Source organism: Prinia subflava, chromosome 29 (assembly GCF_021018805.1).
Source record: "Prinia subflava isolate CZ2003 ecotype Zambia chromosome 29, Cam_Psub_1.2, whole genome shotgun sequence".
Taxonomy (NCBI): domain Eukaryota; kingdom Metazoa; phylum Chordata; class Aves; order Passeriformes; family Cisticolidae; genus Prinia; species Prinia subflava.
In genome coordinates, this window is record NC_086275.1 from 2,324,723 (window position 1) to 2,443,688 (window position 118,966).

At 52.9% G+C, this 118,966-nt stretch overlaps 7 protein-coding genes across 16 annotated transcripts; 4 read left to right on the forward strand and 3 right to left on the reverse strand.

Annotated features, from left to right (window-relative positions):
• Positions 1 to 18,941: 18,941 nt before the first annotated feature.
• SFRP1 (secreted frizzled related protein 1) lies at positions 18,942 to 32,366 on the reverse strand. The gene is made up of 3 exons (XM_063420092.1): positions 31,636 to 32,366; positions 26,631 to 26,708; positions 18,942 to 21,067 (listed from the first exon to the last, which is right to left on the reverse strand). The coding sequence occupies exons 1-3, from the start codon at positions 32,168 to 32,170 to the stop codon at positions 20,745 to 20,747; spliced, it is 936 nt and encodes a 311-aa protein (XP_063276162.1). The 5' UTR covers positions 32,171 to 32,366; the 3' UTR covers positions 18,942 to 20,744.
• A 9,691-nt stretch (positions 32,367 to 42,057) lies between these two features.
• On the forward strand, positions 42,058 to 46,928 carry GOLGA7 (golgin A7). Its single transcript, XM_063420080.1, has 5 exons — positions 42,058 to 42,297; positions 43,153 to 43,305; positions 43,580 to 43,681; positions 44,762 to 44,825; positions 45,667 to 46,928. The coding sequence occupies exons 1-4, from the start codon at positions 42,187 to 42,189 to the stop codon at positions 44,807 to 44,809; spliced, it is 414 nt and encodes a 137-aa protein (XP_063276150.1). The 5' UTR covers positions 42,058 to 42,186; the 3' UTR covers positions 44,810 to 44,825; positions 45,667 to 46,928.
• A 912-nt stretch (positions 46,929 to 47,840) lies between these two features.
• On the forward strand, positions 47,841 to 50,276 carry GINS4 (GINS complex subunit 4). Its single transcript, XM_063420062.1, has 7 exons — positions 47,841 to 47,998; positions 48,164 to 48,250; positions 48,555 to 48,668; positions 49,132 to 49,229; positions 49,549 to 49,637; positions 49,988 to 50,078; positions 50,166 to 50,276. Exons 1-7 carry the CDS (start codon positions 47,912 to 47,914, stop codon positions 50,260 to 50,262), a joined length of 663 nt encoding a protein of 220 aa, XP_063276132.1. The 5' UTR covers positions 47,841 to 47,911; the 3' UTR covers positions 50,263 to 50,276.
• On the forward strand, positions 50,166 to 54,953 carry LOC134562593 (protein phosphatase 1 regulatory subunit 3C-B-like). The gene is made up of 2 exons (XM_063420059.1): positions 50,166 to 50,270; positions 53,526 to 54,953. The coding sequence occupies exon 2, from the start codon at positions 53,569 to 53,571 to the stop codon at positions 54,433 to 54,435; it is 867 nt and encodes a 288-aa protein (XP_063276129.1). The 5' UTR covers positions 50,166 to 50,270; positions 53,526 to 53,568; the 3' UTR covers positions 54,436 to 54,953.
• Positions 54,954 to 55,062: 109 nt separating this feature from the next.
• Positions 55,063 to 64,187, forward strand: GPAT4 (glycerol-3-phosphate acyltransferase 4). 2 transcript variants are annotated; one of them, XM_063420057.1, is made up of 13 exons: positions 55,063 to 55,167; positions 56,630 to 57,613; positions 60,144 to 60,213; positions 60,533 to 60,830; positions 60,914 to 60,988; positions 61,436 to 61,525; positions 61,634 to 61,727; positions 62,191 to 62,306; positions 62,533 to 62,588; positions 62,917 to 63,002; positions 63,222 to 63,350; positions 63,428 to 63,507; positions 63,806 to 64,187. In XM_063420057.1, exons 2-13 carry the CDS (start codon positions 57,449 to 57,451, stop codon positions 63,912 to 63,914), a joined length of 1,368 nt encoding a protein of 455 aa, XP_063276127.1. In that variant the 5' UTR covers positions 55,063 to 55,167; positions 56,630 to 57,448; the 3' UTR covers positions 63,915 to 64,187. The 2 variants fall into 2 exon arrangements, with proteins under 2 accessions (XP_063276127.1, XP_063276128.1); XM_063420058.1 differs by having other exon boundaries at positions 55,088 to 55,167; positions 56,443 to 57,613.
• NKX6-3 (NK6 homeobox 3) lies at positions 63,805 to 69,954 on the reverse strand. The gene is made up of 3 exons (XM_063420061.1): positions 69,572 to 69,954; positions 68,370 to 68,539; positions 63,805 to 68,295 (listed from the first exon to the last, which is right to left on the reverse strand). The coding sequence occupies exons 1-3, from the start codon at positions 69,951 to 69,953 to the stop codon at positions 68,065 to 68,067; spliced, it is 783 nt and encodes a 260-aa protein (XP_063276131.1). The 5' UTR covers position 69,954; the 3' UTR covers positions 63,805 to 68,064.
• Positions 69,955 to 70,408: 454 nt separating this feature from the next.
• Positions 70,409 to 107,351, reverse strand: ANK1 (ankyrin 1). 9 transcript variants are annotated; one of them, XR_010083209.1, is made up of 45 exons: positions 101,712 to 101,911; positions 99,665 to 99,766; positions 95,828 to 95,926; positions 94,694 to 94,792; positions 93,892 to 93,990; positions 93,604 to 93,789; positions 93,369 to 93,467; positions 92,735 to 92,833; positions 92,311 to 92,409; positions 91,668 to 91,865; positions 91,493 to 91,591; positions 91,038 to 91,136; positions 90,704 to 90,802; positions 90,318 to 90,515; positions 90,050 to 90,148; positions 89,868 to 89,966; positions 88,569 to 88,766; positions 88,259 to 88,357; positions 87,509 to 87,607; positions 87,232 to 87,330; positions 87,035 to 87,127; positions 86,797 to 86,869; positions 86,368 to 86,391; positions 85,373 to 85,475; positions 84,945 to 85,092; positions 84,638 to 84,735; positions 84,331 to 84,555; positions 83,773 to 83,927; positions 83,387 to 83,598; positions 83,055 to 83,259; positions 82,791 to 82,887; positions 82,213 to 82,441; positions 81,905 to 82,030; positions 81,705 to 81,824; positions 81,412 to 81,496; positions 81,077 to 81,151; positions 80,474 to 80,605; positions 80,124 to 80,270; positions 77,915 to 78,467; positions 76,956 to 77,214; positions 75,634 to 75,717; positions 75,216 to 75,383; positions 74,794 to 74,915; positions 72,512 to 73,009; positions 70,607 to 70,745 (listed from the first exon to the last, which is right to left on the reverse strand). XR_010083209.1 is itself a non-coding variant. In XM_063420052.1 (44 exons), exons 1-43 carry the CDS (start codon positions 101,748 to 101,750, stop codon positions 74,817 to 74,819), a joined length of 5,817 nt encoding a protein of 1,938 aa, XP_063276122.1. In that variant the 5' UTR covers positions 101,751 to 101,911; the 3' UTR covers positions 70,770 to 73,009; positions 74,794 to 74,816. The 9 variants fall into 9 exon arrangements, 8 of the variants coding, with proteins under 8 accessions (XP_063276119.1, XP_063276118.1, XP_063276120.1 ...); XM_063420052.1 differs by lacking the exon at positions 70,607 to 70,745 and having other exon boundaries at positions 70,770 to 73,009; XM_063420049.1 differs by lacking the exons at positions 72,512 to 73,009; positions 74,794 to 74,915; positions 101,712 to 101,911 and adding an exon at positions 107,201 to 107,351 and having other exon boundaries at positions 70,409 to 70,745.
• Between the last annotated feature and the right edge of the window lie 11,615 nt (positions 107,352 to 118,966).

The following is a 118,966-nucleotide window of genomic DNA, read 5'->3' on the forward strand; positions in this document are numbered from 1 at the left end:
CTCATAGTACCACTCTGGAGTGTACAGACCTGTTTCATATCAGTTTCCCGACCTACCCTTGATTTTAAATTGGATTGCCTTATTTACCAGGCAACTGCTTGCTTTGTGCTACTGAAAAGGGGCTTTTTTCACATGGCCTGTCCTGCCAGGATGCCTGCACCATCACACTGTCACACATCATTCAGCCACTTGTGGCAGTCCTGGCAGACCCTAGCTGGAAAGCAGCTGTCCTTTGTCCAAACAGTTGTTTTCCATATGACTTGCTAATAATGCACTCAAGAATTTCTGTCGAAGGGTTCTTACTTCAGAAAATGCTAATGACAGGAAAGCACCTCTTGCAACACCTGACGAGGTCTCAGCCCACCTTCTGTGGTTTAAGTTTTACCATTTACGACAGCATGAACAAGGTGCAGTTTTGGAGGGGAGTACAGTATTTCAGTGCCAAAACTTTCTTTTTCTGAACAGTGGATGGATATGGCAATAAACATTTTCTCCTGAGGCTATGGCAGGTGCATTGTTTGCCTGGGAAAATTACTGGAAAACTTAACAGCCAAGGAGCACTTAGCTCAGCAATACAGCACTGTGGGTTCCATCTGCAGGACCCCAGCAATGAGACAGGGGACCCCAGCTCCTCTCTGTAGCCCAGGCTCCAAGATCTGGATTTTCCATCCACTGTGCAGAGGCTGAGCCCCTCTCAGCACATTCTACTGGCCTTCTGACAGAGCTGTTCTTTGCAAGAGCCATCAGAAGGGAAGGGATCAAGCAGATTCTTTTGCCCAGTCATTTGGAAACAATCGAAGTCAGTCCTTGCAGCAATCTGCCTGTGTGGGGTCCCATTTACGATGATAACAATCCTGTTAGTTCCACAAGGCAATACCTGTTTTCTGCAGAGCAGGTTAAAGGAACTGTGGTGGGTTTCTGACATCATCACAGGGAAGCAGTCCCTGAGGTCTGTGTGCCCAGCTCCCACAGGAATTGCCCCTCAGCATCCTCAGAGTGATCCAGCAGCCCAGTGTGACGTGGGGACGGCTGTGCTGCTCTGCCTTGGAGCCAAGCAGGTGCAGGGAGCTGTCCCCTGCCTTGCACTGCTGCCTGCCCTGCTCCTTTCCCCAGGAGGATGCGGCGCACAGCCCTGGCCCCCATCACCATATGGCAGCTCCTGTCCTCTGGCTCCAAAGCGCCGCTTCATTTCTGTTCCACCGCCAACCTTGTCAGAGTGCTCCAGAAACCACTGCCGCTATTTTTAGAGGGTTAACAAATACCTCTAGGAAAAATAATCCACTGGTACGTGACTCCCTTTCAGTCCAACATTCAACAAACGGCCACAGCATCAGTACAGTTGCTGTAAAGACAAAATGAGACCAGTGAACTCTGTCTACCCTCACCCACCTGCCCACAGTGAAGGTACGTGAGAAAACAGCCAACCTTCTCTTTGGTTGCCAAGGTTTCTCATTTTTATGTATAGTTACATATATTTATAGTGCCCCTTGCTATCAAAAATGAGCAAAGGGAACAGCAGATAAGACAGCCTAGCAGGATTGTTTCTCAACAGAATGTTTTTCATTTTTCCACAAGGCGTCAGCAGCTCTTTAAAGTCTTTTTATTACATTCTGCATTAGATGCAAAACCATATTTCAAAGACACTTTAACTTTGAAAAAGAAAAATGCAGATTCTGTACTGTGCCACCTGCAAACATGGAGGCATGACCCACATTAGAGGAACTTGGGAGGGAAGAAGGCAGGGAAGGAGAGAGGGAGGGAGCACTGTGGATGAGGCCAGGCCATTTAAACACTTCAGAAATAAAAACTCACGGGGAAATCACAGCCTTTCTAATTATAGCTTTTAGGGGAACTCCTCACCCTCTCTCTAGTGAGGCTGAGGAGGTCTCAGGCACCTCACCTTCTGCATTTAAATCCATGTAGCAAAAATTTAAAAACTTGTATTTTCTGTCAAATAAAATCAACAAAGCTTCCATTGTTTTTTTGTTCTTTCTTAATAAGTTTATTAGACCAAAAATTACAAATCAAAAGTCTTCTCATCTCCACTCCTTCCAGCACAGACACTGTTATCAGCTTCTGAATTTTCTGGGGATTGACTTTCGCTTTTTTAAAGCATGAAAAGCTTTAACAGCCACAACCAATTAGTGAAAAGAAAAAAGCAGCAGCTCGTATGTCCAGATGAGTTATGCCACAGAGAGGCACCGACCTCATTAGGCCAGACTGGGAACTCTGACAGCTGTGCTCAATCCCAGAAACCAGGACAGGTGCAGAATCCAGCAGTGCTTTCTCACTGGCACCAATTGTGTTATCTGTTATTACCTGGGCAGAAGAGAAGCAAAGCGCTGCTGCTGTTTGGGCTTATTCTTTAAAAAATAAAGTATTTAGGGCAAATGGATCTTGTGAAGATTCACTCCAGAATGGCAATTAAAAGTAATAAAATGGATTACAAATATATATATTTATTTATTTAAATATTTTATGCATACGTGTGTGTGTGTACAGATAATATATAAATACATTATAAAACCCAAAATGAATACAGTTTGGCAAAGCAGGGAGCTGAGGTGAGCAGGAGGCGCTGGCGGGGGGGTCCCCGGGGCTGGCACCGCGCCCCGCCCGCCGCTGCCGTTCCCGGGACAAACGCGCCACCGCGCGGCCTCGGGGACAAATCCCGGGATCCCGCAGCCCGGCGGGCGGGGGGCTGCGGGGGGACACAGAGCCCCTGTCCGCAGCCCGGCAGCAGGAGGCACCGCAGCCCAAGGAAGATGGAAACCTGAAAAATCCGCGCTCTTCCTCGGGGCCGCCGCCTCCAGAGTGGGGAACAGGGAGGCTTCGCCACCCGACTCACCCCACCCTCCCCGCAAAAGCAGCTTCGGGAACACAAAAAGCCTCTGGCACCAGCTCTTGGGGCTCCATGACATCCTGGAATTGGTATTGCAAGAAATGGAATCACAGAAACAGCATCGCAGAATCACAGAATCAGAGAAGCATTTAGGCTGGAAAAGACCCTTAAGACCAGCAAGTCCAGGCATTACCCCAGCACTGCTGAGCTCACCACTGAACCCTGTCCACAGGCATGACAAGTGACAAACCAAGTTCCAGACTCTGTGATCCATCTCCACAAAGCTCCAGGGATTTCAGAGCCGGGGTGCTGGGCAAGCTGGTGAGCACCAATGTCCCAGCCCTAAAGGGATCCAGTTGAAAAGCTGAGGTGTAATCACAGGCAAACCACACCTGACAGCTTCCCTGCTGTTAGACAATTCCTCCTCTTCTACATGCCTTAAACAGGGAAAAATATATTTTGGAGGGTCAAGTGTAAAGCAGCAGGCTTGGGGCATTCTGCTTTGGGGCAGTACCAGCTGTGTGCTGTCCCTTCCCCTGGCAGCTCACCCACAGCCCAACACCTACTCCTGGCTAAGCAGCGCTCCACCAGGCTGGCAGAGCCCCGGGATTGCTCCTGTTCCCAGTGTGCAGCTCCAGAAGCATTCACAGTTTTTTCACAGCACAGGTAATCCAGGAGGAGCTCCTCTATTCATAAAGCAAGGTGATCTGCAGGGAATTAACCTTGGGCCCCATCCCAATGCTGAAAGAAAGAGCAGATCAAATTCTCTGCCACTCTGGAAGACACAACAGTGCTTTTCTGAGAGTGAACCGAAGAAATTTCAGCATCCGCAGGCAAACAATGAACTTCTTTCACGTTGTACAGGATTCCGTCTGTCTTCCCATTAATTCAGTCATCTAATTGCAGACAATCTGGTTTCTGTGCTGTAATCTGATATTTGCACAAAAGTGAAACAAGTATCTTGGCATTTTTACTCGGAGGAAACAGTTCAGGTATTGAGAGATGCTTATCAAAGAGCAGGAGCTCTATGTTGCCAGCTGGAGTTAAGGTATCCTGCTTCAAGGAGAAGGATCTTGTTGGGGAAAAGCATGTGAGCTCACCTGGATAAGCTGAGGATGTCCTTCTCCTTCCCACAGGTATCTCAACTTGTACCACACAGATGCAGCAGGAGCCAAGGGACCAGTACAAGGGCACCTAGAAGCCACCCCATGTAGGACAGGGTGACTAAAGACAACAGAGAAGGTGTAATCACAGAAAACAAGGATCAAATGTGGCTTGTGAAATATTGTATAGGGATTTTGGAAGTGACTCAGATTCTCAGTTGGACTGATCTGTTTGCTCCTGCTAGGTAACTGTATCACTTCCATCCCTAAGTGAACAAAAGGGCCACCCAGGAAAAACGGTGGAGAAATGAAACTCTGTTTCAGTTCTCCCACTGTACAGACTTCTCCATCTCAAAGATTTTCTAAGGCAGAAAGCCCTAGTTTCACAAGAAAGAGAAGTGTTTGGGGCACAAAGGTCAGCAGAAACAATGCAAAATGTTAGAGCCATAAACAGAGCAGGAGACCCTGGCCCCACTGTACTGGGACTTTCAGCACTCTGCCAAGAGAGAAACAATGGTTTGTACCTTGCCAGCACAGCACAAATTCCAGACTGCCATCTGGGAATTCCAGACTGCCTTTCCCTGTGCTGCCAGCTGCCAGCCCCGGAGCCAGGCTGATCCGCTGGGAGCACACGATCCCTGCAGAAGAGGGAGCCTGACGCGGCTCCTGACTGCGGGGGCGAAGGAGCTGAGCCTCTGCTCCCATCTGGGTCCTTACTCAGTCATCTCCTGTCACGTGTTCCTGCAACTGTACTGGGACAAACTGGGAATTCCTCCTCAGCTAAAGCAAGGAGGAGTGTTTTGCATTGGCACAGCACGTGGTGGACTGATCTCTGCCAGCCTTACCTCGGCAGACACCCCATCCAAGCACACACAGTTTCAAAGCCCTGGCTGAGCACAGAAATACCCTGTCCTGAGACCTGCATGTTGTTTGGACAAATCACACTGGATTAGGCACTGGCTCCATGCTGGATGGGAAGGAACCACCCAGCTGAGCACAGCTCCTGCTTATATCAAAGATACAGGGCAGAGCCACCACTGAAGGTTCGGAGGTGACTCTGTGCTGTGTTCTCAGTCACAGGGCAGACCTGTCCCAAAAATCTCTGTACCTGGTGAACTTAACCAACTTAACTCACAGCACTGTTGCCTTGCTATTGTGTCAGGGCCTTGGTGAACTGCAGGAAGGCTGCAGGCACAAGCTCCAGCCCCATTACTCCTGCCCAGAAAAGCACACTCCCTCCTCTACCAGTCCTTTCTGCTGCCTGACCGGACTTTGCCACCAGCTGGAGGTCAGTCTGTCATCCAGGCCTTGTAGGGTGGGGACTTCATGCCTCAGCCTAGAGGTGATAAATAGGATTCTGTGCAGGACACGTTGGGTTTGGTTATTGGTTATTCCAACACTGACTGTTTCACAGCAGGCAAAAGGGATCCGGGAAAATGTTTTTCTGTGAGTAAATAACTATGAGAAGCTGTTGTAAACACTACACTCAGAGTCCAGGAAACACAGAGCCAAATATTACCTATCACAACACATTGCCCGCCTCAGCCTGCCTGTTTGCCAGGAGCTGGCTGGGGCAGCAGGCACCTGGCTGCTGCTGTTTGGGCAACACCACCACATCAGTGCTCCAAAGGAGGAGAGAGCCCGCAGCCCTCTGCTATTTGGAAAAAAAACCACACAGACAAATCACAGAGCTTTTCTTAATGCTGCCATGATATACAAATAAGAGGCTTAAATATAATTATAGGTTGTTTAATCAGTGAGAATAAAGAAATATGTAGTAATTGATGCCATATTTTATAAATATCCTAACTGTTTAAGAAACGGAAAATGTTTTCAAAAGAAATACGTTAGCATAATGATTATAAAACCTTTTAATGTGAGTGAGCTGCTTTCTGAAGCCAGTTTTAGATTCAGGCTCATGAACATAAATAGAGTTAATTGCCCTTCTGTATGAGCTGGATGTTAGCACATTCCAGCAAACCATGCATTTTCCAAAGTGCCAATTCCAACACATTCCACCCTGTGCAATTTTTGCCTTTCTGCATAGCACAGAGAACAGGCACATCTGGGCAAGGGCAAAGTTAAAGTGCTTGTAGCAGTGAGCCTTGGAGATGGATTGAGACATCAACTGCTGGCCCAGATGTTAGCTGGGTATTCAAGTGCAAATGTTTTTTTTTTCTGAACTCACCCTATAAGGGAGAGCACACTGATGTGCAAATGGCGGCAGGGGAGAAGAGATGCTGGTGGCTCCTTTCCTCTTCCTCTCAAAAACTGCAGTTGCACCATGTGGCAGTGCAAGGGGATGATGCTCCTGGTGAAAAGGGGAAATCCTTCTTCAGAGGCAACTTCACAGCTGGCAGCCTCCCCGGGCAGCCCACAGGTGCAGGGTGCTGACACTCTCAGGACAGAATGCTCATGGAAAACTGCCAGTGTATGCTCTGCTCTTCCCTGGAGTGTCCCTCCTGTCCTGAGCGGGCTGCAGGACAGGCGCCACTGCAACAGCCACCCCTCAGTCTGCCCCTGCCTTCCCAGTTGTTCACTGAGCTCTCAGTCCCGCTGTGATCCCATTGAGGCCACAGGAACAGTGGTGAGGGATGTTCCTCCCCCAGGCCATGCACACTCTCAAACACAAAACTTTGTATTGAGTTATATATGAAAAATGCAAATGAAAATACAACACAACTCTACCCAAAGATCTTACAGAAACAAAGCATCTACACCTCCAAGAGTAAACACCACCTTGGATTTGGTCCTTCGGGAAGGAAACAGGCAACACTTTGTATGAAATGGTAAAAATAACAGAAACATCCCCATTTGGACATGGCTTTGGGGAACACTGTGCATTCCCAACTGCCAGGTCACAGCATGGAGCAGCCCATGCCAGTGACCCGTGTCAGGGGCTGCCTCAGAGCGCCTCATTCCCTGGGGTTTTGGGTTTCTGCCTTTAATAAGCTGGTGATGACTGACCCTTGCTCAGCCCTTCTTCACTCTTGGGCCTTCTGGGACTCAGGAAGAACCATTTAAAATCAAATTTCCTCTTAGAGATTTTCTGAGGCTGGGGGTAAAGCACACCATTGAGATAGCACAAGTCCTAGCTGTCTAATGCAGCCTTGCTGCCTGTTCCAAGTGTCTGTCACCACATCAGATGGCCACACACAAGCATGAGTGACACTTCTGCTGCCATTCCAAATTCCAGCCCCACCACCAACCCAGGATCTGGCAAAGGTCATGTTTGCCCAGTGCAAATCACAATCCTGTGACATCAGGATGCTACCAAGAGCTCACCGTCAATAACTCCGCCTTTTTGGGGGAGAGGGCCCACTGAGGGTAGCAGCCCACAGAGAGCCATGGTGCCACAGCTGGGCAGCTAAAACCTGCCTCATATGGGCAAGCCCCAGAACTGTAGTGTAAATGCACTCCCAAAGTCTGTGCTGTGGAATGACACCGCAGCAGAGTTGAAATGCTGCGATGCAGCATGAGCTCCAGCTGGGTCAACTCTCTGCTCAGAGTCAGGCTCTTCTGGACCCTCCCGAGGGTCTGTGTTCTTGGTCATCAGCAGACCTACAGTTTGGGAACAGGACAGCAGTGCATTTGGCTCCACGCCTGAGCTAAACACTGCCCCATCCATCAGCAGTTTGGCTTCTCATTCATATGATGGGCTTGATCTTGAAACCATCTGTTTTCCCTCAGCTTGCATCCAGCTTTCACTTGGACAGCAGAGCCCTTTTCAGATACAGCCCCGGGGCATGGGGGTGGGAAGGCTGCTTCACTGGCTGCTCTCTGTAGCCAGAAAAAAAGGATTTGGTTGGAGACACACACCAGTGACCCTTCTGTTGCAGGTAGATGTAAGACTGGCAGGACTTGCTGGTGAGGACAGCCAGAGCAGTAGCCCTGGGACAGAACTCAGAGGGTGCCATTGGGGCTGCTCATGCAAGATCTGAGCAGCGGGGTAGACCCCATGCAGTTTGGAAATACTCAGCTGATCAGACCCTGCAGCACGCTGAAAAAGTCCTTTTTCCAGTGTAGGACTCCAAGAGAGATGAGTGTTCTCAGCAGTGTAAAGAAACCCTCAGCAGTCTGAGAGTCTGTGATGAGTAGTTTCATTCTGGTAATACTTTTTTAAACCTCTCAGTAGGTTTTCTCTTCCAAAAGAAATGTGATCTGGAGTCTGTCACCAAGAGCCTCTGAGTGCACTGGTTGTGGCTTGGGACTTTGTTTCTTTTCCAGGGAGTAGAACCAACCTGTTCACTGAATGGGTTCTTCCCTTCTCTCCTTGGTATGCTCTTGCTTTACCTCAAAAGGCTTGGCATAAACACACATTTTGAAAAGTGCAAACAGACAGCAGTGCCTGTGTCCAGCACATGCAGCACTTGTGCATCTCCACAGTGATCACAGCTGTGATTCCTCACGTGTCCCCGTCAGCAGCTCCAGCATCCAGGTGGGCAGAAAAAGCAGAGCTCTGGGCTGCACGTCTCATATGGGCTCACCTGGGAAGCAAGTGACCTCAAAAGGTGCCCGGCCAGTTTTGCCTTGTGCCCACTGCCTTGCAGAAGCCGAGCTTCAAGGCAGAGGGAAGGAGGGCTGTGTGTCCATCAGGCCTTCTCCCTCTTCGTATGAAGCAGTCTTGCCTAGCTGACCAGCACAAACAGCTCCAAAATCCACAAGAGTGAACTGCAGAACTCTGTGCACTTCGAGTGCTGCAGGAGGGAAAGAGAGCATTTCCTGCAAGTGTTTCTTTCTCCCTGGGCCAAACCTAAACCTGGCATGAGTCAAAGCAATGCCCAGAGGAGCTGATGAGAGCGAGCCTCCAATGCTGACACCCTGAACAGTAACTCCTGTCCGACCCAGTGGGGACACCATGTGATGCTCCATCAGTCTCCCAGTAGCTCGTGGTGCCAAGTCTGCAGGAGCAGGTGAGGTACCACACAGTGATGGTAATTAAAACCAACTGCCAAGGAAATGTCTGGAGACAGCAGCAAACTGTCAGGCTCAGGATAAGTACTGTCTCCTGCAGCATGGACACAAGACAGCTGTATCTCTGGGAGGGCCCTGCAGAGGTCATTTCCAAGGAATGGATATGGAGGAGATTTTTGTATTAACCCTTTGCTTGTCTTGACATTGCAGTTAAAATCCTAATTGTTGCTGTTGCTGCACCACCGCACCACTGTTGCTGTTCAGCTGCTAAACCACACTGTCAGCCAAGCTCTCCCCTCCCTCAAGCATTCCCAGGGATTACATCCACAGACATCCCTCAGTATGCTGTAGGGCACATCTGCACCCTCGAGGGACAATTGTGGATGCCTCGTCATTGGAAATGTTCCAGGTCAGGCCAGATGGGATTATGAGCAACTTGGTCTAGTGGCAGGTGTCCCTGGCCATGGCAGGTTGCTGGAACTGGATGGTCTTTAAGGTCCCTTTCAACCCAAGCTGTTCTGGCATTCTGTGACCATTCGCTTCTGTTGAGGAGCCCCGGAGGCAGCTGCAGAGGTGGAGCAGGACAGCACCTCGGGGCGGGGGGAGCGCGGCACTCCCGGGTGCGCTCGGGTCCCTTCCCGCTCCCTCCGCCACCGTGAGGTGGCACCCGCCGCCCGCCGGGCCCGGGCATCGCCCCCGTGCTCCCCACCGAGCCCAAACTGCTGCGCCGGTGCTGTCGGAGCCGAACCTTCACTGCCGCCCCTGACAGCCCCCAGGAGCTCCGAGCCTGACGCGCTGTCCCACGCGGAGCCCCCCCGTGCCTTTGTTCATTGTTCCTCTGGTTACAGCCGGCGGGGAGCTGCGTGTTCTGGCTCCTGGATGTGCTCTTCAGGAGAGAAACCGCATAAAGCTCTGCTCAAAGCTCCTCTCTGCTCTGCTGGAGTCTCCATTAACACCCCAGCCCTTAAACTGAATCTCTCTCTACATCTTTGTCTTAACACAGAAATGCCATGTATGCACAGCCAAGCATCCCATGCTCCTGGGAGGAACTCCTGCCACATGGCTGATTGTGCAGGGAGCATCCCAGCATCTGCAGGGACGCTGTGGGGTGTAAGAGCCATCAGAGCTACGGGACCGGGCCTCACAGAACTATCCCTTCCTCATTCATTGCATCTGATAAGAACAATCCTTGCTCAGCACAAATTCTTTCATGTTCAGTTACATCTATTTATAATATCAACAAAACCACAGGACATAGCCTCAGCAAGCTCAGAAGCTTCCAAGAGCTGGAGACAGAAGAGGGTTTCCATCAGCAGCAGTGCCCCAGCACAGGTGAAACCTTTGTGGTTCAGACTGCACCCTGGAGGTGGAGGGGACCCGGCCCAGCCCCGCCAGCACGGTGGCCCCAGCTGTGCTGTGCCACGACAACTGCACAGGACATGGCCCTGGCACAGGGACACAGCTCTGACGCCTGCAGAGAGTGGCCACGCTGGCCAGCAGGGAGCCAGGCTTCTGTCCAGGTGAATCAGCCCAGCTCAGTCCTCATCAGGGCTCAGCCTCTTTGGTCTGTTTCTACTGGATACTGCACCAACAGCTTTTCCCTGTCTCCCTTCCCCACTACTTTTCTCCTTTACAAATCAAGTGGAAATAACTTAAAATTATCTCTTTCTCTCTGAAGCCAGAGTCCTGACTGATGTCTGGGTTTGAAGCAGCTCCTGGAACTGCCAGACCCTATAGAACACCCAAATCTCCTCAAGAGTCCTACCAAAACCAGGACACATAAAAGCCAGTTTAGTCACAGAAATGAAAGTTTCCTTGGGATCCCTGAGCCCAGACTCAGCCAAGTTCCTTGAAGGCTTTAAGCCTGGCAGGACTCTTTCCTGCAGTTCACATTTTTGAACAATCATATCCCATTGTTTTGATATATCCACACATCTTCAGTGTCTGCTGGAGCTGTGAGTGTTCAGTGCCGCTTCTCCTATGGCTTTGCAGCACTCACTGACTTTCCAAGCTCAGCAGTCTGAATCCCCATCACAGCTGGGCTTTGTCCTGTCCAGCAGATGACAAGGCAAGGAGTGAGGGAGTGACTCCAGGGGTGCTCCAGTGCCGGTGCTCTGGAGCTGCTGGAAGCTCAACCCTTCTCCTTGTGTCTGGTACACACAGCCCAAGCTGTGGCAGCTGTGCTTGGCCCCGGGTACATCTCAGTCTGTATTGCAAGGCAGCGGCACTGAGCTTGCCCAGAAACACAATTTTTAGCCCCCAAAAAGCATTTGGGATCATCCAGGGGCTGCTGCTGGCACAGAACTGGGTGGTTTGGCAGACATAGCTCTAAAGAAAAAGAGGGGGGAAAAACTGGAGGAAAAATGTCCCCTCTAGCCCTCTTGTTGAATTAAACCACATGTATATTTTTAAAATACAGCGGAAAGGAACAACTCTCCAGCACATGTTCAAGAGCAGAGTCTTATTTCAGAGATTTCAAAAAATTAGTGGCTGAAAGCTGAAACAATATCACCCTTAGACGAGGACATTTGGAAGTGATTAACGAGCCTGAACTCATGTGTTCAAAATAAGAAGTTAGTACCTCATGCTGGTAACAACTGTCAGCTACTAAAAAACTGGGGAGAGGGAAAGAAATTAAACCAAATCCTGCATAGTCTAATGCCCCAAATCAGCAGGAGATGACTAGCAAGCCCACCAGCTTGCACCTTCTCTGGGTGCATCACCTGCAGACCTCAGATGGAAGCTGCCAGCCCAGGGTGCAGGGAGTCCAGAGCACCTTGGGGAACTCTGGAAGATTCTCCCCTGCCTTTATGACCAGCAGCATCTCCAGAACTGCAACAAGATGCAAAGTCCAGAGCTCTTGGGACATTTTCCCACTGTATGACTGAGACAGGTGAATTCCCACCACAGCAGTGCTGCAGGTAACAGGGGACTATCACCAGTGCCATCCCACCAGGCTTCTCCTCCCACTCCTGGTGCTGCAGGAGAGCAGCTGATGGACAATGGGGAGACCCTGCAGTCTGGGAACACCTCCAGATACATCCAGGCTCAGCTTGCAAGCCAAGCTCCAAGCTGCAGATCCCCACTGACAGCCTGGTCCCCAACCATGGGGGTATTTGGGGAGCTCCACACAAGGGGAGCACTGGGAGCATGGCTGTCTGTCTCTCTTCTCCACTGAGGGGCTGCAGAGGCACGAGCCAGCCCACCCATCAGAATGTGCTGACCAAATGGAGATGGCTGTGGGTATCATGAGCCACTCATCCCACACTGGGAGCGCCTGGATGTGGAAACCCTGCAGATGAACCAGGGCAGGTGGTCTGCCCTCAGTGGGGTCCACAGCACATCCCACCAGGCTAGGGCTTAGCTGGGAGCTGTAGAGAAACAAACCTCCCTACGTCTCATGTCTGAGAACTTCAAGATGAATAGTTCGAATTTACTCCAGTAAAAAGAAATGCTGGTAATGCAACATCTGGGAGTTTAAAATTAAACCAGACTGTCTCACCTCTGCAAGGAACAAGCACATGCTCAGGCTGGGTAGCCAGCAGCCCCTGGCACATGCAGCTGGGCCCAGGGCTGCACAGACAACAGGAGCCCAAACAGAACACCTGCTGTCCTGCTGTGGCCTTGGACCCTGCATCCCTGACCGTGTGTTTTCTCCTTGCCTTAACAAAGATTTGGCCATTCAAGCTGCCCCCAGAAATTCATGGCATTTTAGAAATTAGCCCAGAAGCTTCTCCACCCTTCTCATTTCTTTGTTTTGTTCTCAAGTCTGTCTGAATCCCACGCTACTTCTCTAGATTTCCCTGGGTTGGGGAATGGTCAGGGGCTGGTAGCATCATGTGCATGCTTCACACATGTGTACAGGCAGTGCCATTAGCCCAGGAGTCCAGGATATGTTTCCCATCCCCAGAGCAGGCCAGATGTGGTGGCAGAACAATGCCAAACTTTAGTGATATTGTGACAAGGGAGAGCATCTCCATATCAACAAGGAGACCAGCTGGCAGAACTGGGGCCTCGCGGCACCTCTGGACAAGGGGCATCTGCATCTGGACATCATTGGAGATCTCTGCAGTCTGACACACTTCTCAACCTCTCCCCAGAGGTGAAACTTCACATCCAAGCACAGAAGTGTACAGCAGAGAACAGGAATTGGTGCTGATGGACAAAAGAGCACAGAAAATTCCCAGAGCCAAGGATGCTGTGCCTGTGAACCTGCCAAGGCTGAAGCGTAAGGAGGTTTCTTAGCTGAAAGGCACTGAATGCAATTCCAACCACTCTTGGGAGCATTCCTGAGCACAGATCATTATTGTTATTATTTTCTCGTTTCTTTAATGATATTGAACATGCTCTAAGACCCTTAATCACAGAGGAAATTACAGCAGACTCTCAGTGGGGTGACAAAAAGGGCTGAGCACGGCCAAGGATACCCATGCTGACAGTGTGTCCTGCCAGGAGCAGCTCCAAGGGCAAATGGAGTGATTGGGGCAGGGAGCAGCCCCCTCTCCATGCTCCAGGCAGGAGATGGAAGGAGCAGGGTGCAGGGAAAGCCTCCTCCAGCCCACTGGGCAGCCCTTCCCGTGACCACAGACCTGTCCCAGTGTTTTCCCAGGCCCCCAGGCTGCGCTCCCTGGGCACACATGGGCAGGTGGGAGCACCTCCATTGCTGTGTGTCTCTGGTCCAGGCAGGCAGCCAGCACTGCCAACAGCACTACTTATTCTGGGGTGGGAGAAAGTGAGAACAGAGGGGTTTGGACCCAAGGCTATTCTTGCAGCACTGAGAATGTTCTGGAATGTGCTATTTCTGCAGCCACAGGGGCTCCCCACCAGCTCAGGATGTGCCAGTCAGTGCACAGCAGCTCCTCTGCAGCCACTTGCCCCGTCCAAGAGATTCCAATGCTTTGGGCACTGCGCTGGGGTCAATTTTCCTGTTTCAGATAATGCTGCAAAGCCAACAGCAAATAATTTCCAAAATGATTTGCCTCTGTGGGCATGTTGCAGAGGGCAGCACAGGACCAGCAGCAGAGCCCACTCACTCCCCAGACCGGCCCTCGTCTGCTCAGAGCCTTCTGCATGGGAAACCCAGGACTAAATATTTGCAGAAAGCACATGGATTCTTCTCTTGATATCAATCTTATGTTTTATCCTATGATTCTGTAAAATAAAAGAAGAAAATTTTAGATGAAACATATTCCTTTCTTTGACACCAGGAATTATGAATTGATAAAGATTTCCTATTACCTTATAAAATCTACCATGCCAATCCTTCAGCAAGGCCATGCCCATAATTGCAAGCAGATGTCTTTCTCTGCTGACACATTAAATGGAAGCAGAAAGACCCGCTGCTATCTCCCATCAACAATTTGCACTTAAGCAGAGAACAGATTTTCACAGAGCAGGGCTGCTGGAGGAGGAGGGGGATTAGGTTCCTGCAGCCCAGGCTTCTCAGCATTACAGCAAAACAAGGCAGCTCGGAAAAACAATGAACTCTAAACAGTCCCTAATCCCAAAGTAACCAAAAGCTTTTGTGCAGGAAAATGAATTTGTGAAACTAATACTGCCCCAGCCCATGGAGAGCACAGGGGCTGAGGTAACCCAAAGGAGAGATGATCCAGCTGACAAACACCACCTCAGCTCCCACGGACCCTGCCTGGGCAGCACTGGCTTTGGAGATCTGTGTTAGCACAGAGCTGTCCTGTCTAGCAGAGCACAGGGGCTGGAATTATCAATACAACTGGAAGTGACAGGCTGTTTAGCAAACATTAAACTCAGGAAGCTTAAAAGGTTTTCCAGGATTATTAAATAAACATTTAAGATGAATGAAAGACTACGAAATGGTGAAGAAATTGCAAACACTCTGGAGCAGGCGGCTGGGGCTGCACAGATTCAGCTGTGCAGGACAGTGTTTAATCATTTATGTAGTGTCACACATAGTCATGCCTCAACTCTTGGCAAGTGTTAATCCAGGAGAGGGACTTTGATAAAAATTCAGCCTGATATTATCATGCTATTAAAGACCATTTAACACACAAATCTGAACATGCAAACCAACACCATCGGTTTGGCCAGGCCAATCACTGTTCCACAAGCCCTGCAAGAAGACACATGGCCTCACACATGAAATTACCTCAGAGCTTCCACAAATAGCTCAACCTTCTCCAAATCCGTATTTTTCCTTGCTGGATAGTAACAGTGGAGGCTGGGAGTGCTCACCCCCACTTGAGGATGACCAATCTAAAGATGTCACATTTGTCTCAAGGGGCTGCAGTTTGTTATTTTCAGGGTTTAATGTAGTTCTGAGCACCATGAGAGCATACATGCTCATCCGCCCAAGACAAATGCCCTGATCTTCTCACTTCTTTCCAAGTAACAGCAGAGATACACTCTGCCATCCTCCTGGGGCTATAATTTATTCATATACATTACTACATCTCCCAATAAATTAGCCTCTGCCACATCAGTAACTCAAGGGTTTGGAAAAGATCAGATTGAGGCAGTGATGTGCCAATAGCATAGGTTGCCAAAAGCACAACAGGCCCCAGCCTGAGCTAAAGAAAAAGAAGTTTTGGTAGCAGCCCCATGGAGCTGCTTCCCGCACCTCAGAACAATAGCAGAGAGCTGGATTCCAAAGAATGCTGTACTGACTGCATCAGGTATGGCTCCTTCCAGCCATGTCCTGGCTTCCCTCCTCCTCCCCACAGAATGGCTTGGCAAATATCTCCTGGTTGTCTCTAAAGGAAAAATGTTTCAGACGGCAGTGAATTCCCCATCCTCACACACTTCTTCAGAGAGGAGGAACCATTTGCCGACTGCTCGTGGCTCTTGCCATCTTGGCAGGCAGTGAGAGGAGCCCGCTGTGCTGCAGCGTGCCCGTGCCCTCACGCTGGCAAGCGGAGACAGATCCATCACTCTGATGTGTCGGGAGGAGACAGAGCCAGGGCTCCCCCGGTGCTGGCGGGCACTGGCAGACTCTGCCAATGGCAGGGCTGCAGCAGACCCTGCTCCTGCAGGCAGGCAACATTCCCGTGGCGGGCTGCCGCCCCAGAGACTTCAGCCTCTGATGGGAAGTTCTTGAAACAAAGCCCTCATTTGTTTCAGGGCTGTGAGGCCACCGTGGCGCAGCCGGCCACCCTGACAGGTTGACCCGCACTCCCTCCCTCAAGGCTCTCCAGGATGGGGCTTTGCTTTGGGAAGCCTTGTGCTGCAGAGCTCCCAGACCCTGCACGTGGGTCTGTCTGCAGTGAGAAGCTCCCAAGAGCAGAGGAGCCGCCAGCTTGCCCCACTCCCCTTCCAAGGAAGACATTCAAGCATGGCTTGGACACCTACAGACTGCCCAAAGGGAGAAGCTCATCCAACAGGCTGCACACTCAGAGGCTCAGATGGGATTACTGCGGGAGAAACAGCAATGAAAAAATGTCTGTTCCTTTGCAAAACAGAGATTTTAAAAGCACTTGCTAAAGACACTGGAAGACGTTTTTCTCACCAGGTCTGAGGGAGCTCTTTCTCCTCGGCGGTGCCGCTGCGGCACACGGGGCCTGGCTGGGATGGAAAGAAGAGCCTGTGCCAGGGAGCGGCGGTTTCCAAACACAGCCCTGGCCTTGGGCTGCAGGGTGGCTTTAATTACGTGTGTATGTGTGTCCTTTTTTAAGGGTCATCCAGCATGGTGCAGTGAGAAAACAGGAGCAGCCTCTGAAACAGTGGAGCATTTTCTCTGCAAGGTTTCTAGTGGTGGGGCAGGGAAAGGAGTTCCACTGTGGCTATAGAGAATGTTTCAGCTGAGACCTTGCATGTTCACTCAGCAATCCCTCACTGCTGCACCCATCTATAGCCACAGGGAGCTCAGGGGTCCGTCCTCAGCTTCCCCTGGCACCACACAGAGCAGTGATCACAGCCAAGGCAGCTCCATCTGCCTGCGAAGGAAAGGAGCTTGTTGTTTCCATTTTTACTTTGTTATTTTTCAGTTACTTGTGCTATACTCCCTGCAGACCTGGGTTGCCTGTTTATGGAACAGCTGACTAAAGCAGGACCCAACTCCTGCAGGTATTTGGCTGATGACCCCAGACCTGCTGCCTGGGAGCCAGTGATGAGCCAGCTTCAGCCTGGCACAGCTCTGGTGCATCACCCCTCATCCTGCACAGCATTCACAGAGTTCCAGAGCAGACACACCAGCCTGGCATCCTCTCTTCTCCAGAACAAATCCTCTCCAGCTGCTCAGCTGTTCTTCCCAGCTTTACATTTCCCAGTAGTGGTCAAAGCAGAACACATACTGCCAGCAATGTAAAAAATTAACTGAGGGATGGAAGATGAATTTTAGTATAGCATGAAAGAAAACTGTGTTTAGTTTGTAACTGAACTACAAACTGGAGGCCAGACAGATGTAACTCAACAGAAGGAATACTGGAGCAAAGAAGATAAACATTATTGGGAGGATAAACTGAGTCACAAAAGGATGATATTTTATTTTAGGATTTAAGGTTCATACTTTAGACAAGCTCAGGCTGTAGCAAGCCTGAGTGTCCCAGAGGTGGCACATCCCTGTCCCACAGACACCCCACAGCCCTCAGCAGGGTAAATCTGAGGGTGTCTCCCAGCACAAAGTATGTCTTAGACTGAGTATTTATACACATGCTTGTAACTTAAACTGGAACTCATTATAACAATCAGCATCTGACATCTTAAAATGTAAAGTCTATCTGTGAACTGCACAAAACCCCATCTCTGTTCTGGGAACACTACACCAACACACGGTGCCTGATTCAAGGAGACTTTTGTCCTTTCTCATTTCAGTAAACAGCTGTTTACTCCACATGACTCCACACAAACACAATCCAGGATCTTGGGTACTTTCTTGGTAGTTTACACTTAGCCCATTTCAGGTTTTAGTAGACTTTTTGATGGAGAGCAGTGTAGGAGATCTAAAGACAGCAAAGGCACCCACATGCAGCAGTTTGACTGCAAATCTCACTTTTTACATAATCAAAAAATATCAGGAGTTGCCAGTTACAAGAAGACAGTACAGGAACTGATTCTGTAAATTTTCTGCAAACACATTGCCTGGCTTCCTGCATCTCTTCAAACTGATCTGGCATTCACTTTGTTGAATGACCACAGGTGAACCAGCAGTGAAATGCAGGGACACAAAAAGCAGAGCCAGATTCAGCCCAGGCCCTGAACTGCCCCAGGTCAGCTCTCAAACTGCCCCAGGCACCAGCTCTGAGCTGGGAAAAGGAGACCCCAAGCAGCAGCCCCACAGCACTGACCTTACCTGGTCTCATGGTGACAACACCGCTGCAGCCAATGCCTCGGGCCAAATGCATTGCAGAAAGAACTTGTTGCTTACCCCAAGCTCTTAAACCTTCCCCTGCACTCAGGACCCAGCTGGGGCTGCAGCACATTCTCAGCAGTTCCTCACCTAACAGGTGGGTAAAAAATTAACTTTGATTAAAACCATTTGTGAGCTGCAGCCAGGGCTGGCTGAAGCAGCAGGAGCTTCCCAGGAGGCACCTGCTCTCCCTGCAACCTGCTACAGCTGCTGCATGCCAGTGGGCATGCAATCATAGAACCATGGAATCCATAAGGTTGGAAAAGACCTCCAAGATCATTGAGTCCAACCCTTGGCTGAATACCGTCATGTTAACTAAACCAACATGCCACATCTAGTAATTTCTTGAAGCATTCCAGGGATGGTGACTCCACCACTTCCCTGGTCAGCCTGTTCCAATGCTCTGGGACCACTGACAGCCTCTGGGCCAGGCTCTCCCAGCACACCCACAGCCAGTCATGCTGCAGCAGCCCCAAAAGGGTTAGGAAACAGCATCTCTTTACAAAAAAGGAAGTTGAGGGAATCATATTTAATGGATTCATTTTAGCAGCAGCATTCCCTGTGCTACAGCTGACCCTCTGCTGTGCTGCGCTCAGGAAGGTGAGGCAGTGGGGACAGAAGGTCCCTGCTCCATCCCAGGGGGGCTTTCAGGGGCACTGTGGGCACTCACAGATAATCACGCTTTCAGCTCATCATGTCCTGACTCCATTCCCCACACAGCTGGATTTGTCAGCCCTCTTCATCATTTCACCTCATCAATCTGTGATGTTAAAGCCCATGGTTTATTTATTTCTTTACTTCACTAATAAAGCACATTATCTACAATGATTAATTTTGCAATAAAGAAACAACACTACTACAAATGGTGGTCTAAGACAACCTAGGGGGACTCTACAAAGTTCACATCCTAAATCCGTCTCTCTGATAGCTGTGAAACATCGTTCCTCAGAGTACTTGGCTTGTTAATGGAATTCTTCTACAACCAAGTCCGTGGCTCTGTCCCCATGTGGGAAATAAGCACCACTCCCAAACCAAGGAATAATTAATTTACCAGTTTTGAGAGGGTTTGGCTCAAACCTCAAAAATAAGGATTTGTTATTCCACTTAAGTGTGATACAACAGGATTATCTCAGATGTCAGATATTCATTCTCTTAGTATTGGTGATTGATGAGAATACTAAATGGAAGGAGGAACGATAATGAATACGGAGTGGTATAGGTCTATGAAAAAGAGAACTAGTCCAATTAACAGAATAATGAATTTCAGCTTGGTTGATAAATGTAATCATTTGGGTAAGATATGCTTTGTCTTTCATAAACTATTTGAAATCATACAAACATGACATTTTGATTAGGGCAAAAAAGACACAATGATAGAGAGCCAAGCTGTCATAGATCAAACAGAAAAAACCCAGACTGATGGGTGCCACAGCAGAGAGGGAAAGACAGAAATGATACATTCCTGCAGGGACAAGTCCTCGGCCTTCTGCACTCTGGGACTTTGCCAGCAGCCTAAAGGAACTATAAAAACATCACTGGTAAAGTGAGGGAGTGACACAAGATGGAGGAGCTGGCCATGAGCTCTCTCCAGCCAAAGCCCAGGGCAGGCCAGCAACTGAACCTTTGCACAGGCTTAAAATGGAGTGACAGGAATGGCAGCTGTGGGCACCAGCAGCTCAGGCACCTGTGCATGGGAACTGCCACACCAGGCTGAGGGCAGGGGATCTCAGCTGGACACTGCTGTGAACAGGGCCCTGAACCAGGCCAAAGGCACAGGTGTAGGCAGAGAGCCCCCTCTGCCCCTGGTCCCCATGCTCAGTGCACCAACACACTGGGCAGAGTGTGGAGATTCAAAGGTGACCTGGGTGCAGCACAGCACTGGGCAAAGGGGCTCAGCTGGTGCAGCAGATGCCAAGGCAGGCACCCAGGGAGATATTACAAGACATGCTGGTGAGGGAGGGCTCCAGCCCATCAAGGCACCACAAGGAACCAGGGTTAAGGCTTAAACTAAGCAGGTTAAGACTATAACGGGATATTTTTACAGTGAGGGCAATTAGCTATTAGGAATTCTTATCAGAGGTTGTAATGGGTTCCCCACTACTCATTTATTAACTTTGATCACGAAGAAGGGATCTCTGTCTAATCAGCCAGCTCTAGTTCATACAGGAATTCAGGGCAATCCTGCAGCCATGAAGACGGGAGTGACATGGTCACAAGGGTCCTTTCTGCAAGCATGCAAGCTCTTAACATCACTTCTCACCCCTCTGCTTGCCCTCTTTACCTGGCAGCTGCTATTTCAGTGGTTGCACATATCTGTAGAGTAACGGATCTTTAGACAATGCAGATATGAATCGTGTGTGCCCTCAGCGCCTGTTCGGTGCGCGCGCATCGCGTGCCCAGGCGATCAGCGGGGATGTGGGAGGGCTGAGATCAGTGAGGGAGCTCTGAGGAGCAGGATGGAGGAGCAGGAGGGCTTGGCTCCAGCATCCCTGCTGCGGAGCAGCGAGACCGAGCTGCCGCACCCGACTGCACAGGTCCGGCAGCGGCTCTCCCGCCACCCACCACATCACTTGAAAACGGACGGAAACGTCGGGCAGTCGGGTGACTTCATCTTCTTCATAAACTTCTTGAACTCTTTGTTCTTCTTGTCCCACTTGTAGATGGCTGTCAACAGGTACTGGGTCTTCACTTGCCGGCCCATGATGAGGAAGTAGTGGCCGAGGTTGTCCAGCTGATGGCAGGGACAATCTGCCCCGTTTTTTAGGAACAGCACCAGCTTCTTCAGGTTCTTCTTCCGGATGGGCCCCAACTTCAGTGCCTTCCTCTTCCGTGGAATGATCATCTTGTCCCCATTCTCCTTCTTCACTTCCTTTATGGTCATCTTAAGAGCTGCAAAACAAGATGGAAGAGGGGAAAAACAAAACTCCTAAGCAACCTTCAGCAGCACAAAGCCTCTGTTAAGTGAGGCTGAGAGGGCAACAGTGCCCAGGACCGGGGCAATGCCCTGTCCCACTGCAGACACACAGTGCCCTGCTCCACTCCTGCATTCCCCTTCTCCTTACTCTGCTCTTGAATGCTCCTGCTCCATGGCATCACCCTGGCCATGACTTGGCCCCCTTTGACACTCATACTCTTGCACCTGAGGTGGAGCTGCCCCATGCCCAGAAGGTAAAACACTGACATCTTTGTTCCCCTTCCTCCAGCAAAGCAGCCAGCACTTTCCATTTGAGAGGAGACTTGTTCAGCTGCCAAGCATAAATGTTAGCTGAGTAAATTAGGTGACTTCCCTGCTCTAGAGGCATGGAGAGACTCTTGAAAGGATCATTTAGAAGGTCAGTTTGGCTTCTCAAGCATTTGTTTGCAGTCACACGAGCCCTCAGGTGCCTGTGAAACAAGTTTCCAAGCACTGGATGTCTCTGCATCAGAGCTATGGAGACCTCAGCATGCAGCCATGTGTCTGCACCTTCCTCAGGAGAAGGGAAGTTGGTCTGATACAACTTCCACGGAAAATACTCTCCCCTCTTTGGGTTCAGCATTTTCCTGAGTTAATCGCAATAGCCTCTGCCCCCCAAAGAAGAAAAAAGAGGGTTTTTGCCATAACCATGAAGAGGAATTTTACATACATGGGGAAAAATGATGAAAATGTGTTGTACATTAAAACATCATTTCTGTGCCATTTGGCTCTGCTTCATTTTTGGGGAAAAGCTCATATGGCCAAAAATTGCTAACATATTTTCATCATTTGGGAGTTTACTTCAGAGCTGCAGATAACTAGTGCTCAGAGAGGTGATTTGTTGGCTGCTGTCCCTTCTCATTAGAGTCTCAGGTTGGTTGCAGTCCACAAGAACCTCTGGCTCTGGCAGGGAGACAGGTCCCCACAGCCTGATTCCTTGAAGTCCTGCTCTGCTGGCACACGTAGTGGTGAACACACGTGGGCGGGACCACTGCTCACCACTCCAGACACAGATGGCAGCAGGACAGCACGATGACAATCCCGAGCAGGCAGCAGAGACTCAGTATCACCCTCGTGCTCCCAGCCACTACCCTGGCAACAGGAGCAATGGTGTTTGTCTGCCCCTATGCCAAAAACATCCCCTAGGTTTGCCAAGAGCTCCGTCACATTACACTGGTGTTGTAGAAGAAAGTAATCTAGGACTGGAAACCTAAGTAAAATTTTCATTCCATCTGTTTTCCAAATTCAGGAGCTAAAGACACTCCACCTTTAAGGAGTTAAAGATGTTGAACCAGATCAGTTTGTAACAAATCTGGCAAATGAAGTATATCGCTCTAAGCTCCATGACATCAACTGGGCAGCAGTAGCAGCAATGCCCCTCAATGTCAGCTTCACTTCCTTTATTCATGCTGACTGGAGCCCTTGCACTAAGCACAGAGATGGCCAGGGCAGGAAGGATGGTAAAACACCATTACAACCGCACAATAAGAGACTTTTGCAAAATGGCTTGTTTGCAAACTGCTGTACCAAGATCACTGCAAAGTTTGATCCTTTTTCCTAGAGGAAGAAAAGGATCTGCCAGCTAGTGGAGGTGCTGATCTACTCCAAGTATCATACACCATGAAAGACAAAGAAGGTCTGGTAATCCTGTGCTGTGGGAGCTCACAGCTGTTCCCTTCCCTGCACAGAGCAGTTTGTGAGCCAGCAGTGCATGGAAGCTGCCCAGGGGAACCATACATTCAGATGTAAATCAAAACCTCGTCCAAACTTTGCTCGTGCAGAGCAGCACAGAGAGCCAAGATGGGATAATGCCAAGGAGGATGAAGGAGGAGGCTGACCAGAGGTACAAATAGTTTGTGTCAGGCTCTGTTCTTCCCAGCAGCAATGTCCTTGTAACCAGCAAGAGTCTGTGGTGCTGTTCAGGTAAACGCAACCTGGCTCAGGGACCACCAAGCTTCCTCTGCCTTTGGTGCTGCAGGCTGAGCAGTCACAAAAGCATGATGATCTCTGCTCAGCTCTCATTCCTCTGCAGTGACCTGGCTCCCCAAATTCCCCTTGCTCACTTAATTGGGCCACATTCTCTGAATTCCAACCCACATTCCAGGTGAGATGCCCAGGTATGAAAGCTGTGTTCCATAGAGGCAGACACAGCTTTGGCACGTCCCACAAACACCAGAACAGTGGGGCCAGAGGGTACATTCATTCTGTGTGCATCCTGCTCTAAGAGCTCACCACCACACAGTGGGAGGCAGCCTCCAGCTTGGGGCTTTCCTAGAACATGGAATTTGGTAGGGGGCCATGGTGCTGCAGCAGTCCTGGCATCTCCCCAGCCCTGGAAATGCCACTGCAGCAGGCAAAAGGCTTGAGTGGGATGCTTTGAGTCTTGGCTCCAGGACCCAGCTGAGCTGCCAAAGCAAACAGCTTCCTCACTGGGAACCTTGGCCTTTCCACTCCCCCCATCCCACACCAAATGTGTCTCAGCACCAAGTGGCAGAAGGGCCAGAATCACCTCTGGGATCCCAGGACACACTTGCTCAGACAGACTAAACCTTCAGCTGTGGCTGCCAAGCAGGAGCTGATCCCAGGAGAGTTATCCTCAGCAGGAGCATGTGCCACTTTTCCAGTCCAGCAGCTGCATTGTGACCACAGGCTGTGTCAGCATCAGCTGTGGCACTGGTGGCAGCACCAGCCCCTGCCACTCTGCTTGTCACAGTGGCCCAAGAGGGACACGGGATCAATGTGCCACCCACAAATCATTCTTTTACCATTTACTTTCACGGGACACGTTCCAGCACAACCTTCTTCAAGGATGGCACTGTACCAGGGTAGTCACCAGCTGAGAGCAGGGCTCCTGTGTTCTGTTCAACCATGCACCTCTCCTGTTCCCCACCAGCACCTCCACCCCTCTTTTTCAGCACAGCACAGCCTGGGACTAGGATGTTGTCTCTGCTCTTCTCCTGCCTGCACGAGCAGGGGCCCCACTCCAGCACCTCATGTGCAAGAAAGGGAACATGAGAGAAGGGAAAGCTCCACTGTTGCTACAGCCTCATTTTTCCTTCCTTTAGAAATCACTGAGAAGGAAGAAACCTGCCAGAAGACACATTAGGGCTGTAACAGGAGAAGGCTGCAGGCAAGGACCTGTCAGTCACAGAGAAAAAATAAACAGCATGTATTGATTGTTCTGCAGTCCCCAGTGCCACAGAACCCATTCAGCAGGATCCCCTCAGACCCAAGAGAAAGGGCAGAAACAATAAATAAAATCACTAAGAGAAACAGAGCGTGGAATGAACTCCTGCAGTAAGAAACAAGCGCTGGCTGCAGCCCAGGGCAGCTGGGGGAGGTGGCTGTGGGGGCACTGGAGCCGACCTCCTGCTTCCTCTTGCATCCATGGCTGCCTCAGCATACCAGCACCAGACTAAAATCTGCACTGCAGTTACCCCCATGTAGCTGATCCAGCCCCTGTGCTGCTCTGTGCTCAGGCCAGGGTTCTGGCACCCCTCACTGACAGCCACCCCAAAGCTGTCTTGCTCTCAGAGGAGCAGCCAAGCTGCCTCAAAGCAGCAGCCTAGAATCTACATTCATCTTTGCTCAAACAAAGGCAAACCCAGAGTTCTGCTGGATTATGGGGCAGGCAGTCCCATGGCACCCCTCTGACCCCCAGCATCTTGTCCAAGATCCTCTCCTGCCTCGTCTTTACAGTCTGTGTTCACAGCTCACTGCAGCTCTCTTCCTGCACTGTACTCTAGACTGACACAGCCACTTCCTACACTGGCACAGCCATGCATCTGTGGGGGCAAAGTGCTCCTCACCTTTTTTCTGTAACAAACTGCTGGGATGCAAGAGCAACCTGCAGTAAGGACACAGCAGGAATCAGTGCAAGACCTACCAACAGCTGCCCCATGCAGCACATGATAGTTTAAACATTTATTGTACATGTCTGGCTTTGATGAGATCTGTAACCTGTCAGCTGTCAGTGTTTACCTTGGTAGACGTGCATGAGAAACCTCAGTCTAAAGGTTTGAGAGTTTATAATAGCGCCAGCTAAACAGATTTCCTTGAGAAATCACCCCATGACAGTCACCCCCCAAGACTAAACAAAGATCCAAGGGCCATGCACAGTTCTTTGGGAAAAGTTCCTGAAGGTGATGTCTCCTCCACTGGCCACTCTCTCCGCTGAGACATCCTTCTCATCCCTACATTGCCTTTCCTCACAGGACACAGGTAGGAGCTGCATTGCATCCTATCCTGTGCTCCTGCTCCCCAGCTGGCTACAGACAGGGCACATCTGTCAAGAGATAATTCCATCCTTTGGACACTGTCACCACTGTCTTTCCCAATTACAACTGTGGGCAAGTCACTGTCCCAAACTGCTCTGCCGAGGCAGGGAATTCTTCTGGTTTGGCCTCTGCTCCCGTTGTGTAACTGTCCCAGAGCACAGGAGGATACTCAGCAGCAGAAGTTGATGACAAGCATGCAGTTAAGTTTGTATTTCCCTTCCCAGCACTTGCTTACCAGCAGGACACCACCTGGGCTCACTCTGTGCACACCTCTGGCAAGGCAACAGGTATTGCAGTGACCACCACTGCTGCCACTGGCCAGTGCCCCTCGCTCCTTCTGTAGTCCCCCAGCCCTTGACTGGGGCAATGCCTCTGCATCACAAGTCCAGGCAGTGAGCTCCTATTCAAACCAGGCGTGCTGATCCCAGAGGCTGTTTCTCCCTGTGTGTGGAGTGAAGCAGGGGCAGCTCTGATTCAGCTCCCACAGCCTGCTCAGCACAGAGTTCTGAGCACCCAAACTCTGAGCGCTCAGCACCTCCCACTCCCCAGCCAGGCCACACACTAAATGTCTGCTTCCATTCCCCAGCCGAGCCAGAAGTATGCACATTCCTGGGAAACTATTACATGGGTGTTTCTGTTGATGGTTTTCCCTATTAGAAAAAGCCTGCACTGAACCTAGGACTTCAGGCATACCAAATCTGCAGGAGAGTTGAGAATTCATTTCCAGCGGAAAGGGTAACACACCAGCATGCAGAGCAGGTTTGGGTTTGAATAAGCATGCTCCAGTACAGGGCACATTCAAGTGCTAATCCCCCAGGAATGCACACCTTGTTCAATATGCCTTTAATAATCTTCCGGGAAAGTTACATACACCAGCGAGGATGTCAAAACCAGTTAATTCTGGGTTTGATCTGAGAAAGCAAATATATTTCCTTGGGATAATATTTTCTTTTTAATGAAGTTCAGTTTACCTCTGATTGTCTGACTCACTCATTTAGGACAAAGCTTTCAAAATAGCTTCTCATTTTTTAACAATGCCCACCTCCACATACCGACACTGACATCTAGAGGCACATGTGCCTGGCCTTAGGGACAGATTGCAGGACACACCAGCACCACCGCAGGCAGGGAAACGTGGCAGTCCCAATCTAGCCCACACAGGAGTCATGCTGCCCCATGACCAACTGGGAAACCTCTCCATGCCTTCAGTGCTCCCTCTTACCAAACTCGCTGGCACACAGATGCTCCACTATGGCCTCTGACTTCATCTCGTTGTCACAGGGGGGACACACAGTCGTTCCTGACAAGAGAAAAGAAGTGAAGACAGTTGAGAGGTGGCAAGAAGCCAGCACAAGCAGCACCGCAGAGCCAGACTGCCCATGCTGTCAGGCTGTCACCCTCAAGGGGGATCCATGCCCGTGCACCCTGCCACGGGCTCCCAGCTCCTATTTGTATGGGACAACACCCTACTGGGTAAAGAACCTTCCACCAGCTTACAGGGCAGCACTGGCCATAGGCAGCCTTCTGCCAGCCCCACTCCTATGCTGTCAGTAGCCCCAAGGCTAGGCACAGGCAGCTGCTAAGAGCAAAAGGACAGCACTGGCAAAGAGAGGAGTTTTCAGAGCCAGGCACTCAGCTGAGGGGAGCCACTTGCCAAGGAGCATAGCCCATAGCCTGCTGACATTCTCTCCCCGTGGCATGCCAAGGCACACAATGCCTGAACCCCAGGACAGCAGGAGGATGCTGCCCAGAGATGGCTCAAGTGCCAAGGTGCTACCCTGGGGGTTCAGGATTGGGACAGCCCAGTTCAGTGCAGTGTTCCCCTCAGTACTGAGGACCATCCCACAGACTGCCCAGGCAGTGCTCAGGAAGACCCTCACCACCCCCCTCCTGCCCTGCCCCAGAGCAGCACTGGTTGGGGATGGACCAGCACAGCTCTTGTGGATGCTCCACCACCAAGAGTGGTCATCCCCTCTTTTGTTCTGAGCCCAGGGCAGCCTCATGGCTCCAGCAGAGTAGAGCCATCTCTGCTTGTCAGTCGCTGGCGGTGGCCGACATCTGCCTCTTGGGAAATGCCAGCCCAGGGGATTTCACTGGGATCTGTCCTGGGAGGAAAGTTCACCCACAGAGTAAGAATCTGTTGCCAGGTTCCCATCTGCAGTTGGAGCAGACCACCCAGCAGCACAGACATAGACTTGAGCTACTGGCAGATGAATTTATTGAGCTGGGAGATGCTGCTTGTTCCCGGTCCAGCAGGATGAAGGGCTCTTCCCACACAAGGGAGTTATTCTCAGGGACAACACTCCAGCAAAACATCTGCCAGTTCCTGCATGTAAACAGAGCACTCATGGCCTTTCAGCCCTCAGCCAGGCCAGCAAACCCACAGCATTGCTGGACCAAAAAAGCATAGAGGCATCCCAGAAAGAGGGGTGCAGAGCCAGCACGGCTGGTGAGAGAGGCACAGCCACGACCATAAAGTCGTGTCTCCTCAGCCACAGATGCCCCACAGGGATTCAGGCCAGACATTTGTTTTCTGTGGCTTGTTCTTTCCCTGTTGCCACCCCCAAATCTCTTCTGTGCTAAATGCTAATTCCTGGGGACACACACCACGACTTTATTAATCACACATGCAGAGCAACTGGCCTTCCATTTGCTCCTTTGTGCAAGTCACAAGTCAGCCTTCACAGCACCAACATCCACCTCCACAGTCACACACTCTGTACCTGAGAGCTGTCCCTCACCTGGGTAACCTCCTCTTCCAGAACCCTAACATTCAATTGCCACCATCACCATCTCACTCAGAGTGACACAGGCGGAAGCCAGCCTTTGGAGATATGATGACATTCCTAACACTTTATTTTTAAAATCAGCAGTCAGAATATTTCTTTCCAGGCTGCACATTTAATGAGCTCATGACAAGGGAGAGAGTGTGCTCACAGGAAGGTGACACAAGCCCAGCCCTCCATCTGCTACAGAGCCAGGAGCTCATCACTGTGCTGGGGACCACCATGAGGAACAAGCAGGCAGTACCTGCCATGCCAAGCACTTCAATCTGCCCCAGCAGCCAAAGTGCACATGAGGAGGGTGGCCAAGCCTACACCAGCCAGACAAACATGTAAGCCACTGCTGCATCCACTCTATGAGCTTTCCAGGCAACCAATTAAAATAGGGAAAAAAAAGGAAACAAAAATGGAAAATAAGACTCATTGTTCCCTGGTGCAAATACAGGCTTTGTTCTAGCCATGCTCAAGCAGCCCCTGAACAGGCTGTAACACACTCAAGGTGGCAGAGACCCCTGCCTTGCTGTGCCAGGGCCTAGAGCCAACAGCAATCCTGTGGGCTGGAGCTGGGAGCCCCTGGGTAGCCCCTTCCACAGGCAGCAGCTTCACTTATGCACAATCCCCCTACCCTAACTTGATCAAGTTGCTCAAAGTCCCACCAAACCTGACCATGAATGTTTCCAAGAATAGGGCATCCACCACGTTTCTACGTAATCTGTGCCAGTGTTTTACAATCCCCACTGCAAAAAACTTCCTCCTTATAGCCAATCCAATCCAACCCATCCTCCAGTCCTGCCTCCTGCAGCCCTTTCACAGCACAACAGCACAGCAGGAGACACTGTCCCCTGTCAATGGCAAGAAAAATTGTCCTCTGCTCTGGGTCGCATGACACTACAGTCAGGAACACAAATGCTGGGGGCCCGGCCAGCTCCTGCACAGCTCTGTGCCCCAGGAAAGTGCTGTTCTCGGGAGCCACAGCTAACCCAAAACTGCCCTCCCACCCCTCCTGAGGCACTACAGCAGACATCTCCAGTCCACCCTGGGGGCCCACTGCAGGTTGGCTGGGGCCCACCTGCTGCAGCTGACAGCTCAACTCCAGGCACTATCTCAGCCTGCCTCCAGCTCACTTGTTCCCTGCTGACCATTTTCAAATGGCTGGCTCTAGAGCCAGCTTACTCCAGGGGCAAGAGAAGGAATGTGTAATGCTGTATTAATCTGCAACTCCCCTGATGCATCCTGTGGGCCTGCAGGCTTTACTGCCTGTGCTTAAGGAGAAAGGAATTCAGCAGGTCAGCTCTTTGAGAGGCAGAAACAAATTCCAATTTCAAGGTGTTAATGGGGAAAAATACTGAAAGGGTTTGTTCGTATTAGTACCAAGAGAAAAGGGGGGACACTGCTTGGTTCTGACCCTCTCTGAATCAACAGGAAACACCCCTGTGCCCAAGAGCAAAGGGGCTCCAGGAGTTGGTGCTGACAGAAAACACAGACAAACCATGGGCAGGGTGCACACAGCAGAACCCAGCCAGATGAAAGTATGCAGGCAGCACACAGACAAGGACTGAGCTGCAGGTCACCTAGGATGACTCGACAGTTGCAGGAGGTGCAAGTACCACAGCTGAAGCCTTATGGTGCCTTATGGACCATTAACAGATCCTCTGTGGCATGCAGTGGTTGCAGTTAACTTGGAGTTTGCTTTTTTCACTGCAAACTGTTCGAGGAACCACAAGAAAGCTGTCCCACTCCAGTGCTGCCTTAAAGACAGGTCCGAAAGGCGAACAGAAAGTTGTTAAACTACTCAACGGAAAACCTGGCAGATGCTGCTCATTTAGAAGACTGTTCCAGGTCTTGGCTCATTAATGTCAGTAAAATGAATGATCTGCACACAGCTCAGATTATTTCAGACCCTGGAAGAGGCAGCTCAGACCCAGCTGTCCCAGGAGCATGCCTGACTACAATTCCCTGTGGAAATTAAAGCAACCTTTGTACCTGCAATACAGAACATGGCTGCGGTCTTGACCAAGGGTCCAGGTTCACATAAGACATACTAATTTAGAGCATTCCTGGAAAACAACAAGGTTTCTCCATCAGTCACATCAGTAAGGGCAAGCCATGAAAAGGAAGCCAGTGTAGCTGTGCTGCCATCACTGTGGGGAAAGGCTGAGTTCCTGGCAATGAGATCAGCCAGAGCTCAGCCCTCTGACTTGCCAGCACTGGCACAAGCTTCACATTCCACCTGCCTCTGGGTGTCATTGCTAAAATGTGACATGGGCTCCTGTGCCCAGCTCCTCTGGGTACTGAGCTTGGGTGTCCCCCGTGCCTGCCATCCCACAGTCACTGTGCCACTGCTCTGCGCTGACCTCCGCGTGCCCCTGCACAGCTCCTAAAGACACCTCAGGGTGTCATCCCCCAGCTGCAGGATGCACTCCGCTCCTGTCCTGCATCAGGACTCCCTGAAGTATGAGTCCTTTCAAGATGGGCAAGGTGACGATGCACAGTCCCCGTCGGCTGGGTTACTTCTCCCAGTCAAGCGCCACACCACTCAGCCACCCTCCTTGCCCGTCCCTGAGTGCCGGCACTATGCCTCCTTGGAATCAGGAGTGACAATTCCTTTCGATGAGACTCTGCTGGTCAAAGAGCCCTCTGCCATCTCCTTCTTCAAACACTCCTCCTGCCAGCCTTTCACAGCGCTCCAATAGCAAACACGGAAGTGACACCACGATATTTATTTATTTTCAAGTTTCCAGCAACAAGTCAGACACACTGCAACTTGGACAAGCCAGTCTGGCACCACAGAAATGCGTTGCACACAATGGAAACAAACACAAACCACGTTCACTTTCACTAGTCGTTTTTGGGCAGGTTTCTTGTTCCCCCTCCAGCCCACAGCCCACCCGAGGGCAGGGCTGGATCTCCACTGCCTGCCCAGCCACCAGCTGCCCAGCCTCTTGCCCTAGGACTGCACTGGCCACAGGGGATCCTGCCAGGACTACAGTCACTGTTGACTCCAGTCAGCCAGCACTTTCTGCTGTGGACCACATATCCTCCTGCTGCCCGGAGCAACCCTGCAGGAGTTTGGCTCGGGAGCAGAACCGGGGCAGTGCAGTATCAGTGGACAGAGGGTCACCTTGGTCCATCAGAGCTGGAGCCCAGACCCAGTGCCTGTGCAGGCATCAGAAAACACACAACCCCACCATGAACCAAACAGCCTCTCCCAGTGTTCCAGGATAGGGATAAGGAGATGGCAGGGCATCCCACCTTCCTTGGGACAGGAGGGCACAGAGAATGCTCAGAGGCTGGAGGAGAGCTGCTACCAAGAAGAGTTCAGGTGAGCCTCCTCCTAGCACAAGAGACCCTTCAGTCCCATGTGTCCCCTCCTGGGCTAACACCTGCCCTGTCAGCTCAGGGAGGAGTGCCAGGAGCAAGGCTGCAGCACGAGCCATGCCTTACCTTTGGGCCTGGAGACCTCGGTGGCATTGGGAGCTGTCATAGCAATGCAGACGTCATCCTGGGGAAACTGGTCACACTTGAGCATCTCTGGCCAGAAGAAGCCAAAGAACTGCATGACAGGCTCACAGGAGTCACGCACGGCCTCGCAGAGCCAGCGGCAGGGGTAGACCGGGCGGTCCAGGCACACGGGGGCAAAGAGGGAGCAGAGGAAGACCTGGGTGCCCATATGGCAATTCTTGTTGAGCAGTGGCACCCAGCTGCTCGCCTGGTGCTTCACCTCGGCCATGGTCTCGTGGTCTAGCAGGTTGGGCAGCACCATCTTGTCGTAGCCCACGCTGTGGCAAAGCCGCAGGTCGGCAGGGATCGCCACACACTGGTGGGGTTTGGCGTAGAAGCGCCCGCCAGGGTAAGGGCCCAGGTCTGACTGGTAGCTGACATAGTCGTACTCGCTGGCCACGCCGCAGGTCAGCAGCCCGGCGGCGACCGACATCAGCGCCCGCAGGGCGGCCCCACCGGGCCCCCGCACGCTGCCCATCGCCGCGACCCGCCGGCGGGTGCCCCCGACAGCACCGCACACCGCTCCCCGCCGGGCGCCCGCTGCCAGCGGCCGCCCCCGGGAATCCTCCTCGCAGCCCCTCCGCGGCCCCTACCCGCTGCCCTCGCTCGCTGCCTGCAGAGCCCCGCCAGTCACCGCCCTCCCGCCGCCCCGGCCCCGGCCCCGCTCTGGCCGCGCTCCGGCCGCGCCGCGGGTTTGTGAGCCCGCGGCAGCCAATCAGCGCCGCGCCGCCCGCCGCGCGCTCGCCCGCCGCTGTCAATCAGAGCCCTCAGGAGCCAATCCCGCCCCGCCCCGCCCCGCCCTGCCCAGCGCGGCCCCGACGGCCCCGCAGCCCGGCCCGGCCCGGCCCGGCCCGGCACCACCTGCAGCGGTGACGGCCCTGAGGGCCCGGCCCGGCCCGGCCCGGTCCGGCACCACCTGCAGCGGTGACGGCCCTGAGAGCCCGGCCCGGCCCGGTCCGGCACCACCTGCAGCGGTGACGGCCCCGACGGCCCCGCAGCCCGGCCCGGCCCGGCCCGGCGCCACCTGCAGCGGTGACGGCCCTGAGGGCCCGGCCCGGCCCGGCCCGGTCCGGCGCCACCTGCAGCGGTGACGGCCCTGAGAGCCCGGCCCGACGGAGTGCAGCCGGGCGAGCTCGGGGGTACCGAGAGCCCCCCCGGGCCGGTCCACAGGAGTTCGCCCTGTAGCACCGCTCGGCTGTGTCACGGGTGGGCGGCCCGAATCTCCCAGAGCCGTTCCCGGTCTCTGAAGCCGGGGAGGCTTTAGGGAGTCCTGGCGTTTCTGAGTGGCTGTTCCAAGGTTGCAGATATTTCTGTGAACCTGGACTGGACCTTGCAGAACTCATTTCCCAGTTGACAGATTCCAACAGAAACTATGATATTGAAAGAAGAAAAAACAACAACAAGCAAATCAAACAAAACAAGAAACAGGAGAGAGAAAGGGAGTCTGTTCTGTAAAGTGGCATCACATCTGGGTACCCTGTTCCAGATGTGCTGAAGGAGCAGGAGCTGCATTCCCTGCTCCTCCAGGGAACCAGCCAGCTACAGTTCAGCATGCCTTAGCTGCTAAATCTGACCATATGCATGGTCTGGACAGTTCCTGAACATGGCCCAGGGAAGGTCTCTGCTGGCTCCCTTCTCTCTTCTGTGGCTGATACCCACATTCATGACAATAGTGCCTGAATGGGAATCCAAGAGTAAATTCTAAACTGAAACACAATTGACCAGCAAATACAATTGCTGGCAAACCATTTTTTTATTTAAAAAATGTAAGAAACCAGGGAGAAGGAAGAAAAAACCTAAACCAAATTAAAATACCAACTCTGGTCTAGCCCACTAAATTGCTTAACACACAATATAAGACTTCTTAGAAAGAGCTGCCTCAGAAGGGCTGCTCTTCCAACAGACCTCTTCCAGACTGCACGTGAACTTTTCTGAGTGAAGCCTGCGCAGCCATTTCCCTTCATAATTATGTAGCCCACTGCTTCTTAAATCTCTGCCTTGTCTCTAATGTCATAGCCATTTATTGCTGCCTTTCCCACAGGGGCTAACATTTTCTTATTGAATAATGAGACGCTTTACACCACACTCCATTCTGGCTGTCCCAAGACCTCTCCTGCCCTGTGAAAAGCCCAGTCCAATTAACCATGCCTATTCCTGGCTCCATTGTTCATCCCAGCAGCCTGCAGGACCAGGCACTCTGCCCTCCTCTGCAGCTCGGCATCCCACTCTGCTCCATGTCCACCTGTGGCGGGTGCTCAGTGGTGACAGGGCAGGTGGCAGGTGACATGTCCCCGTGCTGCTGGCAGAAGTGTTCTCCTACCTGTCCCATCCTCCCTGCCCACACTGGGCACACTCTGCCCTGGCCACCTGGTGCTGGAATGTGCCTTTCCCTGCATGCTGCACTGGGGAAACAAGCAGGCATGAGATAATAGAATATATTAGCCCTGAGTCCATTCAGGCCCTGGCTCTTTATGAACAAAGCCTGCTAACTGAGCTGATTTTTGCCAAATGACTGGCTTTCGTGCATGAGCAGCAAAGTGGAGCCCCCAAATACTCCCATGCAACAAGCACTATTGCCCAGGGCTCATTGTTTTACTCCTGCACTTGAGGGCATGGAGGAGTCATGGCCTTGCCTGCCCTGGCATTTCTTCTCCAGTTTCCCACCACTGCATTAGCCCTGTTTCAGCTCCAGCAGAGGCAGCAGTGATGAGGGAGATGAGACAAGCTGGCCACAGGTCCCCACAGTCCCTGTCCCAGGGCTCACACTGTCCCTTGGTGCCCATGCCCCCTCTCTGGGGGCAGATGGGATGCACCAGCAGAGGCAGCCCACCCACCATGACCCTACATGGAGAGCCCACCATGCCACCTCTGCAGCAGGACAGCTCCTGGACACCCCTAGGGAATATTTGCTTTAGGTTAGAACTCCCCTCAGCCCACCAAGAGCTGATAACCCCTGCCAGGACCAGCGACCGAGGAGGATGTTGGTTTTGCCATGTTTGTTTTCTGATTTTCTCAGCAGATTGCTCCCAGACTCCAATAAAACTGATGCAGCCAGGAACACTTGCTCACCCCATGAGAAGGGAATCTTCACAGGGAGGTCTTGCAGCTGTGGGGACCGGGTCTGATGCCTCAGTCAAGTGCCCAGGGCTCCTGGGGCTACAGGAGACACCTCCATCAAAAGCTGGCCGGCAGTAGGGCCAGGATCAAGGCACCCACCAATTCCAGCCAATGTCTCCTGTTTGTGTGAAATTAGCACCAATAAATGCTATAACTACACATGACCAACAATGGGGTTTACTAGCTAACATATAAAGGACTACAAGAGCTAGTGCTGTCAGCGCTGCTGAAACTCTTGACCGTCTGCCCCTAGTCCCAGGAGGGAACCGATGGCAAATGTTTATAGGGGCTTATAAATATTTATCCTGTAATAACTTGCTGCATTACAGCAAGGCTCAGCTTTGCCCCAGACCAGGTGCAGGCTGCTGAGAGGGTCTGTGGCATATATAAAGTTTGCCTGAATAACATACAGCAAGTGCTAGTGTTCAATAAAACAGCAGCAGCCAAGCTGCATGCGTGAAAGGCACTGCAAGTCATTCCTTACCCAACAAAAGAAAAATGTGGCTGGGGAGCACAGGTGTGCAAGCACATTGGTGTGGGTGCAAACCCCTTCTGGGCTGCCAGAGTAACCTGGGGAAGTGCTGCAAGTCACTGGGGGGGTGTAAATCCCACTGCTGGGCTGGCATGATGGAAGTCTCGGCCCAAGAGTGCCCCGTGCTGCCTGAGAACATGGGGACCCTTGGCTGCTTTTGTGAGGACCCCAAAGGAAGGGAGCAGGAGACTAGCCCACCATTAGGAAACATCTCCTCATGCTTCTTGCTCTTCAGCAATCCTATCTGCTCTCTTCCCTCTAAAAATTTTTGAGCCATCCGTCCAGTTATTGATCCTTCTCATGCTAAATGATTTGCAAGAGCATAAGATGCCTGTGGTTTGGAAACCATGTGATAATCTCCAAGCTGGACCAGAGATGGAGTTCAGAACTACTTTCTAACTCCTTACTTTCCAACAGGAGTAAATAAGCAGATTGGAAAAGTTCCATTGTGTATATTCTAGGTTGCTATTTTCTTAACCCTGTCTCATTAAGATGGATGGAGTTTCTGCTTATTAGTAATTTGGCAAGTTCCTTTTTGTGTACACTCTGCACTTCTCACTAATGACGCTGTGCTTCAGTGATTAACAAAAGAGACTTCCAGCATAGTCAGTGAAAACACAGCCACGCACTTGGGGCACTGGGACGGAAACCCAGCGTTCTGGAGATGCCCTCTGTGGAAGACAAGAAACTGCAGGGAAGCCAGCAAATGAGAAGCTGCGGGTTGTAAAACCTTTCCTGACACTCAAATAATTTTGACTTGAGGATATTGGTTCTTTGATTTACATGCATAATTGGAGAGCTGACAGAGCCTGTAACAAAGTGATTCAGAGCCTTTCCTCTGATGTTCTTAAGACACAGCTGATGGAGATGAAGCTGGCACTGCTACTGCCTGGATTTACAGCTGGCCAATAAAGTATGTTTAGAAGTCTTTAGTACAGTGTACACATCTGGTAAATCATTGATTGAACAAATAGCTCCTCCTGTCATGCTCCCTCTCTCAACTTTTCCTACTACTCTGGTATCTAACCTGGAGCCTGTGTCCAGTGGTGGTGGCCAGCCAACGGCAGGTGTGTGTGTGGCAGACACATGTACCCATACCTGCATGTATAGCTTGGGTTGTCACTGACATCTAGATGCTGTTGGACACACACCTACACAAAAAGCCCCATGCAGATCCTCAGCATGAAGATCAGCTGATCTGACCTTACCTACATGCAGTGAAAGGTGTTCTTGATAGCATTCTTGCTAGCATGTATTCAAACCCATTAGTGCTCTTGGTCACACTGGTTTTGAACCTGGACAGGGCAGAGCCCCAGGTGTGTATACAATGAACCAGAGGGGCAGATGTTCCTTCCTGGGACACTCATGAGAGAAGAGAAGGAAATCGGGGGCCTTTGCCAACCTGTCAGCTGCATTGCAGTGGGCTGGCATGGGCCACACGCAGCTCCTCAGCGCTGACCCAGAGCCCTGCTGGGTCCACCCAGCACCAAGGGCTCTCACCAAGGAGGGAAAGCCAGGGCTGGCAGGGCTTGGGTTTGCTGCACAGGTATAGTGGCAGAAAAGCAGGATGGAAACAGGGCACAGCTCCAAGTACACAGGAAACAACATCCCTTTTCCCTGGCACCAGGAAGCACTGCACACAGCCCACACAGTGGACTGCACTGGAGCCTTCCTTCCAGAAGGAAAGAAATGCTGGATTGGGTGTTTTACCGAGCATGGCAGTGCTGGGGCTGAGGGAGCAGCAGGAGCTGTAAGCTCCCACCAAGGCTCATTGTGTCACGCACAATAAGCATCTGGCCAGCTGTGCAGTCATCTGTGGCCAGACCCTCGCTCTTGTGGCCACAGAGCTGGGCAAAGGCCAAAGGGTAAAGGGCAAACCATGGAAGCAGAAACAAAGCTAGTTCAGCTCATTCATGCAAACCTTTTCAGGAGCTTTTGGTGTCACGATGACCAGCCATAAGAGTGCAGGACTCACTGCCTGTGTGTGAATTGCTGTCACACAAGCTGCCAGGTCCCATGCAGTCACTTGGCAGTGGTTGAAGGGGTGCAGGATCTTGGAGGCTCAATTAGAAGGCACCCACAAGGATCATCGGAGTCCAACTCCTGGCCTTGCTCATGTGCCTGAGGTTCCCACCCTGTGCCTGAGACCATTGTCCAAACGCTTGAGCTCTGGCAGGCTTGGGCCATGTTCAGTGCCTGACCACCCTCTGGGGGAAGAATTTGCCCCACTTCTCATTGTCACCCCTTCACCACCAGGTACAGCATCCATCTGTGCTCAAATCCTACTGCAGTATCCTCAAAGTTAAGGTCTCACTTAAGCACTTTCCTGAATCAAAACTTGTTAAGAGAAATGCCTTCAAGGCAAGGCCAGTCCTGCTCTCCCTCCTCTTTGTAACAGTGAGAAAATAGGGTGGCTTTTCCCCAAGGCAGCTTTGCCTTGGGATGGAAGGAGAGGAGCCTGGGCACCCTCCTCCCATCCCCACATCCAGCTGGTGACAGCACTGGCTTCTGAGGCAGACTGTGAGATGTCGACTTAAGGCTGATTCTCTGGGGCACAACATGCTGCCTCTCAATTTCAGGGTTTTAATGGACTGGCAGGGAAGGAGGAGAGGAAAACAGAATTTTCCTTTCCCCATATATAATTTTATGAAAGATTTTAAAAGAGATTTAAAGAAGAATCTCTTCCCTCCCTTCCCTCTCTCTCAACTGTACTGTGCACTTTAAACTGTTTGTGGAAGGGAATTAATTAGAGCAGGCAGCAGAGCCCAAAGCTCTGCAGCAGCCCTTCTGCACAATGGAGATCCAATGCTTTCTCCCTTGCCTGGGAAACACATGCCCAAAATCCAAGTACATACATTTTTTCTAACCTAATTCATTTTGTAGATTGATGGAGAAACTCCATAGCAAATATTTATGACTTTGCAATAAATAAGCCTCACAGAAGTTACAAAAGAGTTCTGGTGAGTCTCAAGGTAACTTTCAGCGAATTCCAGGGGTCAGGGCAGACTGGGATACTGAGCCCATAGTGCTTGAGCCTTTTGCTCATCTGTTTTGAATTATTGGTATTACTCAGTGTAGCATTGCTCTCAATGGAGTAGCTGTGCTGTGATTCCATGCCATATTTTATTTCTATGGCAGGAGAGAAGCTTCAATAACTATTAGCTGTACTCTGTTGTAGCCAGCAAAAACCCCAGTCTCCAGCGGGGAGGGGTGGGTCCTGCTGGTGTCTGCAGTCTGTGCCCAAGTGCCTGGGACAGCACTCAGGGCCAGACACGGTGCTTTTCCCTGCCGGTTCAGAACGTGCACTGCCGAGGTGCTGGCAGGGCTGTGGTGCTGCTCGAGGGGCAGGAGTGTCCCAGCAGGTGCCCATGGGCAGGGACGGTGCTGCAGGCCCCGCTGGGCACAGCGAGGGGCGGTGGGCACTGCAGGGGAGGCACACCCGGCTCATCCCCGCTCCATCCTCGTTAGCTCTTAATCACCACAGCGGAAGCAGAAGCCGCTAGCAGCACCACGGTGCTCTCCGGGCATGGGCTCCTTTCAGGGCTTTCAGAAAACAGGGTCAGACGTGTCTTCTGACCTGTGACCTGTCGCTTCCCTCCTCGCCATAATTATCTAATACAGCGCTCTCCCTGCCAAGTACAATGAAACAATTTGTCACTTCAATTGTCTGTCAGTCAACACTGGGGCCTTTTCAACAGGCCAACACATGTTTTTTGAGAGCTTGTCAGCAAGGGCTGTCTGGCCAGGCACATAACCATGGAAAATGGAACCTTTGTTAATTCTGGTTCTTAGAAAAGTAAATCCATTCACTTGCTTTTTTCAGGCCTTCAGTTTGGAATTTGCACAAGAAGCTGAATTGCTCCTGATCCCTAAATGATTGGTCAGAGGATTTGCATGAGGAAGCAGAAATTAATTATTCTTTTCTTTTCTTTTTATTTTCTGTAATTGTGTGTTTAGAAATGAGATTACATTCTACAGCAGCACGAGGGGCTGAGGGGGGAATTGCTTTGCATTTGTTTAGCTCCTTAGAGTTAAGATCACCTAATCGTTTCAAGCATTTCCTAAGATTCCCTCTCTCTTTTTCTGCTTTAATGACCAAACAAAGATTGTGCTGCTTCCCGAGGAACTTTTCTGGTGGCTGAGCTCAGCAGTGGGAGCCAGGGGCTTATCCCTCTGCCGAAATAGTCTTAGAATCACACAATCACTAAGGTTGGAAAAGACCTCTAGGATCACTGATTCCTACCATTAACTAACTCAGTGCTGCCAAGGTCTTGCTGCATTTGGCTTGCAGGGCACAAAATGCATCGCAGAGCCTGCGGGTGGCTCCTCGTGCTGGAGGAAGGGTGTCAGGATTCCAGCCAGCCCAGGAGGGAGTTGCTGGCTGCCTGCTTTGCATGACTGGTCAGCACAAGCTGGGGTGCCTGGGCAGCCCCATGCATGGCAGGGTGCTGGGAACATCCTGGTGGGGTCACCTGAGCTGTCAGGACACAGACCTATCAGTTCCAAGTCCTGCATTCATGCTCCTGTTCAGACAATAAAACTGATAACTTTGTTGATAGCACAAACAGGTAGAGAAAAAATACAACTTCATTTTTTGGTGCTACTTAGAGCTTCCTTCTGTTTTTTGGGGGGTTTTGTTTGTTTGTTTGTTTTGGTTTTTGTGGGCTTTTGTTTTGCTTGGGGTTTTTTTCTTTTGAAAGAAGTATCCTTTGAAATTCGCTTTATCTGTTGATATACATATGAAATCCTATTCCTGAATATTTAATACAAGATCGATATCTCCATTTTCAGGTATCATCATTTTCTTTGTCATGTGGAAGCTTGTGTTTTGGACAGACATGGAACATTTCATTTGAGAGCATTACAGAAATGCTGGATGGCCCCTACTCAGTTTTGAATGCCTTGAATGAAAACTTCTCCAGATCTGGCTTTCCAGAATACCCCTGTCTCAACCTAATTCAAACCATACAGGGACTTCTGACTTAGAATCTTTCAAGCCCATAAAATGAAACAAATTTGCTTTGCAAGTATATCTCCCAATGTAAGCCATGCCTGTAAATTTGATTTGTCCTCTTGCATCTATACTGCATTAGGTGGCCTGAAAGACTCTTTGTTTCCAAGTGTGTCTGTCCCCTCCAGGAGCCACAAATGTCTGTGCTTGGTCAGGCTGGAAAACCCTGTGCCCATGAACAGCAAGGAGTCAGTGGCTGTTCAACACCTTGGGTTTGCCTGTGAGTCTCAGGAGCAGGAGCAGAGTGGGGGGACTCTGCAGCCCTATAGCACCTTCAGCACAAGCACTCCAAGCTGAAGGATGGGATCTCGAAGGATGAGCTCACAAAGACACAGCCCTTGCGAGCTCCCTGTTTTTGTGGGAAGTGTCTGAGTCACTCCAGGTCAGCTGAGGGTGTGCGGCCCTCACCAGGGCCTGGGGATGCCTCTGGTGCCACTGCAGCCTTGGAACCCAGGTTCATAGGAAGCACATTCGGCCCTGCACCATCACTTGGACACTGACCCAGCAAAGAATGAGCATGACCCAAGCCAGCCTATCCTTACAGTTCATTCCCCCTTGGGATGCTTGAGAAGTCTTCTTGTGTTTATCGTCCTGAGTGGAAGCTCCAGCTGATTGAGGAGCAGCTGCAGCAGCAAATAATGAAACTGAAGTCCCAAATGCTTTCATCCCTTTGCCTTTATTTGACCAAGTGATGGATTTTATCAACCGTTTAAATAAACAGGCCTCTGACCGGCATCCCAGCAGAGACTGCTTGGCGGCACAGGCAGGACGGCAGCCGCGGGCGCAGGGACAGCAGCGGGGACGTGCCTCTCCCAGCCCACACTGCGGGCCCAGCACACAGAGCTCTGCTGTGAGCCTGTCCTGAGCTCTGCTGCTCACCCGGGCTGCGCCACGGCACTTTCCAGGTTCTCTTTAACCCCAGTGACCTGTGCCCTTGCTGCCGTTGGCAGCTTGGAGCTCTCGGGCAAAGGTTAAGGGGCCGTCAACGGATCCCGAGCGCGTCAGCACAACCAGCCGGGGTAAAGCTGCGGGAGCGTGGTGTGTTCGCAGCGACTCCGGTTCCTGAGAAAAGGAACTGATCCCCGAGTTGGGAGCGGCGGCCCCGGGCCAGCAGGATGCCCGGGCCAGGGCCAGGGCCAGGCCCGGGACAGCGCCGGGCCAGGGCCAGGGCCAGGCCCGGGACAGCGCCGGGCCAGGGCCAGGGCCAGGCCCGGGACAGCGCCGGGCCAGGGCCAGGGCCAGGGCCAGGTCCGGGACAGCGCCAGGCCCGGGACAGCGCCAGGCTAGGGCTAGGGCTAGGCCCGGGACAGCGCCAGGCCAGCGCCAGGTCCGGGACAGCGCCAGGCTAGGGCCAGGGCCAGGTCCGGGACAGCGCCAGGCCCGGGACAGCGCCAGGCTAGGACCTGGGCCAGGTTCGGGACAGCGCCAGGCCCGGGACAGTGCCGGGCTAGGACCTGGGCCAGGTTCGGGACAGCGCCAGGCCCGGGACAGCGCCGGGCTAGGACCCGGGCCAGGTTCGGGACAGCGCCAGGCCCGGGACAGCGCCCGCTGCCGGTGCCCGCAGGGTACGGGCGGTACCACGGACTGCCGGGGCGGGGCTGTCACGTGGGAAGAACCACACACCCAATGGGCTGTGGCTGCTTTTGCGCATGCGGGCTCCTGCCGCTCATTGGTCTCCGGAGCTGCGCATGCGGACTGCCGCCCGTCGTGGCCCCTGGCGGCACTTCCGCCCTCACCCGGAGCCCGGCGTCGCCCCGGCGGCTTTGCGACAGCCGTAAGTGCGCGGGGCGGCCGGCGTTCCGGAGGGACCGGACGGGACAGGGGCGGCGGCGCGATGAGGCCGCAGCAGGCGCCTGTGTCGGGCAAGGTGTTCATCCAGCGCGACTACAGCGGTGGGACGCGCTGCCAGTTCCAGAGCAAGTTTCCGGCCGAGCTGGAGAACAGGGTGAGGCGGGGCGGGCTGGGGTCGGCCCGGGGCTCGCGGCGAGCGCGGCGCACGGAACCTCCACGGCCGGCAGGGCCGGGTTCCGCGCGTTCCCCGAGGGCGGGGTAGCATCTCCTGCACGAATCTCTAACCAAGGCCGTTCAGCTGCACGAACGGACATGGTTCTTCCCCCGTCCCCATCCCGCACTGTGGTCAGTCCTGAGGAAGGCGGCTGGTTTGCAGCAGCAGAGCAGAATGTACTCGTTGTGTCTGTGAGAACAGAGCCGTCTCTGTGCTCTCAGGTGTTAGCATTGTCCTCTCCCTTGGAATCCGGCCCGTCCTGCCGAACCCGCTTAGAGGCCTCATAAATGCTGTCTCAAGTACTTTCGTTTTTGTCAGTGCTGTCAGGTGTGGTATCTTAAGGTGACAGTCAAACAAACACCTTTCTGTCCCATTTTCTTTCTCAAACGCGGCTTTTTTCTCTTCCTTGCTTGTTTGTTGTGTTTTGTTGAGGGTGTGTTTGGTCAGCACTGCAGCAGCACCGAGGCAGTGTGGGTATGGAGTGTCCATCCACTCTCTGCCTGTTTATTTTAACCCAGCACATCCCTCTGCCTGAATTCCTGTACTTTCACAGTTGAATTGCACGTTTGCTTAGATGTGTTGCTCTGAATGGTTTTGTGTCACGCTATGTTTGAATTCAGACTCAGTGTGAGCAAAGGGCAGGTGTCTAACAAAGAGCTGCAGGTCTGTGACTCTGTGGGTTTCAGGCTGGGGCTCTGAGCACAGTGCAGATGATCCATGAGTGGAGGTGGATGTACAGGGGTACTGGTGAGTTCTGATGTGTGCAGCTGACAGTCCCACTTGCTTTTCTTGCAGATTGACAGGCAGCAGTTTGAGGAGACAGTCCGGACACTGAACAACCTCTACGCAGAAGCTGAAAAACTTGGGGGCCAATCTTACCTTGAGGGCTGTCTTGCCTGCCTGACTGCCTACACCATCTTCCTGTGCATGGAGACACACTATGAAAAAGTATGTGCTTGTTTCCCCTTCCACCTGCATGGAAGTTCTTGGTTCCTGGTGGGTTTCCTGTGGCTTGCAGTGTTTTGGTACAGATTCTGTACAGAGGTACCTCAGACATGCTGATACTGCTCATTTTGGGTCCCATGAGGGTCACCCTTAATCCTGTGGCAAGCGCCCGCTCTGTGGAGCCATCAGACCCGTTGTGTGTTAGTTCTCACATTGCTATATGTCTGATATTGTTGGAAAGGAAACAGTTGTGACTCCTGTGCCGTTTCATTACCAGGTTCTAAAGAAAATCGCTAAGTTCATTCAGGAACAGAATGAGAAGATCTATGCTCCTCAGGGCCTTCTGCTGACAGACCCCATTGAAAGAGGATTAAGAGTTGTATCCTTCTGTGGCTTCTGGCATTGTCTCATGCCTTGTGCTCCTCGATTGTCTCAGTGAGGCACCTCTGCTCATGCTTGATCTGTGATACAGAATCAGTGATTAATCTTGTTGCTCTTTGTTGTATCCTGGACTCCAGTCAGGTTTTAGTTTGTTAAAATTTGGTACGTGGAAAGCCCCTGAAAATGTGGAACCTGACCTTTGTGACTGCCTGGAAAGAGCACTAGAGATCCTCTATTGCAGTGACCTCCAGAAATGTTCTTCTGACTGGGGAAAGAAGTGACCATGTTGGTAGGACAGAAATTAAAGTTGTGAGAACAAGAGCTAGCTGTTAGTTAATTTGCAACCCTCAGCTCAAGTTCTGGTGAAGATTTTGACATACAACATCACTGCAAGTCCACCACTTGCTCTTGCATCCAGTGCAAGGCTTATTTCAACCCTTTTTCTTCAGCTGTTGAGCCACACTGCAGACATTTATATGCTTATTGCTTGAAGTTGTAAAGACCTCTCATAGCAAATGGGGGAGTATAATGAGTGACACATCTTTCTTTGAAAATATTGAAACCACAGCAACTTGGAACCCAATGCCAATTGAATGTATGTTAAGGCTAATTCCTTGCAGGTGGGTTTTGTGTCCTTGTCCATATAGCTCAGATCTGTCACCTAAGTGACTCCTTTTTTCCTCAGTGCATTTTCCATTGTGCGTACACCTTCTGGAAAAAAACCAAACCAAACCAAAACAAACAGTATTCCACTTCAGTAAAAGCATTTTCAGTTTGGTCAGTGACTTATTAGCAGTATTAACTTTTTTGCTTGGTGCACAGCCTTCCCCAAAATGTAGCAGAAGGGGGGCAGGGCTCAAACCCTCTGTACACCGAATTCCTGTGCAGCCCTGGGCTGGGAGCCAGTGCTCTTACCTGATGAGGCATCTCACGTGGACTCTTCCCTTGCTTTGGAGCTCTGGGACCTGCCGTAAAATAGATAAGATATCAAAAGTCCCATCATAATGTTTATCTGCCTTTTTCTGGGTATGTGTTCAGTCTCTTTATAGTGTATTTCCCTAACAGCTTTTCTGTGCAGATTGAAATTACCATTTATGAAGACAGAGGTTTGACCAGTGGAAGATAGAACTGTGGAGTCTCAGGTACATGTTACCCTTAGCTCTGCTCGATCTCAACATTTTCTGTGCTGAGAGGATTGGGTGCTATCATGCAGAGAGTTTATCCCACCCTTGTATGTAATCAAGACTGTGTTCACATAAATCCTGTGTAGACCAGCTCTTCTTGGAAGTAAAAATACCAATACTGGGCACAATGTTGCTGAATATTACCTTGGGGAAATTTGGGCCTTGCTTGTGTAAATATGGTAACTTCTGCTATATTATATCCAAAATTCTTCTCAGGTCAGTAAAAAATGGACTCTGTCCCTGGGTGTATTCTAGCACACAAAGCCTTTTTGTTGCAGTTTTTCAGTTGGCTGCTGTTCTAGTTATCATGCTGATGTCTTTACTTGTTATGCTTTTGGATAAAAGGGACCAGCAGCCTTGAAAAGCTCTGCTGAGAGGCACATCAAGAGATGCTGTGAGGCCAGTCACAAAGTGAAGAGTGTTCACAGGACTTGGGCTCATGCTAATTGAATCCAATACAGGCCACCCAAATTACTGTCTGTGACTTTGCTTTTGGAAAGCTCTCATTGGGACTGGCTCCCTTGTGTTAGGTGCTCTGCAGGTCCTGGGATGGGAGTGTATACAGAAAAGAGTGGGAAATATTTATACCTGTTATGCAAAAAGAAATAAACAATAAACATCTTAATTTTTTTTGACAAATGAAATCAAGAGTTCTAGGTTCTGCTCATGCTGCTCACCATAACACATGGTAACTTGCTCCTCCTGCCATGCTCTTCCTGCAGCTGTAGAAAGATTTGTGTAGGGGAGCTTCTGATTTGATTTAGGAAGAGTTTCTAACCATATGAAACTTCTTTTCTAGATGATAGCTCACCGGTGGATTTGCTGTACCAAGGTTCCCCTACCTCCTACTTTAGAGCATCATTCCTTTCTCTGCTGCCAGATCCACAGTGCCATCTACTACAAGGACTAACTTCCTCAAACTGCTCCCCACGGGGTGACCTAGCTGGTCAGCATCCACTTTGCAGTAGATTTGGAAGCAACAGGATCACTTCTTAGTTTTTGTTTGGTTTGGGGTTTTCCTTCTCAAGAAAAGGCAGAAGTGGTAAAGCTGTGTTCTCTCCTGAAATAAATGGGGCCCTCAGCCCAACAGAAGTTTAGTTTTAGTCCTGTAAGTGCAGTGCTGTTCCTCCCTGGTTCTTAAACCCTTCTGTGTGTCAGTTGGGCTTTGGAAAGCTCCAGCTCAAAGTTGGGAATTTCCCTCCAGTTCAGTGTGAGAGTGCCGAGATACACAGTGCCTCTTCCCAGTGAGAAGTGACTCAAGGCAACATCCCTTGTGCTGATCCTTATGGAAAACCTAAAGGCAAAGTGTTCTTTGTGTTAATGTCTTGCTTATCCCTGAAAGGGGGGGTTGTAGCCAGACTTTAACCCTGGTGGTTTTTCTGCCCCTGTGTCTATGCTGTTGTTGGCCCTGTCAGTGCTCACCAACAGGGGCCTGGCCAGTCATGAAACAGTGAGCACAGTAAAGTGGATGCTGAGCCAATAAAAATAATTATTCCCACCCTTCTCTGATTAATATGTGAAGTGTAAAACTGTTTCTTTATGGATTTCTTATATATAATTTATAGGAAAACATTGATTTGACTGACTGTAAGATACTGTGTAAGATGGATTTCTTAATTCTATCTGCTGGCACACATTGAGGAGTTGAGCTGTGCATTCCTTAGCATCCCCATGCATTGCTCAGCAGTACCTGCACGAGTGAAGTTCCCCACAATCCAAGCTGGCTGAATCCTTTCTCTTACATCCTTTTCCTGTATCAAAGCCCAGGTGTCCTGGTATAGGGGCCGAGTGTCAGTGTCCAGTAGTGGAAGGAATTCAGGAGTTCAGAAGAGACGCTTAGCAGGGGTGGAGGGGCTGGATTGGTTGGTGATGGTGCTGCAGGTGCTAATACTGGATATAGAACTCCAGGCTCATTCCTCAGCCACTGGGGGTTTGAGATTTAATTAATATTTTCATTGTATAAAATTTGTTTTTTCTAAACTGTAACAGTGTTTGCCTTTCACAGCTGTTGCAATATTGGCAGAGGTACTGATGGATCAGTAAACCTTTTCTTAAACTGTGTCCAGGTGTGTTCTGGCAGCGCCATGGTTTGGGGCACAGGGTGACTCTGGAGTGTGGCACCCGGAGTGGCCAGACCCGCAGCACTGCAGGGCCTGTGGCACAGAGAGGCTGTCCCGGGGTCCGGAGCAGGGCCAGGGGCCACTCTGGGACTGCTGCTGGGGACCAGGGGACACATGGGGGTGTCTGGGGCTCTGTGTGTGTGTGTCGCTGTGTGTGGGTGTGTCTGGGGTGGGGGTGTGTGGGTGTGTGTGTGTCTGGGATGGGGGTGTGTGTGTCTGGGGAGTGTATGTGTGTGTCTGTGTCTGGGCTCTGTGTGTCTGTGTCTGTGTGTGTGTATGTCTGTGTCTGTGTGTGTGCCTGTGTCTGGGGGTGTGGGGGGTGTGTGTGTCTGGGGGGGTGTGTGTGTGGGGGGTGTGTGGGTGTGGGTGTGTGTGTGTGTGTGTCTGGGGCTCTGTGTGTGTCTGGGTGTGTGTGTGTGCGCGCCGGTGTGTCTGGGGAGTGTCTGTCTCTGTGTGTGTGTGTGTGTGTGTGTGTGAAATGTGCTGAACCCTGATTGGCTGGAACAGCTGCAGCTGCACTCCACCTCCTGCTGGGCCCAGAAGTTGCAGCTTGGCGCTGCTCTCTGATTGGCTGCAGCCTGCCTTCCAAAAAAGCTGCATGTCCTATCCGCCTCCTGATTGGCCAGCTTCAACCCACGTCCTGATTGGCTGAAAGAGCAGCGGCCAGGGGCTGCACCGTGATTGGCCCACAAAGCTCACTACAATCCTTCTCCTGGTTGGCCGCACAACCAGCATCTTCAATCTGCATTCTGATTGGAGGAAAAGAGGATTTTTTTTTTCAATCCGCCTCCTGATTGGCCGAAGGACCCGTGGCCCAAATCCGTTTCGTGAGTGGCCGAAAGCCGCGGCGGGATTCCTCATCCACGTTCCCGGGCTGCTGCGCATGCGCCGTTCGCGGGCAGGGTGGGTCGGGTGGCGGGAGCGATGGCGGCCGCGCCCTGCGGGGACTCGGACGGCGACAGCGAGGAGCTGGTGCTCACCCCAGCACAGCTGATCCAGAGCCTAGAGCAGGTACCGTGGGCTAGAGAGACGGGCCTGGGCCGGGCCAGCGGGGGTTGCTGGACGCACGGAGCAGATGCTGAGGGGCGGGGCCGTGGCCATGTTTTTTCCCTCTCTCTGGTGGGGGTGTGCAGCTGAGATCTTCCTCGCTTTCACTGACAGCGTGCCTTCTTTCAGGCCTGGCTGAATGAGAAATTTGCTCCAGAACTGCTGGAGAGTAAACCTGAAGTCGTCGAGTGTGTTGTGGAGCAGCTGGACCATATGGTAGGTTTTCCTGGCCCGGGTGGTGGTACGGGCAGGCCCTGGTTGCCTGGTTTGGCAGACGCATGCCTGAATCTTTTTGCGAGTGCCAGGGTTGTCTGCTTCCCTGTCTCTGAGACAGAGCTTCACCGAGTTTCTTCTTTGAGCTTGTCTTGGACAGGGGCTGAAGTACAAGGAAGCAGTGTGCTTTGGATCATCAAAAGCAACTGTAGTCTGTTTTTGTGGGTTGTATATACAAAACTCGCCTTCCTCTCTGTTTCTTGTTTGACATTTCAACCATTTAATTTCTTGTTGCTTTTTCGTGCAGGAAGCAAACCTGAAGCGGGCAAAGAGAGGAGACCTGAAGGTCAGTGTTCACCACATGGAGATCGAAAGGATCCGTTACGTGCTCAGCAGCTACTTGCGGTGTCGGCTGGTGAAGGTAACTCTTGCTGTGCAGCCCAGAGGGTGAAAAAGGGTAATTTCAGAAGGGATTTTTACCTACAAAAAGATTTCCTGCCTCAGCACAGCATTTAATTAAAGCATGTTCTCTCTCTGTTCTCTGAAATGTAACTCAAAGAAATTAATTTCTTGGACACATTTTCGTATTGTAATGAAGGAAGATCACAGCAATGTTGATCACAACATTGTGAGTGCTGTTTGCTTAATCTAAGCCTGGAGTGGCACAGCTGAATGCTGTCTCATTCTGCCCAAGTCCTGCTGTGTGCATGCATGGTTGTATGGCTGGGTGATCCCATGTGATGGTCACGGTTGAGAAGCAGGGATTTGGGCAGGCCTTTGGCTGCTCCTACAGCTTGTAGGGAATCCAGTGGAGAGTGGAGGTTTAAGCACTGAACTTGTAGGAGAGATCTGTATCATTATTTTTGATTGTGTTCCAATATTAGATAGAGAAGTTTTTTCCCCACATTCTGGAGAAGGAGAAGTCTCGAGCTGAAGGGGAGCCTTCCATTTTATCACCAGAAGAGTTTGCTTTTGCCAAAGAGTGAGTAGGTTTTCAAAGCATCTTCCTCCCCTTTTATAGATTGTAGAAACTTACCCAGGTGTTTTGCTGAAGTTCTTGATACTGTGAGCCTTAGATGAGTTTGAAATAAGAATCAGTGTGTCTTGCCAGGAGGTTTCCTCATGGGCAAGAAAGGAATTCTGGTGATTATGCATTAGTTACCAGTAGGGTTAGGTCAAGGGCCTGTCTTTGGCTGTGCCCCTGGGATGAAGAGCTGTTGTTTACCCTTGTTTTGTGTCAATACTCTCCCTGCAGATTTGTATTTGATTAACTAAGTCAATACTTAAATGGTTTGTTACAGGTATATGGCAAACACAGAGGCTTACCTGAAAAACGTGGCCCTAAAACACATGCCACCTAACCTGCAGAAAGTGTCTCTCCTAAAGTCAGGTGAGTCCATCCAGACTCCAGGGTAATTGGAAAATTGTAGAAGCAGGGAGAATTGTGGGGAAAGCTCCAGGGAGCCCCAGATGTAAGGGCTAGTCCTCCACTTGCTGCTGAGTTGAAGCAAAGGTGATGTGATGATAATGTTGTAACATGGTTCCATGCTGCTGCTGGGGGATCATGCTGGCCCCTGCTGTCAAGCCCTGTCTTACACTGAGGCTAAGCACACGTATCTGGTTAGAAGTCTCTGGTGTTCCCTTTGCTGGCAATAAGTTTGCTACCCATCAGACTTCTCAGTGTTCTGCAGAGGAACATAAGTGAGGGCTGAGCTTGTGCTCTCAATCTGTTGTCTGCAGTTCCAAAGCCCAACCTGGACTCCTTTGTGTTTCTGAGGGTGCTGGAGCGGCAGGAGAACATCCTGGTGGAGCCAGAGACAGATGAGCAGAGGTAGGTGGGCATTTCTGCATGTGACAGGTATCAGTCAGTGTCACTGATGGGCCTGAGCTGCAGCTCTTGTCCTGCCTGTCTCTGCAGGGAATATGCCATCAACCTGGAGGAGGGCTCGCAGCACCTGATCCGTTACAGAACCGTGGCCCCTCTGGTGGCCTCAGGAGCCGTGCAGCTCATCTGAGGGGAGACGTAAGTGCATGGTGGGAGGAGCAGCTACCACACCATCTCCCCTGCCCATCCCACCACAGTGGGGCTGGCAGGAGCTCCCCATGGGGCTGGGTCCCCTCCTAGGACCATGTCCCCACTGACGTGGCAGGCAGAGCAGAGTGGCACTGTGTGTGCCTACTGCAGTGGCATTCATTACCCCCACAGATCATTGAGCTCCTGATTGCTTGTGACATGCCCAGCATACAGCCATATAGTCTTTACTCTGCCATTCGTGCGTGAGGGCAGGCTGTGTCACAGGGTAGTGTTTGGAAAGCTTCAATGTGTAGTTGCTGGGGTGCCTTGTTTAAGAGCACTGGCAGACAGCATCACTAGAACAGAACAACTGTGGGCATGGACTCAGGAGAAAGTAATTTCTGTTGTGTGTCATCTGAATACCCTCCCTGCCGAGGGTGAGGGGTTCTGGTACAGCTTCAGGTTGCATTTGTGAGAGTAGACACTATCAGACTCCCTTCTGCAGAAACCACTGCTAAGGGTAGCGGGACACGCAGTTCATTTTTGCTAGTCATGCAAAGCAAGAGCTCCTCTGGCCCTGCTGCCCCATGCAGGCCTCTTCTAGTTGGAGGAGAAGCCAGGATGTTCTGTGGTACCTCAGCTCAGAACTTGTCAAGTGCATGGGCAGAGAGGGGCTTGTGTTCATCAGGGCAGGGTCTCTCTTCCCTGCATGGTCTGCATGAGAGGTGTCTGGAGATCATCTTCCTCTACAGTGCTGGGGGTGACACAGGGCATCTTGTAGTGTGAGTGGCTTTGCATGTGTGGTTTATAGTCTTCCTAATTAATCCATTTAGGTAAAGAAGATTCTTTCAAGCATACACATTAAGAGGGGGCTGGGTTTAATCCTTAGGAATCAGTACTATGTTCCTCTGGACAGCCCTCCAGGAAGGGCTTGAGAATTGTGCCCTGCCTGTATTTACAGCCAGACAGCTTCACAGAGGTGACTGAAGCTTCCAGACAAAATCCTTGCTAATCTGAGGCTGTGGAAGCGTGCTCCACAGGATCTGCGTGAGGATTGTGTAGGTGGCACGTCTGCAGGCTTTCTCCTTGGCCCTATTCAGTCTGAGTGCTTGTCCAGGCACCTTGTACTTGCCACACAGCTGCATGTCACATGGCTGCAGCAGTGTGAGTGTGGGGGGCATCTGTTCTCTTCTACTGGCTGAACTTTACCTGACCTGATGGTTTCCAGAGTGCCTTTGGTGCAGCTTGTCTCTGGAGCCTGGCAGCTGCCACACAGTCATGTCTTCACAGGCTAGGCAGAAGAGTGGAGGTGGCTAGTAGGCTGAGATCAGTCGGGCTACAAGTGAAAGTCAGTTGTGGCATACCTGAAAATACTATCTGCTTTTGTGTCCTTCCATGACTAAAACCCCAGACATCTGTGGAACTGCTAACACTGCACCTCTGTTCTGTCTGTGTTGGGGGAAAGGGAAGTGTTCACAACTTTATTGAGAAAATGATGGGTCTGGCTTGTACTTCTAGATGGAGGAGAAGACACGGCAGTGCATCCACCTTAATCTGTGTTGCTGGGAGAGAATGGGTAGAGTAGGATCAGCTTTTCCAGTGTTCATCGGTTCTGCTGTTAAACTTGGGGTCAAATACATTCCTTGTTGTCTGCTCTCCCCCAGGTGGATATAGCTTGGGTTTATTTAGTGATTAGCTCTGGACACAAAGTAGATGGATGGTGGAAGAGGTCACAGGGAGGGCACTGATGGTGAGCTGCAATTTCCTTCCTAAGCTGGAACTGCTCTGCTGGGGGACAGAGAAAGCTGGGACAACTGGTTTCATTGCTAGGGAAGACTCAGGTTTGTGTTGGCTACCCCAGGTCGCTGAATTGAGGGGATTTGCACTGTCATCCCGAGACAAGGTGTTTAAAGGATGTTTTTGCATCATGTTTTTGCCAGCTGGGCACTGGGTTCAAGCTCACTTTAGCCATCCTGTGAAAGGTGTCTTGCATTGTGCTGCAGACATTCAGACATGGTGGTGATGAGAGCCACATAGAAGTATTGATAGGTCAGTCAGCTGTGTCATGAGCTGATGAAAATTTATGCTGTCAGCAGGAACAATCAGGGCTGCTTAACATAAATGGGTAGACAGCTCTGAGGAGATTAGCAAGGAGTACAAGGCAGGGGTGATCTGATTTAGGTGACAGTCTTTACTGTCAAGGAGTCACATGTGAGCTGAACAGTGAGGATGATTTTGAATATAGATGTCGGGGACACCACAGTGTCTCTTGCATGCTTGGGTGTGAGCAAATTTCCTTCTCGGTGCACGCATCTAGGGTGAGAAGCTTCTGAGTTGGTAGAGGAAGAGCCGAGGGTCTGGGGTTTTCTCTGTTTAGACACCCTGGAAATAGCTTTGGAGAAGCACCCCCTGAAAAGGGATATATTGAACCAGTTCAAACCTCCCTCCTTAAAGACCAGGTAGGAGGAATATGCTCCTCTTTCTCCCAGAGCTACCTCCCGTTATTGTTCGTTGCACAGATACTGGTCCTCCAAAAGCACTCGCGTTTTCTGGCACCAGGACCCATTTCTGTGCTGTCCCCCCGTTGGCCCCTGCCTGGCGCAGTGGAAGGCCGAGCCAGGCCCGGTACCGGCGGGGCTGCGGGGCCCGGTACCGGCGGGGCTGCGGGGCCCGGTACCGGCGGGGCTGCGGGGCCCGGTACCGGCGGGGCTGCGGGGCCCGGTACCGGCGGGGCTGCGGGGCCCGGTACCGGCGGGGCTGCGGGGCCCGGTACCGGCGGGGCTGCGGGGCCCGGTACCGGCGGGGCTGCGGGGCCCGGTACCGGCGGGGCTGCGGGGCCCGGTACCGGCGGGGCTGCGGGGCCCGGTACCGGCGGGGCTGCGGGGCCCGGTACCGGCGGGGCTGCGGGGCCCGGTACCGGCGGGGCTGCGGGGCCCGGTACCGGCGGGGCTGCGGGGCCCGGTACCGGCGGGGCTGCGGGGCGCGGTACGAGCGCGGCCCCGCGGGGGGCGGAGCGAGGGCAGGCCCGGGCCCCATTGGCCGCCCAGGAGCGCGGCGTCGGCGCTGATTGGCTGACGCTGGGTGTCCCGGCCGCGGGCGCTCCCACGGTTTCATTGACGCGGAGCCGCCGCGGCGGGAGCGGAGCGGAGCGGGCAGGACGCGATGAGCTGCGGCGAGTGAGCGGGGCCGGGCGCGGGAGGGGCGGGGGGGCTCGCCGGGGCCGACGGCTGGGGCCGCGCCGCCTGACCTCCTCTTCGCTCCTAGGCTTTTTCAGGTGTGCAGCGGGCAGGTTGTCAGCCCCCCAGCCATGCCCGTGGACCTGGCCGTGAGGCTCTGCCTGAGCCACTCGCCTCCCATCCGCAAGCTGCTGAACTCCTACGAGGAGCTGCGGGGCAACCGAGGCCGCAAACCCCTCCGATCCTGTCTCAACCAGAAGCTGAGCACAGCGCCTGAGCCAGAGCAACGAGACAGTTCCAAGAGCTCCAAGGGCCAGAAGAAGAAGCAGGTTGTGTTTGCTGATATGAAGGGGCTCTCACTGACGGCTGTCCGCTTCTTCTCAAAGATTGAGGAGGACCTCTGTGATTTGCAGCATGCCCTGTCAGACCTTGCCAGTTTTCGACCTAAGCTGTGGGACTTACGCCCAGAAGTGTGCAGGTATGTGCTGGACTTCCCACAGCCATCTGCAAACTATGCGGCTTTCCGCAACAGCCTGCACCGCAACTTTGTCTGCCTGGAGAGCTGTGTGATCCAGGACCGTGCTCTGTCAGGGACAGTGAAGGTTAGAAACATTGAGTACGAGAAGAAAGTGATGGTCCGCATCACCTTTGATGGCTGGAAGAGCTTCCGGGACATCTCTTGCCAGTACATGCACAGCTCGTATGGCTCAGCTGACACGGACATCTTCTCTTTTGAGCTTACCCTGCCCAAGCCATCCATCTCCCATCAGGGCACAGAGTTTTGCATCTCCTTCCAGTGTGGACGAAAGACCCACTGGGATAACAACCATGGGAAGAACTACAAGATCTGCCATGTGGGCATGATCCGCCCTGCCTCCCATGCTGTGAAGAGTGCCAACAAGGCCTGGGAGCATCTTGGCACCTCGGGGGCTGCTGCTCTAGTCCTTTCTCACCTGCAGACCTGGCGGCACTCAGAGACCCAAGCTCCTTATTGGTAGGAAGGCAGTGTGGGGAGAGATGTAGGTCCCCTCCCTGTCCCAAGTGGTACAGGGGTCTTCGGGGAGGGGTCAGCTGCAGAAGATGCTGCTCACGGTTTTGGTAGCTCCTTCATGGCCTGCTCCTCCATGAGCATCTGCCAGTCTCTGCAGAAGTTTCTTCACTTCTTTCTGCTGCTATAGAGGCTGGAAGCTGCTGCTTGAAGTGACTCCTGCGTGTAGGTTCTCAGGGCAACACGAGAGTAGGGGAGTGACAAGGGAAGGGCTGTGGGTTGGGACCCGCGGCCACGTCTGAGCCACCCCGGGTGCCGCGGGGGCCGGTGCTGCCCAAGTGCCTTGTGTGGAGGGAGCTGCTGGGGAGGGGCCACGATCCTGGCGCTGCCCGGGCCTCCTGCTGCAGGCGCTCTCCAAACCGCGGTCCTGAGAAGGGCTCACCGCGGGGTTACTGGGCCAGGAGCGGCGGCGTGCCTCCGGTCGTTGGTGCTGTAACGGGGAGTTAATAAAGTGAAGGCGCTTCGCGACTCCTGCCTCCTCATCCGCCTCCCTCGGGGGGCGGGGCCGCGGGCGGGCGGGCGCCCCCAGCAGGCGGCGAGGAAGCGCTGCGGTCGTGCGGGCGCGGCTCCGCGGGCGGCGCGCTGACGTCACGCACGCAGCGCGGTGCGGGGGCGCGCACGCACGTGGCGGGGCGGAGCGGGGCCCGGCTGCGGCGGCGGCGGCGGCAGCAGCCAGCAGCAGGTGAGTGACCGCCCAGAACGGCCTCCGCGCCCCCTCCCGCCCCGCACGGGCCCGGCACCGCCGCTCCGCGGCGCACGGCGAGGCCGGGCCGCCCGGACACCGTTATCCCCGGGACCGCGGCCTCCCTATCGCCGTGCGGCCGCGCCGCAGTGCCCCCCGTGACGGCGCCGCCGCCCCCGCGCGCCCCCCGCCCCGCGCACACCGAGGACGAAGGTCGTCTGGAGGGCCAGGTCCCGGCCCTGCCGTGATCCGCCGCGCTCCCGGGGGACAGAGCTGAGAGCGACCCTCGCCGCCGCACCCGGTCTCGCTGCAGCCGCCCCGGCCTCGGGCGGGCCGTTACGCCGGTGTGCCGATCGGGCGGGCGGTGGTCAGGCGCTGCAGTCCCGAAACAGCGGTGCGGGCTGCGATCTCTGTGCCTGCCGGGCCCGCCCGGCTGTGCCTCAGCCCCGGGGCGGTGCCGCGGCGGGGCAGGACGGGCGGCTGCCAGGGCCGACCCTCCGGGAGCCCGCGGGCAGGACTGTGGCGCACGTGGGCTCTGCCGTGGCGGGTGACGCGGGGCAGCAGAGTCATAGCTGAGCCCCTCACAACCGCGGCTGCCGCCTCGGGGGGCCGGTCTGACCAGTTCACCAGCACGAGTCCTGGTTCCGATGGGTCACAGCTGTGGCATAATGGGCAGCTGCACGTGTGGCTGACAAGCTGCGTCTCCCAGTACACGTATATGTGTCTGTGTATATGTGTATATGCCTTTCAAGCACTAACACTATTCTTAACATCACTGGTTCAGCAGTGTTTAACCAGCAGCTGGAACATAGTGTACAGGGGAGAAAGTGGATCTTTACAGACTCTCCTTTGTCCTGTGTGCTTGTCAGGTACCTGTGAAATCCCATCCTCAGGTTGAGACTCTGTAGACTGGCAAAGGTGATGACCAGAGGGGAGTCCCCCCTGAGCAGACTCATTTTTTGTCACAAGCCACCGATGGCCCTGTGGGTGTGTGACCTTTGACTGCTCTCTGTGCCCCAGCAGGTTCTTCTTTGACTAATCATCAGCAGTAATTCTCCCCTTAGGCTCACTTCCTGTCCTGAACTGATTGTAAATCTGCCCTGTGTCACTGGAGCAGAGGAAGTGATGCCTACCCAGGAATCTGGGTACCTGGCTTCCTCAGTTCTCTTGGATGCCCCTGAAATGAGCGACATGATAAGATCTTTGTCATGAGGAAGGGTTTTCTGTCACTCCTTTCCTGTACTTGAGAACTCATTGCAGCATCCTGTGCTGTAGGTGTGGTTGTGGATGAGTCTGCTCCATCTGAGGTGCGCATGGTATAAAAATACAGGGTGAATGGCAGCAGGAGGTGATTCCCAAGTCTGTGACAGTGACAGGCAGTAGCTAGAGTATCAGTCTCAGCCTGCTGTGTCTCAGGAGCTGCTCTGAATGGTGTGACCTCAGCCCAAGTACTGCCTTCCAGGTTTCAGAGCCCACTGTCCCTGGCCTCCTGCCACACTCTCAGCGTTGACATCTCTCCGATCTGCTGACTTCAGTTGCTCTCCTTCACTGCTGCTGGTGGCATGTGAGTGCCACATCTGCCAAGAAGCCAACTTGCTGTTTGAAAGCTTTCCAGGGACACAAACTTCATTCGTGTCTGTAATGACCCTTCAGCGTGAGTGGATGCCAGGGGCCTCCAGAATTAAACTTGTTCCAGGCGTCATACAAGGACTCGTGCTGGTGCGCATGTCCTCGTGGGGAGAACAATAATAGCTCCACATACGGTAGGCTCCTTTGAGTGTCAACTCCCTCGATCTCCTCCAATGCAGGCTCAGGGATGGACTCCACCTTGTCCCTCTGAAGAGACTCTGCATGCTCTCAGCAGCCAGGAGGGGATTCTGCTGCCAGATTCTCCACAAGCTGCCCCACAGCAGGACTTGCACAGTGGCAGCCTGAGAGGGGATCCATTCCTGCAGTCGTGTTGCTGCTGTGCCCACCACCTGCCCATGGACAAACCGGTGTATGTGCACCATCTGCTCTGAGCTCTTTGGCCTGCACCGTTTGAACTCACCTGAGCTCCTGGCAGACTGTTGGCTTGTTTTCCCAAGTGTTTTCCCTGATCCTGTCTCATTCCCTCTCTCAGAGCCCCGAAAGGATGTGAACTTTGGAATGGGGTCTCTGAGCACGCTGCAGACTCGGTGCATGTGTCAGACTGTTGCTGAGTAACAGGAGGACTGGTTCATTGCTGCAAGCCGCCCTTCTGTCTGGCTGCAGGGCACCAGCCTTGCCTGGGCCCTTCACCATGTTCCTCCTGCTCCCCTTTGACAGCCTAGTGGTTAATCTCTTGGGGATTTCCATAACTGTCCTCTTCACTCTGCTTCTGGTTTTTATCATCGTGCCAGCAATTTTTGGAGTCTCCTTTGGCATCCGCAAAGTTTACATGAAGACTTTATTGAAGATTTTTCAGGTAAGTCATGTTTTCAGAATGTTCTTTGTGTTTGCAGAGGTTTGTTAAAGCGTGGTCATGATAGGAAGAGAGGCTTTCACCTAAGAAGGGCATTGTAGGTGACTGGAGTGGAAGGTTGGGCTGTGGATGTTGTGTTGCTGCCAGTTGACCTCTTCGGCTCATCTCAGCCAAATGCACTTTATGACTTCTGTTTGTGGGTTGTTTGTTCTCTGTAATTAATCTAGTAAGTCTTCAGGTAAAGCAATAGTCTAGCACGCCTTGGCAGGAGTGCAGCAGGATCTGAGGAGTAGCTTGGAGGGGTCTGTGTCCCAGGCAAGGCAGAGTGCTGTACAGCTTGATGTCAGGTGTGATGGGGAGGGACCAGGCTGCAGCCAGCAGGTTGCTCCTCTAGGACACATTTGGACGGAGCAAAAGCAGAGGTAAGGCAGGACTTCTGTGCTGCAAGCCCTGAGTGGTGTGGCCAGAACCCGGAGCTCTCAACATGCTTCTGTCCTGGAGTGTCACCTACTGAGCTATGTCTGGACCTGCCACCTTGGAGGACAACCAGCAGCCCTTGCTGACCCTCTTGGCATAGAGGCCAAGTGGAATTTTCCAGCTTGTTGTCATGCTGTTCCCTTGCCTGCCTTTGGTGGACTAATTTTATGGGCTGTCTCTGAGCCAACACCTCTTGAAGCAGTTCCTGACCAGACCAGAATTTTTTATCTATTAGGAGTAGTAGGTAAAGCTTATACCACCCTACCCTGGCAGCCCAGGTGAAAGGCAAAGTGTTTGCTAGGGAGTTTTTAGGCTCTTAAATATGGAGTTCATGCTGCTAAAGGATGTATGGTATAGCTACTGCTGTGTGAACGGGACCAATTGTCCCCAGAGTGTCCCTGTACTGGCTGGCCTGGAAGACAGCCCTGGAGTTCACAGTGTTCAGCTCTTTAAACTCTCAAGTCTTCCCAAAAGCCTGAGATATAAAATGGAAAACCCTGGGCTTTGTGAGGGGTTTCATTAACACAGATATCCAAAGACCTGACTACAAATTCACTGACTGAAGTGGGCAGAAAAAAAAGGTTTTAAATGGAACTTCTCACAATGTTTTCAGTTTTTTCCCCCTTCTTTCAGGAACATTTACTTTCAACACTTATATTGGTGTTTAAAACTATTTTTCTGAAAAGACTGGGAAGTCTGTTTCAGCTTTTATTAAAGAATCTTCATGGTGGAATAGAGGAGCACTCATATACAACTGGTCACTGATTTGGTGGAAAATTCACTCATTAAGTTTCACCATTCAGAATTGTGTTTTGGAGGGCTATTATTTACTCAAAATATTTTCCCAGCACTCAAAGCTAATGTTGGGAAGCCAGAGGGGCAGCGCATGGGAGTGTAGCAGAGTCTGGAAGCTTGTGGGACACAGCCTGAGCTGCAAGGCCTGGCTGGCAGCAGCACATCTGTGTTGGTGGGGAGGGAGGGCACCTGCCTGGTGCCTCTCAGGTGAGAATCTGGATTTGCTGCTGCTGCAGTCAGGATGAGATGTGTTGGGCTTGCAAGCACTGCCTTCTCCATAGGCTGTTTAGCTCCTGCGAGGTCAGAGCTCCTCTTCTGACTTCTGAGGTAGCAGTATCTAGGCAATCTTCTGCAGTCCTGGAGTTGTAGCTGCTGGCAGAGGCAGCTGCAAGGTGAGCGGGACACTCCATGTGCAGTCAGCATTCCCTCATTGCTGCCTCCTGATCTGTTGCTGGTATGGGCTGAGATCGGGATGCCAGAGTTCCCAGTAACTTCTCCTCTTCACAGATAAGCATGTTGTACACAAGTTCTCCTCCTTCAGAAGTTTGGCCTTCCAGACCTATATGAATCACAGGCTGTGAAGGTTATTTGTAGGGCAGGCGGGAAAACTGCACAGAAATACAGCCTGCAGTTTGTGCTGGTGCCCTTGAAAATTAGCTGAGAGAACAAGTAGTCCTGGCACAGGATTTGGCAACCAGCTGTCTGAGGGTGCTTGCTGCTGCTGTTTTGGGCAGATTGCTGAGCTGAGAAGCAGCAGCAGCCATTAGCTGAATCAGAGGGGCAAGGATCCCATCCCATCCCATCCCATCATCAGCCTGATGTTTTCAGCAGCAACCTGAAAATACAGTCTCCACTTTGAATTTAGAAGAAACAAGGGTTGAAAAGTAGCCTGGCCAGCTTCCTACACTGTGGTGCAGACACCTCAGCAGGATGCACAGCTCAGCCAGAAGCTGTGCAGTGGCAACCACGTGCAAAGTGCAGCAGAGCTGAGATGCCATGGAAGCTGCAGAAAATCTTACTGTGCCATCTCACCACTGAGCACTTTTCTTCCCTCTGGCACTCCCTGTTCCCAGGCCAGTCTCTGCTTCCACCTCAGTTCAGTTGGGTTCATCACTCATTCTTTCAGTTCTGTATGGAAGCCTCCTGCTTCAGCCCCATCTTCTCCCCTGAACTATGGTCCTTCCTGAAAGTCAGCTTTTAAATGGGCAGTAGTGTGGAGCTATAGGCCTTGCAAATTTTGGTTGTCCTGTCTGTCTTGCAGTGGGCAACACTGAGAATAGAGCGTGGTGCCAAGGAGAAGAACCATCCGTTGTACAAGCCCTATGTCAATGGTGAGATCCTGCCCTGCATGGGATTCAAAATTCTTTTGGGGAGGTGGGGTAGATATGGTGTCTCTGAGCAGCTGAGGTCTGCTGGGAAGACTTTTCCATGTAGGAGGGAGTTCTAGAGAGCTCTGTTTCATGAGGAAGGGCAGGGAAGCACCCCAGGAGTGCCTAATTTCTAGATAGTGGGGAGGACTGGTTTATGCCTGTCTGGACTGGAGAAAGGAAGGGGACCCTGAGGGGGGCAGGTGAGGAAGGGCTTTGGCTTTTGTCTCTCTTTGAGCAGGCAAGTCACACTTTGCCCAGAGCTGTCTATGGTGTGCTGCAGGTATCATTGCAAAGGAGCCAACCTCACTGGAGGAGGAGATCAAGGAGATCCGCCGGAGTGGCAGTGGCAAAGCCCTGGACACCCCTGAGTTTGAGCTCTCAGATATCTTCTATTTCTGCCGCAAAGGCATCGAGACCATCATGGATGATGAGGTGACCAAGAGGTTCTCAGCTGAAGAGCTGGAGTCCTGGAACCTGCTCAGCAGGACCAACTACAACTTCCAGTACATCAGCCTGCGCCTCACTGTGCTCTGGGGACTTGGTGTGCTCATCCGCTACTGCTTCCTTCTGCCCCTCAGGTGAGTGCTGGTGCAGGGACCTGCCTGCCAAGAAGGTGCTGGTGGCCTGGTTTTGCTAGCATGGAGTTTCCCTCTTTCTGCAGGATAGCCCTGGCATTTACTGGCATCAGCTTGTTGGTGACTGGTACCACAGTAGTGGGATATTTGCCAAATGGAAGGTGAGTTCATCTTCGAGGGAGGAGCAGATGGGGAGGACTCCATGCAGTTTGAGACATGGTAATCCTGAAATGTCCCTGCAAAGCTTTCTGTTCTACCACCTGCAGACACAGCAGGTGGTCCTGGCAACTGGGGTCTTTCTGGAACAGACACCCTGTAGTTTTCAACAAAGGGCCTAGATGTGAGCACTAAGCCGGTGGCAGAGTGCTCAGCCCTGGCCTCTGAAAGGAGTAATAACAGAAAAGAGCAAAGGCCAAAATTTTACTCTCATGAGTTAAGAATCAGTGATCATAAGCTGATGGCATAGCTCAGTACATGCTGTGTTTTTATAGCAGAGATATTAAGGCTTGGCTGTATTGCACAGCCTGGGGCACCTGGGCTGAGTGGCACTGTTACAGGGGATAGATACTGCAGGACTGGGGAGTGATGATCTCTGTCCTGGGCTGCAGGTGTAAGGACTTCCTGAGCAAACACGTCCACCTGATGTGTTACCGGATCTGTGTGCGTGCCCTCACAGCCATCATTACCTACCACGACCGGTAAGGCCTGCCTGCTCCAGGCTGCCCCTGCCCACGAGGTGCTTCATGCCAGGCATTACGGAGGTCTCATGCTTCCTTTTTCTTCACTTCTACCTTTGTTTTGTTTAGAGAAAACAGACCCCGGAATGGAGGCATCTGTGTGGCAAATCACACCTCCCCCATTGATGTGATCATCCTGGCCAGCGATGGCTACTATGCCATGGTAAGGCACCAGCTCTGCCTGCCTGGGCCTGGCCGCCTGCATGGAGGGAGCAGCAAGTTTGTTATGGGGCAGGAAGTAGGCAGCAAGAGTCCTTCGAGCATGTAGAACTACTTTTCCCTGCATGACATGGCAGGGCGCTGTCAGACTGTTGTGCATGGCGTTTCTGCAAGCTCAGCCTGGAACTCAAAGCACCAGGGGTCTGTGGGCACAGCTTTGCAAGAAGAGCTCTATGCTTAGCTGTTGCTGGAAGAGCAAAGTGCTTCCTCAGCTGGACCATCTGCAGTGGGGAAAGCTCTTGGGGTTTGCTGTATCTGCTTTTTCAAGTCAGTGCCTGGGACTTTTCCTCTTATCCTTCCCAGGGTAGGGGTAGGAAGATTAACCTCATTTGGCTGTGAAACTGGGCACTGCCTTGATTTTCTTGTGTGCCTAGATCTTGTAACTTGTGTCTTCTTACCCTGTTCAGGTGGGTCAGATCCATGGAGGACTCATGGGTGTGATACAGAGAGCCATGGTGAAAGCTTGTCCCCATGTCTGGTTCGAACGCTCTGAGGTCAAAGATCGTCACCTCGTGGCCAGAAGGTGTGACAGTCACTGCCTGCAGGGGTGGGTCTGAAGGGGGGGAGGGAGAGGGCTTCTGGCCTCCCTTGGATGAGGACACTGCATGGCCTTGTAAGTGCTGGGACATTGTGTCCCTGTTGTTGACACCCTGATGGTCCCTGGTGACTGCAGGTTAAGGACTAGTGCTGTGTGGATTGCTACTGAAGGCGTCTGCTATTCTGCTAATTTTTGACACTCTTCTGTTTAGGCTTACAGAACATGTCCAGGACAAAAGCAAACTGCCCATTCTTATTTTTCCAGAAGGTGAGTGCAACAAGGCCAAAGAAGCACCAAGTGGAGAGGGTACCTTGAGATAGCACCACATCTCTGTTCTTTTCCTTCTTACACAGCCAAGGGCTTGAGAACCTCCACTGAGACAGAAGGGACATTTTGTCTTTAGAGCTGAGTGAACCCAGAATGCAGGAGTCACTCATGATGTCCCAGTGACCCATTCTGTGCACACAGAGAACAGGGCTTGGACTGAGAGTTAGAGGAGAGTTGCTGGGTTCCTGTGGCCCTGCCCTTAAGCCTGTAGCTTAGACTTCTGAACTGCTTTGCAGAGGAAAGTTAAGACTGTGCTTGCCTCTTACAGGAACATGCATCAACAACACATCTGTGATGATGTTCAAAAAGGGGAGCTTTGAAATTGGAGCCACAGTTTACCCTGTAGCCATCAAGGTATGACAAGGCAACATTTTTAGGGCACAAGTCTGTCTGTCCCTCTGTATCTCTGTCTTGGCAGCCCAGTCCAGCCTGGTCTGAGGGCACAGGAAAGCTGAGATCATTCCATATAGTGCTCTGGGAGAGCTGAGCTGTAGCTCAGTTTGGGGTGGAAGTTGGAGCGTCAGAGAGGGTTCAGCCACTGCCTGACTTCTATGAACTCTTCTGCCTTTATAGTACGACCCACAGTTTGGAGATGCCTTTTGGAACAGCAGCAAATATGGCATGGTGACCTACCTCCTCAGGATGATGACCAGCTGGGCCATTGTCTGCAGTGTCTGGTACTTGCCCCCAATGACCAGACAGGTAAGGTGAACCCAGCCTATCTGATTGCTTTCCTATTTGGCCCTTTGCTCCTGCTGAACAGTTTTACTTTGCCACAGCCTGAAGAGGACGCAGTGCAGTTTGCCAATCGAGTGAAGTCAGCCATTGCCAGGCAGGGGGGCCTTGTGGATCTGCTCTGGTGAGTCCAAGAAGGCTTTTCTCTTCCTTGTGCCAGAGTTCCTTGTTCTTGGTCCTGGCATCTTCTCATGGGCTGTAGAGCTCCATTTGTTTCTTGCTTAGGGTAGAGCAGCCCTCTGGAGGAATGTTCTTCTGTAGTAGGGACCAAAAACTTTGCTTCTTCTATATGCTGGGCATCAGGGCTTTATTCTGTGATTGTAGCTTGCATTGGGATGCCCTGGGTTTGATTTGTCTCTACTCATCAAGTAGAAACTGCAGGCTGCCTGCCTGCAGGCTCTCTGATATGACTCTCTCCCCAGGGATGGAGGGCTGAAAAGGGAGAAGGTGAAAGACGCGTTCAAAGAGGAGCAACAGAAGCTCTACAGCAAAATGATTGTAGGCAGCCATGAAGACCGGAGCCGCTCCTGAGTCTGCTGCCTCTAGCACTGCCACTAGGGCTGGCCACAGCCCCCTGCCTCCAGCACCGACCAGGGCTTGTCTGGAGCAACTCTGAACCTTTGGACTTGGGCTATTCCAGAGCTGCTTGGACTCGCTCTTTCGTCCTCTGGCTGTTGTTTCCCGGAGCCACTATTGCTGCCCGGAGTCTCTAGGCCTTTGGCAGCTCATGGCAAAGATGCCTTCTTGTTACTGTTACAGTGAAGCCCCTTGCAGGGGCACTATTAAATGAAACTCTTATGGTGTCATGTGCTTCCATCTGGTGTGTCCAGCCCCAGGGAAGGACTGGTGTGACGTGCATGTGTGTCAGTCACAAGTCTCCCACAGCACAAAAGCTGGTGAGCTGTGCTGAAACTGGCTGCCTTGACAACCAAGGGAATTCTCATGAGCCTGCGCCCCTCGTGTGTGAGGCCTTAAACCCCTTAGGAGCAGATTGTGGCCTCTCAGGCCATTTCCAGATCCACTTCCAGGAGAAATCTTTTTCTTTTGCATCTCAACCCAGACTGTTGCTTTTAGAATGTCTGAGTAACAGCCTCTTTGCTACTCCTGGTGCAGCAAGGATCATACTCCTTGGAAACCTCCCTCTGTCCACTGGTGCTGTGGGATGCCAGGTGTCACTGGAGTGGCAGGTGGGGCTCCTGAGGAATCTGTACATGCTATAGTGGGAGCTTAGGGTGTGTAGGAGAGCCCAAGACTTCATGGCTAAGGCAGCAAACCCCTTTTCAAATGTCTCCTGAGGGAAACAGTGGCGTCTGACCTTGTCATGCACACACAAGAATAGTATCAACTTGTTGCAAGAAAACTGAAACCTGGTGCTGGAGGTGGTGCCCCTTTCTGTTCTGCAAGTCAATCATTCAGTAAAACAACTTGCATTTGAGCATTTGTCCCATTTACGTTCCCGTTTTCCTTATATTCCTACAAACTTGATCACTTAGACTAGGTTCTCTGCTCTTACAACCAAGAGCTTTTCACTGCTAACCTGCTGAAGCTTGCTTACATTTTCTAGTGCTCTGGAGAAGGCAGTTACCTAAGTGCCTCCTTTGTACCTCAAGTGTTGTTTGTTGGGGAGGGCATCTGCTATGTCAGGTGAGGACAGCTGTTCTGTGTAAGTGGCCTTAAATCTGAATTTTCCTGCACTTTTCTTGTTGTTGTTTGCCTGATGGAACTTTGCTGCTCTGGCTGCAAGCTCAAGGGCCATTTGGATGAAGAGCTCTGCAGCACACAGTGGTCTGGCGAGCCCTGGAGGGAGCCACAGCGAGCCGTGGGTTGCCGAGGCAGTGCCGTTCTCGCTGGCTACTGTGGATGGCCCTTCCCTGTGTGCAGAGCTGCAGCTGGGGACACAACTGCTAGGGACATGGACATTGCTGCCTGCTGAGCACTGGGTCTCCAGGCTCTCCACTTCTCCCCATTCAGCAGCTGCTCTTGAGCCCTGCCAAGGGCTGTGGCCCCAGAGCTCTCCTCTCTGGGGGTGGGACGGACATTCCCTTCAGGCACTGCTGAAGAGCTCCCCCACACTTTTGCCATGTCCTCAGATGCTTGGACCCAGCTGCAGGTGCCCTCAAGTCTGCCTGCAACTGGGTCCCCTGCCTGGGGACCATCCCCAGCAGCTTTCAGGATGCCTCACAGCAGGCAAGGAGCTGGCAGGACAGGTTAGGAGGCATACATCCATCTTTCCTTGGCTCTCCCACCCCATGCCCCCAGTCAATATGTCTCTCTCCGATGAGAAAGTTAATAAATTTAGCTCTAGATTAAAAGTATCGATCATTTCATTTGTAAGCGATAAATAACCGGGGGGGAGCACTGGGCGGCCCATGGGGTAGGGGCTGCTGGCTCTGGCTGCAGCAGCCGTGCACCCCACTGGGGCCAGGAGTCCTCATATGCATTCTGCCCGGATGCTGGCATTGATTTGCTATTAGTCTCCACGCACCACCCAGTAGCACATCATTCCTGGAGCTGCTATTAATGGCCTTTTGATAAATAATCACTTGTAAGTCAATAAATTTTTATTAAACAGTGTGGCGCTTTGATTTATGAAAATCCGACGGGGTTTGTCTGGGAGAAAAGGGATGCAGAATTGAAGTGGGGCTGCTATCCATCTGCCTGCCAGGCTGGTCTGCCGGTGCTCACAGCCCCAGCGCAGCTGGCTCCCAGCTCTGTCCGTGCAGCCTGAACCTGCCTGGCACCAGGCACGGGGTGGGCAGAGCTAGTGCTCACTGCTGACTGATCCTGTCGAGATCCCAGCCCTGATGGGGCACCACTCTGCTGCAGCAGCGAGTGGCCAGTGGGAAGGCAGGAGCCACAGTGAGCAACACAGGGAGGAGAGGGAGTCAGTCCTGGCTACCAGGCTGGGGCCCTGCATGGATCAGCACTGCTTGGGGCCCTGTCTCAATGTGGGGATGCATGGGGCAGCCAGGCTGCAGCAGCCATTTGTCACTCTCCCTGGCTATAGCAGGCCCTTTGCCACCTGCTTTATTTGTCTCCCAGCCCTGACGTGGCATCAGACAGGTGTTAAACTACTTAATCACTTTAAAATTGTTTTAATTTTCTGTTTTGTATTGATCTCCACAGCACCAATTAATCAGCTCACTGGACCAGGCAGTTAGTACATTAAAAATTGTCAGCCAAGCTGGGCAGCTTAGAAAATGTTAAAAAAATATCCCACCAGCAGCCCTTCACTTCTCCCACCATGTGGGAGCTGCTCCCGCTGGGCGCTGGCTCTGTCCACAGACAGTGATGTGTCTCTTCTGGCCCTGCCATCAGCCCCGTGTGCTGTGCTTCCATGGGACCTGCCATCCTGGCCCAGCACCTGTCCCATGGAGGAAGGGAAGGGGCTGCATGGCCGAGGGGGGAGCATTACAATCCCCATGCTCACTGCAGGGGCTGGACAGGGACCTATGTGGGGACAGTAGTCCCCTAAGTGCTGGAAAAGTGGCACTGAGCAGTCAGGTCTCCTTGCAAAGTGCCCACAGCCCAGTGAGAGACTGGAGAGGGCTTTAAGCCAAGTGTGGGCCTTGGCAGGTTGCAGTGATGATCTGCAGCCCCACACAAGGCTCGTGCTCAGGGCCACTGTCATTCAGGAGCTTCAGCTACCCCAGGCATGGACTCAGGCACCAGCCCATTGCAGGTACTGCCTGCAGCTGCAGGGAAGAGCATCCCTTCACCAGCCCCATTCCTACCCCTTCTGTGCCTGTGCCATGCTGCTAATCAGTGCCTGATAGGCTGGCAGCACCTTATCTGTTATCGATTTCCTTGCAAGACACAGCTCACGTATTTGCTCACACCTGGCTGGCACTTAGTTGGCTCTTGGCTGAACAACTGCCAAGCTTGCCTGGCCTTCAGTGCTGTGCCTGTGCCAGCTGGAGCTCCTGTGGCGCCCTAAGCAGGTAAGGACAGCTGGCCCTGCACAGCACCCACAGCTGGCATGCCACTGGTGAGCCATGGGGAGCCAGAACAGGGGGTGTGCAGACCCACGTGCACACACACATCTGTATGCACTGCTCCCATTGCACAGGGGTGCGGCACAGAGCAGGGGGGACCCAACAGGTTGGCAAGCAAACACACAGAGGCTATTGATGCCACATCAATCCTGCAGCCCCGACAGGTGAATGGGCTCTCACTCACACTGTTAAGATAAATGATATTTATTTGCTGCTAAGAGCTTCCAATAAGAGGCCCCAATGAGTGACTTTTGAACCAGCAGCTCCTGCTGCTGGTACATGCCCAAACCAGAGAAAACCCTGGGAAAATCTCCAGGGCACTTCCTGCCCCACATGCAGGACCACAGCATGGACCCTTCCCCTGCTTGGCATGAAGACCCTGCCCCATACATCCTATCCCCAACCCTTCTCTGGCCCAGCGTCACAGCGCCACCCTCAGCCACATGCCCACGAAACAAGTGCTGGGACTTGACTGGGACCTTTATTTCATCAATGCCGATAACACGGCTGCACCTGACACTAACATGAGTGCTGCTCCCAGCCCTGCAAGCCATGCTCCCCCTCCAGCTGTCAGCCACCCCATCCCAACATCCAGGCACCTGCAAGTGACGGGTGTCACCCCCCCAGCAGGGTGCAGGTGGCTGGGCCAGTCGCCCCCCCACGCAGAGGGGCAGCTGTGCTGGAGCTCAGCCGCTGTGCGTGCCCAAGCCCAGCATTGAGAAGGCCGCACGGTGCTTCCTCAGCAGCAGCCGGATCTTCTCGTCATCCGAGTCTGGGTCCAGGGGCTTGTTGTACTCATCGTCCTCGGTCTCAGAGGCCGCCCGCTCTCCGCCAGAGCCCCCCGCCCGCTGCGAGGATGAGGAGGGCTCCAGGGCACTCTTCTTCCTCCATTTGGTCCGTCGGTTCTGGAACCAGACCTGTTGCCCCATGGGCGCAGCTCAGTTAGCAGCCAACACGCTGTGCACCCCATGCCACACAGGGACCAACTCACCTTCACCTGAGACTCAGTCATGCCAAGAGAATAGGCCAGCCGTGCTCTTTCCGGACCCGCCAGGTACTTGGTCTGCTCAAAAGTCTTCTCCAGAGCAAAGATCTGGTGTCCCGTGAAGGTTGGGCGTGTGTGCTTCTTCTTGTGGATGCTGTCAGCCAAGTGAGCAGGGGCTACAGGACAGGAACACAGAAGTGGGTGAGCTCTTGGCAGCCCATGATTCTGGACAGCTCTCCCCTTATCCATACTCACCAGCCCTCAGTGACTGAAGAGTCCCTCCATACCTGCTACCCTCCAAATTTAAACTGTATTCCTGCGTCAGGGCTTCAGCCCCATCCCAGGAGGGCTGAGGTGCCCATTGTGCAGGTCCCACAGAGCCAGAGCCAGGCTAGGCAAGGACAGTGTCCTGAGCAAGGACAGTGCTAGGTGGTTGTGGTGAGAGGGTAAGGGTCACTATCAGCAGTGCTTGACCTCAGAGGCACGCAGCGCTGGCAACACTATGCCCCCATGCCCCACACCTTGCAGGATGCATGACAGAAGACAGGCATAGCTGGTCATTGGCTCATAGCTGTGCCAGCAGCAGATGGACAAACTGCTCAACCTGTCTGCTCCAAAATCATCACCTGCAAAGGGTTGAAGGGGACCAGAGCTGCAAGTTCTGAGCAGCTGCATCCTGCCTCCTGGGCCTTCCCATGGGACAGTGGATGCACCCATGGCCCCTACCCTCTGAAACAGCAGTAACATGTTCTGCAATTCCCCTGACAGCTCTCCATCAGGAGGGCACTGCTGCCAGCCTGGGGCTGGCCATCCTGCCTGTATCTGCCATGAACTAAACCAGGCACTGACCCCCAGTGAGGCTGTCTGAGAGACAGGGAGATCTTGTGAGTCAGAGGACTCTGCCCGTCCTTGCCAGCTGTGGCTGCCTGGGGGCAAAGAATATCGTATCTATCATTAGAGCTGCTCCTGCCCTTGCGGCAAAAGTTGTGTGACAGTTTGAGGTCCAGCAACTCTGGCACTGAGGTCTTTCCCACTGTCCTGGGTCAGCCTGCTGGACAACCAGCTGTGCCTCGTGCAGGGCGATGGAGAAGACACAGCCTGCCCCATGCCCTTGCCCTAGTGCCGATGGGTCAAGACTCCGCAAAGTGCCCGTCACCTGCGGCACCCAACCACCCACCATCGAGCCGCCCCGAGCCCACGGTACTTACTGCCGCCGCACTGCCGGCCGCCCCGCCACTCCGGGGCCGCCTCCGCCCAGCAGCTCCGTCCCCGCGGCAGGTAATCGCCACCAGCCTTGGGGAGGGCTCCCACCTGGGGCCCGTAATAGACGCCCGGGGAACTCAGTCCGTTAAATCCGCCCGCGTGGGGGTAGCCAGGGAGGAGACCGCTGTTCGGTGTCGCCGCTGGCCGGCCGAGGATGTCGGAGATGCCGTGGGGGGTGCCAGCCGCCAGCTGGGCACCCAGTCCTGGGGGTCCCAGCTTGTAGAAGGAGCTCTGCACTGAGTACTGGCAAACAGGCGCCTTGGCCTCGGGGAAGGGGCCCAGCGAGGGGCCGTTGAGCAGAAAGGTGCCTGGCAGGTTGGCATCCATGGCTCTAGCACGGAGGCGGCCCTCAAAGCCCGGAACCCCGGAGGTGCGATGACTGGCCCATTACCAATGGCCTGGGGGCTACAGAGCCCCAGAGTCCGCCCCGGCCCGTGGGCTCCTGGCCGGCACTGGGATCCCGGCGGGGTCCGGGCCCGCGGGCAACCCGGGAAGCGCCCGGTGACCTCGCAGCGCCTCCGGCCCCGGACCCTCAACTTGGGCTTGGGCAGCGCCAACACTTCTCTGATAAAGACGAGGGCAATTAGAATAACGCGCTCCCATTGGCCGGCGATCTGCGCGCCCCGCGCTTATTGGCCAGACCTCGGCGGCCGCCGTCGCCATTGGCTGCGCCTCAGCGGCAGCGAGCGATTGGCCCGGCCAGACAAATTGCGCTTTGAACACCGGCGGCGGGAGGGACGGGACAGGACAGACAGGACAGGACAGACAGACAGACTAGAACAGAATAGAATAGAACTAGGGTCGGAGCGCGGGGCGGCGCGGACGCTGGACAGCGCCGGGCGGGCCGGTGCTCTCGGCGGGGCCTCTCGGGCAGGGACTCAGCGGCGCCGCTGCCCCCGGGACAGCCCCCGCAGCGGTGGCGGTACCAGCGGCACCGGCTGCACGGACGCTCCCTCCGCCGCCCACCCCGGGGAGGCCCCCGCAGCCCGTCGAGGGTGTGCACGTTCCGCTCCTTTCAATTCCCCCAGGAACGGCAGAGCACAAGGAGACGCTGCTCCCACGGCCTCCCCCTCTCGCCCGGCAAGAGGAGACCCGCCCCGCGGTCTCCATCTTCCCCACCTTTGGAAAAGCAGAGACGAGACACTGTGTTGATTTATTTATTAATTCATAATCTGATAGCTGGTGTACAGGGAAATGATTTATACATCAGGGCCTAAGACAGGGAGATCCAAAAGGCTTCTTTCCATAACAATTAAAAAAAATAAAAGTAATTTTTAAAATCTCTAAAAAGCTTCTAGTGTGCAGACTGCAGCATTCTCTAGGCTCAATGTTGGGTGCAGCCTCCCCCTACCAGCCCTACAAGCAATCTGAGCGCAAAGCAATGTCACTGCAGGTGCCTGGCACGGTTGCAGCACAGCACATTCCCTATGGCATACACAAGGCCAAAGCACTGGACCCACACACAACTCTAGGGTGATGCTACGGAGTCAGCTGTTGCAGTGGGTCTAGGGAGGTTATTGTACGCAGCAAGGGTGATGGATAAAGAGTCTGTGCCTATATGGCTCAACTTTGGGGTGGGGAGGGGACTGCTTTGCTCTCCAAGGCTAAGCTGGGTCAGTTGCTTTGCTGCAGCGAGGCTTCTTCTCAGCTGCAGGGCAGCCAGGGGCTCTCCAGCAGATGTGCACCCACTGAAAGGCAGGGCTGCCCTGCCAAGGCCACCATCACATGGCCTGAAGCTGGAGGTGCGCTTGTTCTGCACCTGGCCACAGAGACCAAACTTGGACTCTGCAAAGGAGATCCATGGCCACTTAAGGAGAAAGAGCAGGGGGTCCCCACATCACTGTGCTACAAAGACCAGGTCCTCACATCAGTTAGGTAAGGGACAGGGTCGGGGACCTGGGACCAAGTGCCACTACCTGCATCCTGTGCTCCTGGGGTCCAGTATTACAACAGGTTCAATCTACTGCTGACTCTGAGCTGCCTGGGCAGCTCTGCCCAGCGCTGCTCTCCTGCAGGAGCAGCCGGTCTGAGGCTGCCCCAGCCCACACGGCTCAGGCTGCTGCCACAGCAGATTCCACCTGGATAAAATGCAGCGACTGCGGCAGCAGCCCCCATGTCTCCAGGATCGGTTCCAGGGGGGTGAGTATGCAGGGCTATAACCCCCCTTGCAGGGAGGCCAAGGTCCCTGCAAAGCCCTTGCCTGGGATGCCTATTGCACAGCTGTTGGCTATTGCTAGTTCATCCTGGCTCATCTCCTGAGCAGATATTGTGCTGAGTAGAGCTAGGCACAACCCCATGTGTGGCACAAGCACCCCCTGCTCTCTCTCACTGCACATCTTCCCTAGGCCCCAAGCACCTCAACGCAGGCCTACAGCTTCAACCCAGCTGGAGCCAACACAGTCTGGGGCCGGACCATGGGACTGCACCTCTAGTCCTTCCTCTTCAGGCCAGGAAGGGGCCAGGCTCAGGCAGAGGGGCACAGGACAGGGGCGGGCTGTTGCCCTCCGACTCCTCTAGCCTTCCTGCTCTGTTCACCAGAGCTGCTCACATATTCCAAAAGCGTTGCCCATCCTGCAGCCTGAAGAGGTATTTGAGAGCAGAGCTGTTAGTGCTTTGTACATACTGCTAGAGTGTCCCTAGGGGTTTGCATAGTATTTATTGGTTCATATACACAAGGCTGATTGCTGTACAGTTTACACTTTCAACATAAGCAACGAGCTCAGTGCTCAGCCCAGAGCTCTACCCTGGCGGGAGACTTTGTACTTGCTGGGGAGAGGAAGGGCAGTCCTGCACCAGCCCCTCTGCCCAGGGCAGCTGTGCTCCCTGCAGCCCCCCCTTGTACCCTCTGGCCACTGCTGCTGCCCTCCCCAAAACCCAACACTCACAGGGAGGGATGAGAAGCAAGTCCAGCAGAGGCAGCACAGGCATTTGCAGGGGGGCCAAGCACCTCTCCTTCCGTGGTGAGCAGCGCCAGGCTGTCCCAGCTTTCCACTTGCAGCTGGAGCACAGACGTGGGGATGCATCTACACACACAGTGACACGGAGGTGGAATCTCTTCACCTCTCATTTTCTTCTACTGCAGCTTTTGCCTCCCAAAGGAGCTGAGAGCATGCCCCTGGTGTGTGGTGCTGTCTCTGGGCTCCTGGCAGCAGCGGGGCAGGGATGGAGGCCCCTCGTCAGTTTGAAGTACTGTAGCTCATGCGTCTTGCAGTCAGTCAGTCATGCGGATAGGACGGTAAGTATGTCTCATACAGAAATCATGCCATTAGCCTATAGAAACATGTACAGCCAGCCCTGCTCCCCTCCACTCTCTGCTCTCCTCTCTTCTCAGGTATGTGTCAGAACGTGTGTGAAATTCAGTGGTTTGGTGTTGAGGTGTGATCCTGGAGAGACACCGAGAGACACTGTGTTATGGGGTTACCAAGCATTCATGGTGGTACATCCAGGACAAATGTTGGGGGCAGTCAGGTACATGCCTGGGAAGTCCCTTCTGTACACTGTGCTTGTCCCACATGCACCCATCCTGCCAAGCGACCATAAGACAAGTTTTGGGGGGTGTCAGAAAGACAGTAACAGAGCACCACTAAGTGGCAGGCCCGGGACTAGGAGCAATGACATCAATGGTATTGATGTATTGATGGTGCTGCCCCACCTGCCGAGAGCAGCAAGCAGCACTTGAGCTGCACAAACTGCAATGTGGCACAGGGAAGGAGCTGGGACAGCTGCTCTAGGTTCTGGGATGGAGGACACCAGCATTGAGCCCCCACCTCAGCTAGGTGACTGACTGCATCCCACTCTGCCAGCAGTGAGAAAGGCCTTCCCCAGTGCACACCCTGTGCCACTTTCACACAATGGAAAATTGCAAAAGCAAAGCAACAGGAACAGTGCCCCAGAGACAAGCAGAGCCAGGGACTGTCTGGGGAGTGGGGCAGGCAGAGGGGGAACAGAGTCTGCATGACCACTTGCCCACAAGCATAAGTCTCTTGACTTTCATACACCCACAGAGAGCTCACTAACAGAGTGGAGAGAGAAGGGAGAGGGAGGACAGAGCGAGTCATGCATGTACAGCAAAGGCCAGAGGACCAATGGCCCCTGCTCATCAGCCTCCTACCAGGGGGCAGTGCCGGGCAGCTGTGGAGCACACATGCAACGCCTTCCCCCAGTGCTGCATTGCCAGACCAGCAGTGACTGTGCAGAGTAAAATGATGCAGCAAGGCTCAAGTGTGCTATGCCAAGCACCCTGCCTTCAACCTGGTCTAGTCCCACTCTACAGGGAAGGCAGGGGGATCAGGAAATGCACAAGACTTAGGAGGTCATTCTGAGCTCAGTGGGGATCAATGAAGAAATGTCCTAGGTCAAAGACTGTTGTCAGCCCCTACAAGTGTCACGTTACTGCACCCACCACTCCTGCATCCCTACTGCTCCAACATTCCTCAGCAGCACCCTGCAAAGGCCTGCCCCCATCTTGGCTTCAGCAGACCTCAACACTTTCCTCTCCATGGTTGGCAGATGCAGCAGCTGCATCTCCCAGAACAGTGCTGTGGGCAGAGGCAGTAGGCCAGAGTCCCACAGAACTGGGGCACCCTTCATCTCACCCACAGCTCTGCCAGTGCCCAGCTGTGCCCCTTGGGAAGGGGGACTCCAAGGCACCAGGGCTCCAAGGGCTGGTCTCATCTGCCACAGGGCTGCACAGTTAGTGCTCATGTATGAAAGGAGTAGTTCCACTAAGACTCCATGCAAATGCAGTCTAGTCCCCAGAGTGGCTTTGGACAAAGACCATCTCTCTGTCTGTAGCCCAGCATAACCAGGAGTAACATCTCTGTGACCCTGTCACTGGGGACCATCACCCCGAGCACCCAGGATGCTGTCACTGCAGTAGCAGCTCTTGGCACTGCAGCTGCAGTGAGGTGCTGTGCACACAGCTGGCTGCAGCATTGCTGCAGACCAGGGCACCCTGTGCCCACAGCAGCCAGGAGCAGGTTATCAGCAGGTAACACTGCTGCCCACCCTCAAGTCTTTTGCTGCAGCACAGCAAACCCTCTCTGCAGGCCAAGAGCTGGTCACAGCCCCACCACACTTTCCCCAGGAGAATGTGCATGACCAACAGCTCAGTGCAGGCAGCAGTATGGACAGCCAGGACAGGAAGGAAGAGCAAAGGTAGGGTTACCTCAAAAGAGGCCATTTGAGGGGTCACTGCTTCCCCCTTTTCAGGCTGGCTCGTTTCACTATCTGAGCCCCCATCCTGCCCCCAGAGACCTCTGGTTTTGGGACACGCACTCGCACCTCCTCCTGAGGAAGCCGCAGGGGCAGGAAGCAGGACATCACCCAGGTGAACAGACAGACACAGAGAAGAGGATAGGAGAGGGAAAGGTAGAGTCAGTTGGCAGGCAGAAAACACCAAGCAAGAATACTGGTGCAGTGGGCAAGATTTGCCCCTGGAAGTCTTAGAGGGGAAACAGCAGAGGGGTGCAGGGCAGAAGAAAGGACAGAGGGTGTCCCAGAGCCTGGGAGTCCTGCAGAAGTCCTGAGAGTCCTGGGTGCTGGCCCAGGCAGGCTGCCTGCAAGGCAGGGCTATAAGCCACACTGTACCTTGGCGCCCAGACCATCCCGGTGCAAGATGGAGTATTTCATGAAGTGATCATCCTCAGCCTCCAGGTCTTGGGGCTCCTGTAGGGAACCCTCCAGAATCAGCTCCTCCTGTTCCTGCCTGTCACCCACGTCACCAGGGCCCAGCTGACGCACCACCTTCCGGATGATCTGTGGAGACCCACACAGCTGGGCGTCACAGCCAGCCCCAGGGCACCGTGACTCCCTCCTCACGCAGTTTGCTCTTAAACTGCACGCGGTGTGCAGCCTCTGTCTGTCCCAGGAGTTGGAGAAGTGCCGTGGCTGTAACCGAAGACAGCAGGACGCGACCGTCCTGCGTGCGCCCCGGGCTACAGGGGTGGAGGGGAGAGGAGAAAGGCTGCGGCATGCCCTTGCCCATATCCTGCCGCTGATCACTCACCTTCTTGGTGATGATATTGCCTTGATCATCTGTGAACTGTTCCTCAGTGACCTGCTCTCCAGGGAGATGAAGGGCTTCATTCCCCTGCAGGAACAGGAGGGAGATCAGGGCATGTGAGGGAGGTGAGGGGCGTTGTTTTGCAGGTAGAACAATACACCTGACATGCACTCCACAGCCTCGGTCTCCCACCCAGTCCTGACCCGTCACTGCTTTCTCTGCCTCTGCCCTGGGGCTGGTCTCAGCTCTCCCGCTCGTTACCTTCAGGAGGAGGCGCCGGCGGACGACTCTGGCGGAGAGAGCCTCCTCGTCATCCGCCAGCCCCTGGCTCTCCCCGAGCTCCTTGTCCAGCTTACGATGGGCGTGTTTGAGCAGGAAGCGGACAGAGCCCCTGACGATGTGCATGACGTTCTGGCAGCTGACCAGGAAGAAGGCCAGAAGCACCAAGGCGATCAGCAGCTGGGCAAGGAGAGCCCACATGCTGCCACACAGCCGCGCCTGTGCCGCGGCTCCGAGCCCGCTGTCAGAACTGAGCCATGCTGTGGGGCTGGGCCGGGCCCCGCGGCTCTGCAGCCTGCCCACGCAGCGCCCCGGCCGTGCGGGAGCTGCCGTAACCCGAGCTCTGCCGGCTGTGGGCGGCGAGAAGGGAGCGGGCAGCTGGGGCGTCCTTTGCAGTCACAGCTTCGCTCCAGGTCATGTGGCAGGAGTGCCCCGGCCAGGCAGTGAGCAGGACAGCTCTGCCCCTCTGCTCTGTCAGTTTGCCCAACAGCCTGTCCTCCTGACTACGGTGGGAGGGCAGCGTGCAGTCCTCTGTCACAAGGCGAATGAAGCCCTGGGCAAAAGCCAGGGCTTTGGGGTGTCATTGGAATCACTTGTGACTCAGGTAACGCACATGGCAGAGCTCAACAGCCACCTCCAAGCGTGGCCGTGCTGCTGGGATAGCTGTGCATGCCCTGCCTGGGGAAAGATGCTTGCCCTCACCTTGTACCTGCTGGTTCTGTGTGACCATGGCATCAAGCCCACCACCCAGCCTGGCCCCTAGACCAACTCTATTTCTGGCTCCAGCATGCCGTTGTGCTGGCAGTCAGGGCAGATACTCAATAAGGAACAAGTCTGTGTGGGTTATAAATGGAGAGCAAGAGCTCAGGTATCAAGCACAGCACGCTATTCCGGGCTGAGAGGCACCCCAAGGGGCAGGAAGTATACCAGAAGAATTGAGGAGCTAGCACCTGGTCTGCCTGATTAGCCTTGCAGCAGGCTCCAGAAAAGGCTGTCCATAGAGTCACCACTTCCTGCAGGGCTGAGTCCCCTGCTCCTACCCTCACCTGCCCAAAGAAGCGGCTGTCGGGCTCCTCCTGCCAGCCGCCTGTGGGGTGCTGAGGCTGCCAGTCGCTGTCCTCTGCAGAGCTGATCCGCATCAGCTCCGTGGCTGGCATCAGGACCTGCTCTTGCTCCTGGCCCTGTGCCCCAGAGGCTGTGGTGTGCGTTGAGAGCAGCCTTCGGGTGACTCCCTCCTGCCAGGAGCCCGCTGTCAGGTCCTGTAGGCAGGAGATAAAGGAGCCTTCTGCATTCCAGTCCCTCAGCCTGGGCACCAGAGAGGGACAGGGATAGGGAGAGAGAGACAGAGAGAGAGAGGCAGTCAGCTTTGCATGGAGTGCTGCTCCCTGAGCACCAGCCGAGCTCCAGCAGGCACACTGGTGCAGCCTGCACCCCGCGGGCGCTGGCTCCGCTCCCCAGCTCACGGCGCTGGCGGGCGCCTGGCAGAAGCAGCACAAAATACACAGATGCAGAAAAGGCACAGGCCAGCTCTATGCCGTATTCCCTGCCCATCCCACAGCCTCAAGACTTGGCTGCCAGGGTCTAAGGCAAGAGCATGCTGTGCTCTCATGGTCTAGCGTGGTCTAGCTCTGATACAGTCTAATGCTGTGGAGAATTTCTGGGTGCTGCCAGGGACCTCATAGGTCCAGTGCCACTGGGAATGTGGGAGGAGGCAGCCCAAGTTAGGGTTAGCTCTGGTAAGTACAACCTACATGCAGGGTCTGGCTGACTGGGGTCCCTTCCAGGTGCTCTGCAAGGAGCCCTCCAGAGCACTGCCAGAAAGGTGTGAGGCACTTGGCCCAACCATTGTTCTATGTACTGCAGGTGCCTGGGCTCCAGAGCTGGAGACCAGCAGGGAAGCAAGCAAAGCAGGGAGATTACTGCAGCTGGCCCAGCACAGGGCAGTAGCTGGCAAAGCAGTTGTGCTCCCCTACCACGGTCACCCTGGTGCCCCAGGCTGCAGTACCTGTCTGCACTCTTCTCCACAGCATGGCTAAAGGTAGGTGATGTCATGATCCTGGCTTGCACCTTCTGCTGAACTGAAACAAAAGAGACTTCACTCTCCGGGTCCTGCTCCCCAGTCCCTGGTTGATGATCACCAGATGGCATCTTCCCCTCTGGCCTGTGCCCCTCCTCCTGCTCTAGAAGGTCAATCAAGCCATTCATGGCATCTGAGTCCACTGTGTCATCCTCAACCAGGTCCATAGAGCCCATGTGGTCTGGGCCAGGAGCATCTGCTAGAAGTTGCCCTGGGAACCGGCCTTCGCTTGTGGCATCCGAGTCCTCAGCCTTGCTGCACTCCAGAGAGGAGTCCTCAGCAGTCACCAGCGAGGGGGTGAGCCCCGAGGACCACACCTGCATGTCGGACATCTCCATCAGGGCATCCTGCTCAGTGGCAGCCATGGGGATAGCATCCATGATGGCCACCTCATTCCAGTACTGGTCGGCACGCAGCGGGGATGGCAGTGTGTAATGCAGGGAGGCAGGGGACAGCAGCTCGTCCTGCAGTGAAGCGTAACCTATATGGGCAGACAGAGGCATCATGTCCAGCAGCCATCTCACACACGCACAAGCACAGTGGGCAAAAGGGGAACAGCCTCTGGGAGGATTACTGCCCCAAGGACAGCAATGGTCATGCCACAGCCCCCTGTGGCCAGGCCAAGTAGGGCTGTGCTCACAGCAGTGGCTGCTTTCACATAGTCCCTGCAAATGCTGCCATGCCTCCCTTCAAGTCCTGGGGCTGGTTTGGGCAGGTCCTGGGACTGCCTCCTCCCTGTGAGGAGGACTGGCCTGGTGTTCACACGATGATCCATCCACACTGCAGAACACAGTGCCCTCTTTGCTACCCTGCTCCATCAGACCCCTGGTCCCTGCCCACAGCCCCCATCCAGCATCAGCTGGCTGGCAGTTAGCCTGGAGTTCAAGTAGACAGCTCTGGCAGGCACTAACTCAAAGCCAAACACTCTCCACAGCACAGAGGAGCAGGTTGGAAGTACCATGAGCAGAGATGGATGGCCCCGTAACATGCCATGCAACCCCAAGGCCCTGCAGAAGGCAGCCAGGGCCTTACAACCCTGTTGGTGTCTCCAGAGCTACAAGCAATTGTTATGTCTCATCACCCAGGGCCATGTGCACAGCTCAGGCATATCCAGATGAACTACAACCAAGCCAGGCACTCCCACCCATGCAGGTGGCTTTGCTCCGCCTTTTTCAGCTTTGAGCCATTTTTTCACCCCTGGAGATCAGCAGTGAACCTGTTCTGCTCCCCTGGCAGCCAGGGAATGCCAGCCACAGCCAAGGCACAGGGTACAGCTGGGACCCTTGGCACAGAAAGGGCACCTCACCCATGGGCACTCAGGTGCTTGGCCAGGGGCATGCAGTGCAGTGCCTGCGAGGGAAGGAGCATGGGGTTGTGCAGGAGGAGAAGGCCTGGGATGGCTGCCTGCAAGCATGACAGCTGTAAGAGGGGTAGTCCCTGATGACATGCAGTCACTGGAGCAGGATGCGGCTCCCAGAGGGCTTAGCTGAGGTGGAGACAGTGGAGACAGGCAGTGGAAGATGAGAGAAGGAGAGGCCAGGATGAGCTCAGAGGAGAAAGGTGGAAAGAAGTGACCCACAGGAGTGCCCGCACCTGGCAGCACTAGGTGGCATGTTTGAGAAAACAGAACAAGAGGAGAGACAGAGAGGGGGAGAGCGATGAGCCAGCGCTGCAGGGGCAGAGCCACAGTGCAGGGCTGTAGCAGCACAAAGCCCTGCCCCCGTCTGGTGTGCCGGCTCTCCAGCAGCATATGCCACAGCTGACTCTGGCTGTGTCCCCACATCCAGGCACACGCTGCTGGGACCCAGCCCAGGCACACTACTACAGCTGTACAGCCAGGACTCAGTGAGCTCCCTGGCCACTGATCAGCTTGCACAGCGAGAGGCACCTCTCATTGGCACATTGGGATAAGGAACACACGTCAATCCCACCTGGAAAGTTTCTGAGAAAGCAGTATGGCAGAGCCAAGCTTTCTGCAGCATAAGCCCCAGTGGAGAGGCCACATCTGTCAGCAATGCCCTGTGCCCACTCAGTTCTCAGTGGGTGCAACCTGGTCAGGCAAGACACCAGCCGCAATCTCTGCACAGACTGTGCCCCCAGGGCCCTCCTGCATTCCCTGCCAGAAGCTGGCACTCACCATTCATCTGGGATGGTGAGAGGGAGTAATCTCTGTCCGTGTAGCGCCAGCTTCCCTTCAGGCTGCGGCTCTGGCGGCCAGAGCCCTCCAGCATGTTGACAATCTCACCACGGTCAATGTTCCTCAGTGCCGTGTACAGGTTCTCAACTGCAGGGGGAAGATGGTGTCAGCAAACTAGTCACTTGGGGAGACACAGCCATGTCCCAGACACCCTCCAGGTGGGCAGGGAAGGCAGATATGCATGAGCCACCACTGTAAAGCCAGCCAGTGATCCTTGAAGATGCACATGCTGTTCTGCGTAGCTAGCCCTGCCACCTCTGTGCCTGTAAAAGGGCACCACAACTACTCACTCTTGACATTCTTGCCCTCGCGGCTGGCCCAGAGGTTGAGTAAGGCTATGCTCTGCTCCAGAAGGGAGTTGGGGTTCTCCACACGTATCCTGTTGATGTCATCCACCCCAAACTGCAGCTCACGTGCCAGCTCTGGGGAAAACACCATGTTAGTATCACACCTTCTGGTGCCCACCACAAGGCTAGGGACACTATGAAGGGCTCAGCCAGGACCAGTGCAGAGACCCTCTGTTCCATACAGCTGAGCACAGCAGAACATGCAGGAGCAGGAGCTGGGATGAGGCAGGGGTTGAAGCCCCCCCTTCAGACTGGCTGTTACTAGCACAATAGGGTCTTATGCTAAGAAGTGTGGGCTTTGCCGTTGGATGTGTGGCTGCAATGAACAGCAGCAATATGTACAACTCATAACAAAGCCCTGGCCTGGTACCCATGCGTGTGAATGTGTGCACAGCCATGGGAAGGTTCACTTCCGTGCTCTGGAACGCTCGCAGCAGGGGTGCAGTGCAAAGTAGTCACTACACCTGGCAGCACATTCCAGCCTCCCTAAGTGTCAGCTTTCCCAGGGGTGTTGTGCATCCTCAGAACTGTCAGGTGGGGACTCACCAGCCCAGCTGAGGCCCAGCTGTTCTGCTATGTCAACCATCTTCTGGTCTGCCTTGTCCGTGCTGCTCAGAGAGCCTGGAGGAGAAGAGGGAGTCACAGCTCAGCTGCACAGGGCCCTGCACCAGAGGGGTGAGGGCAATGGGGTGTTGGCTGTGGGAGTCACACAGACCCCTAGGCACAGCACTGCCCTGCAGGTAGGACCAAGGAAACTTTCAGGGAAAGGGAAGTTGCTGTGACTTGCTATGACAGGATCATCCCAGCCTTTCCACTGGCTTGGATGCCCCAGGGGAGTGCAGGTAGTGAGTGGACTGGAATGGTCCCAGCAGGCTGCATACCAAAACTGGTCTCACTTAGAATGCTGTATCGCTCCCGCAGAGACAGTGGCGTCAGTGTCCTCCTTCGCTCATCACTGCCGCTTCCCTGTGAAAGTGGTGACAAACCAAGGAGTCAACAGTTTGAAAAGAGGGCAGCAGCTCTGCCCTGACATGACTGCTTCTCCTTCAGCTCCAGAGTGGCATGACGTGGAGCAGGTGAAGAAGAAAGCTGACAGCAAGGGCTGTCCCCTGCACTTGGGGAAGGGATGGGCCCTCATTGCCCCCTACCAGAGTGCCAAAGACCCTATACTGACCTTGGTGCAAGGTGGAATGCTGATATTCAGGTGGCAAAGCACATGCTGGAGGTCCTCGTATTTCATGGCCTTACGCAAGAAAGACAGGGAGCCACTGGCTTCCCGGCTGCTGTCCCGGACCTGGGTGCCAGAGCCCAGTTAGGTGACTTGGCACAAGCAAGGACCCTAACTGCTTGCCCAGTCCTGTACCCTGATATTACCTTGATGGGGATGACAAGACGATTCTCCCGGAAGGACTGGAAGAGGAAGGTGCGGGGCTGAGTGGCCTTCTTGACAGGCACCAGATTCCCTGAGAGTTCAACGTGCAAAGGCATTCCTTCTACCACCTGACCAGGAGCAGAAAATATGCTCAGACCCTGTGCAGAGCTGCTTCTCCTGCTCCTGTACAGGGCAGGTAACCCTGACTTTCCTAGCCAGGCCAGGGCCAGGCCTTTCCACTGGCATCAGTCTCCCCTCACTTTGTTATCCCTCTCCCTGCTGCCGTCCACACAGGCTGCTGGGGACAAACCTCAATGTCTCTGCTGCGGGCCACCTCAGTGAAGTTCTCATGCTGCTCCAAAGTCTTGTCAACCTTGTCGTCAGTCATGCAGTAGCAGCGCAGCCGGCCTTCTCGTGCGTCGTTCATCTTGGCAAACACCACGAATTTGGCCATGTAGGGCACAGCTGTCAGCTCCTTGTACAGCATGGTGGCAAAGTGCACAGCCTCAGCTGTGCGTGGGCAGTCGGCCAGCCAGAACCTGCAGGAGATCTGGGTCAGGGTGCTGCTGGGTGGCAGCACCAGGGAGCTGCCCCCACCCCCCTCAACAGCCAACTGGACTGCAGAGGAAGCCCCAGGAGTTCTGGGCACACGCGTAGCCCCATTTTTGATGGGGACCCACCCAAGTACAAATAATGGCCCCCTTCCTTCTGCACACCCAGCTGTCAGGAGTGTTTCCTGGAGTGTGCTCAGGAAGCATGGGGGTGTCAAAGCTAGCAGAAACCACCCTGCATGTAGGAATAGGGCAGCACAGCACCAGGGAAAGGCTGTAACTAGGCCCAAGGAGCACCAGATATCCTTAGATGGGCACCCATTTGCCCAGGACTCACCTGGCAGACACATTGGTGGTAAAGTTAGCACACTCATTTTCATAGACCAGCTTTGTGGTGCCTGTTATGTCTTCCCACTGGGCTTGGGCTGTCCCTCCTGCAGCAGAAAGTAAGAGTGAGCATACTGTCTTTCCACAAGCCTGGGGTCTGCGTCCCCTAGACATTTGCTTTCTCCACAGCTGTGCCCTTTACTGAGGACCCTGGAGCTGCATCCCCCAGCAGCAGCCCAGCCCATCACCATGGAGAGCACCCTTGCAGCCTCACCGATCACACTGCAGAGCAGACGTAGGCTGGTGGTGTCACCCTCACCACTGTCTCGGGGATTGTCCTTCCAGGATGGTGGCAGTGGGATACGGAGGCCGATGGGGCGGTGGAACTTCCTCCGTCGTGGCTCCACTGTGACAATGGGGCTGAAGGTCGCTTGGTTCCCCAGCAGCTTAGTCACCAACTCATCAGGCACAGGCTGTGCCTGTGGGTACCACAAGGATGGGCATCAGGGATGGTTTTTCCCCAGGCTGGGACACAGCCTGGGCTTGCTGCCCACCCCTGATTGCAGAAGCATGTCTGGGCCCCAGGCCAGGCTCTCTGAGGCTCACCTGCAGGGCCAGCCTCACTCTTTTGGTGACAGCAGTGTCTGGGAAGGTGGCCTGTACCATGGGCACCAGTGTGCTTTTCAAACACCCTCCCTCAGGGCCGATCATATCGCAGTCCTGGCAAATCCGGGACATGACCACGAAGTAGAGAGGGAAGTCGGTGGTGATGATACGGCAGACCCTCTTCTTATCCAGCTCCTCCTGGCTCTCCAGCTCTGCAAGGGCAGCACAGCCATCAGTGCTCACACACCACGCCTGCGGCTGTCACTCTATGCTCCTCTGTGCTACACTGACCACACCACCCAGCCCCATTCCAGCACCCAGGCCACCGCAGCCCTTCCTGCAGCGGGCTGTGAGGTGTGGGACCCCTGCCTTCCTGGCACGCTCACCCTCGTCCATGCCGTTGAGCAGCTGGTCCATGTAGCTCTCCTCGTAGCGGTTGCGGTGCTCCTTCCAGACAGAGCCGTTCTCGCTGCGCAGCACCACCAACTCACGGTCTCCACGTCCATAGGAGGCAAAGTGGGGAATCTCCACAATGACAGGGCTGCAGAGAGCAGAGGAAGGCCACTGGCACCCACAAGCTGCCACAAGGACACGCAGGCTGCATGACGGCCCTGGGCAGAGTGCCTGCCCATGCTGTGCAGCTGCTGGGGGACGAAGGACTGCTGACCTCCCTCTCTCTGGGAAAGGGGGCTGTGCACCTGGTGAGACAGGGCTGCTCAGGGCTGTTCTGCCACTGTTCTGTTACTCTTAAATGACCCATGCCAGAAACATGCTGCACCCAACAAGAGGTGGGATCTCTCCTCTGCCAACCTCAAGAAGCAGAGATAGGCAGAGGTCTTGCCCTGGATGGTAAAACCCTCCAGATGAGCCCAGATCTGTTCGCAGTCCTGAGGGATGACCCTGGTGTGGGCAGCCCAATCTGCTCTGTTCACAGCTGTGCTCACCTGAGGAACTGGGCACCAGCAGGCCCCAGTGCAATGATCCGACTGCCCAGACCCTCCTCCTCAGCCAGTGGTGGGGGTGCAGGTAGCTTTTGGGGCTTCACCAGCCGGCAGGTAATGCGGGTGGGTGCAGCACAGGCACGGGGCGGGATGACCACGCGCAGACCGTGGTGCCGGCTGCCCCGCATGGACCCACCACGGGCATCCACCATGAAGCTCACCAGGAACCTGGAGGGACAGAGGAATGGGCATGTGGGCACCTTGCAGCTTGTGAAGAGAGCACGCACATCTGCACAGGCTGGGCACTCACCCTGTGTGCACGGGGCTGGCCACTGGGCTGATGTTATCCGAGGTCTCAGTGGCTGGGCTGCTGGGGATCAGGGAGTCCTCATCGAACTCTTTGGAGGGCTGTGTAAGGCAGGGAAGAGACCCTGTGGGCAAAGGGTCCTATCTGGGGGTGTTGAGCCTGCCCACCATTACACAATCCTCGCTGGACAGTCCTGTACCACCAGTCAATGCCCATTACCCATCACACACTTGAGCCCTGTGGTGATGGGTAAGCTGCCCCAGCAGAGAATGCCTGGGGGATGCCATGGCAGGCTGTATCTCATGCTCACCTCCTGTGGGGACACCGAGGGTGCATGCAGCAGGCTGACTTGCTCAGCTTCTGTCTCCACAGGTCCTACCTGCTCAGTCTCCTCAGCTCTGGTCACCACAGTTTCAGGTGGGATGCAGGGGACCTGCAGGACAGCTGGAGACTCCACCCTGGCAGGAGAGGTTAGTGACAGCCACAGAAATAGTAGGGTACCTCAGCCCCTGCCCATCCCCACAGAGTCCTGGGGCCACTGGACAAAAGCAAACTAAGCAGCAGTCCCATTTCCTGGTGCAGGAACAGCACTGACCAGCTTTGCCTGCCATGCCAGCCAGTGGGGGCTCAGTGATCTGTTCCATGGCTGGAGCCTTAGGTGCCCCACAGGAAATGCGCAGCACAAGGCTGCTCCTGTGGCCTGTACCTGCTCCCTCTCCACCATACAGTGTCTCTTACGTTTGCTCCAGTGTCGTTGTGGTCATGAACTCCAGTATCTCCCTTTTGCCTTCCTGGTCTCTGAGATCAGGTGTCTTGGGCTTTGGTGCAATCAGCTCTTCCTCTGAAACCAAGAGATGGCTCAGCAAGCAGAGGCAGACAGACAAGGGAACACAGATATCCAGCCCTTGCCCCCACCCCTCCTCAGGGCTGGAGCCAGGGCCCATCCCTGCTCCCACTGCTTGACACTCACACTTGCCCCTGGGTCTCAGCCAGACATGGGGAGCTTTGCTGTCTGCCAGAATGGGTCTGCTGGCAGGACAAGGCCCATGTGGCAGGCCAGTGGGACAGGAGCTGTGGAAGCCATCGGGAAATCTGGGTGCTCACTAACCTCCTCACAGCACCAAACACAGTGCTGAGACTGCAGCGGACACCTCACACTTCCACGTCTGGGACAGGGACATAGGCATGACTGGGGGTGCAGGAGGCTGCCCTAACACTACACCCCACTGGAGGCACAGAGCTCTGCTAATGCTGACCACTGGTGCCATTAATACCTGCTAACTAGCTCATCAGAGTTTGGCTCTGGCCAGTGCCCTGTGGGAGGGTGTCCAGCACTTCCCGAAGCAGAAAGAGTGCTCCAGAGATGGGGAGGGGACCACAGCAGCACAGAGACCCTTGAGCTCTCAGGTTAATCCCTGCTCTGGCCAGGATGGCATGGGGCAGTTGCGGAGGGACATCTGTGTTTGTCACAGTTCCAGATTCCTCCACCTGCCATGGACAGGGCCTGGGTCTGACAAGGGAGTCAGGGTCCTCCTGAGTGGGAGGATGCCCATTCATGCAGTCACACCACAGCAAGCAGCACGGACATGGACTGGCAGGGTAGGAGGGCAGGGCTGGCGCTGGAGAGCACCAGACCAGCAGCAAGGCTCAGCAGATGGACATGGCGTGAGGATGGTTAGTGGCCATGGGGTGAAATGGGCCATTGAGCTGGGGCAGGGGGACACATTTCATACCCATTACTGTGACATGAGCAGTGCCTGCAAAGTAAGAAGAGGCAAAAGTGAGGTATTGGTGGGAGGGTGCAGGAGCAAACCAGCTGCAGCTGGGCTGGGAGCTGGTAGCCTCCAGCAGAGCAAGGCACAGTGTGGGCTCTGCATGCCCAAGGGCTCTGCACAGTTCCTGGGGCACGGAATCATGGACATGTCCAGACATATCCCTCCTCCATAGTGCAGGGAAGCACCCAAGCCAGGAGGTGTCACCTCAGGAGTCTGGTGGGCTTCCCTCATCCTCTGCAAGACCACAGCAGGGCCCACACAGCTTCCCCGCCCTGGGGGTGTCCCTGTTCCAGCAGGATCACCACTGCCATCCCCATGACTGCTGCCTGCCACACTGACCCAGCCAGCAGATCTCTGGGATGGTGTGACCCAACTCCCACCCCTCACCTTCATCCTCTGATACGTCCAAAATCTCATCCACAGTCTCTGGGAAGCTCATGCGATGCTTGTCGCCAACTGACTGTGGAAGCAGAGCAGAGTCAGAAGAAGCCAGCATTTTGCTGCACAGCTATCTGCAGCCCCCTCCTTACACTTGGGCTAGGCACCCAGCCACAGACTTCTCCCAGGCTGCTCCCAGTCCCAGCCCTCCTCCACAGCATCCTGGTCCTAGCACCCAGGGGCTCACCGGGAGGTCGGTTTCCTCTGTGACAATCTTGAGCACGTCTGTGACGGAAATGTAGCCAAGCCGCTTTGCAATGGCCAGAGGAGTGGTGCCATTCTGTGCACAGAGGAAAGATTGGGTCAGCAGCAGCCACAGGGCAGCTCAGGCAGCTGCCTGAGCTCGCCACAGAGTGGGGATGTGCAGGGAGGCATTGTGCTCACCGTGCTGATCTCATTGGGAGATGCACCGTGCTTCAGCAGCAGTGTCACCACATCTGTATGGCCCTGCTGTGCCGCTTGGTGCAGCGGGGTGTAGCCCAGCTGCAGGGGAGGACAGAGGATGCTGCAATTAGTAATGGAAGTCTGCTGCCCTAGAAATGCCCCCAGACCTCACACACCCTGCTTCATGCCTGGAGCATGAGGACAGCTCCACTTCCCCTCAGCCTGCATGCTGTTGCCCAGGGCAGAAGGGTCCTTGGAACACTGGACACCTCTGTACCTTAGTCTTGGCATTGACATCCGCTTGGTGCTGCAGCAAAAACTTCACCAGCTTGATGTTCCCATAATGGCTGGCCACATGCAGTGGGGTATACCCCATCTGAAAGACAAGATCAGGTCTCAGTCTGCCCTCACCACTGCCTACTGCCCTTCTGACTTGGATATGCTCATCCCACAGGCAAGCCCCCATGCATGAAGAATGAGGCACACATGTGGGGGCTTCCCAAAAGCCCAAGACCAAAGCAGAGGGCTTCAAACCATGCTGTACCTGTGGGTACAGAGGTGAGCTATAGGAGCAGGCAAGAATCACCCCTCCAGAGAGGTGGGGGGAAGAGGAGAAAGATTCCCCAGGACACAGGCAAAATAATAAGGATGCCTGCTAGAAGGGAGAGAGAAGAAGAGGAGAAGAAGAGAGGGAGAGGGAGAGGGAGAGGGAGAGGGAGAGGGAGAGGGAGAGGGAGAGGGAGAGGGAGAGGGAGAGGGAGAGGGAGAGGGAGAGGGAGAGGGAGAGGGAGAGGGAGAGGGAGAGGGAGAGGGAGAGGAGAGAGGGAGAGGAGAGAGGGAGAGGAGAGAGGGAGAGGAGAGAGGGAGAGGAGAGAGGGAGAGGAGAGAGGGAGAGGAGAGAGGGAGAGGAGAGAGGGAGAGGAGAGAGGGAGAGGAGAGAGGGAGAGGAGAGAGCTCTTCCCTGAGCAGACCTAGAGGTAGTTCCCCCATGTGTTTCACCAAAGCCATGGTCAGTGCACTACTTTACCCTGGTCGTTGCATCCACTTTGACTCCATGTTTCACCAGAACATCAGCAACCAGCACATGCCCCTCTTGGGCTACAAGATGGAGAGGAGTCAGGCCACTCTGCAAAGAGAGGAGGTCTCAGTACAGTGGCATTGCCATCACTGCAGGTCTAGCAGCAGAGACTGTCAGGTCTCCAGCCTGGCAAACTGACTGACATAGTGTACTGCTGCCCAAACACAGGGAGGCACAGGGGCCTGGACCACCATCTACACTGCTGTTCTCTGCTGGCTGGTTTGCCTCCAGCCTGGCAGGATGTGCTGGGACAACTTACCTTGTTGCCTAGATTGCCATTGGCTTGTTTGGAGAAAAGCAGTGCCACCATGTCTGCGTGCCCCTCCTGGGAAGCCAGGTGCAAGGGAGTGACTCCCTGCATGGACTCAGCATTTGCAGAAGCCCCATACTGCAGCAGGCTGCTGGCCACTTCCATCTGGTTCTGCTTGGCAGCGATGTGCAGGGGCGTGTACCCATTCTGCAGGGAGAGAGGCTCATTGCAGTGCTCAGCCCTGCCAAGCAGAGCCGAAGGGACAAGAGCTGCCACCCTGCCTCCGCAGGCCAGGTCTGCCCTTCCTAGTTGCCTCCAGAGCTCAGGGATGCCCCCCACACCATCTCTCTAACAGCGACCAGCCCTGACAGATGCCAAATCCTTCTCTTCCACCCAAGTCAGCACGGGGGTTTCAAAGACCACCTGCTTCAGGTTCCACTGGTATGGGCAGTCCTGGAGTTTTCTACACATGCATTTCTGCAGCGGTAGGCAGCTCTGGGAGCTGTAAAAAGCTGGGGCAGACACACCTCCTGGAATGCGCCTGGGCTGAGGTGTGGAGCTAAACTCCCAATACACAGCATTAGTATTCAGGCAGAGACTGCAGGGCCTGAGTCCTGCCTCTGCTGCCACGCTGCAGGAGCAGAGCAGCTGGCAGACACCCGCTGCCCAGGCTGACGTGCAGGCTGTCAGTGACGCAGACCAACGGGGGCTGGCGCTGGTACCGGCTGCTCCCGGTGCCCGCCCAGCGTGCCTGCCGGCCTCCTGCACAGGCACAGTAAAGTGCCAGATGGGGAGGGCTGGCACCACCAGCCATTTGGCTGTTTTGAGGATGCAGCTTTTGCAAACAACAGGGGAGGCAAGGCGCCTGCTGGTGTGCTCTGTGGGGAGATGCTCCCCGTGCTCAGGCAGAGCCGGGTGACTCACAAGCTTGTCGGTTTTCTGACTCACTGCTTCATAGCTGCATGCAAACATTTGCCTGTGGTTTCCCAAGCTGCCAGACCGCAGCGCTGCTCTGCAGGACTTGCCATGGAAACACGTTCCCCACGCAGCAACCACCGTGCTGCTAGCAGGGACCATCCCTGTCACAGCCTATTTGCTGGAACGGGACCACTGCCTGGCAGCCCGCCTGCTCCACGTGGTGTGAGGACAGGCAGGCAGGAGCAGCAGACACGGAGAGAGGCTGGTGGTGATCAGTCACTTATACATTCCCTGAGTGCCAGGGTTGAGGAGCAGTGCTGGCCCCAGACTGGCAGGCACTGGACACACATCACCTCTCCACATCCTCAGGGAAGCCCAGCTCACACTTACCCAGGCCGAGTTGTGTGGGGAGCTCCCCTTGGGAAGCAGCAGCTTGACAATCTCCAGGTTGTTGTGGTGCACAGCCACATGCAGTGGAGTCAGGCCATTCTGCAGTGGGGGAGAGAGTACTAACAGGTGAGACAGAGCCTCTCCCCATACTAGACCACTCCTCCCACAGAAGCAACACTCACCTTCCCTGCTGCATTGGGGTGAGCATCATGTGCCAACAGCAGCTCTGCCACATCCACCTTTCCATACTTGGCTGCAACGTGGAGAGGGGTAAATCCTTTCTGAGGAGAAAGGCAGCCCATCACAGGGTGGCACAGATGAAGAGTGCTGGTGCCTGCTGCAACACAGGAGGAGGCTGCCCCTCCTGTGACAGGGACACTGTGCCACCAGCCTGCCCAACCTCGCCCCAGCTGGGCAGTGCCTTCCACAGCAGTGGACTCAGCAGCCTACCTTGGTCATGCAGGTCTGTGAAGCCCCCTTCTCCAGCAGGGCCTGGGCTGTGTCCATGTGCCCCTCTCTGGCAGTGATGTGCAGGGGTGTGTGCCCTGCTGTGGTGGCCAGGTTGGGGTTGGCATTGTTCTCCAAAAGGAGTTCGACCATGCCAGTGTGGCCAATGCGTGCAGCACAGTGCAGAGGAGTCTGGTCGTCCTGTGAGGGTGACAAAGAAGCTGTTTGGGCAGACCTGAACCAGTTCCTTTTGCGATGCTAAAGGGGTCCCAGCCCTGCTCCCGCTGTTGCACAGCCCCTGGTAGGCTGCACTCCGGGCACATGACAGCAAAGAAACCAGGCCCCAGCTGTTGCCAGAGCTGATTATCACACAGGTCCTCTGTACCTACCTTGGCCTTAGCATTGGCTTTGGCTTTGTTCTGCAGCAGGTACTTTGCCACATCTGTGTGTCCAGCTCTGGCTGCCATATGTAGGGGAGTCTCTACTTTCTGCACCAAAGACAAAATAAAGTGGTAAGGCCAAAGGAGGGAAAAAGCCTTCTTGCAGTCATTTCTCTACTCTGAACAGAGGAGAGCAGTGCCTGCAATCCCTACTGGTTCCTCATGCCAGCACAAAGCAGAGGGCACCAGGGACTGCTCAGGTGAACAGAGGGTGTAGCATCCAGATATCCTGCTGAACCCAAATAAGCTGAGCTCCTAAAGCCTCAGCCAGGGTGGAACTCACCACGTTGGACACATTAGGAGAGGCTCCACGCTGCAGCAGGGTCTTGACGATGGGCAGGTGTCCCATGAAGGCAGCCACATGCAGGGGCGTCAGCCCTGACTGTGAAGAGAAAGGGGCCAGAAACCAAGGTGGGACTTACAGCCTTGGCAATATCTCTTACTGTCCCCTCCTCCTTTTCCCCCAGGGCAGGTCTCAGCACAGGCAAAATCTGAGTCCCCAATCGGCTCCAGGAGCCTGGCAGGTGAGTGTGGAGGAAACACAGGGAGCTGCTGACTCCCCTGCATCTCCCTGCCCGTCAGGAAGACGCTGCCAGGCTAAATAGGTTCTGATCTGCAAAGAGCACCAAGAAAGGTCCCTGGGGTGTGGCAGAAGCAACAGGGACATCACATCCTGATATGTTGCCCACCCTGTACATGCAGAAGCAAGAAAGCTGAGGATGGGCTCAGCCCACCTACCTCTGTGACAGCATCAATGGAGGCACCTGTCTTCAGCAGCAGCTCCATCACGCGGATGTGGTTTTTCTTGCAGGCAATATGGAGTGGCGTGAAGCCATTCTGCAGACAGACAGATGGACAGTCATTTGCAGGAACTCTCTCTCTCCCCTGGTCCAGCCCACCCACCCTTCCTCACCAGGGCTCGGGAGTTGGGCTTTGCCCCCTTCTCCACCAGCAGCTTGGCCACTCGGTGGTGCCCGCAGTGTGCAGCCACGTGCAGTGGAGTTAGGTGGTCCAGGGTGATGTCATCGATCTCGGCACTGTACTGCAGGAGCAGGCGAACGCAGTCCAGGTGGTCACCCTGTGCTGCCATGTGGATCGGCGACAAGCCATTCTGTGACCGTGGAGCAGGGCCTCAGGGCTGGGCCAGGAGGGGTCCAGGCATCCCATCCAGCCCCTGCCTTGCACCCCCAGACACTACTCTAGGGCAGAGGAGACAGCTTGTTCCCCAGGGTGGTACCATGGAGCCCCAAAATCCCTCACTGAGACTTACAGAGGAGCAATGTCAAGTGGAGGGAAGGGCCTGAAGAGCTGCTGCCACGGGGCAGACTGTACCCAGGCCATCCCCTTCTCAGGGCTGGTCCCTTTGAAGGATGAAGCCCCCAGGAAAAGGACTCCAGCCAGGGCCAAGTAGGGCAGGAAGCTTCTTATCCCTTGTCAGGCCAAAAAAAGCCCCATGCCAGCCATAGGTGCCATCCAGCAACTGTGCGCAGCTTGTTACCCCACTGTGCTGCCCTGGGACCTGCACTTATCACAGCCCCACCAAGTCACCTGGGTACCTTGGTTTTGGCTTGAATGGGAGCCCCGTGGTCCAGGAGGATCTCTGCAATTCTCACGTGTCCATTGCGTGCTGCACAGTGCAGAGGGGTCAGCTCGTCCTGGGAAGAGAGAAGGGTCCAAGGGCTCAGTATGGTATGGAAGGGAAAGGTTCTCTCAGGTAGAGGACTAACAGGGACTTTTGACTTGTCTGCAAAATAAGGCAAAACTGAGCCTGGCCTCAGCTTCCAGGGCACACCTTTGTAGCCCTGCAGCCTCCTCTCACCTCTACATGTGCCAGCAAGAAACCCAGTCCATCCCTTTAGTGCACCAGAGACCTTCCCTCACATCCCCAGCAGGATGTTTGCAGGGTTAGCACTGGGCATAAGGAGTTCAGGGAGGGAGATGGCCCAGGTAAAGACGAGCTGTGCTCAGAAGTGCTCTCACCTTGGTCCTGGTCTCTATCTGGGCCCCACGGTCCAGCAGGAGCCTCACCATGATGATATTGCCCCGGCGGGAAGCTATGTGCAGGGGAGTGATCCCATTCTGTCAGGAGGAACAACAGGCTGTCAGAAGGAGCAGCCCCTTCTCTTTCAAGGAGGCAAGGGACAACAGAGTAGAGAGGGCAGTGAGAGCTTCATCTCTGCCCAGGGACAACACTGGGGAACAACTTGTTTAACAAGGCTGTGAGAGAGGGCCATGCAGCTAAAGGCTGCAGACAGAAGCTATACAGAGCTTGCAGGAAAGCACCAGCTCATGGATTGGTGGGTCTGGAAAAGGCATCCTAACTGCAGGTTCTATGATCTGTGCTGTGCAGCAACAGCTCCAGCTTTCCCTCAGCCTGGACACAAAGTCCCCAAGAGCTTCCAGGGATGCATGGCTGCTTCTGACAGAAGGTAGGCATAGCCCCATGCTGGTTATTAATTGCAACTCCCCATGCATCTGTGCTGCTTTCTGCATAGTCCCATCTAACCAGCATGCTCTGGCAGCTGCTGCTGCACTCTACACGGATAGGAGGCACAACATCCTCCTCTGGTGCTGGAGCAGCACAAGCCCCAGTAGCTTCCCACTCCGCACTCACCTGGGGTGTGAAGTTGACACTTGCTCCACGGTTCAGCAGTAATTGGGCCACACTGAGATTCTCATAGTGGGCTGCAATGTGCAAAGGGGTGAATCCAGTCTAGGGAAAGAAGGAGGGGTCAGCCAGCCAGTCACATGCTTCCTGATGAAACTATGAATAAATACAGCATACCAAGCTGCTGTTCTCCCTGGGGATGTGGGGAAGCTCCCAGAGACAGCATAGGAAAACCACACACCTTGGAGAGGACATCAGCATTGGGGTCATTCTGCAGCAGCACAGCAGCTGTGCGAGTGTCATCATTGCGGGCTGCAATGTGCAGGGCAGGCAGACGGACCTTACCCTTTGTCCCATAGTTGATAAGGTGAGCAACCACATTCTCATGTCCTTGCTGGAGAGCTACAGCTAGTGGAGTGAAGCCATCCTGCCAAGGAGAGGGAGAGAATCAAGGAGCCATGGCAGGACCCAGCACATCCCTTAGTAGCCCCCACAAGTACGGCCACAGGCTCCTCCCAAAGGATCTCACCTCTGTGGCTACATTCTGGTTGGCTCCATTTTCCAGCAAGAACTTCACAACTTCCAGGTGGTTCTCCTGCGCTGCCATGTAGAGAGGTGTGAAGCCTTTCTGCAAACACAGGGCCATGCACATCAACACAACTTTTCCTTGTGTTTCTTGAGTTCTTTGAAGACCTACACACCCATCAACACCCACACTCCCAGGTCAGTGAACAGGGGCAGAAGCCTCCATTGTGGGTGTGAAAAAGAGAAAAAAAACCTGGCAACAGTGGAACAATCACAGGGAGATGGAGCCCAAGGCTCCACAGATCCAGAAAAAAAAACAAGCAATGCTTTGTAAGAGTCAACCCAGGAGACACTGCCTTCTGCTCACTGCCAGTATTGTCCCAAGCTTCAGGGACAATTCTCCCATCAGGCAAAATCTGAAGAACTTTCAGCCCCGCCAGGCCCAAGGAAGAGAGTGAACGAAGCCCAGTGTGTTTAACTGCAGGGATTGCAGGAGATCTCAAAGCTTTGCCTGGGAGGCATCAGCCATGAGTCCTCCCAGGATAAGTTCAGCAAGCTTGCATGTGTTGACAGGTACTACCTCGACAGAGACCACACTGGTCTCCCCAGGTGCCTCAAGACTCCCTCCACCCCATTTGCACACTTGTCTCTTTTCAGGAGTCTGGCAGAACAGTCCTTACTCCTGAACAAGACTAGAGGGAAACTGCAAAGGGCTGCTAAAATACCCATGCTGGGCACAGTTCCCACCATGAGGACACCACCATCGCATGATGGGTGCCTTCCTGTTTCAGACCAGGTCACCCTACCTGGGACTGTGCATTGACGTTGGCCCCATAGTTCACCAGCTCCCGGACCACATCCTGTTGTCCAGCCAAGGCAGCAATGTGCAGGGCTGTGTTTCCCTTCTGAAAGACACCACAGGACAGTGCTCAGGGGCTGAAGCAACCCAGGATCCCAGGGAAAGATGGACCTGACATATGCTAACAGGCATGCAACCAGAGCAGCTGGCCAGGAAAACCTTTAGAAGGCCAAGCAGCTCTCACTCCATGTTCCATCCCTGCTGTAGACCAGCCAGCCACCCTTCCCACTTGCTGGCCAAGGAAGAGAGTGATTTCATCTCTCCCATGAAGTTACTGGCAGCAGGAGCTGTAGGCACTGTCAGGCGCTGTGCATCTTCAGCACTGAGAGATGGAGGGCGGGGGGAGGACGGGGGAGCTGAGCTGGCAGTCTTCAGGCAAAACTGCAGTGTGCATCCTGGTAGCCAAGGCATCCCAGCAGATATAAGGGATGATGAGCAGGCTGGAAAATGCACACACAGGCTCTTCCGACTTGTACCTTTGGGTGGTGGGGCAGAATGCCAGATTCTGCTCTGTGTCCAGAGCCCTGTGAGAGCACCAGGGAGGTGGCAACGGAGGCCTCCTCCTGTTCTCGCAGCCCTTCAGCTACTGCTGGAGGCTGCTCATTTGTCAGCCCTGCTTGCTTGTGCCATTGTCTTGCTTGTCATCAAGTGAGAACCACACCTGCTGTGGTGATGCATGAGAGAACAAGATGTTATTTACGGAGCACCAAAGCTCTCCAGGCTTGTGACAATGGTGTTGAGGCCATCTCAGTGCTGGAACATGCAGGAGCTGCCCTGGGGCAGCAGCCTGTGCCAAGAGGAGATGTTAGTAAGACAGGACTAGCACACGTGGTTTGTTACTCCCCTCTGAAGTCCACAATGGTCCCCACAGGGGAGGGGCACCTCCCACCTAGAGATGCCAAGCCTGTGCTAAAACCAGAGCCTGATCCTAGGGCCCAGCCCAGCAGCACTGCCACCGGCACAGTCTCTCTGGGGGCTGACTGCAAGCAGCATGATCACTGCTCAGCTCTTGCTGGTGTGTGTGGCAGCAACGGCAGGGTGCAGAGCTGTGACCAGTGTGGCCAGACTTCCTTGTCCTTACCTTGGTTGTTGTCTCCAAAACAATCTCCTTGTGCAGCAGCTCCACCACCATTTTCACATGGCCCTCCTTGGAGGCCAGGTGCAAGGCATTCAGCCCATTCTGGAGGAAGCAAAAGTGGGAATTAGCGATCATCTGGGGATGGAGCTCTCCGGGGCGCACCCTACTCCGAGCTCCTGTGCAGACTTGGCTGTGGACACTTGGCCCATGCTGGAGAAAGTCCAGGCTGGTGGGGCAGGAGTGACTGCCCCGTCCTTGAGCCCTGCACTGACACTCAGCCCACCAGCTTTGGTCCCACAAACAGCTCCATGCTGCCAGGAAAACTTCACACAACTGAACGCTGAGTTGCTGACTAATGCTGGCGGTGTCTCCAGGAGCAAAACATGCAGCCCACGTGGGTGATTTCCTACGGATGGGTGGTACCACAGCTCAGTGTTTGTGTGCTGGGGGCACTGGAACTGCTTCAGTCCACCCTGCTCATGGCACATCTCTCATGTCAATTCCTGTCTTTACTCAAGTGACTTTCCACAGGGTCCCCTCCTCACAGTCAGGTTTTTCACACCTAAAGCGCAGAGCTGAGCTTTGTGCCCAGCCCAGAGCAAGGATGCACCACAACTGCTTTGTTAAGTGCACGTACAAATTTTAACATTTACACAGACAGAAGTGCAGTGAGAAGCCCTGCTTGGGACAATGATTTTATCAAGCAGCAGCCAAATTTAATTCACAGTAGTTTGTGAGCTTCCAGGCCAGAAGCTGGCTTCTCCCTGGCTTTCAGACTGCCAACCAGTACTCCATCCTGCAGCCCATGGTGGGTTTTGCACCCCCAGAGTTCAGCTGGAGCAAAGAGTGCAGAGAAGGTGTTGGCTGTGTCACTGTTAAGCTCTGCCAGTTTCAGGAAGCTCCCAAAGAACTAAAGTCACTTCTCAGGAACATCTCTGCATGTGCCCCAGTTTAGTTTGCCTTCTTCCTACACATGGAACCTGAAGAGCAGAGGACTGGCCAGTGGCCCTTCAGCATTTCTGCGTTGTCAGAAGGAAGGGTTCCAGGCCAGACAGCATCCTCAAGGCTACTAACACAGCTTCTGCTCTGTTATTTCTGACACCCTCTTCCACATCCCTATTGTGAACAAAAGGGCTGGGATATTTGCTGGAAAAGAGGTTAAATACCTGCAGGCATTTTCAGATGTCACTTTTTCTCATTGTCCCTCACTTCTCCTAGGTGGATATGCTAGGTTTACTCACCCCTACACAGTGTTGTTGCATGGCAGAGGGACACCTGCTCCTGGCCAAGTACTCCACCTCCCAGTCATGTGTTTCAACTCCTGACTGGAAGGTCACTTCACAGAAATGTTTCATCTTCACCTAAATATTGGTAGGGGACCAGAAAATGCCCAGGGACGGTCAGTTCCAGCCCTCAACACTGCAGTGACACCCAGAACTGCTACAATAGTGTCATCAGACTGGAAAAGGGTTTTCCACTCTTTCTCACTCAAAGCATCAGTTGCCCAGGATCATAGCTCAGGAGTCACAGATTCTTTTGCTCAGCTCTGATTACAGCACAAAGAGCAAAAATCCAAAATCCCACAGGCTTCCTCCGTATACCAACTCCAGAGTTCTATCAAGCCTCAAGCACAAAACACCTGCTTCCAAGGGGAAATGAAGTGGGAGTGCTGTGATATCCACAGAACAGTGCCACTGAAAGGAAATGCTCCCCAGCCATGTCTGGCTACACTGAACCCATCTTCTCTGGCCAAGCCCCGTTTCTTTAACGAAGACACATCTACACAACTGCATACAGATAATCACTGACACCTCACAAGTTGGATAAGTGATGAGTGGCCACAGACATGTAAGGTTTTTCTCAGTTACACTCATGTAAAACAAATGGAGAGCAAGACCACTGATGCTCAGCTGCTCCTCTCAGCCCATAAGCCTTTTTACACAAAGGATTCATAAATAACCTTTTGAATGCTATAAACCTATGGCAAATCATTAACTGTAACAAATAGTTGTGCAATAGGCACAGAAGATTGTTTCCATTGATAGTCCATCAGTATTTCTGCTCCAGGAACAGGCTGTTTTGCACATTTGCTTTGGCTTGACAGCTCATCTGACCCAAAACTGCCACAGGATGTGCACAGTTTGAAAGGTGCTGTATTTTCCTCACCAAATGCTGCAAATAATTCCCAGCAATCCCAGTCACTGACTATCAATACGACAAATGCAGCCTTACAGAATAACACGGAGACTTCACACTTAGCCTGTTGCAAAGTAGGGACCTGTTCTGGGCTGCCCATCAGTACTGTCCATCTCAACAAAGACCATCTCCTGGGCACCCTCATGCCACCACAGTGCTGTTCCCAACTGGTGAGAGTCCTGGAAGCAAGGTGCACTCATCCTCAGTCCTCCAGCTCCTCGTGGATGAGATGGGACCATGCCACAATTTGAAACACAAAAGGTGGATGATGAAGACACTGATGCAGGAATGAAGGAGGTGAAATTGGTGGGATGAAGATCAGATGGCATGTCAAGGTCTCTGAACTTGAGCAAGAATACAGGGCCTGTGGGATAGGTCTGACCACATATATCCCTCTTTATTCTATACAGGACATGTGAGGTTGGACCTTTCCCACAGGTCTGATATTCCCCAGAAGGAAACCCCAAAGTGCCATCTAACCTCAGGGAGATGGCAGGAACGAACCAGTGCAAAGACATCACTGAGAGAAGACCCTCATACTGTTGTAGCCATTGTCTTTCCATCAAAGTGTTAAATGCCCTCACCAGCACCAGAAATCTGGCTGGAAACAGGACTTGAAGCTGGTCAGTGGAGATAGCTGATGGCAGACCATCTCTTTTGGTGAGAAAGAAGTTCAAAGTCATCATCTTTAGCTTGTGGATGAGTCACCCTGTTGTAATTCTTTACAGAGTCCTCTCCAGAACCCCATTTCCCTCTGGGCTAGAGCATTACAGGACCAGTGGACCTAGAAATCCTCCCTCTACTTTTAGGCATGCCATGGGAAATGAGTGAATATTCACAGTGCACGCTGCTTGCCCAGTCCCCAGTGACTGCACTGGCTGCCACAGTGCACAGATCAGTAGGTCTGAACTTCACTTGGTTTGGAGACTTGATACTGAAACAGATAAGTGTGCCTTTGCTATCTGCTGAGTCAGCCTCCCCAGCAACACCAGTGCTCCAGAAAGCAGTGACAGCACAGCCTGTCTGCTCCCCCTGCTCAGCCTAAGCCCCCTGAATCTGTCCCTACAGCATCTGCCCCAATTCAGGCTCAGCTTCTTGCACTTGGCAGCTACACAGATACAAAATGTTCTGATGATAATGTGCAAACCATTCCCCAGTGCCTGCAGATCTTTGCTCCTGAACAAACCTGTTTATGTGAAGGATGAGGAGGACGACTCCTGCCCAACACCTCCCAAACCACAACTGGCATTTTGCAAACCTTCACTGCTTGTGATAAACTGCAACTTCTAGGAATCCAAAAGCCTCAGCACTGTACCACTGCAGGCAAGAGGAATAACCCCCAAGAGCCATTCCTGTGATGTTCCAGCCACTGTGCTACTCTTTACAGCTATCTGCTCTGCCCTCTGAGAAGCAGCTGAGCTCCTTCCAATTGTCCTATTTTCTTGTCACACTAAAGGAGCCCTCTCTGCTTACCTCTCAATGTCCTTTGTGATGCTCCAGCCAGCACATCTGGGCTCCCCAGATCTTTATAGTTATTGCTGCCCTCCTGGGCCCCAAAGGCAACTTCTCCAGGTTTCCCCTCTGGTCAGCCACATTTTCACATGAACTAGAGATAGTACCAGAAGCCCTGTGTGTTTCACCTACCTGGTTACAGGTGTTAATATCTACCCCATTCCTGAGGTGATCCAAGGCTTTGTCCAGATTCCCAGATCTTGCAGCTCTCAAGAAACTGGTTGCAGCATCAGCCTTGGGGATAAAAAGAAAAAGCATGAAACTCAGAGCCTCCTTGTTCTCCCCCACCACCAGCACTGGGTCAACTCTTCGCTCAGCTGCAGAGAACATTACTACACAGACCAGGAAGAAAAGGCAGAGGCCAGGCAAGTCACAGTGGGAGCTGCTGGGACAGACTGAGTTGCCCCAAATCAGACAGGAAGAAGAAGGGCTCCGACCTGGACCTTAAGTGAAGAGCATCCAGATTATGGGGCAAAAGGTCTGCACCTCATCCCATCACACTGCGGGGACAGTAGGGAGGGATGTCCTGTCAGCATGGCAGCCTCCCTTAGCCCAGGAAACCCCTCCGTGCCTGGGCTGAAGAACTACGCTGATGGAGCTGTAGTGAGCCCACCCCTATCCTCCTCCAGAAGCCACTGGGTAGCAACAGCAGTGAGCTCAGGTACCAGCACCAAGGACAACGGCCCCCACTGAGCACCTCACAGCTGTGAAAGTCACTACTCTCCTTTTGACAGTGCCTCCCTGCCACACCACAGCAAGCCCAGGCAAGGTACAGCAGTACTTTTAGCAACACTACTTAGCAGTGTGAGGCAGCAAATGGAGACAATGGCATGGCTCACTAGAAGCTGGAGAACTGGGTGGAAATGCAGTGATGTGGGTCTGTGAATCTGGGAACTTGGACTGGTAACTGGAGCTGGTGTGTGCCTGCTCAGGCCAGCCCAAAGGCTGTCTGCAGCCAAGAGCTACAAGACATCCATGGCATGGGTGCAGGACACTCCTCTGTCTTCAGCTCCAAGAGAAACCTCTCTTGTACCACTCACATCAGGACTGACCAAGGGACCTCCTGTGCTAGGAGAGCTTCTGTTTTGTCACCCCAAGCCATCCTGTATTGCCCATAGCCTGGTTGCAGAGGAGCATCCAGGATCAGGAAGCTCCTGGACAGGAGCTGGAAGCAGCACAGCCAGAGATAAAAGCACTGGAGGCATATTAAGGAAGATGATGCACCACGCAGGTTCAGGGCTCCGCTCTTCCCTTCTCTTTGCAGTCTCAGACATTTGAATTGGGACTTTAGAGCAGCAAAATTCAGATGCCTTCTGGTCTCCTCCATCTGCCTCCCCCCACTAATCCTTTCTGCCCGACACTCCTACCACAGAGAAAGGCAGCCATGCCCTGGACCCATAAGGACTCTGTTCCCCACTGTAGAGGTAAGGCCCATGGACAGGGTGACCTGGCCCCTACTGGGCCTGGCACAGAGCTCAGGCCAGGCTACCACTGCAGTGGCAGGGTGCCAGGGCCCCTCTGGGACCAGGGGTCAGGAGGACGGGTGGTGCAGGGCAGCACCAGCGTGCCCCATCCCGGTGTGTGCAGGGGGAACACGTGCTGACCGCATGACCTCCTGCGCCAGCTGGCTCTGCTTGCCTCCACCTCAGAGGAGAGCTCCATCTATCAGGGAGAAGCCCCCAGATTCACAGCGCAGCTGTGGCTTTGGAAGGCTGTAAACACAGAGGAGACACAGCACCTCAGTGCTCTGCTCACACAGAAGGATCAAGTGCAAGAGGCAGAAGGCAATGCCAGCATTGTGCTTAGAAGTGCACATTCACGCTCTGAGCTCTGCGTGCTGTCTGGGGTCCAGTGAGGAATCACTGACAGCTTCAAGCAACAGGCTGAATGCAAAGAGCTCTTCCAGCTCCAGACACTGCTAGAAGCCTCTGCTTCTCAGGTCAGGATCAACAAGGCAGCAAAACCTTGGAAAATCAAAGCACTGCTCAGCCAGGCTCTGTCATCCACACGACACACATGGAGCTTTGAAGATTAAATGGTAAAACTCTACATGGCCCTGCAGTAAAGGGGCTCCCAAAGCCCCAGCGTACCCAGCAGCAGAGACTACAAGCAGAAAGCAAGCAGAAAAGCAAAGCAGAGGTGTCTGTGAGCAGGAAGGAGAAGTGTGTTGAATACTCACAGCCGTGTCTGGACCGGACCTGCCCTTTCGTGCTGCCATAGTTCAGCACTTCGGCTGAAACCCGAGCCTGGTGTCCCCTCTCTGCCTCCTTGGTTATCTACTCCCCAGCTTTGAGAGAGCCAGTAAGTTACATTGCATTCTATCTAAAAATACAGGCTCCGTCCTCTCTCCAATGCAGACCCTGCAGGGATTGCCAGCTGCTAATGGAATTTGTTCATTTTCTCTCCATTATTGTGTCAGACAGGATATTTAATACCAAGCCACCTCCGGAAAGCAAATGACTGCTGCCAAGCGCAGGGAGGGGGTCAGAGCTGCAGGTATCACCTCAGGAATAGCAGACAAAAAGCAGCCCCACAGACATGTCCAGGAGCCTGGCAACTCACAGGTAACTCCTGCCACAGAGGTGAGGGGTTGGGGTTCCCTCCTGAGCCTCTGGGTGCTGGGAAAACATGCCAAGGCTGGAGTGTGTCAGAGGTGCTGCCCTTTTGCTTCCCATGCTCAGCATGTAGCTTCCAGAGATGCACAGAGAGATGCAGGGCATCAGAGACCAACAATCCGATCACACCTTCCACCAGAGAAGATGGAATAGCTCGCCTCAAACAGTAAAAGCAGGTCCACAGTCATATTGTGCTTCTGGTGTCAGGCTGCACAATGGGACTGCCTGCCTATTGCCCAGGGCAATTCACTCCCCAGGAAACAGAAGCATGGGCTGGGTCACTGCCACCTCCTGAATTTCAGCAAAAGAGAGCACTGACAGCAAGAAATGCAGAGGCCTCGTGAACACAAGTAGATGTGCACATGGAGAAGATACACACACGTCCCAGTCAGCACCATCCCAACTCCTCCAGCCACAGACAGACGTGTTGCAATTATCAGCACCCACTAACAAGCACAAAGCGCAGCCTCACACACACAGTCACTTGCTGTGTGTCCCAGAACATACAGCAACTGCTTCCAGATGCACAAACTGCCTCTGCGGATTTTCCTTTATGTGGCGTTTGCAGAGTTTCTTTCCTTTCTCCTTTGCCTTCCTACCAGTTTTCCAGGAAGGAGATATTCCAGGGGAGAAAATAAGCTGCCTCAGTTGCTGTTGTATACCTCTTGCACTCATAGGTGGCTGCTAAATCCCATACACAGCTCATGCTCTACAGACTTGCAGACATCCAAGCTGTGAAGTGTCAGGAGGCTGCTGCCAGCAATTCTGCAAGAGGGAAGCCTCAGATCTGGACTTTTTAAAGTGCTCCAAGACCTTCTAAAGTCAAAAATATAGCACAGCACATCAGACTGTGCTTCTACTCTCCTTCCCTTTTCCTTCAGGAAAAATTTCCCCTGGTCTGCTGACAATCTAAATTTTTCCCTTTCCCTCTGTCCTGGTTTCAGAGTACATTTTTTCTCATGACTCCCACTACTGGCCTTGAGTAGAGGCTTCTTCTCTTCCTTTCCCCAGGTGTCCTCTTGCTCTCAAAACATTAATGCCACTAGTCTGGAACCACATGAGCCTATTGCCTTGTAGCTATGTCCAAGGCAATAAGCAAAGGGGAAGTCAAAACAGAGGCTCAGGCTGGATTTCAAGGGCTGCAGTCAGAGGTTCATAAGCCTGCTGTGTCTCTGGCCTCAGTGTCCTGCTCTAATCTCTTCTGGCAGTGCTTGCTCTCACTCACACCCAGGGAGGAGCTCCCACCAGCTCCTGCTGCTCATCACAGATAACAAAAGGGAGGGTCTCTCCCGTTAAAGGTGGCCACACTTGGCAGGAGCCCACTCTGTATGAGCTGCTAAGTGCTGTAAGTAGATGATTTTCAAATACAAATGAGTCTAGGGACTTGCGCTGATCTCACACTGTTTTCTGGGACAAAAAGACAGTCAAGAAGCAACTCACCACACTATTCTAGCCTGGCACACACGCATCCTGCTGCATTGCCCTCTTTACCTTGTCTGCTCACTTGTCTCTTCAGCCAAGCTGACACAGACTTATGGAGCAGCAGACAGGAGGTCCAGCAAGGAAACACCTGAAGGCTGGGCAGCACACAGTCACCCCAACAGCCAGAGAACCCCAGGACTGGCAGTGAAATGCAAACTCGAATCCTGGCACTAAGCCATATATTGCTATGGGTATCCTGTCTACATGCTGTGGGAAGGTCCAACTCACATGACTCAGAGGTCATCCAGTTACTTCCAGCTACAAGTGCCAATGTCCTGGAACCTAAAGTCAGCACTGCCAGCTGGGGACGTGTGATAAACCCTTGCCAAGGGCAACAGCCCTTGCTATTTGCTTGGACATTTCCTTGTTCCTGTGGGCTTTTGTCCAACAGTGGGCATGATTCTCACCTTTGTGGCATTATTTCCAGCAGAAACACCCAAACCTCACATCAGTGTAGTGGTTTACTTTTAAGTAACTATCCAACCTAGGAATATATCTGGAGGCAATGCTCATTTGGACCTCTCCACCTTGCAGGTATCAAGTACACAGTTTTGCAGGTGATAACCTCAGTCCTTTCTCATCAGATGTGAAGAATTTTTCAGTCCTCAAAACACCCTAAAAGAGCTGCTAAAATTAGGAGCAGGTAGGGATAACACCTAGGGTTGCCATAGGACAATCAGGGAAGATGAGTAGATTCAGCTCAAAACGCTCAGAAACAGAAGCAATATTGTCTGTCTTAAAGGAACCTTCTCTCCTATCTGTATTGACAGAAACTGGATGCTCTCGGTGGGCCCTGCAGTAGAAACAAAACCTACTGGCAGGTTTCTGCCTTCAGAGTAGAAGGCAGCACTCAGCAGAATACAGCGTCTCCAGAGAGTCCACAGTAGCAAAGCAGGCAGTTGGCCAGCAGAACACAGAGAACAGGCAGACACTGCAAACCCAGAAGAAAGAGAAAAGCTAAAGCACTGGGAAAATTTATCTGATGAAAGGATAAATCCAAATGCTTAAATTCTATTCTTTCATCATCCTCACCCCTATCCACATGATTCAAGACAGATAAATTCATATGCTTAAGTTCTATTCTCCCATCATCCTCACCTCTGCCCACATGATTTAGTACAGGTCTGCAGATCTTAATAAGACTGATGAGAGTCAAGGCACAAGAATTCATCTCTGGAAGGCATCTGCCAAGTGAGTTTGTTCTCATTTCATGCACCAGCCTGAGTAAACCCTTTGTCCATGTTCCTTTCTGCTTATCTCTGCTGCTGTGAGATTTCACAACAGTCCCAAAGCATGTACCACAGAGGCTGATGGCTGATACGACTAGCAGAGATCCTCAGAGCAAGATGCAAGGGGGAGCTCAACCATCTCACAGCAGGTGAATCAGAGCATGCAGGAAGTGAAAGATCTGTTCATGTTCCCATACAAAGGATAGAGCTGGAGAAAAACTCGGCAAAACCAGCTAAGGAGAAATCCCAAAGCAGAAGAAGGAGGGAAGGAAGGCCCCTGGCAGGTTTGTGGAAAGGGAAGCAACCTGTCAATTAGCATTTTTCCAGTGCTGGAGAGAGGGCAAGCTTTCCAGTGCCAGCATCAGACTGGCCTCTCTGCCATGCACAATCCTCCACCATTACATAATCATGAGTAATGAGCTTTTGGAAAGCCCATTCCTGTGCACCCTTAACAGGAGAGTAAGTTCTGGACTGTCACTGGTGGCACAGGTCAGTGTCAGGGTTCACTCAGTCCCTGCTGAGCATTTTCAGATACAGATGATACATTTGTCTCCCTCCTTCCCCGCTCATGGGTCCCCCTTTGCTGGCTGCTCCAGCTGGAACAGGTTCAGAACTGTGAGGAGGGCAGATATCACAAACAACTTAATCTGCACAGAGCAAGGCAGAGAGGAGCTGCCCCTAAACAGCAGACTGATCTTTCTGATAAGGATCCCCTGCTGGGCTACAGCCTACAGCTCTGTGAAATCCTGCAGTGCCTGCCTGCTGCCTAATGGATTTTCTAAGTAACGTGTTCAGGATCTTGTTCTGTCATTTCCAAACTATCACTTTCCCTTTGAAGTACAATGCTGGATCCAGCAGCAGTGGAGAGTGAAGAGTGAAACAGGGGCTGGTCCAGAGACCTGAACAGGAAAAGGAGACCAGATCATCTTTCCTTTCACACAGAGCCAAAGCGAAGAAAGAATTAACACAGCTACTGCTCCTGCCAGCTGAGGCCACACACACCCAGGGGAAAGCTGTCACTCTCCTTTGTTGTTAGCAAGAGCCTGTGCTCTCTGCATATCCTGAAAAAGAAAAGCTATTTTTACCTCATCAAAAAATATATAGGCTGTGACTGAAGACAATACATGAGAGCTCTTTGCTCAAGCGCTACACCTCTTCTAATAACATAACAACATTTACAGCTGCTGAGAGAGATGCAGCACCACAGCAACTGCTTTCTATCTCCTACTTTCCTGATGCATTACCTTTTTTGGACCATGACAGGTCTGTGCAATAAACACTGGGGAGCTAAGAGGGCTCTAGCATGCTGCCAGTGCAAGGGGGGATTCAAGAGACATGCTCTGAGCCTGCCTGATGTCAGCCTGGGACTAAGACACAGCTTCTGGCCCAGCCTCAACCTGCCCTGGGCTCTTGTCAGTGCTCTCCTGCTCAGGTGGTGTGCTGGAGTCCAGATCATACTATCAGGGTCTGTCCTGGTGCCCTGTGGAGAAGCTTCCTTTTCTTTCCTAGTGGCGCTTATAAATTGCTCCTGATTTCTGCAGTCTGCTCTGACTCATTCCCTACCTCTCCTCCAGCAAGACTAGTCCACACCTGCTTTGCTTGCCTGCATGAACAAAAGGCCTTAGCAGGCGGGGTTCTGCTGGGATCTGCATGCTGGGTGGTATCACAGGACAGTCCTTGTGCTGTGACTACCATAGATTTTCAGCCTTAAGCCAGGCTTGCCTGGCCAGCACCTGGAGTGCAGCCTCTGGAAGCCATGCAAGGAAGAAAGCATTGATAGAAAAACACCAGAAGCACGGACCTGGTAATATATCTCTGCCAGCAGATCCCTGGTGAGGACATGCGAGCAAAGCCGTTGCAGCACAGCCACCTGCACCACAGCAGAGCTAGCACAGCACTGTGCTGAGAGAGAAATATTATCCTGTACACCTGGCCCAGGCCTCCACAGGGGTAGAAACAAGAATGGTGACAACGCAGGAATCAACATTTACCATGACAATACTGCAAAAAAAAAAACCACCCGGGGCACCTCCCTTGTCCCAGTAAAGCAGCGGTGAGAAGGACAAGGTAAATACAGCACCGAAGTTTCAATGCCAGGCACTGTCACTGGCTCCAAGGATGACCTTAGGTGAGTTACCAATGACCCAAGAAGGGCAGCAAACCCTTCCTGCCAGTCTGAGGTCCATTTAGCAGCAATTGTCTGGGGAGAAGAGGCAATATCTTTGGAATGAAGTTCATATTACCAGACGGAATATACCTAAACTCCCTTGTGCAAACCAGATGAGCTCATTTCTCTCCTCTTTTGCTGCCCAACAAACCCCTGACCTTGCCCAGGTACTCACCCTCAGGTAATGCATGCATGTCATCACTGCAGGAGAAGGTCAGCTCACCCTAGACAGCCAGGGTCTGCAGCTCTGATCAACCCACTTATGCTGAATGCTGCAGCCAAACCAAGCGTGAGCAGGCTGGAAGAGGTTTATCAGCAGCAGGACTGCACCCTATCACCACTCACACACCTGACTACAAGCCAGAACAACAAGGAAGCTCCTGTCTGGAGTCTGGAGATTACGGGTTGTCCCACGTCAGGAACCTGGCGGGAGTTGCCAGGCTGGGCACAGTGTTTAGTGGATGTCATGCCTGAGCCACACTTCATAAACATGTCTATGAGCTGTTAACAGGGAGGAGTCCATGTGCACAAACCCTCTCTTCAAATAGTATAAGGGAAGATGAAACTTCAGCAATATAAAGCAAAATGAAACAGCTCTGTGGCCAGAACCACACTGTCTCTTGGTCTGTGCCACACAAAGCAGGCTGGGCTGGAGACAGAGAGCAGAAGATCTCAGTTATTTCACAGGTCTCTGCAGACCTTGGCTGGTCCCAAAGTCCCAAATGGAGGACACCGAGATGGAACTGACGTGGCAAATGAGGTCTAGTGACAGCAGCTCCAGGCTCTTTGTAGGGCCTAGAGCCCACTACAATACAATGAACGCGCCCCTTCCCCCCTTCTACCTGCACAGCAGACTCCTGCTCCAGCATCCCTTCAGGAGATCCTTGCTTGCAGCAAGAAGGCAAGGGGTCCACAGTGGTTGGTGCATGCCCTCTCTGAAAGACACGCAAGGGAGTCACAGCAGTTGTCCAAAGGCACAGACCTCCTGGAGACCGCTCCCGTCCCACCCTTTCCTGTGCTCCAGCTCAGGGGGACCCTGCAGAGCAGTGATTGCCTGGCTGGCAGGAGTCAGCCCTCTTGCTACTGCTTTGCCTGTCCCATCTTGGCTCCAGATGCTAAACTGGGGCCAGCCTGGCAAATGACCTGGGGTGCTGCAGGGGAGCCACACAGCTTGGTTTCCACTTCCAGCCAGTTACAGCCCTTTTTGCCAGTTACAGGGTCAAGAAGGCCAAGGTGCTTCCAGCAAGGCACTTGGGCCAAACCAGTGAATGCACAGTCATGAGATGGTCACACCTGGAAAGGTCTGGGCAGTATTCAGATAAATACAGCTTGTGACGTTTGCAGATTTGAGAAAGAAACAACTGCTTTGCCAGCTGTATCTCTCTAAGGAATTTCTATAAAACAGCCCAGCCCACCACCAGAAAAGCTTATATGAGCTGAGAGGCAGGAAAAGTAGGTCAACAGAACCTGTTAAGATGGCAAAATGCTTTGCATTACAGAGAAATTATGATTTTTATACTGAGCAAAGACCAAGTTTAGCATCAGAGCAAAGCAGAGTCCTTACCTCAGTCTAGGGAAAATGCCTTCCCCTTTGTCCAGAGTCATTCAGCACTTCATTGACAGTCTAGATTCCCTCTGATGTTTGAAATGGAACAGACTCCACTTTTAGGTAGAGCTCAAATGTTTGTTGCCAAAAGGATGGGCACTGCAACTGCTGGCTGGCTGGCACACTGTACTTGCTCTTAAAAGTGCTGCTGCTCTGAACCTGCAGTCAGTGTCTCTCAGTGCCTCAGATCCTGCTCCCACTCCCCTCAGCTCCGTAGCTGCGTGTCACAAATGCAAACACAAGTCCACTCTCTGACACAGGCCATGACCAGCCAGAGCTCATGAACCGATTCAAAGTTTCTCCCTCAGCATTATGCAAACTTTCTCCAGACCCTGCATCCACCAGGAGAGTCTATACACTTCACAAAGCCCTAACCTGTGCTCTACAATCCAGCTGGGCTTACATCCTAGCACACCTCAAGGAAAAGAGGTTGCCTCCCTCACCCCTCCCATTTTGAGATTGGGTTTGGTTTTGCTCTGTGCAGCCTCTGGCACTGGTGACTTTCATAAACCCAGAACAGGGAAACTCAAGCATGGGACAATCCCCGGGGCAGCAAACCTTTTAGCCAGCCTCAGACTGGCCTAGTGTGACAGATTTCTGGCAATCCAGTGATGCCTCATGCCCTCCACAGGGATGGGGTGGGGACACATGAGCCCTGGACAGTGCTGGAAGGAACAGCAGGTCACTGGCTGCAGCAGACCCATGGATCTAGGAAACTCTATGGAGTTCACAGCATTAATATTACTAGTAGTCACATACCTATAACTCTAGAACTAAAGGTGATTTGGGGAGCATGAGTGGAGTGGATCCTGTGAGGTGGAGGGTATCTGTTGGTTTTCTCCCTTCCCTGAAGATGGGGGAGAACAGAGCACTTTGCCTTGAGTATGCAACACACTAAAAACCATTTCTTTCCCAGGCTGTTTGTGAAGCTGGTGCAGGCTCCATCTATAAGAAAACTGGTCTGTTTGCTCCATTAATTGCTGTCTCTTGTTACTTGTAATTTCCTGAACTCTTGCCATTGGTGCCTCTAATAGGTCTCATTCACCCATTACCACCTCACCTGAGGCATCTCCTAACTCCCTAACTGTAGACAGGTGATTTGCACGTATCAGTGCTGAAATCTCATACCTCAGAGCAGCTTGCTTTGTGATCTAGCCTGTTACATCTAACAGGAACACCTCAGCAGTTCTGGAGAAACCTACCCTATGGTCACAGTCCTGTCTGAGAACTCAGAGCCCATGAGAGCTTGAAAAATAACAAATATAACTCTAATAAATGAACAACTTTTTGTTCCAAAAGCTATTTTCATTTTTATGAAAACACCTCAGAAAAATAAGGTCTCAGGCAGTTCCTCAACACTTACCTGTTTCCAGATGCTAAACTGAGATTGCCTGGGTTGCTCATTCCGCAAAATTTTATTCTGTGTCCTCTAGTTAGTGACATCTGAGCATATAATTGTCACCATAAAGGCTTCAGAGATAACTGAAGGAGGACTCAGTGTCATGTTGCACTCAAAAAAGCTAACACAGAGTTAAACTGGAGCTCTGCAAAGGGACATTATTTACACTAGAAAAAACAGGAATATTGTCTAAAAAAGAGCAAATTCGTGTTGAGAAGAAGTGACCAAAAATTACAGTCAATAATACCAAATAACCACCTCTGGGCACCCCTGTGGGCTTTAGGGATTTTTTGCAAGCCAGGGTTCCAGTATTCTCTTAAGTGCTGTTCCCTGGATGCAATAATACTTATCATACCCACTTGAAAACTAATTTCTCCCTCTGCTATCCTGAGACAGCACCTGGGATGAGGCTCATTTTCCCTGGCACCTCAGTGCCATTGCATCCCAGGTTCACATCTGAGATGGAAACATTGAATTCCAGCAGCAACTGCAGACAGAGGCAGGGACGAAATTTAGAAGGCAGAGGTCTCTGAACAGAACTAGTCTTTCACCTACAAAGAGCCTTTTTTTTAAGATACAAAGTTCTGCCTCTGACCTTTGGAGACTCTTCAGCTGTATGATGATGTAGCTGTGAAAGAATGCAAGGCTCCTTCCTTGGTTTTGGTATCTGCCATGTAACCAGAGAAGTGTTTGCCCCAGAACCTGGCACTTGCTGGCTGCTGCCAGTCTGTCCTCAGCTATTCTTCCTTTCATTTAAAGGAATGAGGAGTGTAATGTGTGCAGCAGAGAACATTAAACACATCAACTTCGAGAAGAGTAAATAAAATAAAAATGGGCTTTAATAATTTGAGGAAGCTGTAGGTGCCTTTGCCCCGGGAAGGAAGCAGAATCCCTCCTGAACTCAGCTGCTTAAGAAATGATGCCAGGATGAGTCCAGGGCTGCAGCCACTGAAGGAAGCTGCTCCCCTCTGAGCACTTGCAGTACCCTCCTGGTGCAAGGACATGGATACACATGGGTTCACCTTCCTCCAGCATGTCCCCTTTCTCCTTAGAGAGGAAAACACTCCCTGTACTCCTGTCACCTGCTGAGGCTCCCAGGACCAGCCAGGCTCCCAGGTTCCAGTCAGCAAGCTATTATCTCAGGAAACGTCAATGTAGCTTTAAAGCTGAGTCAACAACAGAAGCTGAATAATTTAAATGTTTAGAATTCTGCTACTGCTGCCCAGCCATGGATAACAGCAGGTACACAAGAAAAACAGTGGCGCTGTCAGGTCACTTGTTCCTGTTGGGAGAGAGCAGCAGTGATGCAGGCATAAATAAGTGAGTAAGGATGCTCTGCAGAGCTGAGATAGGTGCTGCAGCTCCGAGCAGCCAGCCTGCAGAACATCACACAACTGAGGCTTTGCTTTCCTGTGGTGTTTGGCTTCTGGCATGATGATTCCTTCACAGGAGGTCCATAGGTGCTGCTGGTGCTCAGTTTCCAGTGGGCTGGAATCATCAGCCATGAGCAACAGAGGAGGCATGTGAGGGGTCCACACCGAGACCTGCTCTTCACCCTTCCATCCGAGGAGGAGTTGTGCAATGTGACGTGGCAGGAAGGGGACAAAGATTTGCTGTACACAAATATCCCAGCCCTTGCTCTTTAGCTGCCTCTCCATCTCCTTTGTTGTTGCAGGGGCAACAGGGAAGCCAATTTACAGGTTCTTCTCCCAAATCAGTCTAAAAACTGGCATGCAGAACCACAGAACAAATGAAACCCAATGGACTGGGTGCAAAGCTCAGCAGCTATTAGAAATAAGAAATCTCTTCCTGTCATAGCCTTGATCTAAGAAACCATTTTGTGGTCATTTATCAGTTCAGAACTATTTAATCTGTGAGATTCCCAAAGGAAATTCAGAAGTACAAATTGAATAGATCTTCTTAAGGCTGTGTGTCTTGAACTCTGCACTATTGCCTCCAAAGGCATGACTTTGGAGGTGAAGCACACTGCTCTCTTCTTACTCCAAGAGACATCTGCCTTGTACCAGCACAACCTCAACTTAGTTCTTGGAGAGGAAGCAGTCTAAGCCCCAAACCAAATGTTTCATCAGCCTTTTGCCCCTCCCTGCACACATACTGAGCGGACAGAGAGCTTCATAGCATGTGCCTCTCTGGCATCTTACCGTGACTTATCAAGTGTTCTTTTTGCTCATCATTTGAACAAGCCAGGCAACACAACTGAAAATGTCATCACACTGATTTATCTTATATATACTTATTCAAGCATAAAAACTCAGAAAGTCAGATTCTTAGAGTGAAGACAAGAAAGAGCTGCAAAGCTCCCAAAGGAAAGGAATATTCATGTCCCATTGTTTATGCTACAGCTTAGTACTGTGCTATCCTGGCTGCAAAGAAGATATCTGCACAGATGAAATTGTTCAGCAACCTCTGCATCCAGCTCTTTTATCCAGTCGACCAGAAAACATCTCACTCACAGGATTAGCACTCACTGTTTGACCCGTCTTAGAGACTAGGCAGCTCTGAGAGCAAAAAGCATCACCCAACTCAGCCTGAATCTGGAAATTCCCAGTTCTGGGAACACAGAATTTGGCATTATGCCCACAATATGGGCCAAGGGCAAATCACTTCTTAATTACTGCTCATGGTGCAGATTTCAGCTTTCATTCAGACTGGCACCAATCTGAAAGATACAGCAAGACTTCTCAGGCTGCAGTTAATCCACCCCAGCTATTGATCCTGTTGGATTCACTGGTCCTGCTGTAACTGCAAGTCTACAGATAACTGAGAGATGCCCAAATGTTATGCCTGTTTGGGAATCTCAAGACCAAGAGACTTCCATCACTTGGCTGCAGTGCATGCCTGGAGGCAGCAGAGACTGACCTCCTGTGAGAAAAGATGAATGCAAGTCTCTACTTGGCAGGCTGCACTCTGCTTCTCTTGGAAAATCTGCTCTGCTCCTGAGCATCAAGCCAGAGAGCAAGAACTCAGATCTTGCCCCACACTTTGAGTGTACCTTTATTCTCAGCCACCCAGGCTCTGAGGTCTGCACTGTACCTAAATACCACAGCCTTGTTCTGTCAGTTCAGGCAGTTCGACAAAATATTTTCTCCTTTAGTATGCAGTGGCCAACAGCACTGAGATCGGAAGTCTGAGAGTTTGTATCTATTTGCTATTTACAACTTTGTATCTATTGCTGTGACAATACAAGGAATAGGCAGGAATAATCAGAATTACCTGCTTTCCTTCATCAAACCACCCATTTGTGTCAAGTGCCTATTTGCACACACACACCACTCCCCACTCCTTCCCCCCCAAGGACATCTGCTGTGTGCACATCCAAATAAGTCACACATGTGCCTGTCCCCCCAGCAGATATTGGCCAGAGATGCTAGAGTCACCTCAATGAGTAATGTTCACAGAACAGCAGTGAATTCCCAGGGGCCATTTTACAGCACACAAGGAGGAGAATGGGGCATTTGCCCAGGACACACAGCTTGACAGACTCACAGTGAGGATCAACAGCAGCCCCTTAATTTTGCTGCTGTAGCACGCTACCCACACAGACCAATATCACATTTTCACAGTGTTTAAAGCTCAGCTTTATGTTCACTCCTGAAAATCCACTGTGTCCAGCGTATCTGAAGGGGGGTAGAAGGGGCACCTGAAGCCAACTTCCCACGGGTAGGCTCACTGAAGCAGTTTTGGGCTCCTACAGAGTCAATGGCTGAAGCAGGGCTCAATGCTCAGCTCCCCTGAGAGCCAGCGGAGAGAAACGAGCATATCTTAGGGTGTAATTTAGCTGACCTACTTCCACATGTGGCATAGCATGGGAAGGACTCCCTCCCCCTCTCCCAGACTGGAGGGAGCTGAGGGGAGCAGTTCAGACACAGAGGTCTGCACCACAGCACTCCTGGGCTGGGGCAGACCATCCCCTCACACAGCGTGGTGCCCACAATGGCACTGATGTGAGAAGAGCAGCCCCAGTCTGCCCAACACACCCAGCAGCAAAATCCCACCCCAGAAACATCCAAATCCTCTCAGCTGCTGTTGCCATGGTAACGCCAGAGCCAGGATCCACCAGCCTTTGATGTTCAGATCTGCTCAAAGCGTGCAAAATGTTTAAAGTGTGAAAAATGCCATTTGGAAGCTGAGGAGCTGTGTGGAAGAGCACCTGGCTGCCCTGAAGATGGAGGGCCCTCCAGGGAGAAAGTATTAATGGTGTCCGGCACCACTTCATCCTCTGCCACAGCCCATCACCACCAGCACGCTGCTGCTTCTGTGCCCCAGCTCACCTGCTCAAGGGAGTTTAACATTTAATATCAGACAAGAGCTGTTTCGCAGGGTAATTTGGGTTATTAATAAAAAACCCCCTTCTCCCTAATGATAGAAAACAGGATGCTGGTACTCCATTTTATCAGTGCTGAGAGCTGTGTCCCATGAGAGTGCTGCCCCCAGAGCCATTAAGGGAATCTGGGAAGGGATGAGCAGCCAGAACAGAGAGCAGAGCCAAGTAAGATGCAGCACAACGCAGTCCCCATCTTCCATTGCATCACAGCAGAGAGGAGGAAGTAATTCCACATGACATTCAAATTGTGCCAACAACAGGAGGAACTGGCTGTCTAATCCCCTCACCAGGAGTGCACAGAGATCCCCTGCATGGCAAGGACACCTCCAAGCTTATGACTGCACAATTGATTACCTTACAAAATTAACACACTTGTAACATTTGGCCCTATTATTCCTTTAGGATTTGCAAAAAAAACCAGTGCTGCCAGTGCCAGGAAATCCTTGACACTGACTTTGTATCCACCCACCTTACTGAGCCGCCAGGTCAGGGTGGTTCACTACAAGCCAAGAAGCTCTGAAGTGTAGGGGCAGAGAGCAAGATTTGACAGATCTGATGGTTTTTTATGCCAGACCTCTGACAGAATTTGCTTTACAATATGAAACAGAGAAACCTGAAGTAGTTTTCTGCTTCAGAGAGTAGTCTCTCTTCTACATAGAGAACATGTGTCCTGCACTCTGTCATTCCCATCACTTTCATTTTAAGATTCAGCCTACCCCACAGCTACAAAGTTTCCTTGTATTCTTTTGCCCTCTTGCTAAACTAGCAATCCCATACACAGAGTAAGAGGAGGCAGCCTTCAGCAGACTACAGAAACGCTACAGAGAGCTCTAGGAGCTGGGGAAACAAGCGGCTCGAAAGAAACAATGCAGTTACCTAAGAAAGATTTTTGCTAAACAGAAGAGTCAATCCATGCACACAAACACTTTCTTGTGAGAAGCATCATAGCATCTTTGACAGCAACTATAGAGGATGCTGGATATCAGGCTCACAAAAACTGTTCAACATAAAACTTTAGATTTCCTCCTCTTAACTGCTTGAGGGAGCCCAAGTATCTGCTTTACAGGGACTGCTAAGGCTGTGCTGATCTGTGAATAGAATTAAACAGTAAAGAAATCCTATTATTTCCTCTTTTGACTTCTTCAAGTCCTTTTCAACAGAAAAGACAAGCCTGCCATTTTCACCTGCCAGCAGGCAGAAACTGGGAAACCATTCTGTCTAGGATGACCTCTGTGGCAGGTATGTAAGAGTACCAGTTCTATTAGAGCTGCTTTGCTGGGTTTTCTGCTGACCATTGTTTGGAACATGGGCCTGCTGGAAGCCTCCAGCATTTTACTCTGTCCTCCTACTTTATTGTAACCCTTAGTGCTTCTTCAGAGGCATAACATCCTCCAAACATGTTTGCATTCATGCTGGTCTTTAAAGACATAGCCAAAATTAGGTCCATGTTTTCATGAATGGGCACTTAAAGAGATTCCTTGATTCTTTGTTGTTTCTTGGCACGTCCCAATAAGACCACTGGCAAGTCATATACTACTTTTAACGTAAATGCAAAAAAAAAAAAAAAATCTATTTTCCAGGTACTTTTTGTCAATTTAAAAGCCTAATATTATCCCAGCAACCTGCTGGCAAAGCTTGGCAGTAAACAGCAGACAGCTTGAGGGTGGGGAGCTGACTGCAGCAGCTGCAGCTCCAGAAAGAGGACAAAAATCATGTTACGTGCTTGATTTGTGGTGTGGGGTTTTTTCCCCCAGAAATCTCCAAAGAACAGTAAAGGAAACTCTGAAGCCTCTTCCTCTTCTGATCTCTTTTTTTTTTTTTCCCTCAGTCTTTTGCAATAGGTTTTTACTGTCAAGAACAAACTACAGGTTCATATCTTATTACAGTGCATTTTGTCCAGGCAAAATGCTGCGTTTATGCCTAACAAAAGAGACAAAACCAACACCACCTCTGCAGAGAAGAAATCTGTTCGGACCAAAGCTCTCAATATGCAATGTCCCTTCTCAGTGATGAATCTTATCTTCCAGTTTCATGAGGAAGTTGCATCACGATTGCAGCTGTCAGCAGGGCCTCTCAATCAGCTGCTCCAAGCGTCTTCACAGCTTTCTTAGCTCTAAGGCATGACTTTAGAGCAAAGTGAATTAGTGAAAGATGTCAGCTCCTCTTCCCAAATATCTCCAATTTATCCACAGTGTCTGGCTACACAGGAAAGGCAGAATAAATGTCCCTCGTTGACACTGTGCTGAAAATTATGGTGGTGCCACACAACGTGCTGAGAGGCCCGGTAGGCAGGAGCTGCTGATGCCTGTGAAATGCTGTCAGGAGACAGCAAATACTGCTGCCTCACATTTTGAATGGCGAGAAGGTGTTTTCACTATGCCAAGTTGAACTGCTGCTGGCCTTGGAGGACATCCCTGACAGGTCTGAGAGGTACATCTCACCACTGGCAGGGATGAGTTCACAAGTTTTAAAAAGTTTTCCTAATACAGTACTGGTGGGATATTTTATACTTTTGCTCTGTGATACTGCAGCTTGTCTTACTGCAATCTCAGCCTCACAGCCATTTGACAGCAGGCTGACAGGAAGCATTTTTTCCCAGTCCTCACAGAAAGGGGGTCAGCCTGCTGACCATCGTGCTGCTCTTTAACAGGAGCACATTGCTATGCATCAGTGCAGTGGCACTTCCAAGCTGCATGTAAAGAGAGCTGCCATGACATGCTCCACTGAGCAATTCTTGCTTGGACCAAACCTACTGTCACTGTGAGCTGAGATGATTCTGCCAGGAAAAGAGCTGAAGAATGAAAAGGCATAGAAAATTAAAGCCTTCAGGACAAATGCTGATCCCATGCAGGCATCTCCTAGCAAAGCACATTCTCATAGTATTTATCTTATTCTTTGGTGTTGTAATCAGCAAATCCTGGGAAAGACACGATGCTTCTCATTCCAAGCATGACATCATAAATGGACTTAATACACTGCATTTCCTGCAGAGTATCTGAACACCTTAGTTTACTGGAGAAATGACACTGTAAGAAGGTGACAACATTTGTTATTCCTTTGCAGAGACTATCACACTGGTTAAAAATCACGCATCGTTTATATTCTGCAAACGGTTTCAGTGTGCTGTCCTCTGCATTTCTCATTTAAAAGTTCCAACATTGGCACATGAATGCATCCTACAAAGCCTGTAAAGTCCTGTCACCACAGGGTAGTGGTGGACACAGCCTTCTCTCCTGCTTGCTACCTTGCTGGAGTACTTTTTCCTTTTAAAGAGGAATCTTTCCTGGTGGCCTGGCCACACATGCACAAACATGCGCACACACACTCCCTCCTTCCTTCCTCATCTCTGTATAAATATAGAAACCTCATCTGTTTTCTAAATGCTCTCCTGCTGCTGCGTTCTCTCCTTCCACCTCCCAGGACACTCCAGTGAATACCTGCTGCTTTGTCTGTGCTGTAGATTTTTCACTGAGGATGCATTTTGAAGCCACAGATTTAACACAGTCCCCTACACTTGCAGCCCCTACACAGAGATGTAAAGCTCTGACATAAAGTTTCACCCAGTCAGCAAAATCTGGTTTACAAATAGAAAGGGAGCTTAAATTTTTGCTGCTGCTTGCAGCAAAACATGACATAATCATCTGTGAAAGAAAATGTGAATTTTCAGATGGTTCTGTCAGGCTGAGAAGTGCCCTTAGAGAGAGAAGGTGTCGGGAACTTCCCTCCACCTAGGAAGCTGTCCTCTACTCATCGAAGGTCTTAACAAGGCTGGTCTATTCAATCCAGACCTAACACTTTCAGAACCTGTTCTTGTGGCATTTTGAGAGCTGGAGGTGAGGACTGCAAGAAAGATGTAAGTAGGCCAGGGAACCCAGAAAACTCTACCATTCTTGATCCATCCTTCCATCACACCACCGGTGATGCTGTACCTTTCCAGACTACCACAGAGAAGTTACATTTCTGAAGAACCTTGACACACTTAGACAATTAAAACAAATTAGCATAATTCTGACCAAACTTGTAATTTTAGCACTCTGTAAATCTGCTTTCTCTTGAGCTCAGATCTAGCTTGCTGTACCTCAGCTTCACCACACTGCAGGAGGTTTCCTCTGGTGGATGGACTAAGCCCACCAGGCTGTCACATGTAGAACTTTTATGAAGGCACTGTCCTTTGTGCTCACCCTCCTGCAAGTATTTGCTCCAGGCAGGGTTCATCCCTGCATTCAGCCAGTGCCCTCCTGGGGCAGACGTCCTGGCCGAGGTGCCAGGCACAGAGGACAGGGCACAGCTTGAAAGGACTTGCTCCTGGAGCAGATTTCTGAATGCTAAAAGGTTTCAGATACTGCTCACCTCATTTCAGCACAGCGGTCTCACCAGGCACATACAGATGCTGTTATTACCTGAATAATTTAAGAGCCTGCAGAGCAGCAGTGCAGAATAGCACCAACATCCTCCCAGTGCTTTCTTTCACCAGAGAATCTCTGCAGCAGTGGATTCTGCCCCTACCCAACATCCCTCACATGCAGATGTCCATATTCTGTTCCTGTTCACCTTCCCCCCATCAGAGGGAAAGAAGACAATGCAGCTCTTG

What these genes read in the sequence shown, in the direction of transcription:
- GPAT4 (XM_063420057.1), top strand. Translation starts at nt 57,449, where the DNA reads ATGTTCCTCCTGCTCCCCTTTGACAGCCTAGTGGTTAATCTCTTGGGG. An exon ending in GTACAAGCCCTATGTCAATG is followed by an intron (nt 60,214 to 60,532) that starts GTGAGATCCTGC and finishes GGTGTGCTGCAG; the next exon opens with GTATCATTGCAAAGGAGCCA. An exon ending in TGCTTCCTTCTGCCCCTCAG is followed by an intron (nt 60,831 to 60,913) that starts GTGAGTGCTGGT and finishes CTCTTTCTGCAG; the next exon opens with GATAGCCCTGGCATTTACTG.
- SFRP1 (XM_063420092.1), bottom strand. Translation starts at nt 32,170, where the DNA reads ATGGGCAGCGTGCGGGGGCCCGGTGGGGCCGCCCTGCGGGCGCTGATG. An exon ending in CGAGGTCTCCAGGCCCAAAG is followed by an intron (nt 26,709 to 31,635) that starts GTAAGGCATGGC and finishes TTCTCTTGTCAG; the next exon opens with GAACGACTGTGTGTCCCCCC. An exon ending in TCTGTGTGCCAGCGAGTTTG is followed by an intron (nt 21,068 to 26,630) that starts GTAAGAGGGAGC and finishes CTTGTTTTGCAG; the next exon opens with CTCTTAAGATGACCATAAAG.
- ANK1 (XM_063420048.1), bottom strand. Translation starts at nt 101,750, where the DNA reads ATGGCAGCACGAAAGGGCAGGTCCGGTCCAGACACGGCT. An exon ending in GGTCCGGTCCAGACACGGCT is followed by an intron (nt 99,767 to 101,711) that starts GTGAGTATTCAA and finishes TTTATCCCCAAG; the next exon opens with GCTGATGCTGCAACCAGTTT. An exon ending in AAGTGGATGCAACGACCAGG is followed by an intron (nt 87,608 to 88,258) that starts GTAAAGTAGTGC and finishes CTTGTCTTTCAG; the next exon opens with ATGGGGTATACCCCACTGCA.
- NKX6-3 (XM_063420061.1), bottom strand. Translation starts at nt 69,953, where the DNA reads ATGGATGCCAACCTGCCAGGCACCTTTCTGCTCAACGGCCCCTCGCTG. An exon ending in CGGCCGGCAGTGCGGCGGCA is followed by an intron (nt 68,540 to 69,571) that starts GTAAGTACCGTG and finishes CCTGTCCTGTAG; the next exon opens with CCCCTGCTCACTTGGCTGAC. An exon ending in TGACTGAGTCTCAGGTGAAG is followed by an intron (nt 68,296 to 68,369) that starts GTGAGTTGGTCC and finishes ATGGGGCAACAG; the next exon opens with GTCTGGTTCCAGAACCGACG.
- LOC134562593 (XM_063420059.1), top strand. Translation starts at nt 53,569, where the DNA reads ATGCCCGTGGACCTGGCCGTGAGGCTCTGCCTGAGCCACTCGCCTCCC.
- GINS4 (XM_063420062.1), top strand. Translation starts at nt 47,912, where the DNA reads ATGGCGGCCGCGCCCTGCGGGGACTCGGACGGCGACAGCGAGGAGCTG. An exon ending in TGATCCAGAGCCTAGAGCAG is followed by an intron (nt 47,999 to 48,163) that starts GTACCGTGGGCT and finishes GCCTTCTTTCAG; the next exon opens with GCCTGGCTGAATGAGAAATT. An exon ending in AGTGTCTCTCCTAAAGTCAG is followed by an intron (nt 49,638 to 49,987) that starts GTGAGTCCATCC and finishes TGTTGTCTGCAG; the next exon opens with TTCCAAAGCCCAACCTGGAC.
- GOLGA7 (XM_063420080.1), top strand. Translation starts at nt 42,187, where the DNA reads ATGAGGCCGCAGCAGGCGCCTGTGTCGGGCAAGGTGTTCATCCAGCGC. An exon ending in CGGCCGAGCTGGAGAACAGG is followed by an intron (nt 42,298 to 43,152) that starts GTGAGGCGGGGC and finishes CTTTTCTTGCAG; the next exon opens with ATTGACAGGCAGCAGTTTGA. An exon ending in TGGAGACACACTATGAAAAA is followed by an intron (nt 43,306 to 43,579) that starts GTATGTGCTTGT and finishes TTTCATTACCAG; the next exon opens with GTTCTAAAGAAAATCGCTAA.